This window comes from Dendronephthya gigantea, unplaced genomic scaffold, assembly GCF_004324835.1.
Source record: "Dendronephthya gigantea isolate DGI-Jeju-01 unplaced genomic scaffold, DenGig_1.0 000103F, whole genome shotgun sequence".
Lineage (NCBI taxonomy): Eukaryota > Metazoa > Cnidaria > Anthozoa > Malacalcyonacea > Nephtheidae > Dendronephthya > Dendronephthya gigantea.
In genome coordinates, this window is record NW_021163113.1 from 222363 (window position 1) to 344086 (window position 121724).

The following is a 121724-nucleotide window of genomic DNA, read 5'->3' on the forward strand; positions in this document are numbered from 1 at the left end:
TAACGACCTCGCGAGGCAGGGCTTAACAGCCTGTGTTTTAGCTCCCCGAGAGAATTCACTTTTTTTTTTTCAAGGAGCTAGATTACGCGCGCCCGTCTGTGTTAGTAGGGAGCTTTAGCAGTGACTACGAGTACGAGATTCGTCATTCTCGCGCGTTGTTTGCTCACGCTATCAGCCAAAACTGGTAGTCGTTGGGCTTTCGAGTACGAAATTTTCCAAAAAACTCGTACTCAAAAGCCCAACGACTACGAGTTTTGACTGATGGCGTAAGCAAACAACGCGCAAGAATGACGAATCTCGTTCTCGTAGTCGTACTCGTAGTCACTGCTAAAGCTCGCTATTATTACTCATCTCCGAATCGGTGTTAAATTTAGCCTATAATTATTCCATTGGGTGTTCAATTACCTCGATCTGAACATGACTAAGCAATTTGCTACTGTTGAAATATACAGGGTGTATAAAAAAGGCGAAACTTAATACCCAAAAATTCATATTGTTCCTATTTAAAAGCAATAATTATAGTATTATAGATATTAGATCTCTGCCAAAATCGCCTTTCTCGCGCACCCAATTTTGTTTGGACAATGATACCAGTTACGAACAAGCAAGCTTACGATTGTAAGCAAACAAAGTGGATATTCATGAATATTAAGTTTACATTCAGTTCATTGAATAGGATTTTAAGTTGCAATTGAACTATGCCATTTTACCGATCAAACACATCGAGTTTATATATCATTGATCTGGTGCACGAAATATTTACATGACGCAATTAACTCTCCTCAAAAAGGACGTAAAATGTTTGAATTTCCTTTTGTTGGATCAAGGTAAAATTTTTCATCGAACTGAAATATGCGCACCGCAGTGAACAGCGAAAAATTCGACTAAAGCCACAAAAAACCTAAAGTTGAGAGGTCAAATTTCGTTGGTATAAATTTTAACCATAATTTCAATGCTTTTACCGATGAGAATAAAAAAGAAAATAACCTTGTAGATCTAAAATTTCAACAATTTATGCACGCCTAAAAATAATGCAACCTTGACATTTGTGAATAGATCGTGACGGTATGAAATGGCCTATAGACTTACCTTTGTTGAATTTGGAATAATTTATTCGCTGATAATACCTTCAGTTAGATATACTGCTCGTAAAGTTGATATTAACCTGGATCAAAAGAAAAGCTGCCAGCGATTTACAAAGTGACCTCAATTGCTGGAGCAGTCGTAGATGTATGTATCATGTGATTTGGATTATCTTTGTCTGACCTCGGATGACTTTTTTGAAATGAAATCGTATCTGTTCAAAAAACGACGCAGGAGTTTATTTGATTTCATTGCGAAATGGAATTTGGACGAGTTATCGATACTGAATATGGCACAAGAAATGATAAATAATCGTTTTGTTTCATTTTTTCAGGAAACTAAGTAAAGTTTAAATGAAAGATTTTGACAAACGTCATTTGTTTCACGCTGCACTAGCTGATAATACTCGATTGGTAGTATTAAGCCCAAAAGCATTTCAGTAATTCTAAAAGACGTGCAACAGACCTAATGGAAAATATTTCGGTCTGTATAATATTACCTATTTAAAGTTTATGGTGTACTTCGATCTGTGAGTTGATTAATCGATATACCGATCCAGCCGACAGTTTTGCTCAGGAGTGCTGAACAGGAAGCTAAAATATCTTTGAAAGTGCAGTTCTTAGAGATTAAAAAAAATATATAGCTATATGCATTCGACAAATTTAGGGGTAAGTAATATAAGCCAAAAATAATATGTTTCATTAATTCTGCTGAGCAGCGTGGCCAGGTATTCAGACAAAACAGATTTGGACAAAATGGAATAACGATCGAGTTGTCGCAAATAGAAACAATGCCCTCGTAAAAATATAATTTCTAAAAGAAATGCTTGGCATAACCTAATTTTGAGGGATGTTAATTTGTAGAGAGTGTTCAAAACACTCAGAAAAGGCAATCGATCTTAAGAAATGTTTGTGTTTCTCAACTTGAGATGCCTCAGGAGTAGAATTGCTTTGTAAATTACGAGGGAGGTTAGCGGGAACTATAGACTATAATTTTATAGAGGGTAACGTGGTCATCTTTGAAGCTCAACAAAAAGCTTACCTTAATTAAACAGCGTTTCAGTATGCTATAAAGAGATCAGTGGTTATGTGTAATGTTGATTATGTTCGCCATTACGAAACTTTGATTTGACGTGTCTTTAACAATGACGTGCAATACATTGCCTTGTAGAGCAAATCCTGAGCAAATCTGTGTAAGCTATTATACGTAATAAGTGATAATGCAAAAAGAAATACGATGCCAAGCAATTTAGATGTCCATTGTCCAAATCTGCCGATGTTTACGAGGGAGTTAAAATTGGATATACAAGAGACCTGATGTGTCTCATATAGTTTTTATACAATTGCAACGACAGAGATTGCTCGGGTATTAACAACTTAACTTATTCGAATATATGAGGATGAGAGATTTGCAGAATTTTTGGATTTACTTATCGTAAGTTATTAAAAATTGAAATACTTTTTAAATTACAAGACGCCATTTTGAATTTTAAATGATGCCATGCTTGTTACTGACAGTGGTTACTGCAAAATTAGCGATGTCAAACCGAGCTAAATCCACAAACTATGACTATGCTTTTTGTTTACTAGTACTATTAGGACGAACTTTTCCCGTTAAAGCTTCGTCCGCCTGACCTTAACTTAGTTAATTAATCCTCCACGTCAATAATTAGAAACTTTTATCACGTTAGTGCACATGATCTCAGATTGGTGATCAAAAGTGTTTGGGCGAGGACTGAGCAAAGAACAAGATATAATCCAATACGTATGTATACAGTCCATTAATATTTGATAATTACGTCAACCTGGTATTATATTATGTCAACACCCTTATGCATTAGTTCGCTTTTGGTATTTAAAATTCCTGTGCGTACCATTCATTTACATTTATGGAGAGGGACTGCTTTGGAGCATGTTTTGAAAGTTAAAAGCGTACGTGATTGCATTGCACGTTTGTTTAGCCGAATATTTCTGGGAATATTTCGCACAGAATCAAACGGGATACAGGAAAAAATATAGTAGAATTGCCAATTTGTAAGTGAAATGCTGTGAGTGAATACACGCAATGCCTTTATCTTCCCTAATCATCTCTTTGGTAGTCTTCAGGTAAGTAATGGCGATATTGCGTGTCAAAAAACCTGAACTTGTTTATATTATGATAAACGTATACAATATTCAAGTTATCTTGGTTATGCTGATTAGAATTCTCTCTAGTTGAGATCGCACTAAAGTTACATAAGTACGAATATGAAGCACCGCGCATTTGCATAGGGTGAAACCGCTGTTCTATGGTACGTGCATGTTCTCAGAAAATCATCCTGACAATGATAACCCAAATGGAAAGCATATCTCAGTAGACTTATAATTATATAGTTAATAAATGCGCGCTCGTCTACCCATATATGCGTGAGGTAGCTTGGCAGCGTAAAGTCATAAAGTGGTAAATAGTGGGCTTTTGCTAAAAAGGGCCATTCCATGTAGTCATCTTTTCGAATGTTTTTTAAAGTTAATTATTTCGATCAGTTGAATTTTGTGAAAAATGCGACCTATCATAAATACAGGTGTTACGAAATTCGTTAGGTGATCTCCAAACTTAGTAAACACACTTTTTCTGTTTGTTAGTTTACTATTATCCAATTTCCTTTTGACCTATAAACACGCTTTTGTGTACAACTTTCTGACACGTTTTTTGCATATTTATGTATGACCTATGTATACCATATTTATGATCTATGTATAACCTTAATTTTCTGCCACCTCATATTCAAAAACAATATTAAATTCTTACAAAGAGAAACAAATTTATTATTATAATATTGTGCGTAATTACAATGATCTATTGTAAAAACTATTGCAAAAAGGGTATTAATTGGGCTCTACGCGTATGGTATGCAGTGGCGTAGCCAGCCTGACGATTTAGTCATGCTATGCAAATTTTATATTGTTATCATTATTCATTTCCTTAGAAATTCATTGTTTTCACAGTCAATGAACACCAAAATATTAGCATAGCATGACTAAATTGTCGGGCTGGCTACGCCACTGATGGTATGTACATAGTGTCGCATTACAAAGACTTAGTAATAGTCAGAGATTGAATGCCTAAGCACCCTGTTGGGACCCACAGGTGTATAAATGTTTCACATAAGCATTCTTATGCGTGATGAGAGTAAAGTTCCGTACCCACAAATGATTTTTATTACAAATAATTACAATTTACAGATGTGGATATAAATTTACTGAAAACTCAAGCACCATGACCTTCGAAATGTCCTTTAAATTTTTGTTGACCTATTTAGCATATATTCAGGTGCCCACGAGCAAAACATTCGCGAACAAGTCATTCAAATTTTAACATAAAGTGATTTCAATAGTTTTGATTTTTTTGGGACACCCTGTATTTTTCAATTCGGGAATTTAGAGAGCGACACGTCTTTCTCAATTTATTTAAGAATAGTTGCATATATAATTTTTTTAAGGAGTGTGTAACTGACAATCTAGTACATATCAACTGCCTCGTTTTAAGACAATATGTGTGTACTCGGGAAAATTCGGGAGTATTTTGCTGGCTGATTGTCTTTAAATATGGCAAAAATATAACATTAAATTGTAAAATATATAGCTCAGTTGCAATAACTCGTATTCCGGAATGGATAAATATACCTAAATTACATTATTTACTTTGAAGACTTGGTGGTAGCAAAGGAACAAACCATCTCCTATATTATAAACCTGGGTTGGTGACGTCGTAGTAGCCGGTTTTCTCAACATCCTGCAGTATCGTTACATAGCCATAAATTTGTTTACATAGGAGGTTCTTCATTTCATTCAGTTCAAGGTTTCTCTTCTTTAATGACTTGTTTTCTTTTTCCAGTCTAAAGAATTTCTTCCTGATTTTGATGCTTTTCTGCACGTGCCTTTTCCTTGTTTTGTATAGTTGAGCCTGTATAGTAGTTGAAACATTAGTGGTATGAAAAAAGTTAAGATATACGGAGTGTACATCTTAACTTTACTAAAGGAGAGGCCTTTACTGTTGAATTTTACTAAATGAAATGATTGAGTTTAGGCTTATTTTGAGAAACTCTTTTCCCCCACGCGACTGCCTAAGCTTTTCACATATTAGTTTTGCTTCGACATGTTATTTTATAAATTATAAAAATATTATAAATTATAAAAATGAAAATTTTGTAACAAACTTTCAGTTTGAAAGTTTCGGTATCTCCACAATTAATACCTCAGTTTAAAATTGGAAGACATTTTCTTTTTCTAAGTTTAGATCAGTGTGTTATTGTCACTAAAGTAGTCAGTCGTCTCACACTTAATAGAATATATATAGTTTGGAGACCACATAAAACTACAATACAACTCATTAACTATGTTGAGGTAGATTTATGCAAAAAAATGTTTCTTTTTCATCAAATGTCTATTGTATTTTGTACGGATAAACCAATAGTAATATTATAATTAACATATTTTTCAAGTCAATGTTAATGAGCTTAGCAAGACGAATGCCATTGGTAAATTTGGCTAAAATACAATAAACACGTGACGAGAAAGGAACCATTTTTTGCATAAAGTGGACAATAACATAGTTATTGAGTTGTATTGTACTTTTATTTAGTCTCTATGTGCACGGGCGTAACTAGAACGATTATTGGGGGGGGGGGGTAAATATTCATTTATTCAGTTCTGCCCGACGGATTTCTATTGTAAGCTACTGCAATTACAAAAGAAATCCGTAGGGCAGAAATGAATAATTGTTTTATATGAATATTCACCCCCCCCCCGCAATTATCGTTCTAGTTACGCCACTGTCTATGTGTATTCTATTAACTGTGGTTCACTGTACTAAAATTAAAGTGATAACTAACAGCTCTTAAAAAACAATCTTTGGAAGCAATTTAAAGGTAAAGCTACCATTTTAAAGACTCTCGGATGATCTTCTTCAAAAATTCGCGCCCGTTAATGACACTATGCAAATTTTGGACTTGGACGTTGTATTCAAATTCCTTTACTTAAGACATTTCATGTTGTTATCATCATATTTTCGCTTAGGCTCACCTTAATACGAGAAATTTTGTTTTTGTGTTCTGTAAGCTCGCTTTCTACCAATGGCTTGCACAAAATGCATGGGTTTTGAGAACATTCCACTGTGGCTGGGAACTAGGTGATACAATAATTCCACTTTTAGTTTCGAGTGCAATTAGTGATAACAGATCTAGACCTTGTGGATGAACGAGAACGAGGATCCTGGTCGTGGCCTTGGAGCCTCGTTTTAGTTTTCTTATTTTCACAGTTATTAGTCAAAATAAGTATTTTTCATGCATGTCTTGATAAAGAAGGATGTTTTACATCTTTGCACGTAGCTAGTGACTGTAAAAATTAAAATCCATCTAATTTATTTTAAGATGGTTCTAAATTTAAAACGATAATGTTGTGACGTAATTCTCGAAAGGGTCTAATGGGGTGTGCCGAATATGAATTCGAACTGGATGAGCTTTCAATTTATTTAATGGAGTTATTTCGCTGTATTATATTGAAAGATTCGTTTAATCCCCCCTTTATCACAATCCTTTCTCATCACGTGTTCCCCACAATCCTTTCTCATCGATTTTTCCCCGTAAATGATCTTCTTTAGTATAACATCCCTTATTATATTGCTCTTAATTTCTTTAAAAAAAAATGGTTGAAAACACCAGTTTTAACGTCATGCAGTGCTGGTGTCTTTCACAAACCGATTTAGTCTGAACGTAGCATTGAAATGATACATTGAAGAATGTTCAGTGGGTTTACCAGAAAAATGGTTACCTGACTCCATGAATTGTTTTTGTCTTCTGGTGGTCTTATTCCTCTTTCACTTGCATCGACGTGTGCTGCCCTCTTCCCCTTGAGAGTCAACTCCTCTTCTCTGGATAATGAAACCTAGAAAAGTACGATATTTATTTTCCAACTTCCTCTACGTTCTCATCTCGAAGTCGAAGATATAGGAGGTTCCACTCTGAAATCTATTCGCAACATTAGCGTGAAGTATCATTATGCACACAATAGGATTGGAACCAAGTGGGGAAGATGATTTAATTGCCTTGTCTTAAAAATGTGTACTTATATCTCAGTGGTCAGCTGAGATCTCTGTGTGATGTTTGACAATATTAATATAAGTTGTTGAGCTGGGTACCTAGACTATAGAGAAATTTATCATTGCACAGCCTGCCACCCCGCCAAAAAGAAGGTTTATGAGTGTAACATCAAAGTTCTTGTAGTTCTCATTTTACCTTATTAGACTCCTTGCATTGACGTTCTTGCGATTTTTTTCTTGTTTCACTGAACATGTCTGTATTTGACACTGGTTCATTTGATATCATCATTTCTTTCATTGAACTGTCTTTTTCTCCAGTGCGAACCTTAAACAAACAAATATTTGCTATTGCAAATATTGAATATTATTTACATTCATAACATAAAGGATAGGAATATAGGTAAATGAAATCGTATTATCTTCGTTGCAAAAGTATTCTCTTAGGGTTCTATGAGCCTATATATAATATCCAAAGAGAGAATGTTTTAAAGCATTACGTCTTTTGAATGTCTTTCTAAATTACCTTACTGACTGTGGCGTCTTTCGAGACGCAAAATACTCCGTTGCTTGCAGATCGTGTATTTTCCTTAGCTATGGAAGATGGTTCTTCTTCTGTAAACTTTGAAGACTATAAAATTGAGAGTTGAATTGTTTTAAAAGAATTGTATGAGTACAATATATTCGCGAAAATACAAGAAGCTGTATCCCCCTTCCAGTGGCTGTTCTTCGTTGAATAGCACTATGAATTCCAGTATACTTGCTTATACAGTGTAAATATATCTCATATTATGGATACCTATTTTGAACTCTTACATTCCCAGCTATCTTTGCGGCAAATATTAAGCTAGTTCAAAATATGTTTAGTACCTGTGCAGTCGCATTTTGTTTCAGAGGCTCCTTGACGTCTTTCCTAGGAAAATCTTCTTTTTTCTCTGAATTTGGACGGGAAAAGATTTCTTTGCCAATAGAGCCCGGAACCTAATTAAAATAATTATAGCTCATACTTTTTATGCATTGTGATGTCAATAATTTTTCTTCACTTTGAATTCCGCAAGTGGGCTGTCGCTTTACATGGTGAAACTTGATTCTTAACGATAAAGCTATAGCATCGATTCACGGTAAAATAGCTGAATTGTGAGTAAATGAATTTCCTTTTGGTTTGTATTATCTCTGCTTGGAAAAGGCAGAAAGAGAGCTACAATTCGTACCGTACTATAGCTTCTACCATTCTACACTGCAGTCTACACTTCTGCCATTGTTTAATATAATAATACATATAATCAAATCACGCACGTTAGCGTGGAAGAATCACATGCATGCATGGATAACATCCACCACTATTTCACCTACCATGTTTCGTAGTATATTCAGGCAGTACGTATACCCGTGCAATTCACATCACAGTATCACATAACACAGCACCACATCATGCGTACCTTCTTTGACGAGGTGTCGTTTCCTGATGTTCCAGGAGGCTCTATTTTATTACCAAAGTCATCCGATTTCGTTTCCATAATCGGGGCGGACTTCAAAGATGCCTTTGAAACAACCATGTGTTTGAGTTTATGGCTTCATCTCATAGCATGCACATAGACAATTTATCTTATATTTATGAGACTGAAATATGTGAGAATTGAATTCGCGATGTTGTGAAATGGGAAGATCTAGATTATGTTATGAGCGGATTAAGGTCGCCCACTCAATGAGTTTTAATGTGAGTAAACTTTTAGAATACAGACGTAAATCTCTTATATGCCCTATTCAAAGGTAACAAACATGTGAAGAAGAATGGCTAAAGAAAGGAGATGGAAGTTGAGTGAGTTGATACGTCCTAACCGAGTCTGAAACTAGCTGTTACAATCCGATATATCTTTTTACAAACTTTGCTTTCATGAATAATATAATTGTATTTATGCATGGCTTATGGTGTAAACAAGCTTCACAGCATAGAATGACTTGGCACGAAGGCTCAGTTCGTTCCTAAATCTCTATCAGTTTTTGTTAAGTTATGATGAGCAGAAATTACTCATTATAATGATTAGTTATACATTACCTCGCTCTCTGGTTGAGGGCTTTTGGCCCTCTTTCTGTCCCTAAGTTCAAGATTTTTCGTATTTCCAATGAGAGATAGCTTGTTCTCAGCCTGGGCCGAAACCTTCAAGAGAGTTGAGTGATTTGAGGTTAATAGATACAACCAGAAGATAAGTCTTGGTTCGAATAAAAAACATGATTCAATTGCAATAAAACAGAACGCGTAAAGTTTTTGGTCCAATTACGAAATCAGTCGAAGCTGTAAGGTCGGTGCACGAATAATTTGGCTATAAATAAATCAGCACCTTTCGCTATTTTTAAGAAATGTTGCTCTCTATAATCCGTTGTGTCAATCTCATTTTAAAGCTTGAAAAACAATTAAAGACCCACTCTCTTTCACCAGAGTACAGTACAAGTCTCTTCTGGTCAGTAAAACAGTCAATGTAACACGCACAAAATAACTGTCATTGTTATTGATTGCTTCTTTCAAACGTAACACTTCCTGATAACTGCAATGCATGAATTGCATGAACATTCAGGGAATTATAAGAGCAAAGGGCACTCATTGACGTCGTCACTTGTTTTGTATTTAGTGCCATGCAATATCTCTTTAAATGACTGGATTATCACTGCAAATTTCAAGGATATAGTTATTCTTTTCCTCTACAATCACTATATAGTCTTGCAAAATATACTTAAAACATAACACTGTCGTCAAGTAGTAGAAAAAAGAAATTGAATAAAAATGAAAAAGTTTAAAAAAAACTACATACCTTGCTCTCTTTTACCGCTTTCGTCGCTTTTCGCGAACCTCTTGCCCCGTTCACACGTGCGTCGTTTTCAAAAGACATCGAGTCCTGGATGATAAAGAGAAAACAATGGAAATTTACTACAAAATGCCGACACTGTTCCTATCGATAATTTTAAAAAACCTGCTATAAGGAGACCTTGAATGGCCGGACAGATTTAAGTCATTAATTAACATTCTATACCGCTTAATTTTTGAATGGGAAATATAAAAGACATAAACTCAAATTTTCGACGTCTCAAACGATCCATTAGTGACTTTAGAGAAAATGCAGTGCAAACCTTGATGACCAACATACGGTCATCATTCATTCTTCTGTAGCAAAGCTTACTTTCGTTTTTTTTTTCATCCAAACATTTAAGAAGGATATCCAGCTTTCCTTTCATAACCCGACACAACAAACAACCCTGCACATGAACTGATTAAATGAAACATTTTCTTGTAACTTTATGAAAAACATCTACACAGTTGTTTCAAGAACATTACTAATGTACAGTACTTATTAAATTGAGAGGTTAATTAGGATAATTTTCATCACCTTCACAATGCCACATTCTTGCTGACTCAAACTCTTGTTTTCTTCACATCCACCATCATTCATCTCTTCGAGGAACCGAACGTTTTCCATTTCAATCTTCTTCGTAGCCTGAAAATAAAACGAACATAGATTATTAGTTAAGACTATATCTTTCTGCATTCCTTGCATGGAACAGCCTTTCAGATCTACAATCTGGATAGCCCATTGTTTATAAAATAATTCTGCATGCTTAGAGCTAAAGGACGGGAAATCAGGACAATAAGCAGAACTGCGTACGAGTCTATGTTTCCTTGACTATTCAGAGTCTTGTACGCTTTTACATATCAGTGGTTTAGGCAATCTTGTTCCCCGAGCCCGCGATTCCACTGGCGAGAGAGCAACGGTTTTTTGTATTTCAATATTGAAACGGCGGGAACGACCAATCAGAATCATTTTTGATTTCGATTATCTCAGAATCTTTGTTTTCTCGCCAGAGGAATCGCGGGCTCTGGGATTGTGGTTTAGGTTGGTGAACGCCAGTGAACTCTATAGATACTGGAACGATAACTGACGGTCGTGACGGGACAAGGTAGCCGCCATCTTTGAAGCTAATTTGACGCTGAGTTGGACACCAGTTGTATTTCTTGACGCAAAGACACAAATAGTAGAAAGAGACTGGTGTCAAACCGGGGTTTCAATTAGCTTCACCGAGTATCTTTCCAGTTCACATAAAATTCACTTCCGAACCCACAGGAGCTCGAAATTTTATATTATGTTTATAAAATGACAATGAAAAAATGGACAATGGTTGTTATTGTATATTAATTGAAAATGTCTGCTAGGAAGTAAGCTATAATTATTATCAACTTAATTGGCATTACAGTAGAGAAAAAAGGTTAGAAGTATTATTTTTCTTCGTTGCTCCAATAAAAATGACCCTATTTCCACCTTTCCGATGCATTAGCCATAGCTGGCATAAACATATATTCACTACGCTTGCAACTATTTGATATACATGTATGAATATATCTATGCACATCTGACGATCTCCGCTTGGAAACGAGCCGAGATTTAACTAAAACCGACATTATACAGCTTGTGTATAATGTCAAAATAACACTTTCCTTGCAAAAATAAAACAAACACGATGATTGCTAGAGACCATAGTTTGCTAGCCAACCCGAGTTTGATATCCGAATTTTTATGCAGATTTTTTAGGGTTATATTTTCGAGTTTGTACAATACATTTGCACATGCATCTTACATCTACGTAGATTAACCGTAACATTCACTGTCCGATATGAACAATTAAAGAAGCGTGATTCCTTTTTGCTTTTTTATGGAAAAGAGATCATTTTAACATGCACGCAGGTTTTATTCAATGAGCTAACAAGATTTAACAACAGTTTTCGTATGAAACATCAAAATTCACGCTAGCCACGTTTGGCGTGGCCATAGAGTTCTGAGACAAGTTTTGAATCAGCGTTGCTCGTTCACTCAACTCTAATAATTTTCCTAAAAGTCTACGCTGTGATGTAGCTTGCAAGACTAAGCCTTGGCTAGATTGGCCAATGAGGAGCATGCTCTCTGTCTACAAACTTCGTCAAACGAGGACAAACTTCAGTCATTACCAGAAATTGGCGGCAAAATGGCTGTCGCTTGGATTCCAATTTTCATTTATCCATGCATAATGGCCTTCGATTTTTATTATAATTTGTAATTAAATTGAGTGAAAATATAGAACGTAAAACCGTCAACCACAGATTTCGTTCGCGGTGTTCGCTGACGTCTAGAACAATAAAGCAACTGTATATTGAAACGCTTTGCTAACCGAGTCTTTTACCTTGGACATTATAATTAGGGCATTGCACCAAGTTTGACAATGTGTTGTTCAAAGTATTGCTGTGGTTTCTCAACTAACTTATAAAATCGCTCACATTTTGTTTCGGATAATTATCTGATTGTTCGTGCAATCATTTTAAAAAATCATCAGGTAGTTCAGCGGTGTATCATTTAAAATAATACGAAGGTAAGTATAAGAGTCCAAAGCGTTGCGGAGGCTTTTCTCTTGAAGTAGAGGTCGGGCAACGACGATTGTATGTTTTTTAGTTTTAAACTGTATAATTTATATTAATTTCAAAATGAAAAGGTGAGGGCCATTATGTATGGGTAGAATTCCAATTAATAGTATTCATACGACGCTCATCTTGTCGCAAATATCTGGTAACGAATCACAAGAGGTTTCCTATATGTCTTGTTGTCTCCTATGTGCTTACAGCCCTGCGCACACTAGAGTTTTCTTAGCAAATGTCATTCGTAGAATCGTTTTTGAGCAGGAAACTTTGCACTTGAACCTGTCGCCTATTTTTGCCATGTTTGACGATCTTATTTGTATGCACGTTGATACTAAAGCAAAGGAGCAGCCTTACAATAAGTCGGCAAAGTGACTAGAGGGTTCACGATTCATCTATATTATTTTATTAGATTACACTCCATTGACGGTTCACTTATATTTTTAGCACTGTTTACCAAATTCCTTTATTGGTTACAGACAGGTTGTGATTACCAATCGTTTGGTATCTTCCTTCACTTGTGTTTCTTTCTGCCGTACGCAGAAAATGAAGAAATCTTTTTTCGTATTGGTCCAATTAAAAACATGCTGAGTATAGTTTTTTGCGGAACGAGTCATGGTTGAAAAATTCTCAACGAATGACATTTGTTGAGCAGAAAGCTCCAGTGCGCGCGGGGTTTATGAGTTCCTCTAATTTCACTACATCCTTTACCTTCGATCATCCGTTTAGAGCCTCTTTAGCTAAAATTTCCTCACTCTTCGCGCATAAACAAAGACAGGATTTGTTCATACGCGAAGTATTTATTCAATAAAAACATAGTGGCATAAAAAAGCTATAGAACAAACAAAAATAAACATTTAGACACAACACGGACAAGATTTTACGATTTTCATAAATTAAAAAATTGCCGGGGAAAAATATAACCGAGAAATAATTTTTGACACTAAAGCCCCGTTTGCATTCAATTCATCGGCACGGCACGGCTAGAGTTGGTACCCGTACCAATTTTATTAGTGTTCAGGCTACCAAAGCAAAGGCCGCGCACAGATAGTGTAGTTTAAACGGGGCTTAACCTTTGCATTTAACTAACTACATTCTACCATGGGGTTTGGTTACCTGACAGACGCCATGTGCGTTATTTGTCATTGCTTTGCAGCATTTGTCACCGACCTCATCTGTACTTTGGGTTTCCGTACATATTTCTTGTCGTGATGTGGACGCCTAAAATTACATGCATCATTGCGAAGATTGAATTAGGGAAGAAACACTTCGGCACATGTCGACGCCTAAGAGGGAAATGTTTGCTAATTCAAATTCAAACTTGTCCTATAAGAGTCTGGGATTCTCTTAGCCTGAGGTCTAAAGGCGCAAAATGCTTTATCTTATAAAATAGATACCCGATTCTCAGGACCTAGTGTGAACCAGGCCTAAATAGCTAATTATCTTGACATTAACCACATTGACATACATGCCCACTAGCCAAAATTACTTAGAATCTGATTTTAACCGTTGTTCAAGTTAAGTAATTATCTTTTTCTACTCAAAATAGTAATGGTAGCTGACAACTAAGCTGCTTTAGTTTCTCTAAACGAATACCTCATCATCCACTTTTCCATATCCACGTTCCTCTGATTCCTTCAATAATTGATGTACTCTTGAATTTGACGAGCAGGATACGTTCTGCAATCAACAACCAATACGTTCTCAAATTCACGATCTTTATGCAAAATAATCATTTCAGAACTGCATTTTCTCACTTACCGTGCTTCCTTCATCCACGCTTTGCTCAATTTTTGATGGAACAGCCCCTTCTGCCGGCGAAGAAATATTTTCCTCGTCCACCTTAGATGAAATGGATAATTCTTTTGAGTAAATGTTTTTAACCCTTTCCATATTAATTTTTGTGCTTGGAAACCGGGCTTGCAGTAGTGAAAGACGCGCATAAGACGGTTCATGACAGCGTAGCATCTTAAATGGCGCCCCTTACTTAATAGAATTATTAAATTTTATAGGTCCAATTTTTGCCTACTAACGGAAAATTTGGAACTGATTAGTTTTCTACATTCTTGAAGCAATAGCTTTTTTCGCTTTGATATTGTTTAAATGATTTCTTACAAAAATGCGTTGATATTGTTTGAACGATTTCTTACAAAAATAATCAACTACTGTCATGCATTGCGGGCTTGAAAACTAACGAAAGATCTATTTCACCGGTTAATGGTGCCTTCATTGGTTACTGACAGGTGTGATTACCAATCGTTTGGTAGCTTTCTTCACCTGTGTTTCTTTCCGCATTATCTAACGCCTTGACTTTAACTTTTTTTCGCCGAACGCACAAAATGAAGAAACCTTTTTCGTATTGGTCTAATTAAAAACCGCATGAGTAGTTTTTTTTGCCCTACGTGTCATGGTTGAAAAATTCTCAACAATGAATGACATTAGTTGAGCAGAAAGCTCTAGTGGACGCGAGTTTATGAGTTCCTCTAATTTTACTACATCCTTTACCTTCAAACGAACCGTTTAGAGCCTTTTTAGCTAAAATTTTCTTATCGAATAATTTTATGTTAAGTGTTTTAGAAGTAAATCAGCGTTTAACCAGAACGCTCTTTGTTGACGAGCATGTTAAACCGATTTATGTGCACAGTACACCTTTATATAATTTAGTTATCCACCTAATCTTTATTCACAGTCAACTTACCACTGGCATTTTTGCAGTTGCACTTTCTTTGTCGAAGCCATCATTGTTCTCTGCGATGCCAGGGCAAACCTCGCAAAATATTTGTATGATCTTAATTTTATTTGCTACATCCTCAAATGCTTCCATAAGTTTAAGGAAAAACTTCAACGGGATCTTCTCCAGCACAGATTTCTAATTGTCAAAAATATTTGGAAATTAGAGAAGCTAACGACCAAGAACTAAGTACGGTCACACCGTTTCTGGCATTTGAATACGCTTATGTTGTTATTATTCACTTCGCAATTGGGTGCCAAAAAACGGGCGATTTTAAAGCGATTAAAAAAACACTATCCGGTGAATAGCGCTATCCGGCTTTCATACAACCGGCTCCAGGAATACAAGACAAGAGGCCACGTATATGGTTATTATCATCACTATATTATAGTTTATGCAACAAAATGAGCAGAGTAGATAATATCTAAAAAAAATATCCGAAAAATGCCGAGTCATTTTACAATTTTGTCCTAGCTATTTTCAAAATGCTGGGTCATTTCCGATATGGAGATTTCATGATTTGCATGTCGCGTGATCTCCATGGATATTGTAAATAAAGTATTCGGTTTCCTTCCTGGAACTAATTTTCTCAAAATTCAACTTCCCAGAAAACTTGTATCAGATTACTTCCACGAAAAATGTAAACAGTGTGATTATTATATGAACATAACTTAAAACAATGGTTACGGATCACCCTTCTAGATATGTGAATCGGTTTGAATTTCAACACGACAACTTGCATATGCTTGGTCTTTGTTGTGGCTCGGAATCAATTAATTCAAAGTAAGTTGTACAGAGTATGTTTTGTGATGTAAATTCTTTTTGTAATACGTGTAAAGTGATACTTCGATTTCACTACAAACGCGTCAACATGCATCTATCGCCCAGCCTATCGCCCAGCGCATCTGAATCTGATTCAAGCTATCTTTAAGGCAAATTAAGACTATATCAGGTTTTTTACACTTGGATACTAAGTGTCCAACGTAGGGTAAACGGGAACGGCACTGTCTTGACAAGCATTATCGCGGATTTGAGATGTAAAAATTCGGTCGAGTCATGATATTGTCAATACCACCGTTTGTATATAATCCGGAAATTTAGGCATTTGACTATAAATTTGACATATAAATTCTGGTGAATTGTTGCCGAATTGTTTAGAAAACTTATATCAGTTTCATTCTTATTACAATCTTTCTTACAATAAAACAAACGTGTATAAACGGATGGCCGTGTAACTGTTATGCCTTATGGCTGCTAATACAATTATAATATACAATATTCAGTCTTCACTAACAACATTGACGACAAACATTGTAAGTTTAATGTAGGATAGCAAGGGCTGTCTTTCGATATATGGGTATTAGATTATTCTCAACGATAGCTGGGTATTATATTATGCCATCATCACAGTCAGTGTAATATTGATGAAGTTAAAGCTATCAAAATAGTGCCTATTAACAATTCATACGCGGTTATAATAATAATAATATAGATCACACTTCATGTCCGTGTTGTACAACGTTAATAGGCTTCGAAGAGAAGTTAGAAGGCAGGCTAGGCCTTCTTCTTTGATAACTTGTTTCTATTCTATTCATTCATTTTCAAAGGTAAATAGCCCCTGTCGAAAGCCATAAGACTATAGACATCATTTACTATTTATACCCACCAAAATAAACATATTGAAAATATAAACATATTACTATATGGATTTAAAAAGCTTTGTTGTCTACTAAACCGAATATTCCACTATTATGATACAGGGCCATATTAGACCAAGTCCTGTCCAAGTCATAATTAGCCTACCATCGATATCTACTCACTGGCGAGTTCTCCACTGATTTCTTCAGGGAATTCCAATGCCCTATAATTTCTCGGGATTGTTGTTTTTGACACTTTCCCTTAAGATTTTCTTCGTAATAGTGAAGCATCTCTTCGGCGAACATTCCTTTCGTTTTTGAAAGAGTATGACTTGTGTACAGCAAGGATAAACACCACACGTCCATGCCTTCGCTCTGTAGAATTTTGTTATGCCCAGCAATCGTAGAAAAGTCGCAAGTATTTTCAAAAGGGGGACTGTTCATGCATTTTTTTACGTTTTGCCCCGACATAATGATGTACAACGTTGCTGTACAACCTTCGCAATACCGTTTCCTCAGATATAAATACACAAACGGAGTCGAATAAAATAATATTATGTCATCATTCTAAAATTAATAGAAGATAAATTTGCAACGTCACGGTCACGCGGTAGATATTTTGATATCCGCAAGTTGTAATACGAGAAAGTTGTAAAGCTCGCGGGCGTTGTGATGGCATTTTCGCGTGATTTTTTCTCACTTAAATTTAGCAGCATGGTATTTTGCATTTAACTCCACAGTGCATGTATATGCAATTACGCGGCATAAAATACATCACCATTGTTGATCATTATATTATAATGGTGCTTCTTTGAGTTACTAATTCATACACCTAAGTCATATCGCTATTAGTATATTACTTTAAAGATCCGTTTACACTTGCAATTTTTGCTGCGATTTTATATGCGATTTTCGTCTTTTGATAAATCTGAACGAGCGAATTAGTTACTGATGTTCAAATAAGAGCTCTTATTAATCAAAACATTCGTATAACTGATTACTCGTTCACATCTATCAAAAGAAGAAAATCGCACATAAAATAGCAGGAAAAATTGCAAGTGTAGACGGGCCTTAAGACACACAGCTATTGAAGGTCCTATATTTTAGATTTGTGAACATTGAAAGTCCTTTGGGCGACGAGTGCAATGTTCATTCTTTTAAATTGATAACTCACCACTTCAATATTATGGAGAAACACGAGTGGGAGTTTGCAATTGGGAGAACGATAAATAATAAGTGGGATATAAACACGTTTATAGAAACACACTTCTCGACTAGCGCAAGCGTACTATAAATGTAACATTATAAATACAAATAACGAAGATAAACTGATAATTAACCATTTATTATTATATTATAATGGTTTCTAATAAATATAACTAAAATAATCATGAAAACATGGGGTATCTTGACCATGCATGGGTTAACAAATCTGTCCATCCATTTTGTTTATCCTTCTTTTATTGTTGAGTATAGTTGAGTAAACTTTTTAGAAATGTGTTTTGACTTAATAGATGATGCGTTGTTGTAAGCCTTTGAAACAAACTGCAGACAGTCTGCAGTGTAGGGTTAGCGCTAGCAAAGCTTTGAACAGCCAGCCCCAAGGGAATTTATATACTTATGCAGGGTGTATAAAAAAACTGGAAACTCTTTTGAAGTCAGATATTTCATGAAAGTTGCATAATTTAACTCTATTTAATCCCACTTGTGCGTAAAACAGAATTCATCATTCCTTGAGGATGTCAAATTTTACTCTTGTTTGTGTGGCTATTCGAATACCGAGAAATAAAAAATAGCGAATCCCAGAAGTATAACTAGTTGCACTGGCATTGAAATCTTATTCGCGGTATCTACTTATTTAAAATGATATTATTGTGTTTGCACTTTCTTTTTGATACACCCTGCAGTTGATTAGTTATCATTAGCCATATGCATAGTGATTATAATTATTAACATGTACACAAATTTAATTATATTATCTAATGCGAGCTTACAATATTTGCAATGGTAAAGCATTGGTTCGCGAAACAAGAATAACAATATTTTGTGCATATTATATAATAAATAAGTAATCAAAGTTCACTTTGTTCTGTCGTTTCTCGACGATTGGTAAAGAAATCAATTCTTTCATATAGTATGCTGATGAGACCCTCATAGAAGTTGAGCCGTTCCTGCACTTGTTGGTCGCTTTGCAGCAGTGGATATTCCTTGATATTTAAAAGAATGTATACTGTACATCAAGCCTTTTTTATGAGGTAATAAATAAAAACATTCAAAAATTATACAGTTTGCTTGCAAAAACATTTCATAACCTTAATGGGATAACCCTTATAAAGTAGCTATACGTATATATAGTCTAAATAATTATAACGACCTCCTTTCTTATATGATATATGCATTTTTCGAGTTGGGGGCCTTTCCAAAAATTGAAGAAAGACCTTTCTCCATCGATAACGTACAAGATGGTAATGCCAAGCCCAGGGCTCATTCTTCGGAAAGTATTTGAATAAAAAATCTCTTTGGTTATTAATAATGGTGGTGATTATGTAATAAAATTATGCCCTGGAATTTAGGACTGTAGCGAAACCGCTCAATACGGGAGTGCATATTTATGCACATATACGACATACTCATGTTTACACTCCTGTTATTTGAACGCACAATCGTAAATTCAAATCTTTTTAACACGATACATCTCCATTTATACGGTAAAAACCGTTGAGAAGTTGAAAACGATACGGTTGAGCGTTCCTGGTGGGAAAAACCGGACTGCAAACGAACCAATTTGATTGGCTGAATTTATAAATTACGCCCTCGTTTGTCAATCTTTTAAACACGTATACACTTGCGCTATTGTTGTCGGTCCCTATAGTGTAATTTTAGATTTTCTATTTCATGAAATTGTTCTAATGCAGTTCTACTCGTTCTTGTTATAGGTTTTTGACTCCAATATCACATTTTCCCTTTAGCCTTTTGTATTTTGCTCTGAATTTTATGGCAATTATAAACAGCTATCACCACATAGAATGTGCGTAATTTTATTCAGCTACTTTGCAGGATTAGCCGGATTTGGACACATGTTAATTACCTAGAGCCTCTGGTGTGAAAACGTAATCACATATGTACATACCATTTTCTCTAAGATGAAATTAGTCCTTCGAACATCCATTGCTTCTAATTCTCGTATCTTTTCCACTTGATGTTGGTTCTGCTTAAACAGCCCGTCATTCGTGCTTCGTAGAGATCGTTTTTCAGCTTCAATTGCCTCGGTTTTCCTCGTCATTTTGTCGCTTTCTTCCGAGAATTTCTTTCTTGTTTTAAATAGTTCAACCTGGAAGATAAAGGTATTCACAACTATCTGTAGAGCAGAACAGAATATATTATAATTACCCCACTCCACGAATTATCCTGCTATTTTCACCCCCGTTCTTATGTGTTGGATGATAACTAATCACGATAGTTAACTGCGTGTGGTTGTTGAACAGAGCAATAGCATGAAGAATCCTAAAATTTTGTAGTGCTTAGATAAAAATCATCGATTGGGAAATATACGAGCTCGAGGTATCAAAATAATGTGGATAATCTCAATTAATGTCATCATTTTTAATAGTTACCATTGTTTTGTACTTTAACTTTTAAACTGAATATTGCATGGTCTTGAAATTTTTGTTATAATACAACCATTTAGGGCAGATTTTCGAATATTTATTACCTTTGATTCCTTCAACTTCCTGGACTGGTGTTGTGTCTTTGTTTGCAGCTTCTCTTTCATACTGATCTGGTAACGATTCTCGGCCTGCAGTGATTTGACTTTCATCTTCATTTCCTCCATATTCTTAGAAAATATTTTCCCGGTTTGATAAATTTCATCCTGCGGATTAAGAATATAATCAATTTATTTTTTTTAGATATACAGTCATTACATTACACTTAAGGTTGTCTTGCATAGACGGCGTAAGCGGCCGTAACGCACACACAGATAAACTATTTCAATTATCCCCACTAGAGGATAACATTACCGGTTTTCCATATCAAAACGCATGGCATACTGCACAGTACTCCCCCCGAAAAAAGTCTTTTGCGCTCGTTTACCTTTTGTCGATCGCTTTTTGCCCTGAGTTCTCTGATCATGTCGTCTTTCGACAGTTTGAAAGGTAGTTTTGAAATTTTTCTCTGTGATTAAAAAAGAGATTTTATTAAATTAAGCTGAAATATTACGGAACCAACATAATCGTAACTAACCAACATACATAGTACTACGTATAATTCCAGTTACGCACACTTTACGGATTTTTTTGTAAGTTTAATAGTTTACAATAGAAATCCGTTAGGCAGAACTGAGTATACGAGTAAACATCACCCTACGCCCCAATTATCGTTCTAGCTGCGCTGCAGATACTGCAGTTCTAGAGTCGCTGTCACTAAACAATCGCTACGCAATTTGTGAAACTTTTTACTCTACACTCACCTTATTTGATCCTTTATTCCCACCGTTTTTCTTAGTTTTCTTGCAATGTTCAGCTAAACACACCTGTCGCATTGGCAATGGTTCTTCTGTGGAAGGCAGCAAAACCTTGAACATGAAATACAATGAAATAACAAGCAATATCAAAGCAGATATTATCATCATGTCAAATAATATATAGCACTTCCTCCTCCTGATTGTTTAACTTGACATACCAATTTAAACCATATGACGCGCGGTATATACATGTAGGGCAAGAATATGATAGGAGTGGTTATATATTATTTTATAATGAAAGCACAAAGATAACCTTGGGGAAGAGCCCAGTGATAGTTTGAATAAGAAAAATGCACTAGAGACGGCGATTGCGGAAACTTTTTGTTCCATAGTAATCACCAGTACCCATCCTTGTCGTAGTTTATATTTCACGCAGTCTGAATGCTAGAATTAGTGTGCTACTATCAGTTATTGATCAAATTGATTAAAGCTATTCTAAAAATCTATTCATTTAATAGTGGTAGTATAATACTTCATTTTCTTGTTTGGTCGTTGTGTGACGCTCCTTCTTGTGCGATTTCTTCTTTCGTCTACCGGCACCACCATTCTTTGCTTTTTTCTTTAAAGTTGTTTCCAAGGCATCAGATTGCACAAAGACCTAAAACAATTAAGCATTTTTTACGACTAGGTGATTGAATACATGAAAATATTATTTCGTAAACAAGCTCGTGTTCTTCGTAGTCTTGAAGTAGGCTATAATGGTCTCGAAAATAGTCTGCTGTTCATGTATTTTTAATTCCCTTTACCTCATTCTTTGGCAATTTCGTCTTTCTAGTACAATTGCTCCCACCTTGTGCTCCAAACTGACTCGTATTGGGTGTCAACAATTGTGGGAATGTTGTAACCTTAAAAGTGCAAATGGCAAACAAGATTATGAACTTTCTTCTACTCAAAAGAGACACGTTAATTTCATTTAAGGTAAGCATTTAATAAGAAATAGCTAATAGAGTCTTCCTATTGAAACAGTCATGCACTCGTATCCCCCAAGATATGATAATGTAACTCAGTTTAAAGTCGACCGAGGAGAATTGACTTTTTTACGTCTGCTATCCGAATTTCACGTCTATATCTACAAAATACCTATATTTCCATCGATAAATTTCGCAGTTTCGTAGTAACAATGGAATTTTACGATATAGAGAATACAGAGTGTAGACAAGGCTTGTTAATCCCCCAGCGACCTTAAAATGCATTGCAAAATCCAATACCTTGTTCGATGTTCCTCCCATTTTTGATTCCGTATTGCTGATTTTGGTCTTTGCCTCTTCATTCAAATGGTTTCTAGTCTCCTTGAAAAACAACTAAATTATCTATTATTTTGCTACATAATGCTACCATTCAACTAGTTGACCGACAGGATCAGTAAAGAGTGAAGTTTGGGGCGATTTTTTCACTATTTCACAGATTAGGTAAACTGTAAACGAAACGATGAAATTTCATTGCTGGCACGATTTAGTTACGTTACCTTATTAGTTGTTTTACACTTTCGACGCTTCTTCGTTTTTTTGGTTATATGTTGGGAAACTTCACGTTTTGGTTCTTCCTGGTTTCTTAATGACAGATGCTCTTCGGAAGACATGGAACCCTTGTATAACGATTTTTTGATGATTTAAATTAATCACTCTAATCTCTCATCAGTCAATGGACCTTTTTCATAATGACGTCACATAGTTTTATAGATCCAAATAAATTTCGTATAAAATCAGACTTTCCGTGTTTGAGGTCATTATATGAAAGGTCTATTGGATTTGCATTATTTCATTTCACTATTATTATTTTAGGCTGTTATTATACCACATTATGCAAAGTTATTTAAAGTCGTTGGCCATATGCTGCTCCGGGTTATATTCGAATGTATACCTTCTTCATTCGTTTCATTTTTCTACGTTTCCGGTTTCTCTTTGCTTTCTTCTGCCCTTTTTTGATCATTTGATCAGTTCGTTCCTCTGAATCTCTCAAAAGCTGCTGTTCTTTGAAGAAGGGGTAAACCTTGAAACGGAATCAATATGTAGGTGTACTGCAAGATTATAACCCAACTTTATGCCGGCAAAAACAGGATTTTCCTGTTTGGTTTATGCTGTGAGCATCCATATAGTATTTTAGGACAGCAATGCAGAACCGTATAAGACAAAATTACAAGGCGAAGGTTAGGAGTAACCTAGCTTTGAACAACCGGCCCCAGACGTGTATGTTTTGATGCACTATACTTGCCTATATTTGTACCCCTGATTCGGGCACTGATGTGCTCGAACCGCTACTAATCTATATTTGTGATCTAGTTGTAGAATAAACAAACTTTAATAGCCCTAGATTCAATGGATACACAATCCAGGTTTATGATTATCGTTGATTATATGACGTAAATTATATTGCGGATATGATAATAAAAATGATTTGAGTAAACTACGATAAATGATAAACGAAGGCTGGTTTAGGTCTATGTCAAAGAGGATGCATGTATACACCTTTGCAAAAGAAAACTTCGTATTCTTTTTACCTCATTTTCTTCTCGATGTTGCTCTTGGTTCACTGTTTTAATTTCATCTTTTACATTTTCTGGTTCCAAACTTGTCTTTGCCGAATAATTAATATTCTTAAACCAAACAACACTCACTTAAATGTGGAATCGGACATAGTGGTATAGTTATTAAAATGACTTGAATAAAGAAATTCCGTCTCAAAAACGATGAACATCAAAGAATACAATAAATAATTCCTCTTTAGAATTTTCTCACTTACTGAATTTTCAGCACCCTTTGCCCATTCAATTTTGGCTATTATGTGATTCATCAAGGAAGAGTGTTCTTTACTTAGGAAAACCTGAAATGAAGTATTAGTGCTAAAAACATCGGCAAAGCAAGCAGGAATTTCGTTTTAAACCATTCAGCAAATTTGTTAACATTTTCTGGATTGCAATCAGAATCCATAAATATTGACTACTTCCAGCGAAATTAAAAGGTATATTATTTTCATAAAGTATGCAGGAAGAATTTAGGTATTCTTTTTAGCTTAGCCTGAAAAATGTAAACAGATCGGCCGATTTGTTCGAAAAGATTAGTCTCTCCTTGAATTTACAAGCAATATTTGGGTATTCACGCATTTGCCAATACAAAATAAATATTGCTACAACTTTGGGCTTGGAAATTAAAATTATTCAACGTATGAACGAATGTGGTCTAGCTACTTACAGCTGAATCTTCCTTCTCAAATATTTCAGCTTTTTCATTGTCGTTCAGGATTACAAATGAATGACAATTTTCTGAGAAAATCTCAACCATTTTCTTCCAAGCTTCTTCCAAACGTTCCCCTCCTATAGTTAACAGCAAGTCTTTTGAATTCAGTTGTGAGCTCTATAATCACACAGAATAACAACAATAAACGATTTTGGTATAGTACAATCAGCAGTACAATCACGCGATCGATATTTACGTATTTATATATATTTACAGGTGACAACCTTAATGATAACGACTATATTGCATTTTCTTAGATTCGGGTGTGAGGTGATGATGCTGTAAACAATCAATTGTCTATGTGAGTTATAAAAAAATATGAGTTTTAAGCCGTAGTGTTCATTAATTTGGTGTTTACTGGAATACTGCTAAGGCAATGAATTTCTAAAGAAATCAGTTATAATAATAAGTACAAAATTAATGTGCATAGCATGACTATATAAATAGTCAGGCTGGCTATACGCTACTGGATAATTGTGAGTAATATTTTTGTTACAACCACAATATAGTTAACTAGATGCATATTAATGATACTTATATAGTTATAGATATGATTTGAATATTTATATAGTCATATTATATTCTTCTTCTTTTAAAAAACTGTACTTGGAAAATATCTTCTCAGTATTAACATGCATGAATGGAAAACAATACATATATTCAAACACATACGCTCATAGCTAATTTTAAGAATTTTTTATCACTGCACATATCATCACAATAGTATAGCAGAGTGGCAGGACATGATTATGATACAATTGGTACTACTCATTGGAAATTGTTAATTTAATGATGGAGGAGTTGTAGAGGGTGTGCAAAACCTCTCAGAGAAAATTTTCTGTATTTTCGAGTCCCTATGCATTTTGGGGCCGTCTACTGAGAAAACACCATTTATCAATGCACATTTCTCATTTTATTAATGCACATTCTACTTTTATCACTGCACAAGTTGGTTATCATTGCACACTAGGTATGCATACGCTGTAAGCATATATAATCAGCTGTTAAATCAATTCTTTCCTGGAAAATCTTTTTCCTGGAAAATCATTTCTTGGAAAATAACTTCCTGGTATTAAGTAGCTATATATATATACAAACACTACACATATACATGCATATAGTTCGTGCATATTGTTGCAGATACGAGTTGTATATAACTAAACATCGCTTTGTTTTGATATTTTCTAAAAGCCTCCAGCTGTTAAAAAGCCTCGTTTGCAGAGTTGGAAGTGGCCACTGCACCAAGAGTGACTATGGATTTACATTCGGCTACAAGCTTTTTTGAAAATTTATATGAAGCTTCAGTTTAAAGCAAAGAAGCATCATCGTCACAACAGGTTGTGCGTGGTTATACCGCGAAAGGCTATATATATATGAAATTCAACATCGAGGATGGAATTGCGATTTGGTTATATACTTGCAATGCATTTCCTACAACGGTACGTTTATTGTTTCTATATTGTAAAATTATATATAACATTATATAAGAATTCCCTTCTAGATGGATGAGTCGAGAAATATATATATTTTAAAGGAATTTTATAACCCGCGACATGCAATTATCAAAGAATTGTCAAAGCGAAAGCAAAAAAGATGCTATAATTGATTTTATACCGCATTACCATTTCCATTTTGGCTAGCTTCAGATACATAAAGGGGATATTTAGATGAGTAAAAAAGACATAAACCGAATTTTAGCCTATAGGTTCGTCACACTTAATTGACAAGCCGGTTAGCTCGATTAGTGTTGAACTTAGCTATATAACATTATAATATAGCCTTCCGGTTTCATGGGACGATAAACGAAGTCATGAAATATTTCCAAACTCTAAACATAGATTTATGTATAGCTAAGAGATGCATTTATAGTATACACATCTTCTTGGAAAATGTTCAAAATATAGCCGTGCGATCGAGTTTTGCAAATTGTGTATATTTTTGTATTATACGCAGCCAAAATGCTTTCGAAACGGTATCAATTTCGGTCTGTTTTGTAATACTGCATGTCTATATGGGTAATTTGTATACACAACTCGTAATATCCGCAAGCCATATTTCAAGCGAATTACAACCTTTCGTAACAAAATTTCCCAATCAACTAATTTCGTAGCCTTTCCCGCTATAGCAAAATTATTGTCGACTTTCGCTCGTGGCATAATGTTGCTTAATACGCAATAAAAATATACAGAATTGGGGAAAAGAAAATTTCCCCGGCCTAGCTGCTGCATCGCCTGCATGTATAATATCTAAATCAAACTGTGATCAAACTATCCTTTAAATCAAACTACAGATAATCTTTTGATATAAAAATGTACTTATTCGTTCTAAAGAACAACAATTATGTCAATGAAGTCTATACTTATTGGCTACGTTTTGCTGCAGGATTTCTGTCAGTGTAGCTATTTAATAGCTGTATGTACACAATGTGTTCCATAAACCCAATTTCACCCCTGTAAATTTTGATGGAAAATTACTGAAAATTAGCAATACTAACCGATAGCCTTTCTATCGACATATTGATCGCTTGTACTATGATTTCTGAAATGTCTTTTTTTCCTTGTCTATTTCCCATAGGAGCATCTTTTAGGAAAATGTGAATCTCTTCCGCATTTGTGTTTTGCTGGCCAAGCATACTTATAACTTCAAAATTCGCCCTATAGCCTTCGTCTCCTGTTTCATTTGCGTTGTTTCTGGAAAGCATACTCTGGTCTGAAAAAAACCCTTCAAGACAAATGTACTGGAAAGCCTTTTAAACTAAATATTTGCGATGTATGGTTTTTAAAAGATCGAATGTGTGGAATGATGCAATCACAGCTAGCTATATACGTCATCTATGCATGGTTGACGGCCTCAGTGGAAACAGTGGAAAAGGAAACAGCTAGCTATGTGCAGTAACAACTATTATAACTCATTTATAAAGTTCACATACATTATACATGCAGTTATATTTCCATTTCTGATATACATCAACCATTATGAGAAAGCTTTTAATATATGTTGTATCGTACAGGCCTAAAGCTAGTAACTTCTTGAGGCAACAACAAAGCATGTCTGGACAACATGATTATGTGGAGTTAAAAATATGTAATTGTGTCTAACACAAAACAACTATTTCCACTTTCTGTCAATGGTATGATTTTGGTCTAGTAATTCACGGAAAAAAAAGGGATTACTTAAACGTTTTCGTTGAATGAAATACGTTTGCAAAATTAAAGTGCAATTAATTCATTTCACTATATTTTTAGTTTAAATTTTATTTCATATTATTAGTATAGAATTTCACTGTATAATATGAACTTTTCTTATGATCAAGTCATGAATTAAATAGGCACGTAAGAGAGAATGTAGCTGAAACATACGTTTAGGATCCGTTCTTGGAATCGTGCTTGATATATATACAACTTCGCTTTATTGCTGATATAAGGTTCTTACAGCTTGCAACCGGCTCAGATAAGGCATTATAGTTTGTTGATGTAGAACCATAAACTTTGAGCAATATTTTCGTTATCTCATGCAGCTGTATTCAATCATGTTAATCTCATGCATAAAAAGAAGCAATGGACATTATCATAACTAGAAATACACACATGGAGACACTCTTCTAATTGTTTAAAAGAAAAAATTCGCCAGGCATGAATCACGATAGAATTAAGTTCAGGAACGAAAAAACAAAGTAAGGTAAAGTTATTGCTAGGATTATCGCAAAGGTGAATTAGAAAGGATATAATTATGGTAAATGCACATATGATAACGGCATATTGGTAGAGAGCCTCTATGTAAAAAAAATCCTTTACTGTATCAAACGGCTTCAAATTTCCTCTTAATATAGGTAGCATAGAGTCAATGAAACAATTTAAACTATTCAGAAAGTTGGGTTTTTAGCGATATATAATCAGTTTTATGATTAACCGTACTAGTAATTACACTTATGTTTGGTATTTTAATGCTTATTACTTAAAAAAATTGTCAAATAAAATTGCAATTATAATTCTTAAATCGGTTATTGTTTAATAATTTAATGTTGATATAATAATACGTCAAATAATTATAGAATTGCAATCATAATTTTTCAATCGGTCGTTTAAATGGCTACTTATGGCTACTTGGCTACTTATAAACAGATTTGATATTTATAGCGATATAACCAGTTAAATAATTTATCTTTGTTATAGCAATCACTTTTGCCTAATAATTCAATGTTCCTATAAAAATTCGTCGAATATATATAGAGTTGCAATCTTATTTCTTAATTTGGTTCTTTAAGCCGCGTTTATACTAGAGACCTATAGCGTGGGCGGCGAGCGTAGGTAAAAGAGCCTGCCTTGCGAGGTTGACCTATAGATCTGGCCTGGGTCAGGTCTAAGACAAGTCTAGGCAATATATGCTAGTTCAGACTGCCTTTTTTCTCATCGTATCCAATAGATAATTAACAAAATACTTGGAACAAGACCCGAAAAGACACCGAAAAGTGGTAATACTAGTATGGATCCTGTACGGATTATATACTGGTTGAGAATTGATTAGGACTAGGTCTCATTACAAAAATCGTGTTCCAGGCCTAGATTTGTAAAACGTCTACACCTATAGGGCCAGGCTTGGTCCAGGCCATGTCAAAGAACGCAGAGTAAAACGCGGCTTAAATCACATGCACCTTTACTTCATCACTATTACAGTAGTGAGATTTATTGCGATATAATCAGTTTAATAATTTACCTTTATTTTTAGCATTCATACTTTTGCCTATAAAAACACAATATTGATAAAAATTGGTCAAATAGAATTGCAATCATACTTCTTAAAATTATTTCTATAAATCATCTCTCGATGATATAGCATCAATTGTCAATCGTTCCATTTCATTACTAAATGAGTCCATTGCTCAATCCAGTCATATGGGTTGCCCGCTGTTAAGATTACCTCTGTGAAGAGTTAAAAGGTTATCCTCCGCTGTCACTCGGCTGCCGAAGCATTCCCAGGGGCTACGATGACGGGGACGTGTGACATACGACTTAAATGGCAGAGCCTTTGGATTGATGGTAGGCATTTCCCAGCATTTTCGAGAACAACATTGGTGGCACTTGTTAACCCAACTGGGGCCTATTACCATTGCTTTGAGCCCCAAGGGTGTGGCCTGACAGACATCGCAAAAACCACTGGAAATAGAATACATTCACCTATTTCCTCAGCTCCTTTTTTAGGGTATTTGGAAAAGGAAAATCTGTCTAGTATATAAGTAATGCTGTAGAAGTGCATTAATTGCTTCTTTTTACATTGTCTTATTTTCAAGGTCTCAGTGAATTTTATTGCAGAAGTTTCAGCTTCTGATTGAATTTACTAAATAAACGACTAAAGCGTTTTATGTAATCGCAGAGGCCGCTTCTTAAAGTGTTCGAGTTCTAATTAATGGAGTTCCAATTCTTGGAACAAAAGTTCCTGAAATGCAACTTCCCAGAAATCAATTACTCTCTCAAAGGCAAAGATTACTACACATACACAGCATTATTCTCAAATATATATCTTTAAAGGTCCTCATATTTACGGGGTTTTTACTACAAACATTGTTATTGTATCTTTCTAAGAGGACAAAAAATCTCTGGAAGAAAAATAATGCTGATGTCAGTAACTTTGGGAACTTTAACTGGGATTATTGACATATGCTAGCCTGGCTTTATTTATCAGGGCATTTTACAGACTCGCATGACTGCCCAATTCAAGTAATTCTTAATAAAATGTGAGTTTTTGAAGTATACATATTATTTAGAGTTGAACGGTTCAGAAATTCCCAAACAATTCTTTAAAACTATATGTGGGCAATGTGCACTCTTCAAATGTCATGAGTATGTAGTTCTGACCGCCAAAAGCATGGAAAGTGATTATATTGTTTATTTAGACATCGCTAAAAATCAGTATAATTAAATTGTGTGGGGAGAGTCTTGGTATATGCATTTTTCATTGGTTATAGCAGCTTCAAATTAAGCTATATGTGAAAAATGCCAATGAGTGAAATTTTAAGTAAAGTTTAGATATTGTCAAGTCTGTTCATCTATATTTATGATTGAACAGATTTCTTAAAATTTTGTTGTAGTAAATATCCACTTAAAATATAATTTATTGTCGGCGTTTACCGGGGATTTTGAATGAATTTTATGAATGCATGATTTTAAAGTAGATGTGTATATTTTGGATTTTAAACCCTGCCTCTCGTAATTTGGATAAATTTGTAAAAGTTTTTATTTAAATCGATCTTAATTCATTTTCATGTCCAGCATTTGTCCGATGAGACTGTGCAGAGCTTCCTGGTCAGACGAAATCGTTGACGTGAACGTTCCAGCCGAAAATAAATTAATGTTGTCCTTGACGGTAGATCTTAATATACTGCGTCACAGGGAATATGCACCGCGTTTACGGTTTGCAGACAAAAAGATGTATTTAATAAAGAAATAGTTTACCTATTATGGTACATCTTAGCATAGAATAACTTGAGAATGAAATTTGATGGAATGGTAGTTATTTGTTTGTTTTGTTATCTCGAACGCGACGGAAAATGCACTGATTTGCCTGTCAGCTAATTTTATCATATAATGCGGTGATTATACTTGAAATTATTGTTTCACAAAGACATATGGAGGATTTATTTAACTTTTGTACACGTCTCATGCCTAATTAGTGACGATTTCTAGCTAAATGCAAAGGAAAACCAGCAATATTAATGTTCAATAATTTTTTATAACCTAAATCACGAAGAAACTATAATAATGTTTTGATTATGAGTTCGTTTTCGGTTTCCTTCCAATCGGCAGGTAATTCAATTATTCACAAATTTATTCACAACCTTATAAGTTGTGTTAAGTTTCGTGACGGCATTTGTTTGCAAACTCAGATCGTTTTTAAAAAAATTTCTCCGTCTTTTCAAGCCTAGGAGCTTCTCTTCGAGGCAAAAGAGGCATTTTCTTTGTCTGATTTTGCAGGGGAAATTATTTTATAACTTCTTATTCGTCGCCGTTGTGGCGGATGTGTTATCTTTGACTATTAATTTTAATAAGGCTGTCGAACCATGAAAATATTCTTGTAATTTTTGTCGTGGCAAATTAGCTTGTTAACAATCAGCAACTAATAACACGCTATGGAATTTTTACTTCAAAGGCTTTCGCTCAATGCAATGGTTATTTAAAAAACCACTAGCGCACAAGCATGGCAACCGGCTAGTGGAAAAAAGGTTTATTTTTTATTTGTTACATTTTACGTACGAAACAAGTACGTCAATTCGCGCAACGATAAATAAATATAAACATGTCGTAGCCATAAGTTCGCGGCTAATTTGAATTTCAAAGGTGTCAGTTTTTTTTACTCATCCTGTACAGGGTGTCCCAAAAAAAAGTCCCCGCTATTGAAATGAAGCTTTTGCTGGAATTTGAATGCATGATCAACGCAGTAGTGTGTAAATAGCATATTTATTAGGTTGAGGCATTCAAATAAAGCGTCTTGCTTTCAATTGGGTTTATCATAATATTAAGGCAATCAGATTCGAACAAAGGCTTGATTTCAATAGAGGGGACATTTTTTTGGGACACCCTGTATATGTACACCCACGCCTTATATGCATCAAGCATTTCTTAATGGGCAATTCTTTATAGGCAAAGTTTTACAAACCGACATTTCTTTGTCAAAATATTGGCTTAACCTCGTGGACTTTGAGATAGATATACACATCCGCAACAAGTACAGTATTTTTTGCTTAAGCGATGAGTCATACAGTGACAGGCTTCATCAGAGGTCAAGTTTTGATTCAATTATTCGCCAGTTTACTCAACTGTGAATTGGACGTCGACTACGTTATCATTATACCGATTTCTGGCGATTTGGGCAGGTTTTATGTTAAAGAAGGAGTTTAAAGAACTTATTCCCGGCTTTATTACGGTATGCTGCATGATTGTGACGACCTTTCAGTTCCATTCCGAGTGTTTAACCAATATAGTATTTCACGTTTCTATTCTATCTCACGTATATATGTATTCATATGTGGTAAATTTTGACTAAACCAAAAACTTAAATAATTGAATCTTCTAAAATAACATTTATTGAATAAAACAAACATTACTTATGATATTTAAGGCAATAATATAGTTTATTGGTTTGGGGCCCTGTCCGCACCATACCGGGGAGGATATGCTCAATATGTTTACGAACAATATATTGTGCATGTTTGAAAGTGGTTTTGCAAGAAAAAGTAAGAATGGTTTTGAATGCCAGTTCCGCCGCCATTTTTCATGTACCCATTTTAGCTTTTATTTTGAAATCTCTCGTGGCGTTCAAAGGTAAATTTATTTCCCTCATGTATTAGCGTCGTGCGATTAAATTTTCCGTTAATTTTTATATGGTAATTACATAAATCATTATGTCAAGATCACAGGGTAATTTTCCGCAGTTAAATATATTGGTGTTATTGAGAATTTTATGACATACATCAGCACACGTGAGAATAACGAATACGGTGTTATGGAGAACGGATGGTTGGGGAACAGCAATAAAAGATGTGAGCATATAATTATCTTAGGTTTGCTTGCAAATTAGTATTGGTTTAGAATTAGTGAGTCCATGCGTGCAATAAAATGTATTAATATCCCGCAGCTTGAAATATCTTTGACAGAGACATGCGGGGGGGGGGGGTTAGACTTGTCAGAAGATATTGTATCTTCTGATTTTACGTAACAAATCCCAACGTAATGCTTTAAGGTGAAATTTTTTGATGAAAGATGAAAGACTTCACTTTCGCCTTATCTTAAGACATTTCGGTGAAAGTGAATAAATTATTAAGAGACAGAACGCGATTTGGCGCACAGACCAGATCCGATTTGGCAACGCCGCGCGATGATTCAAAGCCTTTTATTTTCCAAAAGTGACAAATAATTGTGCCAGCTAATTTACATGCTCAATGCTCATAATCGGATATAAATGTATACTAGAAATATATATGCATGCCCTCGTCATTTTAAGCGCGAATCAATATATTTCCCGAATTAGCCATACCTAACCCTCTATATAAGCTTATATTATGAAATGACTTTATAAATAAGCCCATAGCCGCCTATGATAGCTGATATTTGAAATTTTTTGGAAACAAACACAATCGTAAGGGTGAAGTCGCGGTGTCACCAGTATTCCTGCTGCATTTAGCCACAGTTTATGTGAGAGGTAATATTTCACTAAATGTCGAATATTATATTTCGATATATTGATTTTATGCAATGATTGCAGTCGACTCTATATATATAATAAGCTTTAGACTTTCAAGAATTACACTTTACACCGAATTAAAGCCCACACAGACCAGACGCGATTTGACAACGCGGCGCGATTTTTCGGCAAAGTTTTTGATTTTCCAGAAGCAAATAAATTTTAAACTATCATAATATTCTTGTAGATTACTTAACAATAATACATTTTGACTGCCACCCGTTTCACCTATTCTAAAACGCTATAGAGCGTATATTCTAAAATTTAGAACAGCGCTCGATAGCGTCACTGAGTTGCAACCTGAGCAACCCACAACGGGCTTCGACCACATGTGTGCAAGATGGCGGAACGTTCGGAGAAGTACGATCTATTAGACGATGACCAAAAAACGATTTTGCGTGGTTTCTTCGAGCGAGGGATGACAACGACACGCAAAGATGTGAAGGAACTAATAGAAGAAGCTGCAGTAAAAACAAATGTTAGCGTTGCGCGTGTGAGGGTAAGTTTTCTTTGTATTATATATATTGTATGTCTGATATTGTCATTGATTATTTATCATTATGTGCGCCAACAAAATACTAGGACGGTGGAGCCAAAGGCTAAATTTCAATAAATTTGCATTTATTACTACAAAACTATATTTATATAGACTTGTACCGACGCGCTTTGCCAGTGCGTACGATGTTCGACCACCATTTCCATGGCATTATCATTCATTTTACTTAATTCTCGTGCACTCTGACTCAGTAGTCAGTATAATTACTGATCGCTTTATTCAAATTTTCAATGTCTGCTACGGTACGTACAGTATATGAGATTTAACTCGGAAGTACTGTAGTGTAGTTCAGTAGTTGTAGCAAGGTTAACTTATTAGTATTACATATTTTGTGATCAGTTATGTAACTAATAAAGCTGCAATGTTCACAGCTCACACTGCATTTACTGATTTTAATAGTCTGCCAAAGCATTCACAAATTTAACCGAGTCAATGTCCAGCTATTTGCTGCCAAATGGATTTCCATGAGTAATATGTATCATCATCAATGATGTTTACTATCATGGTTGCTGCTGTCTCTATCTTATAACCAAATTAACCCTTTATCAGCAGTTTTTCTGGGTTTCTCCCCTTGACAAGTACAAATTGTTCCCTGGAAAGCTTGAAACAGGTTGCCGATACTGAAAAGTAAGACTACCGGTACTGATCTGACAGGTTTTGCTGGTACTCAATACAGGGGCGGATTTTCTCGGGGGGTGCAGGGGGGTGCGCACCCCCCCAAAATTTTCTAGCACCCCCCCAAAAAAAATTCTAAATGTTTACGGAAATTTTTACTTTGCGTATATCTTCGTTGTTATTTACAACACTGCCAAAAAATTTAGTGTAACTATAAATACATTTGATGTTAACATCTCCAAAAAGTTTGAAGATTGAAGAATAGATCCTACAAAGGCTACATAGAATTTTAACTTTGTGTAATTTTAGTATTTTCCGACAGTCATTCGCATATCAAATGTTCGACCTTTGACCTTGTTTACGTTCGCCAGATAATGTTGCATGCCAACTGCGTGACAATGCAATATTTAAGTACCTGTGTATGATGTAATCACACATGGTTCAACTTTGCGATTGGCCTTTAATGGAATTTGCTTACTCATAGTGTGTTATGTCAGATTATTTTTGGTTAATTAAGTCATATTTTACCCTAACGGTCGGTATAAAAGCCGGTCACTTTATACATTATTCATGAGTGTTAGTGAATCGTGAAGAGTCTGAAGAACATCTAATATAGCTGAATTTTGTGAAATCTTTTGTTTTCAATACCAAAACACAACGTGAGTGATTTTTCATTTGCGAATTGTTGGACAAACCGAGTAGAGAGAACAATGAAAAGGCGCCAACCGTCGCTTACAGATTTTTTCCACAAGAAAAACAAAGGTTAGTGTCATCACAGTATTCTGCAATATTATTTATTGAGAAATTGGGCCGACTCGACTGTATGTTGCTGATCACACTATTCTTCAGTTCCAGAATCGAACCCACATGCACAACTGGCAATTGATCAAGATCAATATCCAGAACTTGAAGATGAACGAGATGAACATGAGACTGGACGAGACAATGCTGAGCGGGATAATGCTGAACCAGATGGAGTTCAACTTCATACAATTTGTGATCCTGAAGAGACTCAAGAGAGATCCACCCCTGAAACTAGCCAAGCAAGCTCCTGTGATCTCGATCAAGAATTGGACAAACCATCACAACCGAAGCTCCAGAAATTTCCAATAAATACAAACTTTTCAAGCAAAAAAACGAGATCTTTCAACGCAAACTGGTACAACCGCTTCGACTGGCTAGAGTATAATGTTCAAAGCGATGCAGCATTTTGCTTTGCTTGTAAAAACTTCTGCTCAAGAAATTCCGCAGACACCACATTTACCGTAACTGGCTTTAGAAAGTGGACTAATGCGCTAGATAAGGACAAAGGTTTTACGAAACACCAGAAATCAGAAGTTCACAAAAATTGCTACGAGAAATGGAAAGCAAAGGCCCGAATATCAGACGGAATAGATACAAGTATACTTGAGAAACTGGTTCCCGATCAAGCGAAAACAACTCAAAATAACAGAGATTACTTTAAACTTCTGTTCCAGTACGTAATTTGGTTTGCAACGAACGAAATAGCATTCCGGGGCCACGACGAGGCAGCTGATTCGAAAAACCCAGGCAACTGGACAACGTTTATCAAGATGCAATTACAGACCAACAAGGAGTTTCGAAGTCTCCACCAAGCGATAACAGAAAAAAGGCTTCTTGTTGACTACACCAGTAAAACGTCTCTTAATGAAATGCTGTCTGTACTCGCGGTTCAGATACGGAAAGAGATATGCCATCAGATCGAAACTGCCGGGTGCTTCAGTGCGCTGATCGACGAAAGCAAAGACAAAGGCAAGAGGGAAGAGCTTGCTTTCTCTGTTCGTTACTACACCAACAAGGTACAAGAGAGATTTCTATCCATGACTGCACTCACCAAATTTGATGCAGAAGCTATCTCAGCAGTTACGAAAGACCTGATCTCTGACGTACAGCAGAAATCCAACGGATCGCCTATTATCAGCCTCGGCGCAGATGGCGCTAGCGTGATGTCTGGCTGGTTAGCAGGAGTCGCAGAACTGCTTCGATCAAGGTATTTTGAATGGCTAGTTTACATCCATTGTACTGCCCATCGTTTGAATTTGGTTGTAGGAGACATGCTAAATGCATCTTTGTCGTCAATGGATGTTATGACCACAATAAAATCCTGCCATACACTGCTTAATAAACCGAAGATCAGACAAAAGTACGAATCACTCCACAGAGAAATGTATCCTGGCAAACAAGTTAAACATATTGTGCAGCAAATCGATGTTCGTTGGGGATGCAAATACGAAGCCGTTAATGTTATATCTGAAAGATTTGATGTTGTCCTCACGACTCTGATAGATGTGGCAAACAACCCCGGTGGAAGTGATGAAGATGATGAGTATCAGTATACGAAGTCACAGGCAGAAACAGCAGCTGGACTGTACCACAAACTGATGTCAGGAAAGTTCATCGTGGGTCTGACAACACTTCATAAGTATCTCGGCAAGCTATACTTCCTTAATAAAGAACTTCAGACCGAAAAAATTGATTGGACGGACGTTCAATACGAGCTGACCCGAACTCGGGACTTAATTAACAACATTAAAGATGAGGACATATTCATTGCGTCGAAAGAAATTTCAAGAAAGACTGGAAATCCCTTAGCTCTCTGCGACACAATGCCTATCCACAACCTTAGAGCTACAACAGTTATGACTCCCGACGATCAGGATCATCAGGTAAAAGAATTTATTGCAGATCTCAATGCAGAGCTGAAAAATAAACTCAACGATGAGTTCAATGTCAGATTTGACTCCAAGAACATAGACATCCTTAGAGCTATCAATGCTCTTAATGCAGGTTCAGATACCTACTTGAACTTAAGTGAGCTAGATGTGCTACTGAATACCTTCAGCTGTCTCAACATTAACAGATCTATCCTCGAACTAGAAATCGAAAGAGCTGAAGTTGATTATCGTCTTGGTCTACCAATAAATCCAAACAGGCTTCCGAACTTAACCACTTTAATTGCAGTTAAGAACACCATCTCGACATCAACCGCTTCAGTGGAAAGAGCATTTTCCGGCATGAATCGTGTCTGCACGAAGCTACGATCCACCCTTCTTCCAGAAAGATTAAGTGATCTTTTATGCATTTCGTTAAACAGAGATGTTGCTGATTTACTGGATTTGGACGAAGTCGTAACAGCATGGGGAAACATGCGCAATAGGAGGGCTAAAGTCTAAGTCATGAACTGACTAACTACTAACTAGTCTAACTGCATGTATATAATGTATAATGTACTTATTGCTAACCTGAGAATTGAGAACTTGAACATCTGCACAAATTTGAAATATTGCAAAGAAGTATTGTACAGCAATACAACTAGAATTTATAATTTTTATATATTATATAATATTTTTATTTTATAACTTTATACCACTATTCATTAAGAAAAAAAGATATAAAAAAGTTAATAAAGTAATAATACTTTCATTACACGGGCTGGGTTCACTCATGCCTAAAAAATATACAACAGCCCGGGGCCCCGGGCAAGCTTTGCTAGCGCACTGATGCACCCCCCTAGGAAAATCTGCACCCCTCCTGTCAGATGAGCATTGATCCGCCCCTGACTCAATAGACTAGTCAATGCATGTGAAGTGTGAACACAGCTAACTACTTGCAATCCAGCCACAGCACAATTAATTAGTGATAAGGCCAGACAACTTTATTAAGTAATCCATTACAGCTCCCAGTAGGAAACTGCCTCTTAATAGATTTTACTCTTGCTAACACAACACAGTTTTATTGTCATCAAGGGGAGATTTACCCCTGGCAGAATTTCATGTTCCATCTAATTTTTAAAACCTACCTGTATAGCAGATTTGACTGTGAAAATAGTGAGATAATTAATTAATTATGAGACATTTAAACCAACCCAATTTTAACTTTAGAAATGGATTGGGAATGAGAGAAAAAGAAAGAAGTCGGGGCAGGCACTGGATGATACAAACCAACAAACAAAAAGGCACTGCAGAAGCAAGCCACAGACCACCGGGTACAACTTGTTTTGCTCATATATACTGAATTCAGGTAAGAATACAATTAAAATCATGTGTTACAATATTAACCTTGGTTTCTGGGTTAAATATTTCACATTACCATCGGGGTTGCCAGGTATTTGTGTTCAGGGGTCCAGTTATCATTATACCATATGCAATAATTTCTCAGGAGGGGTTGTGTACTTGTACAATTGCTACCTTTCTAAAGTATTATGTACATTTCTCTTGGCAGATACATGCCAAGAGCTGAGCAATAACTCTGACAAATTAAAAATGGCTGTAACAACCTGGAACTCACTGACTGTCGAAGAACAAGAATGCTGGAAAAAAAAAGCAAAGGATGCTCAGTCTGCAAATCCCATAGACCTTTCCAACAAAGAGCGCCATACCAAGATCAAAAAGGCAAAGAAGCAATTAATTTCTCAGGTATGCAAAAACAGGTGTCAATAGCGTCATTCAGACAAGTGTATGACAGGCTTCTTGACCTCAAACCAGTAAAGATCTTTCTTCATTTCTGAAATCCTAAATTTTTATATCTCTTTATTACTGTAAAGTCGTGTAATATAATGGCATTTATACAGTTTCACCACCATTATTAAATAAAATTGTCTCTCTCTTCTTTTTTTTGTTATTTCTTTCATTGTATCTTTTGTTCTTTCTTTTGTTCTTCCTTGTTTTCTTCCTTTAGTTCTTCTTTTTGTTCTTCCTTTCTTTCTTCTTGTCTCTTTCCTTGCTTGTTTGCTTGCTTCCTTCCTTCCTTCCTTCCTTCCTTCCTTCCTTCCTTCCTTCCTTCCTTCCTTCTTCCTTCCTTCCTCCTTCCTTCCTTCCTTCCTTCCTTCCTTCCTTCCTTCCTTCCTTCCTTCCTTCCTTCCTTCCTTTCTTCCTTCCTTCCTTCTTTCCTTCCTTCTTTCCTTCCTTCCTTCCTTCCTTCCTTCCTTCCTTCCTTCCATCCTTCCTTCCTTCTTCCTTCCTTTCCTTCCTTTCCTCCCTTCCTTGTCACATTGCATTTGACTGTTGATTGTTATCAGCAAATAATACACAATATACTCTGCATTGTTTCAATATGAAGGAATTATAAGAAGACCCATTGCAGTATGCATATTAGATGCAAGTACAGTGACTATTTTAATGAATTGTGTCTACCTTCCTTTAGCCGCTTTTGTCCTGACAGGACTAGTAACTAAACCATGATATGTCTACTTCTTTTAGCTTGCATATTTAGAAAGCCTGGGGTGCACAGCATCTGTGTTGCTTCTGGAGCCAGGGGAATCCCCTTGCTATCAGCAGTATGGACAAATGAAGGCCTACATTTCTTAGAAGAAAACCAAAATGTTGCATTGAAGTTTATGGAATACATGAGTAAGTAGTGGCACAAACTTTTAGAAGTAAATGTGTACAGCCAATAAGATAATACACAATCGTATAAATCATGACTTCCACCTGTAACAACACAACCAAGTTGCCTGGTATGTACAGTTTGATAATTTGATCTTATCTCCAGGTATATATATATATATATATATATGGAAATATGGAAATATGGAAATATAGAAAATATAGAAATACAGAAATACAGAAATACAGAAATACAGAAATATATATGGAATATGTTTTTTCTTACATAGATTCTCCACAATGTGTCAAATACACCATGCACGATGTTCGTGAATTGTTTCGTCGGAAGTACAGTAAGTTTCATACGTACGATGTACAGTACATGTAATTATTGTTTACTGTGTTTCATACAACATATTTTCGGATGTGGTAGCTCGTCGTATTACAATGTGATAACATTGTAATGTGAATAACAATGTGATAACATTGTAATGTGAATAACAATGTGATAACATTGTAATGTGAATAACAATGTGATAACATTGTAATGTGACAACATTCTAATCTCGGTGATATCACTTTTATCGCATTCAGGACAATGTCATAAATGTCCCTCCCTCGCTTCGCTCACTCGTGACATTTTGTGATATTGTTCCTCATGCGATAAAAGTGATATCACCTCACTCCTCATATGATAACCTCTACATAATTATATATACATTTATAATATAACATTTATAGTACGCGCGTGCTGATTGGTCGAGAAGCGTGTTTCTATAACTGTATAGAAACACGGGAATTTTCCCGCCGAACTGGTCAAGCGAAGTAATGTAATGAGAATTTGTAATTGAATCGAATTATAATATTTGTACAAAATCTTTTTATTGAGTTATATTATAAAAGAAATAGAAAACATTTTTTCCTGTGTTTCTATACAGTTATAGAAACACTTGTGGGAGTTTGGGAGAACGAGAAATAATCAGTGGGAAAACGAGCCCGTAGGGCGAGTTTTTCCACGTTATTTCGAGAGTTTTTCCACGTTATTTGGGAGAACGAGAAATAATCAGTGGGAAAACGAGCCCGTAGGGCGAGTTTTTCCACGTTATTTCGAGTTCTCCCAAACTCCCACGCGTGTTTCTATAACTGTATAGAAACACGGAAAATGTTTTCTATTTCTTAAATATATAATGCCAAGTATTTTATTGGAACGGTTATTTACTTGGTCAAAATAATTTACATCAAACGTAAGGAGGGTCTGCGTATGTGTAGTGTTTATCGTATGTGTAGTGTATTTAAGCTGCTCAGGTGCTATGAGTTATTTACAAATGATTGTAAATAACTCATAGCACCTGAGGAGCTTAAATAAAAAAGCGAAAACGTTTGTGCAAAATGAGTATATAGTATGTATTGATACCCTTCACTTTTAATCTTCTTCGTGCCATATATATACTTATATATATATGCTTTACTTTTTTTCGTAGGTGAAGCATGTGGAAAGCCCATACAGAAAGTGCCGTATTCCAAAGGTGGTTTCGTCGTTTCAGGATTACCTGATGAAATTGAGTTTAGAAACCCGAGCACTTATGGGCAAAAACAAATCCAGAAAATCATGAACAAGGCTGATGACATCGCCTTTTGTTTACAAAATCCTGCTGTCAAAGTGCCATCACAAGTCACTGTCGCCGAACTTGCAGTACACAAGCAAATTTTGGTAAAATTAGTCACCGAAGAAACCGCTACAGCCAGCCTATCGAACCAACACCAAATCTTAGAGGAGGATTTGGAAGTATGCGAATTCGACCTCACCGCTAGTGAGTTCAATATTCTCACTACACAATTGCGGGATTACTTCCATGAAGATGCAATCACCGCACTAGAAAGTAATTTTGAGGCAGGCAGGGGTCATCAAGGGTATATATTACCCGTGTATACAACCACCAGTGATGCATACTGGTTGTTTTACCATCCCGGAACCGCCGATGAGATTGAGAATCTACAACCAGAAGATCCAATTAGCGGTTACTGGCTTGACAAGACCGAACAGGAACTACACTACAAGTTACTGGTTGAGCCCCAAGAAGCATCAATTGTGGCATTGAATTTGATCAACGACAATCTTAGCGAACTTGGGTCTCTTAGAGTTAGAAAACACCTTGATACAGAGGATGAATTGAGGCTCATTGCGGTGTCCGCTGATTTTGACTACTCTGTAAAGGAGTGTTTGAGAAAACATGGCTTTGATAAGTAATTTTTTAAACCTTCGTAAGACCTGTTTCAAACGGCGAGTTTACCATGTGCCTAACCCATCCAACCCAAACAATCGACTTGAGTCTATATGTTAAGCTCGACTACTTTGTTATTTTCGACGTTTGAATCACCAAGCCAACTTGGTCGAGCTCAATATGAATTGAATTCGGCACATGAAAACTCGCCGTTTTGAAACAGGCCTAAATTGTTCTGCCTAGAACTATTGCAAGTTGTAATTACACACCTACATAGGTACGTGAGTCATAATATCTATACTGTTGCAAATGTTGCGTTGTCATTGGCTACGTTACTCGCTGTCTATTCATCGATAGATAGTTGCAAAACGAACATTTAATGGTCCATCTTTCATGGGGTTTTTTCATGGGGTTTTTTGTTATTCAGACCACGCCCATTGCACTGTATGCTGGGTGGGGGTCCAAGCATGTGTAGAAAAAATGGTATCAGCAATGTCACATTTTTGCAATTTTAAACGTTGCTAACCGACTGATTTCAAAGATATGGTTAGAAGAGTCCTTGCTACGTGTCGAAGCGCTGCATAGAATACGGTTTCTGTGACTAGTGATTATTAAAGAATTAAATGGAAATAGATGAAAATTTGTAGAATGTTGTGGGTAAATGTGTCAAAATGATATAGGGAATTCGGTAATGTGCTTACTCGAGTGATGGGAAATCTGACAAGACTGAGGGGCTGTTAATATATGGGGAAGGCTGGCCCGCTTAAGAGGATTGGCCTTTCAGCTGGCGGTTGGCTTTCAGCTCGTGTTTATATGAGATGGCTTGGCCCTGTTAGGGGGGCTGGCTAAGGAGGAGGGATCTCTTCTTCAAGGGCCAGCTCTCCAGTGAGGGCTGGCCTTCTTCCATATAAACACCCCATGAATAACATAGGAACGAATAAGCAGGGCCGTTGCGATAGTGGTGTGTGTGTGTGTGCCCCAGCAAGGAAGCAAGCAAGCAAGGAAAGAGACAAGAAGAAAGAAAGAAAGAAAGGAAGAACGAAAAGAAGAACTAAAGGAAGAAAACAAGGAAGAACAAAAGATACAGTGAAAGAAATAACAAAAGAGAGAGACAATTTTAAATAATGATGGTCACTTTCAAAATTCAAAGTTCATCTTAATTTAGATATTTAGATAATCGCACTTTTCATCTGGGGTGCTTTTCACGCTCGCCCTCTTAGGTGATTAGGTCTATACCTGATACGAGCGACACGAACCCCAAAATTCAAAGTTCATCTTAAATTTATTCAAATGCTCTGAAATTTTGTATTTACACTAGTTTCCGTGATACAAAACGTTGTGCAAAGATCGTTAAGATAGTCGCACTTTTCATCTGGGGTGCTTTTCACGCTCGCCCTCTTAGGTGATTAGGTCTATACCTGATACGAGCGACGCGAACCCCAAAATTCAAAGTTCATCTTAATTTTATTCAAATGCTCTGAAATTTTGTATTCACGCTAGTTTCCGTGATACAAAACGTTGTGCGAAGTTTCGTTAAGATAGTCGCACTTTTCATCTGGGGTGCTTTTCACGCTCGCCCTCTTAGGTGATTAGGTCTATACCTGATACGAGCGACGCCAACCCCAAAATTCAAAGTTCATCTTAATTTTATTCAAATGCTCTGAAATTTTGTATTCACGCTAGTTTCCGTGATACAAAACGTTGTGCGAAGTTTCGTTAAGATAGTCGCACTTTTCATCTGGGGTGCTTTTCACGCTCGCCCTCTTAGGTGATTAGGTCTATACCTGATACGAGCGACGCCAACCCCAAAATTCAAAGTTCATCTTAATTTTATTCAAATGCTCTGAAATTTTGTATTTACACTAGTTTCCGTGATACAAAACGTTGTGCAAAGTTTCGTTAAGATAGTCGCACTTTTCATCTGGGGTGCTTTTCACGCTCGCCCTCTTAGGTGATTAGGTCTATACCTGATACGAGCGACACGAACCCCAAAATTCAAAGTTCATCTTAATTTTATTCAAATGCTCTGAAATTTTGTATTTACACTAGTTTCCGTGATACAAAACGTTGTGCAAAGTTTCGTTAAGATAGTCGCACTTTTCATCTGGGGTGCTTTTCACGCTCGCCCTCTTAGGTGATTAGGTCTATACCTGATACGAGCGACACGAACCCCAAAATTCAAAGTTCATCTTAATTTTATTCAAATGCTCTGAAATTTTGTATTTACACTAGTTTCCGTGATACAAAACGTTGTGCAAAGTTTCGTTAAGATAGTCGCACTTTTCATCTGGGGTGCTTTTCACGCTCGCCCTCTTAGGTGATTAGGTCTATACCTGATACGAGCGACACGAACCCCAAAATTCAAAGTTCATCTTAATTTTATTCAAATGCTCTGAAATTTTGTATTTACACTAGTTTCCGTGATACAAAACGTTGTGCAAAGTTTCGTTAAGATAGTCGCACTTTTCATCTGGGGTGCTTTTCACGCTCGCCCTCTTAGGTGATTAGGTCTATACCTGATACGAGCGACACGAACCCCAAAATTCAAACAGGGTTGGTAAGTTACTGAAAAAAATAAGCCAAACATTGTTATTGGCGGCCCTTTGATTCCTTTGTTTTAAACAAAGAAAACAAATGTTATGTTAATATATTTGGCTTATTTATTCATAAAATCTACCCACCCTGAATTCAAAGTTCATCTTAATTTTATTCAAATGCTCTGAAATTTTGTATTTACACTAGTTTTGGAATTTCTTACTACTGTAGTGTACTGTAATTTCTCAAGTTATTATGGGAACGACATCGTGTTATTCCGTTTTATTTGGAAATTTTTTATTGTTGCGCACATTTTCGCGTTCGTTTTCGACATTAAATTTTGGTAATAAAAAAATCGAACGCACGTGCCAAATCTTTGATTATTTCTAGTTTACTTTTATTATTAAGTTGCGGGTTGCTTATGGATTACTCATAACGCACTTGTCAACATATATTCTGATTACTATACTGGCAATAAATGTTGCAGGACCTCTTTAAATTTTAGAACATTTCAAAGCTCGAATCAAATGGTTTCTGAACATAATGTCACTATTGCATAAGCGACACCGTTGCGACACCATGCCAGAAACGTTTAGCAGAATATTTTTAACCAGGGCTTCCAGTCCCCCGGAAGGAGTTCCGTATTAACTGCTCAATGGCAGGGGTATCATGGGGTGCCACCCACTCATTGTCGCTGGATTGAGGTAAACTAACACATTTGTACATTTTCTAGGCATAAATCGCTACATATAGAATACCACTATTATTACAGTTTGTTCTAGTTCATGTTGTGGAATGTTCATCAAACATTACCACCATCACAATCACTTTGATAATGAGCTGCAGTATCGTCGTCATCTTCACCATCTAACAAATCAACAAGATCTTCTATAACCTGCTCTTCTATAACTGCGATTTCATCATCTTCAATAGTCTCCTGGAACAAGGACGTCGACAGATGAGAAGATGTTGTAGCAGTAATCCCAGAAATTGTGTCAAGAATAGGTGCATCTAAATGATTACGAAATGTGGTTCCTAAGGAAAGCAAAATATTGTTTGTCTCGCAAATTTCACTTTTCACCACAGTACAAATCCCATTTGAAAGTCTGCAGTCGTTCTGCGAGTGAAGTTGATAACTCTCTTCCAGACAATCTCTTCTTTTCAAATAATGGTCAAATAGCATTTCCATTTCCTTCAACAAGAGTTGCTGCTCCTCTTTGCATCGATCTAAGAAATTTTGTAGGTCAATTGCAGACCTTTTCACAGAAAAAGGGACACTCTCAACAGTACTCTCGTCGCAATATGTTCTGTAAAGACTAGACTCAGGATCCTTAGCTTCGTCAAAGTTCAACTCTTTGGGCAATCCATCAACCAATTCCTGCAAAGCAGCTAAGGAGGCATTATACTTGGTGACCGTACTCTTGATCGCATTTGTTTTTCTGTTTATTTGCTTCGATAATTTCGTTGCTATTGCTTGACCATCTGGTAGTAAAACCAAAAGCATTAATATAGTTATAGAGTATTAATTGACAAACTGCTAAAGTTACCATGCAATTTGTATTTCGCTTCTCAAATACATTATTACTGACAGTAATTCATAAAGCAAAGACGAAAGAAATTCACATCGTTAGTAATGCTGAATTCTTATTTTCATTGCAATTTATTCCTGGAACACTAGCGAAATTCAAGTTGGAATTTCTCGCCAAATATTGGTTCGTTTTGGAAGCTACAGTATAATACTTCTACCTTGTACTATCTATAAATTTAGTCCTCAGCAGAAGTGGACTAAATTTAGAGAAGTCCTATACGATGCATGTACATGTCGTACTTTCCGCTTCTGGTACCACATGTAGCAACTGTAACAGCACACCAGACACGGTTATCTTGGTAGACCGCTTTAGCCTTTACCTGAATATTTTCTTTTAAGAGAAATAAGAAACATCCTCTCCACTGCCATATTATACGTCTGCTCCACAATTGTATCCCGTCTTTGATTTTCCAAACCAAGAGCTGCCGCATTAAAATGTGCTTCACCTGGTTTCCACCTCTTCGGCAGCTTGTTACACTTCTCAATACTTTTCAGTGTCTTCATGACCCTAGATGGTTAGGTCATTGCAAAATAAAAGGATCAAAAAAGAAATTATGTAGGTTAGAATGAATCTTAATTTCTCTCACTCTTTTGTTTTTTTAACCACTTCAACCAGTTGGTCATGTGCGCCTTCCTCAATAGATGCAACATTCAATCTGTAATTAAAGAACATACGAAAACGTTGAAAAACCTGTGTAATAATAAAGTACAATCATGACAACATGTACGTACGTACAAGTTCCTTTATCGAAAAGGGAACGCACCTCAGCTGATTCAAATGAATTAGATTCTGAACGTACTTCTGCTGCCACGTCAAAGTGAATTTGGTTTTGGCTATAGGTATTGAAATACAGCATACAGAAGAATTGTTAGTAAACTAGAAACAACAATGTACTGTACGTGTAAGACACAAGTCATCAGCAACAAACCTCTCGTTAAAATCAGATTTTCCTCATCTTTCATCCACTTCTTAATTACTTCTCCATCATATGGAACTACGATTGAAACTTAATTGTTACAATTATTTTTGCGGATGTGTCATATGTACAGTATATACACCTTGTACCAAACAAATCAAATTTTTAGCTACTACACCGGATAACGCAGAGAACAGTTCTTCCAATTGCAACAATGCGTTTTGAAGAAGTACTGGACATTTCTTTAGCTTGTTCGCAAGTTGAAATCCTATTAGAGAGGTTAATAGTTTAAGCATAACGTATACTGTACATAATAAGCATAATGTAATATATAAACAGCAGATACTGCAGTACCACATGTACGAAGCTGGCGTGAGGAATAATGCAGCAAAGCATCGGTCAACATATCTGTACGTCGCCCGGGGCTCATTTCCTTGGTCATTGAAGAGAAACCTCTTAAATATGACCACAACCTTTCGATTCCTTCACCATCAGTTAAACCATAGCCTTGTAGTCGCCTTGGGCTGAACTGTATCTAGCATGGGTATGGAGTTTGTCAGAAAGAATAAATATTGTATACCAAACTAATTAGAAGTCTGAATTCATAGCATTATCATAATAAAACCATTCAGTATTTTACAGGGGATATCAGACATAGAAGCTTTATTTTTCTCAAAGTAATTACATGGTTCATAATAATGGAATGTCTATACATTACCTGGCAAGATGACTTGTGTCCATAGCAGTGGAAAATTGGTATGGCTAAATCAACTTTGTCAAGAATGTCTTCCCTCTCATTTTTCTACAACACAGTACAGCGTGCATTAGCTATTACCATATACCTGGTGTTAAACTAGTGATGTGGCTGGAGAAATCAATTTTTTACTGTTAACAGTACAGTACCTTCAAATGGGCTTCCAATGTACATGCAATATCATATGTAATCTTTACATCAACACTTGTCCCATCATAATTGTCTAATAGACGCTGTAGTTCGTACACGGAATAAGCTATCCTATAAAGAATAAAAATAGTTTTTTTATCAATAGTTTTTTATTTTTAAGACATTTTGTCCTGCGTGATTCATGGTTAAAGTGTTGTACCACGATCAGTATATGAAAATGACATATGGGAAGACCAAGTTGGAGAAAATAAATGAATATACTGCAGTACACTATTGGTTTTTGTAAAGTGTTGTTCTGACAGCCATTCATTATCAGTGCAAACTTACTCAAATACCAACTTAATCATATACCTTTCTCCATGTTTAATGTTGAGGAAGCCTTTTGGGAAATCGTGTCTGCAAACACGTCCAAAAACACCCTTTTCATCATAGAGTTTGTTTCTCCCTTTTGACCTGAGCATGTCAGTTACTTCTCCAGCTTTAAATTCATTGCATTCCTGATAAGGTTTATACAGTTTACAATTAACCTGTCCAATAATTAATACACACATCTGTGCATATTATATGCCCCATGTATTGTGTAAAAGCTTGGAGTGACCTACAGTATAGTATAGAAATTTATAAGAGTGATGTAATAGCACCTGAAGAGCTTTATATAGCGAAAATGTTCGTGCAATAAATGTTACAAAATATACAGAGTATCCTTCTATTATTTACATGAGCTTCAACTTGTCAAATGAATCGTTCTTTATAACTATTACTTGCGTATTATTATTATTATATATTATGTATATACATCAGACCTGAAGAGCTTTCACAAGCGAAAACGTTTGTCTGTAAATAAAAATGTTTTATACCTACAAGTGGTTACAATTCCTCCTGTTGTCAAACTATTTATATATATATATATATATATATATATATATATATATATATATATATATATATATATATGTATATATATAATTATATTATCATAGCATAGACTGTATACCCTTGTACTCACAACATTTGATTCTTTGGCATTTGCTGTGTAACTTTGAACAAAATTGTCAACATCATTTTGATCAGCAAACATGGTTGTTTTGTGTCTGGATGGGTAAATATCAGTGCCTGCAGATTTCTTCCGCACAAGCCCAAAACAGCCATCCATACACTCCACAATGCTTCCTGATTTACCATCCTAAAAAAGATATCACAACATCTACATGCATATTAAGGAAATTAATATGGCTTAGATAGTACATGCAAGTACAGTTCAAGAGAAAAAAATAGGCCCATGATAGTATACAATGGGCATTTGAGGATGAAGTTGCACATGCACATATTAGGTGAAACACAGTAATAATGTAAACCGAAACTTACCTTAGGACAAAGAGGGCAGATACTTCTAGAAATTTCTGGGGTTTTTGCCAATATGGTGAACCATCTCTCATCATATACTGGTGATATCTACACAAATACAGTGACAGTATGACTTAGTATGAAAATGTTTAAGGAATATATACATGCATTCTGTAGTTATATTATTCTATTAGGGTATTACCCAATCTAACAGTACACAAAATGCAGTTACCAGTACCTAAATTCATCAAAGGAATCGCTGTTGAGACCAGAGTAAACATTTTTCACCTACAGTATTGAATACAGAAAATATGAGATGAATTTCCCTTTCATGTATCCTATCTGCAGTGGTAAGTTTAGTCATTGTGGTATATCATCACAGTAATGACAACTGTATAAGTTGTCATCACTGTTGTCACAGGAACATCAAACACAAATTGACAATTGTAATCTTACAGTCCATAGTAAGTAGTAAGAACATTCTATAGTAAATTAACAAAATTTACCCATTTTGGGAAAAGAGTTGATTTATTGAGGACAGTCAACATGTCACAGAACTTTTGCAGAGAAACTTGACATTCCAAAACAAGTGCTTCTGCCAACTCCATCAGCTTTATGTGATAAGCTACAATAGGGCGTTTTGCAGAGTTAGGCCATAAATGCATCTTCCATAGGGTCACGACATCACTTTCACATTCACAAAAAAGGATTTGCTTCTGATGCTGTCGCCCTGGGTAAAATTAACATACAGAATTGCTCACTTGAGAATCATTCTGTAACTGATAAAGTAGGTCAGCTCACTAGCTGTTGATGTATGCAAACTTGGCAAAAATGCCAAATGGTTTGAATTTAAGTATTGTCCTTCATTCCCCACATGGTCTTTCATATTCAAATTATTTCACAAGTTTCCATATGTCAATAGGCTGGCTGAAAGTGTACCATGTCATTGTCAATATCATACACTCTATGTACATAAATCTATGACACTCAGAGTTTCTCTGTTGGTGAATCAAATATGTAAGGCATTATTATACCTGGTCCAACTGTAGATCTACTGTACAGTATGCTTTTGGGCATCTTAATGTATATCTTTAGTGGCCTAGGGTTGATATTTTACTATTTACTAAAATATCAATAGACATGTTATATTACCATTTTGGTACTTGGTGGCTTACCGTGTTGATCAATGCATGCAACAATTCTGGCACAAGATGTAGGACAATTCCTTTGATGCCATAAGCTCAATGGTTTCTGGTCAACAAAGAATGGTAGAAAACAGCCATCCTACAGATTGAAAGATACAAATTATTATTAAAACCTCAGTGATCATACACATCTGTTCAGAATACCTAGCAGAAGCTATTATGCAAGCTATCTACCTACAAAATTACCAACAAGGTAATTACACTTTCTATCTACAAGTTAATTTATCTGAGCATGGCATCCCACCAGGGGCGGATCAATGCTCATCTGACAGGAGGGGTGCAGATTTTCCTAGGGGGGTGCATCAGTGCGCTAGCAAAGCTTGCCCGGGGCCCCGGGCTGTTGTATATTTTTTAGGCATGAGTGAACCCAGCCCGTGTAATGAAAGTATTATTACTTTATTAACTTTTTTATATCTTTTTTTCTTAATGAATAGTGGTATAAAGTTATAAAATAAAAATATTATATAATATATAAAAATTATAAATTCTAGTTGTATTGCTGTACAATACTTCTTTGCAATATTTCAAATTTGTGCAGATGTTCAAGTTCTCAATTCTCAGGTTAGCAATAAGTACATTATACATTATATACATGCAGTTAGACTAGTTAGTAGTTAGTCAGTTCATGACTTAGACTTTAGCCCTCCTATTGCGCATGTTTCCCCATGCTGTTACGACTTCGTCCAAATCCAGTAAATCAGCAACACTCTGTTTAACGAAATGCATAAAAGATCACTTAATCTTTCTGGAAGAAGGGTGGATCGTAGCTTCGTGCAGACACGATTCATGCCGGAAAATGCTCTTTCCACTGAAGCGGTTGATGTCGAGATGGTGTTCTTAACTGCAATTAAAGTGGTTAAGTTCGGAAGCCTGTTTGGATTTATTGGTAGACCAAGACGATAATCAACTTCAGCTCTTTCGATTTCTAGTTCGAGGATAGATCTGTTAATGTTGAGACAGCTGAAGGTATTCAGTAGCACATCTAGCTCACTTAAGTTCAAGTAGGTATCTGAACCTGCATTAAGAGCATTGATAGCTCTAAGGATGTCTATGTTCTTGGAGTCAAATCTGACATTGAACTCATCGTTGAGTTTATTCTTCAGCTTGCATTGAGATCTGCATAAATTCTTTTACCTGATGATCCTGATCGTCGGGAGTCATAACTGTTGTAGCTCTAAGTTGTGGATAGGCATTGTGTCGCAGAGAGCTAAGGGGTTTCCAGTCTTTCTTGAAATTTCTTTCGACGCAATGAATATGTCCTCATCTTTAATGTTGTTAATTAAGTCCCGAGTTCGGGTCAGCTCGTATTGAACGTCCGTCCAATCAATTTTTTCGGTCTGAAGTTCTTTATTAAGGAAGTATAGCTTGCCGAGATACTTATGAAGTGTTGTCAGACCCACGATGAACTTTCCTGACATCAGTTTGTGGTACAGTCCAGCTGCTGTTTCTGCCTGTGACTTCGTATACTGATACTCATCATCTTCATCACTTCCACCGGGGTTGTTTGCCACATCTATCAGAGTCGTGAGGACAACATCAAATCTTTCAGATATAACATTAACGGCTTCGTATTTGCATCCCCAACGAACATCGATTTGCTGCACAATATGTTTAACTTGTTTGCCAGGATACATTTCTCTGTGGAGTGATTCGTACTTTTGTCTGATCTTCGGTTTATTAAGCAGTGTATGGCAGGATTTTATTGTGGTCATAACATCCATTGACGACAAAGATGCATTTAGCATGTCTCCTACAACCAAATTCAAACGATGGGCAGTACAATGGATGTAAACTAGCCATTCAAAATACCTTGATCGAAGCAGTTCTGCGACTCCTGCTAACCAGCCAGACATCACGCTAGCGCCATCTGCGCCGAGGCTGATAATAGGCGATCCGTTGGATTTCTGCTGTACGTCAGAGATCAGGTCTTTCGTAACTGCTGAGATAGCTTCTGCATCAAATTTGGTGAGTGCAGTCATGGATAGAAATCTCTCTTGTACCTTGTTGGTGTAGTAACGAACAGAGAAAGCAAGCTCTTCCCTCTTGCCTTTGTCTTTGCTTTCGTCGATTAGCGCACTGAAGCACCCGGCAGTTTCGATCTGATGGCATATCTCTTTCCGTATCTGAACCGCGAGTACAGACAGCATTTCATTAAGAGACGTTTTACTGGTGTAGTCAACAAGAAGCCTTTTTTCTGTTATCGCTTGGTGGAGACTTCGAAACTCCTTGTTGGTCTGTAATTGCATCTTGATAAACGTTGTCCAGTTGCCTGGGTTTTTCGAATCAGCTGCCTCGTCGTGGCCCCGGAATGCTATTTCGTTCGTTGCAAACCAAATTACGTACTGGAACAGAAGTTTAAAGTAATCTCTGTTATTTTGAGTTGTTTTCGCTTGATCGGGAACCAGTTTCTCAAGTATACTTGTATCTATTCCGTCTGATATTCGGGCCTTTGCTTTCCATTTCTCGTAGCAATTTTTGTGAACTTCTGATTTCTGGTGTTTCGTAAAACCTTTGTTTTTATCTAGCGCATTAGTCCACTTTCTAAAGCCAGTTACGGTAAATGTGGTGTCTGCGGAATTTCTTGAGCAGAAGTTTTTACAAGCAAAGCAAAATGCTGCATCGCTTTGAACATTATACTCTAGCCAGTCGAAGCGGTTGTACCAGTTTGCGTTGAAAGATCTCGTTTTTTTGCTTGAAAAGTTTGTATTTATTGGAAATTTCTGGAGCTTCGGTTGTGATGGTTTGTCCAATTCTTGATCGAGATCACAGGAGCTTGCTTGGCTAGTTTCAGGGGTGGATCTCTCTTGAGTCTCTTCAGGATCACAAATTGTATGAAGTTGAACTCCATCTGGTTCAGCATTATCCCGCTCAGCATTGTCTCGTCCAGTCTCATGTTCATCTTGTTCATCTTCAAGTTCTGGATATTGATCTTGATCAATTGCCAGTTGTGCATGTGGGTTCGATTCTGGAACTGAAGAATAGTGTGATCAGCAACATACAGTCGAGTCGGCCCAATTTCTCAATAAATAATATTGCAGAATACTGTGATGACACTAACCTTTGTTTTTCTTGTGGAAAAAATCTGTAAGCGACGGTTGGCGCCTTTTCATTGTTCTCTCTACTCGGTTTGTCCAACAATTCGCAAATGAAAAATCACTCACGTTGTGTTTTGGTATTGAAAACAAAATATTTCACAAAATTCAGCTATATTAGATGTTCTTCAGACTCTTCACGATTCACTAACACTCATGAATAATGTATAAAGTGACCGGCTTTTATACCGACCGTTAGGGTAAAATATGACTTAATTAACCAAAAATAATCTGACATAACACACTATGAGTAAGCAAATTCCATTAAAGGCCAATCGCAAAGTTGAACCATGTGTGATTACATCATACAGCAGGTACTTAAATATTGCATTGTCACACAGTTGGCATGCAACATTATCTGGCGAACGTAAACAAGGTCAAAGGTCGAACATTTCATATGCGAATGACTGTCGGAAAATACTAAAATTACACAAAGTTAAAATTCTATGTAGCCTTTGTAGGATCTATTCTTCAATCTTCAAACTTTTTGGAGATGTTAACATCAAATGTATTTATAGTTACACTAAATTTTTTGGCAGTGTTGTAAATAACAACGAAGATATACGCAAAGTAAAAATTTCCGTAAACATTTAGAATTTTTTTTGGGGGGGTGCTAGAAAATTTTGGGGGGGTGCGCACCCCCCTGCACCCCCCGAGAAAATCCGCCCCTGCATCCCACCACTAACTTGCTTTGTAAATTTTTAGGTAATGGTAACCACTCCACCAAAGCAAAAACAGTGTGTGGTGTGGAATGACACAATTTAACAAAACACACAAAATCCAGATCAGCCATTAAAAAATTGAAGTGACATTACTGCTACCATGTTGGTGGACAACATCAAAATTTCAATGGTTAGACAGTAAAATAATGAAATGCATATTGATTCATGCAAGCAAGCAAGCAATTGAATGGAACTAGAAGGAGACTTTGGGAGACTCTGACTCAGCTTGCAATTTGCAAACGTATTAATAAATTCATGTACCTTAAATATTTCTAAAACATGGAAGTGATTCCTTGTGTTGTGACTGTTAATTGCACAGTTTCTGCAATAATAAATATCGTGACCACAGTCGAGGCAACGAGTTTCGGCGAATGCTGTGCAATCACAGCACTGTACATCGTTGGCTGTGAAAGCATTTCGTTCGTAGCGAGATTTAACAAGCTTCTCCCTGACTTCTTCCCATTGTCTGTATTGCCGTAATCGTCTTGACTGATGTTGTGATAAGTCAGAAGTACTACGGTCACCAAGAATATCGCCATTATCATCACGATCATCGCCATGATCATCATGATCGGTATCCATCGAGAGCGAGGGCAAATTGCTGGTAGATATCTCATCACCATGAGCACTTGAAACATTGTCTGATGATGTTTTCAGAAAGATGCTACCGGCACGTTTGCTTCCACTTGTGGAAACTGAAAGCACGCGCAGTTTAACGGGTTTAAAACGTTTTGGTTTATTCACACTACCACTTCGAGTTCGCTTGGGCGCCATGTTGATGTTGTCTTCGCGGGCAAATGCCCGTTGTGGGTTGCTCAGGTTGCAACTCAGTGACGCTATCGAGCGCTGTTCTAAATTTTAGAATATACGCTCTATAGCGTTTTAGAATAGGTGAAACGGGTGGCTCTGGCGTACATAGATTCCAAGTTTTGCTGCCAGAAATTTATTTATGGGCTTCTAAAAACTGAAAATTCGCGTCGCGTTGCCGCATCGCGTCCGGTATGTGTGGGCGTTCAATAACTCTTTTTAAAGTTTAAGCGATGATGTAAAGCCTTAAATGGTTGGGTAGGTCGTCGTAAAAAGACATACTGAACCAAGCCCGTACTGATAAAAATAAAATGTATTCTTACAGCAAACATGAAATAAACAAAATAGACACCTACCACTTCAAGGATTATAAACTACGAGTCGTTCCCATTTCTCCGCTCGTCGTTCCTATTTCACCAACTGTTTCTGTGTTCTGATAATATTTTAATCTTTTCCCAGTGTTTATATAATTGTATTTGATTCCATATTTCATTTTGATTAAAGTTCAAGAAATATGTTTTAAAAAAAATTGAAAAATGACAGTTAAAATGCTGACGTTCTCATTGAAATACAAACTTTTTGTCTAGGCCAATCAGAAAGTTGTACATTACCCTTCTCTACTCGTTCAAACTTCGCGCATGCGTACAAACACCATGACCATTAAACGTCCAAGGAACATTGAATGTTCTGTCACAATACCCGGGTGTAATTCCTAATCTCCGGGCGGAATTTGTAGTAATTTAGAATTGACCGCTATTTGAAAACAGGGAATTCCGAAGATAAAAGTGAAATTCGATGTAGGCGTGGGAATGCGTTGGTATATTCTGGCTTTCAACAATATGCAAAGCCGGATTGTTGAAGACACGATCGAGCGTATTCAATTATCTTCCAATTATGATATAATTTTCAAAAACAAACCTAGCATGTGGCATCCTTTTTCATGACAAATCTGGTTATCTAGACAAATCTGTACGATAATTGAAATTTCGCAACGTTTTCTCAACGAAACTTCGTTAATTTTGTCCTTCTTGACGAAAGCACTTAGCCTCAAATTGAAACCTTCAGAATTACTTGGGCTTTATCGTGTGGTTTATCGATCGGTATATGCTGACATGCACCCAAAACTAACTTTCTGCAGATATATATGTATATATACGGTCGTCTTCATAAATTGTGCTTCTTTGTCTACAATTTACTGATAACAATTATAAGAAACTATTCCCGTATTTTTGATGATTTCTGCAATATTCTATAGTTCAAAATAAAGTTTTAGAGTTTAAAATACTTGTAAGTGTTGTATATCTACATCATCATGAAGACCACTACGATATTTTTTTCGAGAAGTGCATGTCTTTACATCTTCAAAATTAATTGGCGACCCAATTACGTTGCATATTTGTTTATTTATGGAACAACTTTTATCATGGCGTTTGGCTATAATGATTCTATTTTATATTCCAATCGCTACTTTGTTTTATGCAATGTTTCCTTGGAACTGAGTGTGAAAACTTCAAGTGCTTTTGGCGCAAGCACATATACATATTGGCAACCGACTGCATGTGCCTCACGCAAATCCCTGTGAATAAAGAAATCCTTGATGCCACAATTGAAAGCTCTCTGGATTGAATATTTTCATTGAAAACATATCCGCCTCTGCACTTTAACAACCCGGAACACGAGTTTGTCATGACAACAAATCATAACATCGGCATGCCGACTAGTCAGTATTCAATTTTACACTAAGGCAATCATCCAATTATAATTTATAAACATTTGTTTCAAATATAACAGTATTAGTAACGTGAGTGATACATAGGCTTTGACGTTTCTCGACTTTTTGTTCATATACGGTAGTCGTATCAAGTATATAATTGTCATGTGCTTGATCAAAAATCAGTTGATTTTATGATTTTTGTTGTAAAATATCGAATTGAAATGCTTTGTTTAAATTTCTGCAAGACTAGTGACGAAGTGCTTCTCTTCATCATTTTATGTTGTATTATAGTTAATTACTCCGTACTTGATCCATATATTAATTTCTTACACACTGAAATCACTGTTTGTAGATTGGATATAATCATATGAAGACTATACCAAAAGTTGAAAGGCCAGACCTAAATTGGTTTTGAGAAAAAGCCTTTGAGTTTTCTCATTGAATAATAGCCTGAAGGAGAATAGTTTAAACCGCGATAGCAGCCTTTTTAAGCTTCCAAACAAAAGCTTTTTATTGTGATCAATTGACCATGCCACCCGCAAACTATTCTCTTAAACGAATTTAGATAAGGTTTACCACACCCGGCCATAATTAGATACCGCTATGAAATATACAAAAAAGGTTTGACGATTTTCGTCGATTGGGTACCGTCTTGTCAAAACACAAATCATTTCAATATTGCTTGTACTTTAAATTGTACATATTAACAAATATAATAGTTTAGGTGTGCAAACATTGTGTGATTGCCTTCAGAGCTTTCCAAGTTTGAAACTCATATGTGGAATTCGTGTATTAAGCTGCAGCCTCGTACTTAGGCCCTTATAATGTAAATACTAAAGCGCTTGGGTACAAGGAAGTGTATTCCGCATCTCATGCACAAAAAGGAAACTAGTCGGAGAAATAGCGGTCAAATCCTTTACAGTGTATGTTAAGGCAACTTTAAACTTGACCACTTTAACAATAACAAACGTTTCCTCTTCTGGAAAATAATCCGTTTTTTATTTTTATTATTGAAGTTCGTGTTTCATGTATGGTGGCCGAGAACTGCCACTCAATTTTTCCAAAATAAAATCAAATTAATCAAATTGAAAAGAATTTCAAATAAAAGTAATTTAAAACAAAAGAAAATCCAATTAAATAGAATATTTTTTAACATTAAAATAAAGTTAAAATAATTTGAAAGTAAATTCAAATTTCCACACGGCCTAGAGCTGCCACAGTATACCACAATACCTTGCGGGCATTTTTTCGAACATGGCGTACTTTCGAAATAACAACTGGGTTGAAGACGAACAGCTAAAAGAACAAATGGCAAGGCACGTGAGGGAAGGTTATCAACGCAATGAGATGCTAGATTTCTTAATTAATCAATTAATTCAACTCAAATTACATTTAACGTCAAATTTTTATAAACAGCATTGTACGTTACGTCATTAAAACGTTCTATATTTATGAAGATCAAAAGGGTATATGATTTAAACCAGAGTTTGTTTGCTTTTATTCCCTGTTGCGGATCTTTATGATTCTCGACTTAGCATAATAAACTACATGTCATAACATGAACTTGATTATTATTATCTGGATTAGTCTCTTGCACATTCTTACAAACGATTTTTGCAATTTGATCCCGAATTTCAACGCTTTAAGCCCGCTAGAACAGGTAAATTTAGATTACAATTCAACATAGCCGCATATTCAATTACACTCAGAGACATAACTTTGCTTTTTGGGGTCAAACGGGGCAAGAAAGCTGTATTTATTGTATTCCTGTCTATGAAGGATACGAAAGCGCATCGAAATATCAAAAATACAGTTCATTTGTATTGATTTTGTATATTGATTTTGTATTTGAAGAATAAGGCACTAGTTGATACGATATATATACTAATCCGTCTAATCGATATATCTATTCGATATCGATTGTATCTATTAATGAAATCGAGCGGAATTTTCTTAAACCATGGCTCTGTCAAAGTCGAGTTGCTTTCACTGCATGCACTCATTACGAAAGGTCGACTTTTGTCACATACCAAACATCAAAATGGAGGACAAACTGAAAAGGAGCAGCTTTGCATGAAATAAGTCATCTACAATTATAAATATGGCGTAAGCATAAGACCGCAGCTTTTCACCAGTATCAACGTATTTGAGACAGCCGTTTCAGGACCTTACCATGCATTCTGTCATGCAGTAACCACAATAATTATACTGCATTTTTAGTTTTATCATTTTATATCACCATACGAAAATACGTACAACAACGATCTCTCACTTCCTCTGTGTAATAAATCAAACGTATAGCGTGCTCTTACTTCTATAGATTAATTTAGTCCCTAACACATGCATGCATGCATATATATTTTCAACCCTGCAAAATGCGCACCATTTTTACTATGCACGTATACATAGTTTCACCTGTTCTAAACATACGGTTCCTCGGCTCGAGCGTTTTCATGATCATATGATGTCACATCTTAAACTATTTTTATCTTTTAGGGGGTTTCCAATGCACTAACAGGAACAAGGAAGTTCATATACAATCTGTTGCCAAGGCTTAATCTCTGGAAAGGAATTTATAGAATACAAACGTCGGTGGACGACGCTGTTCGTCGTTAAGCCTGCTTTATTTCTTCGACAAGACCAAACGAGTTTTGCCAGGTACGTTCTGTTCCAATTCATGGTGAAATATATAATATTGTATGTGAAGTGGCTAGCGTTTGGCATCCAACTGGCCGGAAGATATTCGATAATGAAATCAAGCCTCTGTAAGCAAAGCGTCTCAACTTTGTTGTTATATTGGACATTTTAACGTTAGTCTAATAATGTATGATACATATTGAGCATTTTGTCAAACTTCATAACCATAATACGTTGAAATTTAGAAAGATATTTTTCTATAGCCGCCAACGTACTTCATGCGTGACTACATATAGAATTTATATGCAGTATATCGTAAACAATTAATATCATGAAATATAGTCACTAATAACAGTCTGACTCAGTGAATAAGTGCATTTAAAACTAGTGAATCCAATTAAAGTATATCCCGGAGTTTGAACGGATTTATGGTACTAAATTAGGGCAGTGAAGGTGTTACTTAACACAAATGGCGTTGCAAATTCGGCATGTTTGATTATAATGACCATTTTGTTCTACTTGTTAGCAGGATACATTTGGGCTTTGTCAGAGGAAACAGGTTAACTTGTTGCTTTTGTTCTTAGTTGACGAGGCTATAATTCACCCAGGTGGTTTTTGCAGTGATATTTTGATGCGATTTTCTTTTGATAGATGTGAACGAGCGAATATCCGTTTAAATGCGCCAGCTTTCCACGTTATACCATCATGTAAACATTGGTAACTTGTCTATAACTCGTTTACGTCAGTAAAGAAAATATTGCACCTAAAATAGCAGCAAATGAGCTAAAGATTTTGATTTTAATTTGTCTATATACTAATGCAGTAATTTGATATGTTAAGGAAATAATATGCTTATACCATATTGTCTGAGAAAGGCATTTCTTTCCTCAATTCTTCCTCAAGCTGAGGCAGAGCTTTCGTAGGCGGATTAAGCAATAAAGAAATTCGAGAACTATGCGATTATCTTACGATTATCGTATGTGCTGGAAAGACAACATATATTGTAGTCAATCGTCTTTCGATTTTGGCATTGAGCGAAGCGGTGTATAATTGCCCGCGGAACTTATTTGGTTTGCGAATATTTAACATCTCTGTATCTTTTTCCCTGTGCTTATGCTATGAAATGAAGATTAAATAGATACATTTCCAGATTAAGCCAAATTTGGGTTTAATGGTTGCTATATAGGTAGCTTTTAGGCCTTTCAATTGATAAAAATTTACGAAAAATTTCAATCATCGAAAGTCACTACATGTTAGCTATACTTGCATATCTAGCTATACTGGTCACTACATGTTTAAGATAATGTATTATCTTTAAGAATGTCGAGCTTCTGAAGAAAGAGCAGGTCAATCGCATTAAGCGATAGGAATTTGCGATGTCGCAATAACTATACAAATCGCGCAGAATAAAATTTCAGAAATGCATAATTATATTTGATTTTATATTATATTCTATTTTTTATTTTATTATATTAATTTGATTATATTAATTGCAGACACTAGTTTTCAAAATTATAACTTACAATAACACGTTATATTCTTCCTCGACCGAAAAAATTTATAAACCTTCATGCGCATGCCAACTAAGATATGCACATTGGTACTTTAGTTGTTTAGAGCTGGTTTGAAGAAACTACCGCGATTTACTTGTACCGGCCAGTGGCTGATAGCCCGAATATTTAGTTAACTTCCTCGTTCTGACCCTATCTTTGATATGAACAGTCCAAGTGCAAATACAGTATGTTATATATCAACATAATTTGGATGGAATCATTGATTTATATGCTGCCAATAATAAAATAAAATTCTGTGTAATTTTAGCCTTAAATCCCTGTGACAAATTCTGCGCGGAAATTGCAGATTTATAATTTGATTGTGAAGTGTCCCTGCAGTGAAAAGTGTTTAGTAACAATATCCCCGATCGATAACTCCTACAGTAGCAGATAGTAGCTTTTATGATTGTAGTTTTTTAACTGACAAATCTTTATTCTTTCTTTAGATAATCCACATCTAAGTATAAAGTATGAAGATATTGGGGACGATGAAATTCCTTCCATTTCTAATAATTTTTATGTGCTGTGGGATGTTAACAAACGCACAGTCAAAGGGTACGATTCTTTTTTAAAGTATACTCCTTTATAATACACTAAAGCCTCGTTCTTATGCATAACATAAACGAGATCAATCATTTCGACTTAAATATAAATATTATGCAAAATGACAAAGCAAGAATATATTCTTGTGCATGCTTATGCTTCATGTTTTGCCGATGCTTAATTCCGTCGTACGTTTCATTGCATGTTGACTGTTTTTTTGCCTATACGCTTGCGTCGCAAGTGAAAACCAGGCTTAAGTGATTATTAATCTGCGTTTAGGTGGCTATTGTGATAATTGTATTTCATTTTAAGATACAAGTATATTAATTATAATCGAGCTGTTTATATAGCAATCTTCTGTTACGGTATATTTCATTCACTACATTGTACTATAGCAAGTAATGTTATAGTTTGCTCTCCATTATTTTAGATGGCAAATTAATAGCCATTAAAAGTAAATCGACACATAACTGCACGTGATTTTAGTACCGTGTTATCGTGAATTATTTTCGAAAATATTCATATTATTCCCCTTTGTTTTCATTTTCTTATGTAGAATCATCAGTTAACACCACAACTAACGTTTCACACCCGAGGCCGACAAAAGTTATTCATGGCATAAAGTCATCCAAAACTGCTCTGCTATCGCAAATGGTTTCTCGACACAACGAACTACCATCGCAAGTCAGAGTTCACGATTAAAAGGTATTATTAGATTTTTTCGTGCTAGATTTTTACAGTTTGCTGTTATCATTTCGTTGTTGCATGTTGTTGTTGTTGTTGTTGTTGTTGTTGTGTTGTTGTTGTTGTGTCGTTGTCGTTGTTGTTGTTCGTTAATGTTTTTGTTATTGTATATGTTTTATGATTTCTTTGTCTTTTTCTTTGTTTACATTGCTTGATGCGCTTTGTCATGATGTTTTTTTGTTATTGTTGTTGTATTGTTAGTCTACAATTTCAATTGAAGAGAACTAGTGGAAGGGAGCAGTCATTTTGTAGAAAAATGGTGGTTTCTTGATCTAACACCTTCCAGCTCATTTGACTATAGGAAAAAAATTACAATAAGTACATTGACATTTCATTTTTGTCATTCTGTCATTGTAGCCATGTTCGTGACCTGGGTTAAAAAACTAGTTAATTCCAAAGACAGATAGCTAAAATCTATCTCGAAAGACTGCGTCGAGTCACTTCATTAATCAGGAATTCATTCTTGATTTTCTTTTCTAATCCTTTTTTCTGAATTTCAGTTTCAGCCACGAGAACAATTGTCACTTCAAGTATGACAGCAAACATGACAACGCCAATTGGCCAAGGTACGACAAATTAATATCATAGTTAGGGGCTGTATATATCAGCCCAGTTATCCGAGATTCAACGAGGCCTAAGATGATTTTGAGGTCTTGAAATGAGCAGATAATATGATCCTGACTGTAGTGTAATTACCACAACAATAGCATGTGCTTGTTTGGTGTTATAAGGACTTATCCCAATACCTGAAAGTCATCTCACGGTACGTTGAATCTCGGGTAACAGGGCGCATGTAAACAGCCCCTTAACCATCTAAATGCTACGAATTATTGCAGGTGTAATTAATGAAGGTGGCTCAATTGTACTGTCGTGTGCAGGGGTCGCAGAAGAAAGTTTACAGTGGTTGGAGTTACCAGACCGAAAAACAATCAATTAAAAAACAATACTGAAGTGAATATATTTATCAATACCACCCCCCCCCCCCCGCGGTTCTGACCCTTCGAACCGTCGAAGGACCAAATTGCAGCAAAAAACGATTCAGGTGGTCGCTTGAACGTTCTTCGTGTTTCCAAGCTGGCCTTGCGAGAAAAATTGGTCTTTTCAGGGCTGTTTTAATGAAATTTATTTTGACGTTTTACTATAATAAAATTATACTATTATAAAAAGAACAACAGGGTTTACTAAAAGCGATGGTGTTTCGGGAAACATTGGGCAACTCCTTAAACTTAAAACAATAGCAAATCTTTTTTAACCTCGTTTACACTCCCAATTTCTCTTATTGCTCTAGGGCCAATGACAAGTGATAGCACAAACCTAGGTTTGATCGTTGGCATAGCTGTTGGTGTCGCAGCTTTAGTAGCAGTCGCCTGTCTGGTGCTGTGCCTTGTCAGGACTCGTCTATCATGCGGACGGGTAAGCAGCGTCTTTTTGTCATAGCCTGCATAGCAGTGGTTATAGCAAGGCGTGTGATGGGCAGAGAAAGGGGGGGGGGCTGATGCCCTTTAATGATTCTTCATAACATAACGTATTCAGGCGAGTACTCTAGCGAAATTGGGAGCATTTTCAGGTCATACATTCGGGCAAGAAATTTCGCCTACTCTCAAAAGTTTAAGAACGCGTGCGCCCATAAAATTGTTCCAAAACCTACGAGAATGTGAATTTCTCAAAACTGCCTAAAATCGGAGTGAAGACACGGAACAAACGATGTCCATTTGAAACAACAAAAGAGCGAATCATTCTGATGATACTTCTTCATCTACTTCGGTCAATTTGGCAGCTAAAATCATGCATTAAAATTATACATTCTTTTATCGTGTCTCTCAAACTTGATGAGGTGGCTAGCTAAATAACACAAAAAGTGACTTGTCAATCAAGTCAATCTTGTCAAATTATTATCCTTACTAACCCTGAATAGTGTTTTGGTCACCGTGTTCTAGCTTAACAAAGTAGAATCAGTGGGTAGTGGGGTCATGTAAGGTTTTTCGGTTTCTCCTAATCATTTGTAATTATATCCGTTAGAAATGCAAAGGTCGTAGAACAGGAGCACTACCACCTGTGACTTATAACAAGCCTAATGAAGAAGGACTCAGCGAAGAGGTAGGATTCAAGTTTTATTAATAATTACTACTACGGTTGCATTTGCAAAGAAAACATAAACTGATAGCCGTTGCCATCCTCTCTAACCTTCGTATTCGAGATTTATAGCATATCGTATACGAAATTATTAATTGGCACTTTAATAATATTTCTTTGTGAAATTTGTAAAATCACGCTTTTATTTGCCGGAAAATACAATGTAACATGACCAGAGTTTTTTAGTAGAATGGTGCATTGGTGTGATGGTGTCTTTCATTACAACACGTCGTGTAATTCTGTCTTTAATTGTTTTAGACTGGGAAAGATCACGTTGTTCGTGTTGATAGACTTCGCTCTTTAAAAAGTTCTCAGCCCCGAAGCGTTCGCGCTGATTTTGACAAGATGAAAATGCCGTCAGATGACATGGCGTTCTCTAATGATATGGCTATTGAAGATGAAGAAGAAGTTGAATCAAGAGTGAAAAAGGCGAAGGAACGTCGCAGTAAAAGTAAGCATACAAGCGTAATAATTGACACGAGTATAAGATTTCTGATTTGCGCGTCAAACGCGGTGCTTTTGCCTACGCCATCTGACGAAACTCGTAGTCGTTGCACTTCTGCATGTGAAATTAAGCAAAAACTTGTACTTCAAAACTCGACTACTGCGAGTTTTGACTGATAGCGTAAGCAAACAACACGCTGGAATGACGAATCGTGTACTCGCAGTCACTGCTAAGACTCAATCGTGTACTCGTAGTCACATCACAGAGGACCTACTTAGACAGAGGTGTAACTGTTGTAGAAAGGCTAATGTTTGAGTGTAACGAAAAGCTTAGCCAATGCACGTTAGGGAGGCATGAACTCCCCCCAAAATATTTGCAAAATGAAGGGCGATTATACCAGAAAAAATACAGCAAAAATTTGTTTTTAAATCAGCTAGATGGTTTAAAATCTCGCCATATTGAAATTTGAGTTCGGGTGGGTAAATGCCTCTCGAATGCACACTGGCTAAGCTTTTGGCAGCGCGTTACACCTTTTTGTCTGAGTGAGACTTCTGTCCAAGTAGGTCCTCTGTGGCACGTCTAATACCTTTTTGAAGGGGTGGTCGACAAACTCGCAACATATAAGTTTTTCCATGTTAATTAAGATACACTTAATTCTGGTGATTTAGAGGCTCCTGACATTTTTAATTTAAACGAGGCAATGCTACTTACAGCGTAATTTTGTGCACGCTTAAGAAATTTTTTCACTGGGATAATAAAAAAATGGGAAGAGATTCTTGATTTTTCCATTTTTTTTTCTAGCTCTTTCAGTTCGTCCTGGCCTGGTAAAAAAGCTTATCACAACGGAGGGTGGCGTCACAAAAATAGCTGATATCTCGCTCGATGTCGGGCCTGGTTGTCTGGAAAACGACACAGAGATCACATTAATAAGAGACGATCAGAATTTTGCTTTCCAGTCTTTGCTGAAGTTGGGTCTGGTCGATGATACCCCGCGAGTGGTCGAATTCCTTCCAGACGGTCTGAAATTCCTGAAGCCAGCGCTCCTTAAAATAAAATGTGAAAAAAGTGACCCCGAATCCGAACTGTTCGTGCTGCATGGTTCCTACAACCCTGATTACCAGAGAACCGTTTGGGAACTGGTAACGAATGATCTCGAGGAGAACAGTATCGACGGAGTCGTGAGCATGAAGATTAATGGTTTCTGTTTTTATAGCTACATTTTGGCAAGACGTGGCAAAATAGCGCGAATCTTAAGTCATCTTAATCATTCGTTCACCTGTCGTGCATACTCGTTCTATCGCAGAGCTTCAGTGGATTCCATGGATATTTCTGTTGTTATTGTAAGCGAATTTGTTGACAAAAAAGCGCAAGAACGCATCGACCAGCTGCAGACTCACCAGGAGGAAGGCTACACTAAAGGAGAAAAGGGAAAGTTGAAGCGTGTGCACACGGATCGTGGCCTTGAAATGTCTCTAAATTTTCCAGGTCTTATAAGCAGCCCCTTTCCGTTCAAAATTGATCAGCCCCAGCTGGATAGTGTCGGTTTCGTGGTGGAACAATTCAAGGTAACACCAATAACTAGCCCAGCAAATGGAACGGTGGACATAAAAGAATTGCATCGAAATGCCGCGAATAAACTTCTGTGGAACTTAAATATTCGTGAAATGGAAAAAGAGATTAAAAAAGAAGCTGAAGGTAAAATAGTTTGGTTTAAAATCCATTTAAGATCCCACGTGATAACGATGCCGATGTATTAATTGAATCCAGACTTGAGTTCAGATTATATCTTGCCTGATTTTGAATTTACTAAATTATTATCTCTTCTTTAATTATTGAATAAAATTTCAAAACTTTGTCAATGAATCGGCAAATTTCATGTATTGGCGCCAAACGTTTGTGGTCCAATACTCCTTCCAAAATTATGAAACAGTTTTGGCTCTAAGCAAATATCATAGGCACACTTCACATCACTGCAGTAAAAGTTCAAGTTGTAGTATATACTAAGTGCTATATATCGCCTTACTAACTGCATCTTATTCATTTTAGTCCTATTACATAATACACCGGAGCCCGGACCACCAAAGGTATGCTAAGTTCTACTCTCTTGTTTTTCGCTACACCCCACGATTTTACCCTTTGACCCAAACACGTTTCCTTACGGATTTACATGTAACATGCACTTCCATCGAATTGATGCCTTTTGTAAAATTTGGGTCGTGTAATACCTTTTGTCTAAATCTATTTACATAGATTTCGTGAAATGTATTTCAGGTAGAATCTCGTACCCAGGGTCTTTAATTTTACCTCCCCTGGGTAACAGTATCAATATATGGGATGCATGTAAGAACGTTTCCCATATAATTTGTATACTTCTAACTAGGTGACATTTTTGTTTTCCTAACTAACTGTTGATATGTTCATTTCTAGTTGTATACCGAGACACCGTGCTGTCAAACGCTGAGATTAGTAGAATGAGCAACGAGATTGGGATGGACTGGGACGCCCTCGCGGCACTCATGAATATTCCATATGGAAAGCGAGATGAAATTAGGATGAATGCCAGCCAGTATCCAGATAACACCGCTAAAGGCCAACAGATACTCGCGTTCATAAACGAAAGCCAAAATTTTGATCGGCATACTCTCGAGAAATGCGTGAAGGAGCTGGGAAGAGGCGATGTAAAAATCGAAATCCATCCTGAAGATGAATGTCAAGTATGAAATTATCTATAGTTTTTTTTCTATTTTTTTACGATTATATCACGTTCTGCCTCGTTCCTAAATATGTATGCCACTCTTCATACTAAATTTAGGTTTAAACACCCGTAATTTACGTTTAAACACCCGTATAATAACTATGTGATAACGTAATTATTATATCATCTCATTCTCACCACGTAATTATCACCCGAATTATCGCGTCTTATGATGCTAGCTTTTGAGGGGTGTACATGATATGCCCAGTATATATGAGACTTGAAAATTTGCAATATAAACTGATAATAGATCATTACGAAAAGTCCACACTGCATCGTAGTTTGCAGACAAAGCAGGTTCGTGATTGGCTAACTGGGCGCATTGACCAATCAGAAACATGCTGTGACAGAAATCTTCACCATCAAGAAAAATTTCTTATAGGCCGTTTGGACTTACTATAAACAGTTTGAGATTCGTCGGTCATCAGCTGCAAGTCTTGTTTTGATACTATTAGATATGTTTGATTGGATAATTTGAAAGAGAAATTTTCTGCGTATCTCAAATCAGGTAGTTCTTTTCACCTTCAAAAGGATTTCATGGAAAAACCTGAAATGTGTTTGATTTCTCGTTTATCCTGGGGCAGATCTAGGGGTAGTCAGAATAAATTACTACAGTTTAAAATCGCAGTCGCATTGCCAGATCTTTATTTAAAGATATTCTTTTGTAATCCATAACCAATGACGTTATTATTAAGGTGCTTTTAATTTAAAATGTAGCTGTGTAATTTATGCTACCCCTAGATCCGCCACTGCTGGTGAATCTGTCTAATAACCAGTAATGAATTCGGAGCAACGTCTTAGTGTTTAAAATACCATTCATTAATGACTTTGATTGCTTCTTCATTTCTTATGAACAATATACTTCTTCCAATAGGACGAAACCATTGATGGAACAGAACCTCCACAACCCCCTTGCGAATTCCCCCCGTACGAGAACATCACGTTGAAGAACACGCCCTCTCCCCACGTGAATGTACAGATTAAGTCGGCGTATATTGCTCTTCTGGGCACGTTTTGCTTGTCTTATGGATGTAGACAAACCAGAAATAGATAACATCCAAACGAATAATTTCTACAATGACGATCGTTCAAGGGCAGAAAAAGTTTTGTCGATCATCAACAACCAACATGACTTTTCGCGAACAAAGCTGACGGATTGCTTAAAGGATCTCGACAAACTGGACTTGGTTGAGCCGCTGACGAATGGCGCGTGGAGGCAATTGTGATCATAAAATCGAAATAATATACTAAAACCGCATTCGACATAGAAATGACATGAACGAAGCCTCAATAAAGACATTAGGAAGTTTTTTAGCAGTGAGTAAACCGGAAGTGCGAGATTCGTCTTCATCGCGCTATCATTGCGAAGAAGCGACCGCCATGTGTCTTGCTGTAAGTCACATCAAATCGCATCAAATTATTTGAATAGCTCAGAGGACTATATAAAAACTGGAACAATAACCAGGTCGCCATTTTTAAAGTCAATTTGAAGCCGAATTAGGTGCTAGTGCCTATTTCTTTTTTCTTCACGGTCGAAGATTTCGTCGAGAAAAACAATAGAACGAGTCAGCGAACTCTATAAAGGCGGTTTTCCACTAGTTGCCTAGTGGTCGAAAACCACCTTTATAAAGTTCGCTGACTCGTTCATCGTTGTAAAAAGTCGTAAATGATTCTTTAAATATGAATGCATAAATATACCTAAAAATGAACCTAGCTCACCCCATCATAACCATCATAACCCACCATAAAATGAGAATAAAATGTAATCGTGGATGGGGTTTGGACCTCAAAAATAAGGTAGTAATGTAAACAACGCACGCCATAAGTTAATATCACTCGGCCACCCTCAATCCTTATGAAAAACTATGAACTTGTAGTTTTAGATCACGAAACCATACTTTTTTAAAATGTTAATAAGCATAGTTTTAGTTCGCGATAAAACCGAGTTCAAATGGGCGTCGACCATTGTAGATTCTGGAAACTGTTCATAGAATGTCGTTATTTTATTAGGAAGGATGAGAAATTAGCTCAGTTTATACTGTGACACAGAGTAAATGCACCGATAAAACAAATTGTGGATATATCTTTAGTATTAGAGAATAGATGTACGTTCTGGTCTCATAATACACTGGATATAGGAATTATACTTGTGAAAAGGAAAACCAAAGTTTATGAGTCTATATTTTTACGAGAATCGAACGTTAGTTAAGATTTTCCAGTTGCTACGTAATTATCCAGAGTATTATCAGAGACTAGCTGGATTGTACAGCAAGCAGAAATAATTTAAGGAAAATAAAGAAAAAATTAATTTAGAGAATGATACTATATATTATATACCATATTGGCTATATATTTTGTTCATGTATATATTTTTAATAAACAATATACATTAATAAATATTAAATAACATATTCATGCTGCTGGTCTCGAACTATTTTATTTCCATTCAGTGCGAAATGTCGCACGATCGACTTTTTGCGATCGCTTTCTTTTGAAATATATAGACAATCAGGCGGAATATACAGGGTGAGTAAAAAAACCTGACACTTTGAAATTCAAATTAGCCGCGAACTTATGGCTGGAATTTGACAATTTCCATGACAGACCCATGTGAATGTACAATCAACAGGACGTGGTTAATTAATGCGAAAGTGTTTAAACCAATTGAACTAACTCAACGTGGCGCGTGTGCTAAAAAACGATTTGATAAAACTGTTCTTCTTTATTTACAGGGCTTAGAATGCATTTTAACTCTCAAAGGGAACAAACTTTATGTTCTAGGTTAATTAATGGCTCACTTATTTGATATGCTTCGTATAGCCATGAGATATCTTAGACAATATCTGTGACATTACAGCCGCTATGCAGCTAATTTGAATTTCAAAGGTGTCAGGTTTTTTTTACTCACCCTGTAAATACTAATACCGTTAGATGAGCTTGACTGGACACATTTGAAAAGAAAGCGATCGCGCGACATTTTGCACTGAGTGGAAATCCGCCTTTTTTCGCTATTTACAGCGGCTCCTGGACAAGCGTGACATGAAGTTGAAAAGATATTATGTGTTGGTGACAATTTTTATTGTCACGGGTGACATGAGCCTACAATTAGAGACCGAATATAGTCGGACTAGCCGACTCATAGCTATTGTTTATTGACACGACGAAAATGCGACGTATAACCATGCAGACCTGGACGAGAAGATTGTGTATTTTGAAGTGATTTAAAACAAACTAAAATACAAGCTAACCACCCTGTTTTAATGGTCAAATGCTTGTCCTATGTAAAGTTTCAAGCATGTTTTGTGCTCATATACAACCATTAAACTATATTAACCATGCATGCTTTGGTTATGATGTCAAATATTTTGATATTGATAACCACGCAGGTTAAACGTTCAAATAATTGTCCTATGTAATGTTTCAAACATGTTTGGTGCTCATATACAACCATTAAACAATATAACCATGCATTGGTTATGATGTCAAATATTTTGATATCGATAACCACGCAGGTTAAATGGTCAAATGCTGGTCCTATGTAAAGTTTCAAACATGTTTGGTGCTCTTATACAACGATTAAACAATATAACCATGCTTTGGTTATGATGTCAAATATTTTGATATCGATAACCACGCAGATTAAATGGTCAAATGCTGGTCCTATGCAAAGTTTCAAACATGTTTGGTGCTCATATGCAACCATTAAACAATATAACCATGCTTTGGTTATGATGTCAAATATTTTAAAATGGGCAACCACGCAGGTTAAATGGTCAAATGCTGGTCTTATGTAAAGTTTCAAACATGTTTGGTGCTCATATACAACCATTAAACAATATAACCATGCTTTTGTTATGATGTCAAATATTTTGATATCGATAACCACGCAGGTTAAATGGTCAAATGCTGGTCCTATGCAAAGTTTCAAACATGTTTGGTGCTCATATACAAACATTAAACAATATAACCATGCTTTGGTTATGATGTCAAATATTTTGATATCGATAACCACACAGGTTAAATGGTCAAATGCTGGTCCTATTATGTTTGGTGCTCATATACAAACATCTAATATAAAGTTGCAACTTGCAGGCATCGAATATGGCCGGAAAACGGTATACTCGACCATGGTCGAATACATCGGAAAACGGCATAGCTACTCGACCATGGTCGATTGTGCCGGAAAACGATATACTTTCATGACTATGGTCGAATACGCCGGAAACGGTATACTCGACCATGGTCGAATATAACGGGAAAACAACAATATCGTGGAATTATACCGGAAAATTACAGATTGCTGCATTTATATTAGCTAATTGATATATGACTAACCCGCTTGAAAAAAAATCCTTCTGTGGAGTTTTGTATTAATCTCACATGTAATGGGACAAAACTAGCATATACTATATTGGCGTGCTGACCTGACAAATATCGCTGGCCCACTTACTTGGGTGAATTTTGAACCTTGCAAAATCGCGCGAGTCCGCCGGACAACGCACCGCAGCGAAGTGAAAAATTTTGAACTTACTCATCTCTATAAGCATTGTTGGAAGCTGGCCACTGTCGAAAAACAGTCAATTTCGTAGAATGGGTAAAATGAATGTTCTTATTTGCTTTAAATATTTGCTACAAAATATTATAAAGTATAGGATTTACAAAGTTTCGACTATAGGACATGCAATGCCCACTATAGTAATTACGTTATCATGCTGGGTGAATCATGCAGCGGTTACAATAATGTTTACATGACATTCTATGTTAAAACTTTGAAGATATGTTTCGTGTTTGTAGTTGTACATCATTGTGTGTTCACCAACCGTGAACCATCCATGATTGCGATCCGGATTGCCTCTGCTTGGCGTATTCGGACAATCTGGTTCGGGTTCCCACCAACTCACAAATGCTCTTGGTTGTCCATACTCAACAGTGGCTGTTATAGTCTGCACACTAGGACATTCGCAGGCTAAAAAAACAAAGTAATTCTGTTCAAGTGACATTACAAAGAAACCAGCTAAATCAATAAAATCAACAATGACCTATTCGAATTGCCTTTATAAAAACCTCAGTTACATAACTTTCAATTAGGTGAAAATTGCACTGATGATTTAATAGTAACAAAATCTATAATTAATGAGTTTAATATTTTTAGATTAATAGCACAAATATTACACCACATTCAAAAGATCTCTGTATGATAACGGGAAATACTTCTGAATGAAAATCGAAATGGATTTAGGTGTTATCGTGGATTCTTTCCATTTTTAGCAAAGAGTGCACTTCATGCCTAACTCCATTTCTGTGGTCAGCAAAATGGTAACAGAAAGTTATAATTTGCAGGACATGCATGTTGGAAACAAAAAGGCGTCAAAATATTAGACATTGTCAAGACTTACCATAAACTGTAATGTCGACAAAACAAGCACGGGTTGTAAGCTTGTCGGTACGACCATAGTAGGAGAATTCGTAGGTAATGATGTGCATTCCAAGTCCAAATTCCTGTGGATTTTGTGTGCCATGAGGTTTTACCTCCGCCGTGTAATCAACCGGCCGTGTACATCGGAGTCTTGGCTCCAACCAATTTATCATTATCTTATCTTCACCCGGCCTGACATACTGCTCTGTAGATATCCCGCCTTCACAATCACAATACACTGTTGAAATTGCAAAATGACACTGATTTTCAAACTTTGACGTTAATTACCTATGATTAATTTTGGAACCGAAACATTGGGTAACACGAACAGCTTAGACAACAGTCCACCATATACAGGAACATTATTTCATGGACCAAAAATACGTACCATTGACTAACAATAACATACCACTTACAACTATGGCATGGTATTCACCAATTTTTAAATACCATAAAGCAACATGTTGGAACAACCGTAGTATATCATGGACTAACAATTAATATTCGTCTACCGTGTTTACAACTTCTTATACCATTACTAGTACGTAAATATATAAAGGCCTTTTCACATGTTCCAGTGCTGTCGATCAATCCAATTCACTTCTAAAGGCTGTCTTATTGTCTGTTAATTTGCAATGTACATGGGCAGCAAATCAGCTAACGCCAATGCAGTACTGCTTTATTAATAACAGACTTTATTCCATACAGGACGTCAGAAGTAAATGGATCCGACAAAATTGGATCGTATGATTATAAACAGATCTCAAGTTACCTGTTTCAACACTGCAGGATTCTTTAACAATTTTTCCCAAAACCTTGTCCAAATCATCAAACCCTGAAGTGAACATATGGTTCGACCAAGAAACGATATTATTTACGAATCTTTCTTCTTTTGCTTCGGGTCCAACTGCCAGGGCGACAATTAACACCTTTCTATCCATAAGCTCTGCTGAATACTCATTAGCCATCTCAATTTGTTCTCTTAATATTGTACTGTTTCTAGCCCGTGGCTCCCCGTCTGTGATCAACAGAATGACGTCGCTTACATCTTTCCGATGATTTAAAGGACTTCTTAACCTGAATTCCTTGATTTGGAAGAAAGTATATCCTTAATTTATTAAGCAAGGATGATATATAATTATCATGGGATACAGAGGCCTGAGAATTAGATGAAAAGAATTCTATATAATCTATATTCTATTGAAAACAAGTGACCATCGCAGATCATGCTCTATAACCGTGTTATGACTCAAAACAGAATTGTTACTCACTTCAATAAAATCACTTATAATTAAATCGAATTTAATTTATTTCAGACACTATGAAATATAGATTATTGAAATACTGAAAGCACTGGCTTGCAGTGACAGGGTAGAGAGGGAGATATAGGTATATAGGTAGAGAGAGTAAAAAAGCGCTCTCTCCCATTTCTTCTGGAAATTACTTTTGGTGGTTTTACGATCATACACATTTAAAATGGCCTTAAATTTGTCTCATCTGACATATAACTAAAAAATCTAGTGAATTAAGCACCGTTGCTTTATACGTGTTTACATGAAGAGTACTTAACGTGTTTATATTGCACAAGTGTGTTGTGATTAACATGCAAATGACGCGTCAAATGACGTTATGCGCATCAAGCATGCATTTACACTGAATTTTCTCTCTCATTCGCGACGAGTATTTATGTAAAATGCACGTGCATACGAAGGGAAAGAACTCTCTCATATATGTTATATTTGTGACTAATCATGCAAAGTATGATGCAAACACACAGTTGTCGGAATTAATCTGTTTTATAACACAGCCTGTGTACTGACTTACATCGCTTGCAAGCTTGAATGCTTTGCCTGTGTAAGTAGATGGCCCCATAAGATCATTCACATAGTCCAAGTTGTCCAGCCAAGAAAGCAGATCATTTTTATCATTCTTTGATCCAATCTCCAACAAGTTTTCGGTCTTTCCATCACTAGCAAATGTGATAAAACCAATATGGCTGCCGTATTCTCCAACGTTCAGCTTCTTATTTACGATAAGGCTCTTTAGAAATGGTCGCACATTCTGCTCAAAATTTTTCAAGCCAACCGATTGGGAGTTGTCCCAGACAACGAGGATATCTTTAATGCAATCTGAAATTTGATGAAATTTAATTAATCTCATACTTTATGTTTTTTACGTAATATAAAGTCGTATGATAACGATAGTATATATGACACTGAGAGTATAGTTGTGAAATTGACTGCCATATCTTCATGAAATGTATCTTTAAGTTCCCCATTAAATTCCCTTCGCAGTACTAAGCGTAGAATATCTTGATTAATTAAAGGTTTGGAGTAGTTTCGTAAAAGACAATTACATTATAAAAATTATAAAAATATGGTAATTAGCTAAAGCTATTCAGGTTTTGCCATCATAGTCTGGCAGTTTTACAGAACACTATACCTGTATCTTTCTCTTCAGTCTCTATGGATGGAATTCCTCGTCGTTCAAAATGATAATCTGTTCAGGAGAAATATAATGCAGGCGAATGTGAGTTCTTTAATGCAATTACTATATTCCTTTATTAAAATATTATTGAATTGAGTTATGCATACAAATATAGTTCTAGAATGCAATAGAGACTGCAATAGTGTTGCAATTTAGCCTGGAAAGTCTGCAATTTCAGAGTCGTTTCGAATTCCAGGATTAAAGTTAAGTTATAATTATTGAAAGCCCTGGCAGTCGTATTATTTTTTAGTGGCCAATAAGGAACAAAATTTATTTAAATTAACAAAGCACTTTATTCTCTAGTGATTATGTCGATATTAGGTATCGCCGACTGTCACTGACAATGAAGGCCTGCTGAATTAGCATGATCATGCCACCAAAGATAGAGGGCTATTTTTACACCACATATCGCAAGGAATTAATCAATTTACTTTACGGCAAAGCCGCAGCGATGATGCGTAATTAAGGGCTTGATATATACGTTTTTGTGGCCAATGCATTGACCATCTCATACTAAAAAAACACTAAATACTTTTTATAAACAAAATCAAATACCGTCTATTTTGTCGTACAGACTGGAAGCAAAACTGTTGTGAACAAACAGCGATAAGATCATCAACCATTGCGCCATTTTCTCCGATTTTTGTCTAATATATTTTCTGTCAGTATTTAACTCAATTTAGCTAGCTTCCTTCTTGAAAGAGGTCTACGCTCGATTACTTAGGACTACAAACATCCTGCTTTTATATACTGTCTGGCGCTATCAAAGTTTCGTTATCTTTTCTCACACTCAAAACGACCGTTATTTTCCGATGACATTTCTCAGTGCGTGGCGCCGGTCGTTAAGATGTATTACAACGCTCATTGGCACACCCATACATTGACGATTATAGGGAGACGGTTACTGACCCACCCATGCAAGACTGGCCGCGCTTGTCCGTTATCCATTGCGTGGGGTATTGCGTCAATGTTTTTTAAATGTTCGTCTTAAATACCCGCAATCACGCAAATATATAGGCCGTAAAATGGTGTGGTCTACTTGGTGGGATATATTTGTAAGTGGAGTAAGGAAATCATGTCAAATGGCACGTAATGCATGGTTACCAAATTCAGTGCCAATACAGCGAATAATTAGTACACAAGTTGAACTTCATGGAATCTAGCATGCCGTCACATATAACCCATGGAAAGTCTTCCTCGCTAACGGTTTGAAAGCATAATCCTTTTATTTTTGTAACACTGCAATAGTTTGCGCGTAATACAATATTCCTCGCTAGAAAGATTCCCACGCGATTTTGACGTATTTTTGGCAGCACGCCGTGTTTGGCAAACCTCCATAAGTGAAGCTTCATCTTATTTGCACAAGGTTTAAGGGGCTGTCATCGCATCTAGTGCTCCTACAAGGGAAGTTACAGGGAACTGCATGCGTTCGCATTTGCTGAGACCGTACGTGAGCTTAAAAGATTTCCCACCATAATTTACGACAGATTGAGAAATGATCTGAATAAGATTTCTTATCATCCATAATTTCTGTAATAACATTTATCTCAATCTATCGCTTACCATGCGTGCAGGTAATTGAAATTCAAGAATCTCTTGACTGCATTATTACAATTGAGGCATACATGAATATTTTGTGCCGCATCACATAGCCAGGCTATTTAGTGAAAAATCCGTATAAACCAAGATAGTGTATTCAAGCACAGTTGCTTTCATATACTCGCAATTCATTATACCTTGCCACTCCTACCTAATATCTCACAAGGTTCCTAAGTATGTTGGATGTTTAACATTTTCTTTCACTTAATATTAATCAAGGAGTAAAGTCTGGCTTTTAGGTCGCACTATATACGCGACTAATGTAATTTTAATCATAGATACGAGATCACAGGCGTCATAATCATCTAATCTTCTTTTTCTTTCAATTGCATTCGACGCTCCCAAAATACTACGTTTAAGGTAGGTCTCGTACGGGGAAATCTTCATGATCAACCGACGAAAACTCGAAATCAACCGTTGAAATTAACTGTCGAAATAAGTAGAGGAAATTGCTCAACTCGCCTGCCAATATTTTACAGTTATTCTGCGAATTCGAGTCGTATATGAGTTGATAGCCGACGAGGCGCGTAAACTTTGTCGCCCTTTCGGTGCATTTTGGTGTGCTATTATCATCTAAAGCTTGGATTTCTATTTCACTCGACTCCCCAAATCTTTCTGCCATTTTGTTTACTTTCTCTATGTGGGATGTTCTAGCCAACCAACGAAATTGCAGCATACCTCATATCTGGCGCTTGTGTATATAATAAAAGTAGATATATTGCCTTAATTGTTTCCTGATCGCAATAATATGACCTAGTTACCTCTCAAAAAACGTTGTAAATATTCTATTAACATAGTCGTGGGTTTCAACTTTCAACGGCTTTTCAATGTCCTTGAACATTTCAACGCACCGTTTCAAGGGGTGACGCAATCACGCAAGGGATGGGAAAACATTGTTACCCGTGTAATGCGCGATCTGAAACTGATATATTATCTGTCCTACGTTTTTTAGTCTTCATAGTGATAGGAGTTGACCCACTGCTGTTAAAAGCGTTTGGAAACTGATGAGACATTCTTCGGTTTATGACGCACTTCATCAGCCTTGTGGTCACGGATGGAGTATGCTTATTTTGGACAAATTAAAGAATTCTGCTGGGTTTTCAGAATTTCCGTGTTCGGATAATTTGCTAATTGCATGCATCAACTGTAAGGCGCATTGTTGCCTGAAACTCATTAACTCGCATGAATTTTAATAAATCAATAACAAATTGAATTGCCTGCAACAATAGCCTTCTTTTCAAAACATCATGAGGTCTGAAAACAGCATAACAATTAAATCAACTGAACATGCATTTACAATTTCAAAATTAAAATAATGTTTCTTAATATACCAATTAACATACATGTGGTCCCGACTGTGTAAAAGTCAAGTAAAAAGACAAATAAAGGCAACGAGCAGTAGCGTAGCCAGCCTATCAATTTGTCCCGCTATGCTAATATCTTAGTCGGTTCACTTCCTGAGAAAACAATAGATTTCTAAAGACATGAATAATTATAATAACTCGAAATTTACATAACGGGACAAAATCGTCAGGCTGGCTACGCCACTGGCAACAAGTTACAGGTGATTACAAGCTTCGAGTCGTGTTATAGTGAACCCAAATGGACTCTAAGTCTGAGCTCACCCCCGGGTGATCTTAACAGCCATTTAACTATGGCAACAACAATTGGAAGTGTTGAAAATTTTGTTTCGGCCAAATTATATGAGAAACACGACGTATATTAGAGCCACACATTGGGTTAAATAAAAAACCCCGATGCTATGTGGCTTTGTGGTCACCCACAGGCAAGTCGTACGTCGTCACCCAAAAGAAGCCAGGATTAGATAAAATTACTAACCATCGTCGCTGTGCACTATATCTTCATGATATCCTGTAGAAATATTTTTTCAAAGTGGTACGTAAGTTTGTATTGTAGCTGTGAAGACAAAAGTCAGTAAGTTCGAATCCTGTGTGAAATGTTTTTACCTGTTGTCCTAACGCAAAAAGATTAGGCAAAATAGTAAGACTATATATGGATGATCTTTAAGATGGTCTCCCAAGTAGTAAATCACTGGTTCGAATGCCGTAAAAGTTTTTTTACTATTACCTTGAAGAAAATGATTAGCCAGGTAAAATAGATAACCGTGGTTGCGTTGTGTGTGTTCTTGTGGTGTATATTGGTGAAGAAGATTAGTGTCCGAAGTAATAGGACGATGGCTTAAATCCCGTAAAAGCTCTTTTTCTCATGACCTTAAATAAAAAGATTAGGCGAAATAAATAACTATAGTCGCTCAGGAAATCATGGTGTGAACGGGGCCTTAATATCTGTTGCCTAGAATGTTGAAGTACAATTTCAGCTGTGAATGTTGAAACAATTTAATGAAACTACGAAATTTGTGACCTGTGAAATCAGACTTGACTTCATTGAATATACAAAAACAATCGCACCGTAACCATTAGCTTCATCTTGGCCATATATAACTAGCTAATGTTGAGATGATATGCTCCTTTGCTCATGGGTTTCATACCTGTGCATAATATTTAAGTGTCAACACACAAATGGTTGATATTAGGTTAAAGCTACGAATAAAGGTATGTACAGTTATGTGCGTTTTTAACACGAAAATAAATCATCATCAAACAAAACTGATAAACTCATTGAAATAATTAATTTATTAATAAGTAATAAGTTCTACCGGTCTAGTGGTGAAGGTAGTGCACTCCCGGGTCGGTGGAATGCAAAAGCATTCCAAGCCCGAGTCCAAGCATGTTTGTTTATCATTATGTCCTTCGAGAAAAGGATAAGATAAATTAAATTACCGTAGTCGTTCAACACAAGATTCAGTGGTCTAGTGGCGAAGGCAATTGTCTCCGAAATGGTAAGTCGATGGTTCGAATCCAAGTATCGCTGTTTTTCATTATGTCCTTGTGGAAAAGGATAAAGTGAATTAAATAACCATAGCCGTTCAACACAAAATCTCCTAGTCTAGTGATGAAAACAATTGACTCCCAAGTGACAAGTCCGTGGTCTGAATCCGAGTGTAACTGTTTTTCATTATATTCTTCGAAGAGAGGATAAAGTAAATTAAATAATAGTAAGCGTTTAGTACAAAATCTAGTGCCAAAGGCAATGGTTTTCGAAGTGGTAAGTCGATGGTTTGAATCCAAGTACCGCTGTTTTTCATTATCTACTTGGCGAAAAGGATAAAGTAAATTAATTAAATAACCATAGCCGTTCAGCACAAAATGTAGTCGTTTAGTGGAAAAGACAATGGTCTCCCAAGTGGTAAATCGATGGTTCTAATCCTACTATAACCGTTTTTCATTATGAACTTCGTGAGAAGGATCGAGTAAATTAAATAACAAGAGCCGTCGAGCACAAGATCTTCTAGGGTTGTAGTCAAGACGTTAGTCTCATGTGTCGACAGTCAAGGGTTCGAATCTCGTTTTAGATAAAAATTTTCGTTATTAATCAAACATATGGTAAGGTTATGGAGAATAAGTTGGTGTAGGCTTCCAACAATCACCAGTTAGCCTTGTGGTAAAGTCGTGGACTATCAAGTACAAGATCGTGGTATCAAGCACAGTATGGGACGTTTCTCATGGCGGTGGAATGCAAAAGAAAAAAAAAAGAAAAAATGGTAGGTATGCTGCTCGGTGGAGGTTTGTACTCGGTTAATCTTTGCCAATCAAAGTTAATCTTTAGGGAAATCAGGGGATATGTAGGGTGAATGAGGGGTATATGAGTACAAAAAGACTTAGTAATAAAAAAAGAGTAGTTGGGCGGCCTCGGCTCCCGGGGCAAGGAAAAGGGTATAGGTGAGGAGGCACCATATAAAATGTTTAAGTCTTTTTGTACTCATTTAAACCTCTTTACCCCTATTTATCCCCCTATTTATCCCCCTATTTACTCCTATCTATCCATGCTTTTACCTATCCTCATGTATCCCTGATTACCCCCTAAAGCGATTAAATGTTTGAAGAAAGCTTGCTTTGAAAGTCAGGAAAGCCGGGGGAAAGAGAACCCCCCTCAGTCTACTCCTCGCCCAAGGCGAGGGCATATTCGCCCTCTCACTCTACTCCTCTCACACTCACAAATTCTCACTTTATTACCTTTTTCTTTTTCGGTTAATCCCGGGCTTGAACCATCGACTGTATACTTGGCAGATCATCGTCTTCACCATTACACCACCAGTTCTTGTGGTGTAAGCCTAGAGTTTTTTATTTTACTTAATCCTTTTTGGAAGGATCTTTGATGAAATAGAAAAAAAAAGCATTCCCATCTGGGACACGAACTTCAGCCTTTATACACGGAGAGCACTGCCTTTACCAGTAGACCCCGCACGATCTTGCGGTGAAATACTACACGTTTTTATTTTACTGAATACCTTTTGGGTAGGATCTTAAGTGAAACTAACAATTTAAATGAGTTCCGTTTCATGTTCATGATTTTTTCTCGTCTAAAACGCACACAATTGTATCGTATTCGTAGCTTGTAAGTTGTAACCTAATATTAGCCACTTGTGTTTAAAATCTCACATACAGTTACGCAGTGCCATGAATAAAGCACTATCTCTCCATAAGTTAGTTATATGCGGCTCAAGTGAAGCTAATGGTTACGGTGGGATTGTTTTGTATTTTTAATGAAGTGAAATCAAAGTAAAGTACGAGAATTATTAATGCATTTCAAAATAGGTTTAAAAGAAAAAAACTACAAGAATTAAGAATAGCCGAATTCATATTAGGGCGGATTCATATTAGAAACTCATCTTAGACTGGAAAGTTGATCGCAGTCGATCAGGAAACCCGTCTGAATATGAATTGGACTATATATGGATGAATTTATACGTATGATGGTTCGGGTAATGAGTAATTATTACGGTAATAATTTTTTTTAGTTTCCCTTAGCTTTGTTCCGTCCTTGACGGTGCTTATATCAGAAACTTGTCTGATTTATCCGTCTAAATGCGAATTTAAGCGAGTTTCTCTTCCTGACGGGTTCCCGTCTAACTTATCCGTCTGTTTAGACGGGAAAATTCGGAAGAGAAACGCGTCTGTGATTCACATCAGACGAGTTTCCCGTCTTCGATGAGTTTCCCCTCTAAGACGAGCTTTCCTGTCTGTAATATGAATTCGGCTAAAAATGTATGTGTATAACGCGTATATTTATGAGGCAACAAGCATGCGCCTCGTACTCTCTTCATTAGATTACGGCGGATTGGAGCCTTTCAAGCAAACGAAGCAAATGAAGCCATTCTTCGAAGAACTTTCAAATGAAATAGTTATGAATCGTTGCCGTAATATTGTTGAGCTGATGTTTGTTTGTTTGTTAACGCGGTTAACCGCGGAAATTGTGCTTTTGAACTGATCTTTTTCTTAGCGTATTTTAGATTGGACGAACCTGCTAGACCAGCTAGTATTTCGACTCTTTACACAGCAAAGTCTTAAAATAAATAGTCAATTTCTGTTTAACTGGATATTTGCTTCATTTATTTGCGATTTATTTCCCGTCTAGGTTGAGTTTCCCGTCCCTAATATGAATTCGGCTATTGTTAATTCGTGTACTTCTTTTCTTTTAAACCTATTTTGAAATGCATGGTTTATTCTTGTACTTTTACTTCAACTTCACTTCATTAAAAATACAAAACAATCGCACCGTAACCATTAGCTTCATTTGGGCCGCATATAACTAACTTATGGAAAGATAGTGCTTTAAGGAACTGTATGTGATATTTGAGCGACAACACAAGTGGCTAATATTAGGTTACAACTTACAAGCTACGAATAAGATACAATTGTGTGCATTTTAGACGAGAAAAAATCATGAGCATGAAACCTATCCAATCCTACCCAAAGATATTACCCAAAAGGTATTCAGTAAAATAAAAAAGTGTAGCCTTTCAGTTCAAGATCCTGCGGTCTACTGGTAAAGCCAGTGTTCTCCGAGTTTAAAGGCGGAGGTTCGGGTCCCAGATGGGAATGTTTTTTTCTTCTTCTATTTCATCAAGATCCTTCCAAAAAGAATTAAGTAAAATAAAAAACTCCTGGCTTACACCACAAGAACTGGTAGTGTAATGGTGAAGACGATGATCTGCGAAGCATACAGCCGATGGTTCAAACCCGGGATAAACCAAAAAAGAACAAGGTAATAAAGTGAGAATTTGTGAGTGTGAGAAGAGTAGTGCGAGAGGGCGAATATGCCCTCGCCTTGGGCGAGGAGTAGACTGAGGGGGGTTCTCTTTCCCCCGGCTTTCCTGACTTTCAAAGCAAGCTTTCTTCAAACATTTAATCGTGTTAGGTGGTAATCAGGGATATATGAGGATAGGTAAAAGCAGGGATAGATAGGAGCAAATAGGGGGATAAATAGGGGTAAAGAGGTTTAAATGAGTACAAAAAGACTTAAACATTTTATATGCTGCCTTCTCACCTATGCCCTTTCCTTTGCCCCGGCAGCCGGGGCCGCCCAATTTCTTTTTTTTTTTACTAAGTCTTTTTGTACTCATATACCCCTAATTCACCCTACCTATCCCCTGATTTCCCTAAAGATTAACTTTGATTTGCAAAGATTAATCGAGTACAAACCTTTCCGGAGCAACATACCTATTCGTTTTTTCATTTTTTTTATTTTTCTTTCAAGAGCCATGAGGAACGTCCCATACTGTTCTTGATACCACGATCTTGTACTTGACAGTCCACGACTTTACCACAAGGCTAACTGGTGATTGTTGGAAGCCTACACGAATTTATTCACCATAACCTTACCATGTTTGATTAATAACGAAAATTTTCATCTAAAACGAGATTCGAACCTTGACTGTTGACACATGAAACCAACGTCTCGATCACAACACTACAAGATCTTGTGCTCGATGGTTCAGGTTATTTAATTTACTTTATCCTTTTCAGGAAGTTCATAATGAAAAACGTTTATGTAGGATTCGAACCATCGATTTACTACTTGTGAGACCATTGTCGTCTCCACTAGACCACTAGATCTTGTGTTCAACGGCTATGGTTATTTAATTTACTTTATCCTTTTCGCCAAGAACATAATGAAAAACAGCGCTACTTGGATTCGAACCATCGACATGCCATTTCGGAAACCATTGCCTTCGCCACTAGACCACTAGATCTTGTGCTGGACGGTTATCATTAATTAATTTACTTTATCCTTTTCGCGAAGGACATAATGAAAAACAGGTACACATGGATTCGAACCATCGAAATACCATTCTGGAGACGATTGTCTTCGCAACTAGACTACGAGATCTTCTGCGCAATGGGTATAGTTTTTAAATGACTTTATCCTTTTCTCAAAAAACATAATGAAAAACGAACATGCTTGGACTCGAACCCCCAATTTGGAACCTGGGAGAGCATTACTTTCACCACTAGACCAGTAGAACTTATTACGAATATCACCACTAATTTTTTTTACTGAATCTTTTTGGAAGGATTGTACATAAATTAATGACTTCAACGAGTTTATCAGTTTTGCTTGATGATGATTTATTTTCGCGTTCAAAACGCACATAACTGTACATACCTTATTCGTAGCTTTAACCTAATATCAACCATTCGTGTCTTGACGCTAAAATATTATGCGCAGGTATGAAACCCATGAGCAAAGGAGCATATCATCTCAACATTGGCTAGCATACTTGGTTTTTCCGCAATCGTTTCTTCAAGAGCTGAAGTCGACTTTTGGCTTGAACTCGGTTGTTTGGCAGATTTGGTGGATATGTTTTCTATGGCAGAGCCATCTCGTAGTGACCGTTCTCTAACTTCGGAATTTCATCTATGATCTCAAGGGCTTTAAGATCATTTCGAGACATCGTTGGGTTTGGATCGTACTGGTGATCGTTAAACTCAAGGTTACAAAACGTTCATATTGTTGATCTAGTTTGCTGTCAGCTTGTACGAAATTCACAGTTGGAGTTTTTGTTGATTTCTTCCCAATGGACCATTCAATGTCCATCCGAGAGCTGTTTGAGTTGCAAATGGCCTTTCGCCTTTGCTTTGTCTTACTTCAATAGGCTGTAAATGCGGAGAGGACGTCGCTTCCAATTAGCAAACCTACGTACGGGGGCTCGAATATACACCATGGGTAGCTTTATGTCGGCGTTTCTTTCCATATTGGAGACTTTCAAACTGACAAACGAGCATTCGATTGGTTCATTTTCGCCTTGTATTGTAGTGAACGCTAATTTTGTCTTTTTCTCTTTCGCGCCAAGTCTCTTTAAGGCGCTGTTACACTTTGCAATTTTCCTTGCAACTTGCAATGCAATTATAATTTTGAGGGAAGTTAAAGAGGGTTCGGAATGCTAAGAAAACGTTGGCAGATCGTGAGAAATGTTCGTATTTGTCAACTTTAGATGCCTCAGGAGTAGAATTGCATTGCAAGTTGCAAGGAAAGTTGCATAGCCGTAACACCGCCTTTAACAGGGTGTCTGTACAAAACGTGGTGTTGGATCCCAAAACTAGAAAGGCATATTTTCCTACTGTCCTAGAACTCCCGGCTACTTTCATCTTGACTGGAATAACCGCGAGAGTCGAGACCTGTCACAGAGTTGTCTTTTTGGATCCGTGACTTTACGCAACCGTTGGTTGTCTTAATAGGGACCTTAAGCATGTTGAACGGCAACACGACGACGACGCGGCTGAAATTCTCCTTTAAATAAATGCTACAGCAAAGTTGTTGTTGTATATTATTAATTGTAACGATTTAGTGAGTATAAGGCGTTAAGAACATTGTGTTTATGTTGAGGACAATTCTATAGAGCCTAATTCGAGGTAGTGCTCGCTAGGTCCTGAAATGCACCCGTTCCAGGCAAGACGTAAAAAATCACGTTTTCCCGTTGTAAACAGAACGAAGACGACGTCTAAAACCCATCATGGTCTTTAATTATTCATTTCTTTTCAATGCCCCATTGTATTGATAGCCGTCGTCGTCGTGTTCGCGTCCTACATGCTTAAGGTCGCTAATATCTTGATCGTCCGGAATCTTTTTATTCTTGTTTTCCTTCGAGTCTTCGCTTTTACGCTTGTCCCCAGCAAGTTTTGGGTGGAGGAATGTAGAATGGGTTCTGCTACAACCTTGTACTTTACAGCCGAGAAGCTTTTTTTGGTGCAAGAACGGACTAATTGACCAGTTGAAAGACAGTTGTTACACAGTTTCTTTTCTTTCACGACTTTTCGTCTTTCCTCCTGCGAATGCTTTCGGAATTTGTCGCAGCGAGATAACCAATGGTTTGACTGACAAAGCGGAGACTTCAGCGTGTGCTTGGTGGTTTGACTCGAAAACACTGCAGGTCCTCCATTTCTTTTAATCTTTGGATTCTGAAACTTCGGTGGCTTCCCGGCGGTAGAAATCTTCCCAAAGATGGGATGGGTCGTAGCTCTAGCCTTCACGGTGACAAAGTCATTTACCTCCTTAAGGCTGACATCTCTGGCTTCTCTTTCAACGATTCGGTCAACGTTGTCTCGCCATTCGATTCTCGTAGGACAAGGCGATCTGTCGATTAATTTCCTCAGATTATCGGAGTTGTTCAATCTGTCCAAGTATCCGATCTTTTCTAGAGTGTTTGTACAACTTGTCAATTGCACGGAAAACTGTGGTAGAGCGATCCCATCTTCGTTCTTAATTTGCGGTCCGTTTATAAGCCTTTGTACGTGTGCCGCAGCAACTCTATAGTCTTTTCCACATCTTTCCTTTAACAGCCTTCTTGCTTCTCTATAACCTTCATCTTCTCCCATTGTTAAACAGCTCTTCATTAGTTCTTGTGCAGCACCAGACGTGCGCTGGATCAGGTCATACAGTCGAGCACTTGAACTTGTAGTTTTAGCCTCGATAAGATGCTCGAAAGAACGGATATAATCACAATAATCTATGGGATTACCACTGAAAACTTGCATGCTTGGTTGAGGAAGAGTTGTAGGGCTTTAACTCAAGGACATGACTCTGTTGATCTTGCACTTCGACCAGTTTCTTAAAGGACTCTTCGTGGAAGTTATTTAAAGTACTGTTTGCCGAAACAGTGTGGAGTTTGTCGTCACCTTCGAGAGTTGGGTGGAGCTGGGGTCGTATTAAGTTCAATGTGTTCAGCTCTGGGTGTTTTTTCTTCAGGTTCGAGTTTTCTCGCTTGTGAGTTTCTAACTTGAGAGGGTAAACTATCACTACGTGTTTCGGATTCGGCCTTCTCGTAAGCTTCTCTTTCAGCTTCGGCTGCTGCGATCTCTTCAGGTAACTGAAGCTGTTTCCTCCGTTGCTGAAGAGCAAGCTCTTCAATTTCGATTTGCAGCAAACGTTCGATAAGTTCTACTTAAACTTGTAGGACGGCCCTTTTAGCAGCAGCTTTCGCGCCGGTCACGCTTGTCTTCGACCCACAAGTTAGCGGTACGACACGAAGCACGGGATCCCACTTGACTTATCGAGTCTTCTGGTTGAATGTTCACAAGTTCAGAGTCGGATTGACGCTTAACGCTTGATATTTGAGGAAGCCATATGCCTGTCTCGTGTTCGAAATCCCTCGCAATTCTTTCGACAGAAATACGGTAGTCATGTGATTCACGCAAGTCGACATCAGATTCTAACTGACTATGTTAGGCCTCGTGTACATCTTTGAACGCTTTTAGTTCATCGTGCAGTTCTCCTAATTGATCCTTGACAACAGCTAACTAAAGCCTAAGTTATCTTCGTTTTGCATAAACCCTTTGATTGTGTTTATTTTTCATGTGATTTTTGATTTTGCGGTACTTCGCGATTTCTTAAATAGTTCTATTGAAAGTGCCTTCTCAGCCATGACGGTAGATTTTTTTAAAGCTTCGTGGATAAGAAAGTGGTAATTGATTTATGATTGCGGTATAGCTAACCGGATTGGATCACAAGCTGTTGACACAGTCGTGACTACCTCCTTTTCGGGAAAATATGGCGGGCGATGATATTTTTGCGGGTAGCAGTCGTGACGCATTCAATTGATCAAGTAACAAAATTCGTGGCAGCGCAACAAATTCGATCTAAAATGTAGCTTTCGTCTGAACAGAATTTGAAAAGCAACCATGATCCAAACGAAACTACTAAATAGACGGGTGCGTGGATTACAAAACGAATTCGACAGACGATTCTGATAACAATGATCTGAGGATTTAATATAAATCAACGATACTACAGGTATAGACAGACAAACACGAACTCGTCGATGGGATAACAGTCGAACTAGAGACGATTGTCTGTAGATAATACGACTGGAAACGGACTGTAGATCGATTAAGAATCGACTAGAAGTCGATTAAGAATCGACTGGATAACGGTTCGAACTAGAATATAACAATTAAACAAACTAACTTTAAACGAGTATATAACACAGAAAGCTAATTAGGATAACATATGTGATATGAGTACTTTAATATACTGAGTATATAACACAGAATGTCGATATATACATGGCAATCAATGCTATAACAAAAAGATACTGAATTTGGCATGCGGAATAATCAACGAATTTAGCGTTTTGGAATAGCGATACTTAACTAGAACATGCGGCATGCGAAATAACAAATTAGCAAAGAATTGTGCGCAGATTATTTGAAATAAGATAACAAACGGTGCAAAATGTGAACATAGCGTAGAGTTGTTATCACAATTATATCTACCAAATTTACTTACTTTGGTTTGCGCACGCACCAAACTTTGCATGATAGATAGAAAAATAGCGTAGAATATGTAGATTTCTAGAGTTCCAAGGTGAGTAGATATTGATACGCCAATTATTTAATAAAGGCAAAAAAGACAGTTGCTTACTCACAAGCAGGTCTACATTAAAGCACTGACTTAAATTTGCTTGAGTCGGCAATATTTATGTGGAGCGATACTGGAACGTGCAATGGATCTAGACCTTTTCGCAACGGACATCGCTACGTTAGGCTGGGAAACCGCGCATTGCGCATTAGCTGACTAAACTTACGCATTTTGGCTTAGCGTTTGTGGCTGCGGAAAATAACAATTTGCCAATACAATATCATGGAAAACATCCGTTGGTTTGTCCCCTTCGTTACGAAACCAACATGGCCTGCTTTTCATTTAGTCGTTGTTGTCGTGAACAAGTGAGATTTTGAGATGGCAGAGTTGTTTCAGCTCGTCTTTATTTTGTGGTGTAGTAGGATTTTTACAAACGCACAGTCTTCAAAGGGTAAGTGCAAAGTAAAGTTGGCTATATAGCTTATCATACAATGATTAATTCCAGTAATTGTTGTCGAAAGAAACATAAAAATACCTGTTTCTTCAATTTGCTGCAGGGGTGCAGTTTATAGGAATATGCAACTTTCAAGCGTTCACAGCGATGATATGCCTCCTCCGCAGGCATCTCTTATGTATTTATATTAGGCATTTATATTTGGCTTGAGTTAGCTGTGTCGGGGAAGGCGAGGAAAAAAGTGGGAAAGATGCCTGCCATAAATCGACACAACAAATTGCACTGCGCATACCAGTTCGCGCATGCTAATTTTAATTTTGAAAAAAATGGCAAAATCATACTGCGTATAGGCGAGAGTGGAAAGGAGTGAAGGAATTTTGCTACAAATTTACGTAAAATTTTCTGGTTTATTAAAGAACGAAAAAAGTGTTTTGTAATTGTAACATGATAATCCGTAAAGTGTATAGTCTGATACTTTTGATATGGATTAATATTCATATCAAAATATTATTTCACATGTCAACATGGCTGTGCATTTAGGCGAGATCGAGCAAATGTTATCGAGAAAATTAATATCGAATTTGCCCGCGTTACGCGTATTTGTATGGTACTGTGAAGACGAAGGGTTATGCGTTTTAATTCAAGCGAAATTGTTCTCGGGAGGCTGCGATAAAAGTGGGATTGATGTTCGTCAAGTTGGATGTATTGCTAGATCATAGATATGTATACCACCTCCTGTGTCAATTCATTGCATGTAAGGTTGAGTTCCTTAATCTTTCGTTTTGCAACACACAAATCTTGCTTGGTGCTTGTAAACTGTTCTTGTAGTTCCGTTAATGAAAGTAATCCCTGAGCCGGCGCGAAGTGCCGTGCGAGGGTACTAATCCCGCCCAGAGATTAGGAATTACACCCGGGTATTCTGACAGAACATAGGCGAATCCAAAGTTGCCCAAATGTCATGGACATTCAATGGTTATGGTAGTTGTGTGCATGCGCGAAATTTGAACGAAGAAAGAACGGTCGTCTACAACTTGCTGATTAGCTAAGACAAAAAGAGGGCATGCATGAGAGCGTCAGCATTTTAACCGTCATTTTTCAAACTATTTTTTAAGAATATAAAATGAATCATGGAGTCAAATATTAAAACAGTAATAAAAGATTTAAAGCTAAGGTCATCACAGCACAGAAACAGTTGGTGAAATAGGAACGACTCGTAGTTTATAATCTAGGTGTCTATATTTTGCTTATTCAGTGTTTGCTGTAAGAATGCATTGTTATTTTGACAAGTACGAGCTGGTATGTCGTTTGACAAGGAGCTAACCGACCGTTTAAGGCTCTACATCATCGCTTAAACTTTAAAAAGAGTTCTCAAAAGTATACTTCAGAGTCTTGATAAAACAAATATCACTTTGCAGCTTATACAGTCGCTAAAATCATTGAATGAAATAAATCATCGAAAAACAACATTCGACGTTTAGTTCTTGTATGGTTATTATAATTATTTGTGCTGTTTTGATGTTTTGAAGGTTTAGCTATAGAAAAGTTTAACACTCACTTAAACTGCAACGTAATGCAGCAGGCAAACAGGTGATTTCTGTTCACCTTTACGACTGTCTTTGTTTCTGAAAAAATCTGCACGAACTCCCGTGGACAAAAAGATCTGGTTTGTCGAATAATCCGCGCTGGCTAAACCGGCAGATTTGAATAATAGATTTTCAACGCAACTTACATAATAATGTTATGTGTTTGGTCAGGTATTTCTCTGTCTAAAATCAATCATCGAAGTTGCGTGCCTTGTTGCACATCCTGTTCAATTTTTGTCTTCGTTTTTAGTCACAAAAACAATCGTCACTTCAAGTATGAATGTAAGCACTCCAACATCATTGCCGCCAAGTGAAGGTATGGCCGAATGTATGCTTATGGTCCGTTTTATTAATGCATCTATAAGGAAGCAGAAAAAAAACCAAAACTACCGTCCCTTTATCCAGTGGGATAGCTAATATAGTTCATTATATAATGTTTTCCCTCCTCATTATTCCCTGCGGTTGGAGGCTGAAATTTACAATGAACCACTTGAAAATTTGTTTTCACACCAGGTATATAAGTTCCATAAATATCACGTTCAAAGTATTTTTCTACACAACTCTATTACACCTATTTTGCACAACCCTAAATATCGCAGCATTACATTTGGCTACACCCACGTGAATAGTTTTAAACGTAAACTTTTCCATTTTATTAGATCTTAAGAAATCGAATATTGGCTTGATCATTGCTGTCTCTTTTGGGGCCGCAGGCTTGATAGTGCTAATAATTTTGACCTTTCTACTGTGTTATAAGAGGCGCCGCCAGGTAAGCAGACATTTCTGGGGGGTTAATTAACATTTAATTGTTGCATGCAGGCGCGAGGTAAAAATCGCTGTTTAGAAGATGATGTTTCAACAATATCGTGTCTTATAGTGTAATTACAAATGTGATTTTTAAGATAATCAATCTCTTGCACAAAATAATTTTAATAATGCGGGATGCTTATAGGGGATAATACGCACGGTAATAGTAGCCGGTAGTATACGGGAGTTTCGATCTTTCACGCGAGATGATGTTACACTCGTAGAGTTCTGCAATGTTCTCTTTTGCCTGTAACAAAACAAATTTCATTAACATCACTATAAGTTCTTCATTTTCAACTAATCAGTTGCCAGTAATTACGATATCAACTTTTGTCATCATACTAATTGGAAAAAATTGACAGAAGTGAAAGCGTGATAATGTATGATCTTCGCAGGACCTTCTAGAATTAAACTGTTACAATTTATTCAGTTTTTAGATGAGGCTCAAAACCCGCCTGAACTTGGACGTGACGCAGGACACTCTGATAATATGGTATTCAAATTATACCTATTTTATTAAACATTATTAAACATTATTAAACAGTATAGATGGGCGTAGTAAGCTCTATAATTTAGGTAAAGAAATTAATATGCATTAGTATATAAAATGGAGTAAGTACTTGGTTGCTAAAAGTGAAGCCAAATTAAAAACGACTGAAATTGAAAGAGCTGATGAAGGACACTCAAGTCCTCAATCGTGTGCGGCAAAGTATTTTTATTATTATTCATTCTACTTCTTCTGAATGATCTTCTGAGAATCTTCTGAGATTTTTGGTTGTTTTTTTTAAGAGGGGTGAATAAAATAAAGTGTATAGAAATAGGGTCGAAAAACTTTGCTTAAAACTCATTGTATTATTCTCTTGAAGGTGAAAAAAATTATCACCATGGACGGAGGTGTCCTAGAGATAGCTGATATTAAGCTTAGTATCGGACCAGAATGTTTGGCTAATGATACAGAAGTCACCGTGATAAAAGACGATCAAAATTTTGCCTTTCAATCGCTAATAAACATGAACCTAATTGAAGATACTCCAACAATTGTTAAATTCTTTCCAGACGGTCTAAAATTCTTGAATCCAGCGAATCTGACGGTAAAATTAAAGAAGATCGTCCCCAACTCTAAACTGCACGTCCTACATGGTTTTCGCGACCCTTATTCTAAAAGGATGGTTTGGGAACTAGTAATTAACGATATAGATGTAAACGAAAGCGAAGGATTTGTGAACATGAAAATTGAAGGTTTCTCTCTTTATAGCTTCATAGTAGCTACATGTGGTTTTGTAGGAAGACTTTTAAGTCACCTGAATCAATCTTTTGCCTGTTGTGCGTACGCTCTTTATCGCAGACAGCCTCTAACGGGACTTATTGATATTTCCGTTGTTTTTGTGAGCGATTTTGTCGAAAATACACATGGAGAAAATATTAAACAGTTACAGGATCATTTAAAGGAAGACTATGTGAAAGGAGGGAAAGGAATGATGAAGCGTATCGATACGAGTCGTTCTCTTGAAATGTCTTTAAATTTTCCACATCACAAAAGTGACTCTTACGAATTCAGAATTAACCCTTCCGAGCTGGATAAGTATGGTTTCGTGGTTGACAAATTTACAGGCACAGAAATTGAGTATCCAGCGGCTGGAAATGTAGTAATTTTGGAAGAATATGACAGCTCATGGAGTGAACTGTGGAAGTTGAAAGTTCGAGAGGGGGGAAGGGGGATTGCACAACAACCATCATGTGGGTAAAAATACTGCATGCTAGTCAAGTCCATTTTAATAACGTTGGTAATAAAATTATAGTCTACTTTGAATCCAGCATTCTCCGTCTGCGGACAGAAATTAGAATAGTGAAGATTTCAGTTTTAACCAATAAAAGTTCATAGTTATGCATGTCCTCTGTGTTAAATCCCGGTTTAACTTTCTTGGTAGGATCAGTTTTAGGCATACCACATAATAAAAGTACTAATTGACCGTTCAATATCATTTTAGCCAAAAATGGGAGCGGAATACTCAATGTTGAGGAGATAAGCGCGATGAGCACCATACTCGGGGAGGATTGGAATGGCCTAGGAGCTCTAATGAATATTCCATTTACAAAACGAGAGGAAATCAGGTTAAATCACCAGAAATATCCAGGTGCTATAGAAAAAGCCTGGGCAATGCTCATGGTTATCAATCAAGACGAAAATTCTCGTCCTCAAATGTTAGAAAAATGTTTCGAAGAGATTAATCGAGGCGATCTATTAAAAGAGATGCATTTCAGAAGTGAAAACAAGGTACCGTATGTGATTTGATGTAATGCTTTTTTATTTGAGCATGGACACTGAAAACGCTATTGTTTTAATTTTCTTGCGGAATCCGTGTCAATGTCAAATCTCAAAAACAATACGCAAGCGCTCAAAAGGGGGTTTTGGCTCTGTTTGACCCAATATATGCTTAGAAATCGGTTAAGTGCGTCTACAGGTCAATTTTTGTTCAAAAGATGTAAATTACAAAGCCTGAACTTTAGTTAAACTATGGTCCAGGGTCCGAAGTATGGGAAACAAATTTCAGGGCTCGAAATAAATATGTACTCGCTTGCGGATATTTTTTGTTCGCCATTTTGATGTAAAGGTTCCGATAAGAGTTAAGATTTGATTACTATCTACTGGGGGGGGGATATTAAATCATACATACCTTGAAATATAATATTCATTTTTACAGTGATATAAACTATCACTGTAAATGAAAATTAGAAAAATACCTAAAAGCAAAAATATAAGACAGGATTTGCGTTTTTTTGTTTGTTGTCAGGGCATGCAACAGATAATTGCAACGCCACAGACAACATCACGGATGTCGCGCGAGCATCATTGCTTTTATCACAGCGTTTCCAGTCCCTCTCTTTTAGATTGTATGATTTGAGTCACCGTTCCTATACATTAGAGCAGTAAAAAATGATAGCTATAAGGATTGGAGATTTTTCAGAATTTTAGAGTAAACACTCCTGAGGGGGGGCTTCTTATTAATTTAACATGCACCGAAAAGCGTTATTGGTCCCTTCTGACAGAGAGTATATACTAAATTCGTTCGTTGGAGTAAAATGTCTGCAATGGTTGTATTCTAGTTTACATAAGTTCTTTCAACGCAAGCTGTTTTTGAACACATTTTTGGAGAAAAAAAAATGCAATCGTCCTAAGCGTTTTACCAAATTTGTAATTCGTAATGTTTTTTTTTCTATACAGAATAAAGTTCCTCCTAAAATTGCACCTCAAAGTGAAGCCAGGCTAGAAAATAAGATTCTCAATCCTCGTGAATTGTTCAGATTAAGTGGTGCAATTTTGCGGGACTGGTACAGGCTTGCAGCTTTGATGAAAATAGACCAATCAGAGATGGACGAAGTAAACACTAGTCATTTTTACAGAGATCATCGTTCGAAAGCGGAAAAAATTCTGTCGCTGATAAACCGCCAAATAGTATTTTCCCGAACAAATTTAACTGATGGCTTAAAAAAAATAGACAGGTTGGATTTGGTTGAAATAGTCAAGAAAGGCATTTGGCGACATTTATAAAGACGATCGTGGATAGATTGATGCAATTTATAATTCAATTCGTATAATGAGAGGGCTACTTATTACGTTCCCAGAATTTTGCATCCTATATAATCGAGCTACTTCCTCCAGTAAGACGTAATTTTCTCAAAGATGACGACCAAATTATTACTTCTTTTCTCGTACCGGAGCCCATCACAAATTAAATTGATTTACAGTATTTTCCAGCATCATAGGGGTACAAAGTGGGAGGGGTGTGGGTCTGTCTGCTCCGTCAAGAAGGAAATTGTAGGCCAGCGTGAAACGACCATTGCGGCTTAAAATAGGCTCTAAAACCAGTATACTAAAAGGAGGTCCTTACAATGACCACCCCCATAATTATAGAGTTCGAAATGTCTTTAAATCTTGAACTGCAACATAGCTCACTGAGCTATGAGTCGAGTTAAGCATATAGTGCCATTAGCGCTGTTCACTGGAGTTATATTTATATAACCATATAATTTATGTCGCTATTGTAAGCTTATGTATATATGGGGCTCGAGTTATTACCTCTGTACTGTAGCTCAGGGGTGGATCCAGCACTAGCTAGTGCACTAATTTGCATGGCACAAGAAAACTGCTCGAAATAGCCATTTTGTTTTGTAATGCAAATTATCGCACTAGTGTTTATCCACCCCTGCTGTAGCTTGTTGATCACCTGAAGCGCAAAACCTCACTATCGCTCAGTCAAAACCTCGGCTTGATACCGCAAAGACCCCGCATTCATTCGGTATATTTAGCTGAACAACCCATTATCAATAGAAGTGTGCAAATCCGGTGCCAACTCAATTCGAATCCGATCCATTTTTTTTCAGATTTGAAGGTAAAAAACGTATTCTGCTAATCGGGTCTGTCAGGGAGGCCTAAGTGATAAGTTGAATTTTATCGAATTTCATTTTAAGATCATGAAGGTCATGCAATAATATGTGGGCAATTTACTACAATTGCATATGATATTTATCATTTATAGACCTTCCGCTCGGGGAATTCGACGAAATATTACCCCCAAGGGAAGATATATCCCGAGGGCTTCGCCGGATATATATTATATCGAAACAACGTGTAGGCAGCGCAAAAGCTGGGTGAAATGGCTTCTTTTGCCTTCATTTCGAAATTGTTGACAACCTCGAGTCGTGTGCGAGGCATCCACGCGTGGTACACGCAAACTCGAATACCCCGCTCAAAGTCGAATAGCGGGGTATTCGACTTTTATAGCATAATGTGAAAAAATTCGATGGAACTCCATGATTAATTTACTGATCACGTGGTACAAATCGAGCTTTCTGATTGGATGATTTACATTTGAGATATAATATTAATTTATATTATACCTCAAATTCCAATTGCCCAATCAAAAAACATTATTTGTACCTTGTGACGAGGATATTTTTCTCTGTATCGCATCCCAGTTCCCTATTTATACTTTTTCGGTATAATATATCATTTGTAGACTCTCCGCTCCGGGGATTCTGCAAAATATTTCCCTCAGTAATGATATTTTCCTCGGGGAAAGCCCTCGGAAAATATCATCACTTCGGGAAATATTTCGCGGAATCCCCCTCACTCCAGGTGTATAAATGATAAATGTAGCGCGTATACATTATTTCAATTCAGATTTTATCGGATTGGATTCGAATTCAAGTTTTTTGGAAACAATTGAAGTCGGATTTAATAATCATATACCTGCCCAGTCCCGGATATGATGCGCATGTACCATTGCCATGTAATTTATATAAGTGCCATGTAATTTACATAGATTCGTAACACGTAGACTTGCATTTCCTTTCTTGACCCATGATTGTCTTATTGTGTAATCAGCTATAATATAAGAATTAGGAAACAGAAAACCGGAGCTGAACTATAGCTTCTAATGTAATAGATTGTAAATGTTTTTCTGGAAATGATTAAGCAAAATAAATAAGCGTAGTCGCGCAGTACGTGTTCTTGGGGGGTATTGTGGAAGACAAGAGTGTTCTCATGCAGTGTTAAGGAGATGGTTCGAATTCAGTGAAAATCCTTTTTGTTATGACCTTAAAGAAAATTATGTGCCCAGACAAAGATGTTTTTCATCATGACCATGAAGAAAAGATTTAAGCAAATTAAATAAGAATTTTCGTTGAGCACAAGATTTCGTGGTCTAGTGGTTAAGCCTATCTGGAAGGTAGATCTAAGCAAACTGTTTTTCATTATTATCTTCGAGAAAAGGAGAAAAGGATAAATTAAATTAAATAAAAGTAACATTAATTCAGCTGAATTTTCATTAATAATAATACATATGGTAAGATTAGGTTGAATAAAATAAGGCAGGCTTCCAACAATCACCATTTAGCCTTGTGGTAAACCACGGACTTTCAAGTGTAAGATCGGGGGATCAGGAACAGTGTGATACGTTTCTTATCACGATGAAAGAAAACAGACATGGTAGGTATGTTGCTCGAAAGAGGTTTGTATTCGGTTAACTTTTGCAAATTAAAATTAATCTTTAGGGAAATTTGGGGGGACTAAAGGATAGCTATGGATATGTAGGTAGGGTGAATATGGGGTATAAGAGTACAAAAGTATTTCGGGGGCGCCGGAAGCTGGGCCCATGTGGGGTGGGGGCGGGTTGAGAAAACACTATATATAAAGTTTAAGTCTTTTTGTACTCATTTATACTCTTTACTCCTATCTAACCCTAGTTTTTTCTATCCTCAGATATCCCAAACTATCCCCTAACACCCCTAAATGTTTGAAAGCGGGAAAAGAACAATCCCCCTCACATATGATCCACATGCGGTTTAAGGCAAACCGCGATCTCAGGCTCTTTTTCACTCATCGCAAAATCAACTCGCAAACTCGCTGCTGTTCGTTTTTACGATGAGTATGTGAGACGCTTTAATGTTGCATAATTAGTAGCCCTTTGAAAGCTATCTCTTGCATTAGATAGTAAATATTACTATAAAAATAAATCTGGTTAGTATTAGTTGAAGCAATTGAAGACAACTTTTTGGGCAAAGAATGACCGAAACAAATTATGCTGCCTCTTAGTTAGTCTTAGAAGAAGCAAAACAAGGAAGCGAAACAAGGAAGTGTGGCGCAGTTTAAATACACAGAGTTGCATAATGTGAAACAATTAATGACAAAGTGATACTAAATGCTTAGGATTCCGGAAATTCTTTACGGATTATAATGCACACTGTCATGTCTAAACACGTTCATTAGGAAATGTAGATAAAAATATCCAAATACTTAGAAAGCAATCTGTTATATAGTTTCCATTGTTAAGTTCTGACCACACTCACACGCTCCTTGTTGATCAAGTTAGTCAACAAGTCGAATATAGCTACACTTCTTGCAAAGACCTTGCACTGTCATCAGGTAAGAAAAATTCGCGATGAAACTGAACTAATGTTTTATGCTATTAATTAACTAATTATATTATGAGGAATAAACTAGCTTCCGTTATAAAATTTGCTTTCTTGGACGATTTACTTTCGCTTACAAAGCAGATTTTTTATTTCGATATTTGTTTCAAATTGGTTTTTGAAATAAATATAATAGCTATTTATCTAGGTATATAATTTAGTTACGAGCTTGACTATATATTCGTTATATTTCTAGCTAAGTAAGTACGTACTAAACGCATAAAATCAAAATTTTACCTAATTCCTGACTTTGTAAGACGATTTTACAAAGTTTGTTCAACCCAACTCAGGCTTAAAAGTGGTTCATTTCCCAATAAGCGACAAGGATTAAGACTATATTTTTTACTCGGAAATGTCTCTGCGTCATGCAGTGGTGCTATAATAATTCTATATTATAAGAACTACATTATTTGACAAAATATACTTTAGCGTACTGACGAGATGTACCTTGATAGTAATTAAATTTTGAAACTATCAAAGTTACTTGATTGTTGAAAGCAATAGATTTTGAGGCTTTCCGTTTGCAAATTCGTTCCCCGCCTGAGAAATACGATGTGTGAAAGATGTCTTGAAATATTTAGATCAGAAATTAATGCTCTCATTCATTCGTGACTTTTGCCCATGTTTAACCAATGTAGGCTATCAGACTGGTAATATGTTTGTTTTTCTCATTCTCTTAACAACACAACAATAGCCGTCTGTAAGCACAATAAACATTATTAAGAAATCGTGCTAAAGTTTCGATTTATAAAAGCACAAGTATAAAGTGCGAAGCGGAAATTCTCAGACACCTGTGGTGTGTCAACCTTTGAAAAGAGTTTCCCGCGCACACATGCACGCAGTTCAGTTTTAGAACATAACTCCAACAAACAGATAATTTATTCGACATGAAATAGTTTATGAGCAGGATTGAAACGATTTTATTGGTAAACTGAAGAACAATCCCTGATTCATTCAAGGAATATTAAGTTACAGCCTCCATGCTATCGTGGACTAAACTACATGTTAACAACCTGGTTATACTATATCATGATAATTAATTTGTGTAAACCTATTGGTTTCCACGTTTGAATATTAAATCCATTCATCCCAGGGAAAGCCCGGAAAGGTATTAAGCCTGTATTTGGTATTACACGCATTGATTATCCAGGGTTGAACAGACTGAACTGCTCTATCTCTAAATAAATTTGCGGGAATTTATACTCGTGCAAACTTCGTTTAGCAGAAAGATATTAAAGCACACTCCGTTATTCGACGGAAACGAATATTCTACAGTCTACACCTTACTAAATTTGCATTTTGTGAATGCACCTCACCTTTGCTTTGGCAAAAGAGACTAAAATAAACATAAACACTTCAAGGAATCTATGCATGACTAAGTTAACGATGTATTTCTCTTTTTTTGACAATCACAGGTCGCAGACCTGTCGCAGGTCTTCTTACTCAATACCATGAACGAAAGAGACGAGTCATTGCTTACCAATGACCTAGACCAGGGTAACTTACAAGTTCGATCACTTTCGTATATTGCTGGTAAGAGTGAAGTCCAAAATGCCATTGCTTTGATAAATGAAAAAAGTAATGAAGTCGTGTCCCTTCATGGCGGACCTGGATTCGAGAAAAGTGCGATTGCAATCGAAGTGACGGAACAGCTTAAAGAAAACCGTGAAATTCTTGTTATTTTCTCTGATTTAACCACTGCAAAGAATGTTGATGAAATGATCCAGAGATTCTGTAATGATATTGGCGAAAAACCCGAACTTTATCATCAACACGATGACCAAAAGTCACCGTTGGTCCTTTGGTTGGAAAGTGTCAAGGCTAAAGTCATTTTTGTCATGGATGGTATTGACAACCTGCTGGAAGAAAACAATCGCCCTGATTTCCACGACATCCTGCATTCGTTAGCAAAGGCTGGAAATTGTCAAATAATTACAACATCAAGTTTGGCATATCAAATTCCTGATATCTCGATTGAACAAATCCATGTCAAGGAGATGGACGATGATGCATGCATAGAACTTTTGAGAAAACAATGGCCTGAAAATGACGATGAATTTTTGCAAAGATTAGCCTCACGGTGTGGCAATATTCCTCTTGCTATGTCTATTGCCGCATCTCAGATTGACGACTTTGAGGATCCTTATGAATTCTTACATTACTTAGAAGAATCTCCATACAATACTTTGGAACGCCCTGAAAGCAAGCTATTCGTATATAGAACCATAAATTCGTCTTTTGCCAGGCTAGATGAAGAACAAAAGGAGGTTATTGTTCGTTTGGCGACAGTTGAAGGAAGTTTCAACGAAGAAGCCGCTCACGTCATAATTGAAAAAGAAAAGCGAAAAACATGCAATATCCTACAGAATCTAGTTGGGCGAAACTTGATAAAAAGACAATCCAATTATCGATACTCCATTCATCTACTGATAAAGTTGTTTTTAAAGGATTACCAAACAGGCAATCATGAATCGGCAGAAAATGCGGTTGCTCAAGCTATGCGTGCAGAATATTTGATGGTAGAATATTACCTGAAGTTGGGACACGACTTAACTATAAAGAGTTATTCCAAAGACGGTTACAAGCCAAACAGAGAAGCCTTGAAACAAGACGCCCACAACATCCAGAATGTGCTCAAAATTTGTTGCAAGCAAGATGATCCGGCAAACTCCGACATCCCTGAATGCCTTGCGAAAAGTAAAATTTATACCACCTCGGCCGGATTCTTTTCGCTCTTCGTCAGAACAATCATTCCAGCAAATTTCGTCGACGAGTTTCTACGACGTTGCGCGCAACTTGCCAGGGAGAGGACGCAACATGCACTCGAAATCAAGTTTGAATGTTTGCTAGTAGACCAAGAACGTAGCAAAACAATTGAGGAATCTGACGAAATGTATATTTTGAAGATGGAAGAAATTATAAAAGATTTCGACGTGTACAGCGACGAATGTACGAAAGACGTATCTATTCTTGTCTACTATCATTACCAGTACGGGAGATATCTTTCCAGGAAAGCCGAAAATCTTAAACGTGAGGAACGTAAACCTTTACAGATTCAAGCAAGAAAACAATTCGAAATTTCACTGAAATTGAGGTGCAAACCGGAAAAGCCAACAGAAATAGCAGACAAGATTTTTATATTGCTAAATCTTGGTAACATTTGGAAGAAAATGTTCCGAATCCCCAAAATAAATCGTGAGAACGCGCTACGAGCAGCGCAAAAGTATCACGAAGAAGCATTTCAAATGTCAAAAACTATCCTGGGGAATCATGAACTTACATCAACGTGCCTCAAATATTTTGGTGATCTCTTTTTAACCACCAAGCATTATAAATTAGCTGAAGAAAAATTCACCTTGGCCAAAAACATGAGAGAATATCTTGGACTGCAGGCTGGTGAAAGTTATGCTTTTTTGCTAAGCAACCTTGGAATATGCTTGACAAAAGACGGGAGGCCAGAAGAAGCTCTGGATTTCCTAGGGAAAGCCCGTGAATTGACAGAGGATCTTGCTGGAATCGATAAGTTAAATTACTGCAAAGCAAAAGTGTACGCAAACTTAGCTCTTACTTACCATTCGATAGAGGAATTTTCCAAGGATGCCATTAAATATGCTAAAAAAGCAATGAAATTTAAAAATATAAGCAAAGTTCTGGGGCATGATTACGAAATGCTACAGAAATTATCATCGCACGATGCAGAAAACCACTGATTTGAATCATCAATTTGAAAAAAAGGGATTTTTCATACTAGTGCCAGTGGTGGGGAATTTATATTCAGACATCGAAGAGTATTTCTTCCTGATTCACACATTTTTTTATTGAAAAAATGCATTGTTATATCTGTCATATGCATGTCCAATTACTTGAACATTTCATCTCCAATAATCTATACAACTTAAATTTAAACCTAGAACAGCTTTTGTAACACCAATCGATCCCTTCTCTGCGGTATCTTATATTCCTCAATTGCCAAGCTGATAATGTGACATTAATATGTTACGCTGTGAAATTAAATTTAACTCACGTAATTTATAAAATATAGAAAACTGACTGACTCAGCCTTTCCCTTCGGGGAAAATAATGCCTTGCTAAATCACCTTCGTTTCTCCTTTAGCTCTAGAATAATAAATATGTATCGAATAAATTATTAAATCATTAAAAAATGACTATAATGGTTTCCATATTATTGATAATATCTATCGATGTATAAATAGTCAATATGTATATATTATATAGATTATATCGATGTATTGTTTGTTTTTCAGGTTTTTATATGCAAACGCATAAACCAACTGTGAAGGGCTATTACACCTTTGCTTTAATTTAAAAAAGTGTTTTTGAATTTTGACATCACAAATACACACTATAAGTATAAAACTATTAGCCGTCGACTCCATAACAGAATAAAATAACATTTGAGGTTTCTACTTTGTCTCTGATGATTTTGTACTGTTTTAATCGTTTGAAACTTCATTTTTAAACCTTTATTTTGTTGCTGCCATGGCATATTGTGGCAAAAAAGGCCAATGTTTACATTAGCTTTATGACTATTTTTGTATCGAATGATGGAAACATTAGCTATATATACTCGGTTATGTACTTGCTTTGAAATAGCGAGAGGTTGCTGCATGCATGTATTTCTAGTCTGATTACATAACATAATCCCCCTAGAAACAACTCAAACGCTATTCAAGCTTTCGACCATGCCATACAAACTAACAAACAAAATTGCTCGCCAAAAATAAAAGTTTCGAAATGATGCAAAATGCTGGGAATCATCTAAAGCATTCAAATCTCTATTATGTGCATTAATAACTTGTAATTATTGTTTTCACTTGACAAAACTTGGATGATTCTTTCTCCAAAGTTTTTCAATTTCCACGCTTTCCCGAGGGCCTCCATTGCACTCTTGTATACACATAAGTTCGAAATGTAAACAAAGCGTTTGTTTATACTGCATGAAACGTTACTATATAGCCAGAATGTTGTTATAGCTATATTCGTTTCATTACCTCAAAATTATTTCTAGTTTTCAAGTTTAAAGTAACGGGGACCATGTACAATACTTTCACCCCTAATTTTAATGATCTATTAGTCATTTCCCAAGGTATACATTTTCGAATTCCCAATTGTATTATTTTGATGGTGGCATTATCCCGAGCAGGTGGGCAGACATAAGCTTTATTTGCATTTTGAACAGCTATATATATATATATTCTTTATCATATCATGTCCTGTTCAAATCAGCTATAGCAGAACCGATGTGCAAACGCAACTGTGAACTAACTAAATTAAGTCTTAATTATGTATATAATTAACGCACTGCAATTCGTAATATGGATTAAGAAAAGGAAGTGTGACGCAGTTTCGTTGCACCGTGATATGTGACGTGCAATGACAAAATGAAACTGGTTGGGATTCCTGGAAGTCGTTGAGCGGATTCTCAAAACACCATGTCAGGTTTAAACACGTTCACTGAGATCAAAATACCTAATACTTGGAAAACCAATATCTTACTTGGCGTGGTTGATATCTGATCGAGGCCTGTAGAAACCGTGCACAAGTAAACCGATCATCAGGTAAACAAATACGCGATAATATAGCTTATTTAATAAATTAGATATAGCTATTGTAATATAGCTTTAATATATCTTGAAACATAACCTATATTTCCATATACTTTGTATTGTATTTTCTTTGTATCAGTTTCTAACATTTATAAAAGAATAATGGCTACTTATATACTACAGTTACATGTCGACTGTAAGAATTTTATTAATGACAAGAAATATCGCTAGGCTAAGTATAACTTTGTATGTCGCTTCAAACGTCGCCATCAAAAAAGAAATTTGTTGAACGATTAAATAACAGTAGCTTAGAACTTTTCAAACTAACAGAGAAGCCGTTTGAGCCTTTGTCGAAATGATAAATATGCTGATATTTTGTAAAAAATATGCAGTATACAGACAAGATGTGTATTGAACAAACTATAATGTAAGTGAAAGTAAAACGATAGTACCTTTCAAGTTCGCAATTTCTATTTGTCTGTAAAATGTTGACAGCGATAGATTACAAAGAAGGCAATAAACTAATACGTTCCACACCGGTAAAATAGGGTGTATAAGAGATGTATCTCTGAGTATACATTTTACATATATGATTGAATGCTTGCTCGCTGAATGCTGAAAATCAAAGTGCCCTTAAATCTTTCCGGATTTGTTGCGCTCGTTTAACTAAACACAGGCCTATTCATTTTGCTTTAACGATTTCTTTCACGACACAACTAGTATCCTGCCGAACAAAATAGCGATGATGCTTGCGATGAAGTTTCGCTTTCTCTGTGTTCAATTCTTACAGTTATTAAAACAGATTGGAACCACGCAAAGTTGCATAGCGCAAATTCCGAAACACTTGTCGCGTGCTGTGCTTTGAAAGAAGTAATTGATTTATCCTGTCTTATTGTCTACGGTTTATTAACAAGCTGTAGTTCAAACACTTAACTATTAGGAGCATATGAGATTTTGTCATCAAATTGAACTATCTGGGAAGCCTTGCAATATGATGTAACTTCATGAACTGAAAAGCAATTCCGGCTGAGTTAGTATTATTATCAAACAGCATGCACTCGTGGGAAAATCGTAAATAAAACTGTGGATTATAATATAGCTAGGAGGATAAGACTGAGCACTAGGCATGACAACCTATGGGCAAGAATACGCAGGGTCGAAATTGGAGTTTTGTTTACACTATACTATACTCGATTGCTTCCGGCAGCGGGTCAAACTTTGTAGTTATTCGAAGACAGTGCAGAACTGTGCAGCACATCACTGTCAAAGATCCTAATAGTAATAGACAAAAGTCTCTCAAACCAATACGCTTTAAAGCTCAACGAAATTTTCGCGACAAGCGAAATGTCGTGTAAGCGAAACGAAAACATGGATGACCTAAGTGGGAGGGTGCATATCCTGTCATATCATGATCAGAAATGAGATAACGTCAATATGGCATGAGGCATAAAAAGCGCATATTTAATTAGACCTAGAAGTATATAAGATAAACACGACTTACCCGTCCAGCCGTCATCCGTATTCTCTCGCCAAATTTAATTTGTATGATGTACAAATCTCGGTTTTCCAACCATCACAATGCGGTAAAATAAGACGTATTTTCAATGAGCAAACCGCTTTAAAATGTTAGTGAAACTGTACGACAACAAAGTGTTAAATCTGCCATTTGTTGACATTCTGAGAGCAGCATAACCTTAAAATATTGTCATCAGTACAACCGTTCCCTTGTCTACAAGTCTTGTTCTTCAAAGCACATACTCAACCAGACTTGTATCCAAAAATACTCGACTCTTCTGTAACTTAAACCGGTTCTAAATGCTATTATAGAGAATCGTATTTTTTTCGTGTTCAGCTTGAAAACCTATTCCTTGTTATGCTAATATATTGCTGTTTATTCACTTCGAAAGCAATCAATTCCTTCAGAAATGAATAATAATTAAGATAACTTTAAATTTGCATTAATTGTCAAAATTATCCGGCTGCACCGCTACGCTCAACAAGTATGCAATTTAACAGTTTATTTGTTGTTACGCAATGTGATTGTAATTGACATGAGTGATATCATGACTTTTCCTTAACCTAAATTTGGCATCTTGAATTCGCAGGTTTGGCGTCATTCTGGTGTGCGCCGGTGTACAAATAAAACAACCAACAAGTGTATCAAATTTCTAGCCATGTGTTAGTTCTTTTTTATCCCACCCCAATTCTTTTAATTTCTAAGCACAACAGTTTATAACAACACCAGAAACGGCAAAAAATATCACATCTATAGTTCCGGTGGAATAATATTCCTTTATTTCGCTATTTTCAGTTTTTCCTGATTCTATTCCAATTAAATATGCCTTTGCCACTATAGAGTATCTTGTTCATATATTGCTTTGCATTTTTTACTTTCTTGCCATCGCGAAAACTTTCAGTGATAAAAACGAGAATTCGAACTGTAGCCGGAAGATTAATTGGGGGGGGGGGGGGGAGCTTATTCATATATTTATATATTCCTATTCGATCCAGTGGAAATACATGTGGATCTCACAGTTGATTGGGGAGATATATTTACTTCAGTTTAAGTACATAGTGTTTCATGCATTTAAAAACCAGCGACTGACAGTGCGTTTTGGATTTTACGTACCAAAAATTTACGTACGTTGTTTCTCTTAGAGAAGAGAATTTTGATATAAGAGCCTCCCAATATCCCAACTACAGGACGCTGATCGCTTTTGCAGCTAGTTTTAACGGATGCAAGCAATTCTTTCAAAACTTGATCAACCTCACTAGTGGGAGATCTGGTATTTTTACATACTATATAGCTCATCCTTGACAAGTATATCATTGTGTTGCAGGTTGCCTTCCTCAACCTCAGAAATGGAAAGTGAAGGAGAGAACGCCATTAGCGATGATCAAGAACAAGCTAAATTGCCAGATAGATCACTAACGTTCACTGCTCGTGGAAGTGAGATCCAAAACGTCATTGCTTTGCTAACTGACGACAGACAAGCCGTCGTGTCTCTTAATGGAGGACCAGGGTTTGGAAAGACAGCAATAGCTATCGAAGTGTCGCATAAGCTCAGAGAAGACCGTACAATTCTCGTTATATTTTCTCATTTAACTACCGCCAAGAATGCGGATGAGATGGTCCGCAGACTCTGTCTTGATGTCGGAGTTAACTACGAGCACGATGACCCAAAGCCATCGCTGTTTCTCTGGTTGAAACGTGCCAAAGCCAAAGTCATTTTTGTGCTGGATGATGTCGATAACCTGCTTGAAGAAAACAACCGATCTGATTTCTACGACTTCCTCTACTTGTTAAGGAAGATTGGAAATTGCCAGATGATTACTACTTCAAGAGCGTCTTATCTGATTCCCGAGCTCATTGTTAGTCAAGTGAATGTTGAAGAGATGGACGAAGTAGCATGCATGGAATTTCTGAGAAAAAAATGCCCTGATGAGAATAATGAATGTTTGCGAAGACTAGCCACACTGTGTGGTAACATTCCCCTTGCCATGTCCATTGCTGCATCTCAAGTTGGTGACTTTGAAGATACCAATGAATTTCTGCATTACCTAAAAGAGCAACCATTAAAAACTCTGCAACGTCCTGAGAGCAATATCTTCGTCCATAAGGCAATACATTTGTCTTACGCCAGGCTGGATAAAGAACAAAAGGAAGCAGCACTACGTTGGGCCACATTTGAAGGAGATTTTAGCGAAGAAGCCGCAGGTGTCGTGATCGAGAAGGACAAGTTGGACACAAAACGGATCCTGAAAAATTTGTTTTCCCGCAGCTTGATCAAAAAGACACCGGAGAATCGATACGTCATTCATTCTTTGATCAAACATTTTTTAACCGATCACCTGAAAGGCGAACACGATATGGCTCTATCAGCGACTGCAGAGTATTTGATGGTGAAATATTACCTAAAGTTGGGACACGACCTAACTATGCAGAGTTATTCCAAAGACAGATACAAGCAAAACAGAGAAGCCTTAAAGCAAGAAGCACACAACATCCAACACGTGCTCAAAATGTGTTGCGAGCAAGCAGATCCGACAACCTCCCAAATCCCTGACTGCATGGCGGACAGTGAAATCTATACCACATCGGCCAGATTCTTTTCCCTATTCGTAAGAACAATTATTCCTGGATCTATCGTCGACGAGTTTTTAGAACGGTGTGCACAGCTGGCCCAAGGGAGGGAAGAACTTGCAAAGAAAATAGCTTTTGACTGTTTGTTAGCAGACCAAGAACGCAGCAAAACAATTGGTAAATCCGACGAAAAGTTTGTTTCGATGATGGGAGACATCAATAAAGTGTTCGTTGCGCACGAGGAAGAGTTAAAGCAAGACAAGTCACTTTGTGCTCATTACTACTACCAAAATGGCAGATATTTACTTCGTAAAGCTGAAAGTGAGACTGAGGATCGTGAGGCTCGTCTAGATCTACAGTTCAAAGCTCTCGAGGAGCTAGAAAAGTCATTGAAATTGAGAAAAGTTTTGCCCAGCGAGTCCGTGGCGAGAGCGGACGAGGTTTACTCGTTGTTACAACTTGGAAATACATGGAAAAGAATTTCTGGAAGCAGCGAGAAGTCTCTTAATTGGAGAAGGCATATCAGTTTTACAGATGGTTTGGAAAATGCCCAAATTCGTTACAAAGAAGCTTTGGAGCTGTCGCAAGATGTTTTTGGAGAACACGAACTTACCTCGGCTTGTTTGAAGAATTTTGGTGATCTGTTCCTAACCTCCAAGCGATATGAGGCCGCCGTACGAAATTACACTCGGGCTAAAAAAATGCGGGAGGATCTTGGTCTGCACGCTAGCGAAAGTCATGTTTACCTACTAAACAATCTAGGAATTTCCCTGAAGGAAATTGGGCGGCTAGAGGAAGCTATTGAAGTTCTGGAGAATGCTCGGGACTTGGCAGAGAAACGTTCGGAAAGTGAAAAGCCAAATGCTTGCAAGGCAAAGGTATATTTAAATCTAGCTGTCATTCTGCATTTGATTCAACCATATTCCGAACGTGCAGTTGCATACGCAAAAAAAGCATTGGAATTGGAAAACATAGATAAGTTTGCAAGATTTGAATATGAACAACTTCTGGATATATCAACAAATGGTGCTAATGAAAAGTAAAAGCTACAGTTTAAGAAGTATCATTTCAAAATCACGCGCATCAGTCATATCGCCTAAAGACACTATATACTGCTTTGATGAGTGTTACAAAACTGAACTAATTAAATGAATATACACGATTATTATTTGTTTAAAATAATGAATATCCAATGCACGACTTCGTCATGTCTATTAAGTGACGTCAGAACATGGAATACGACTTTTTTCTTACTTAATGTGATCAATTGTCTTATGCCATGTAATGACTTCACAACAATGGTGATGACATCATGGGAGCGGGAAATATTTAACCGATTATACCAAGCAGCAGAAATTAATACATTAAATATTTCATATATTTTCTGGTTATAGTTTATTATGGGACAGGAAAAATATAGTCAAATAGCTAGTGTAGATATAGCGCGGTCGAAAACTGAAAGTATAGTCCGTATAATACAAAAAACCATTTAATTAACACATTGCTGAAGTTGAAAGATCATTTAATGATATAACAAGATACATTTACTACCACTTGCTACAGACATATATGTATACATACTGAATCATACTGTATTTTTATTCATTGTTATCGTATTAAAATAAACACCCATGCTGCCCACAAACTCATTGGCGTGTCACTATTTCATGCAAATGATGCAATAGATACAAGCGAAATACTATTATAATTATACGAAAGCAAACAAAAAAGTTTAATGTGAGGTTTAACTGTAAAGTAAACGTGTTTTACATTAAAAAGGGCAATGTCCTCCAACAACGACGAGACTGGTATCTTGACAGCATATAAGGCTACCAGGATTGTAGTAATTGGTGCCACAACACTTGTAACCAGATTTCTTCATGTGAGGCTTTCCACAGCAGCAAATATGAGTGGCTGGGTCGTAAGCCGTTGTGCCGCAATAATCGCCTAAAATATACGTGTGCAATGTTATGAGGCGATTATTAAAAAATCGGGCGTGCCATGTGAGCCTAGTGCTAGTGCTACTGCTGTAATTTTCTATCGTAAGGCGTCTTTTTGTAGCAATCCTGACGTCTTTTTATAGCAATCTGAAAATGCAATTCTCAAGTGCACGTCAAGATATGCATTCTGTAAAATTTTCTAAGACCATTCGGTACGGAGATAATCAACAGCAGTCGTAGGCCTACCTGTGACAGCAATGTTCACGTCACATTGTATCTCAAAGCTCTGAAATTCGGTGGTGTGTGTATACTTGTAAGTGCGCGTGAATTCACCGACAGGAAACTGACCCCCGGCACGCCTCGGATTACTTGGACTTGCTGTGACTCGCGGGCAAGTGGGAACTGGTTCCGACCAACTAACAGAAGCTTTTGTCTCGCCAATTTTCACTCTTGCACTCACTGTTTGTGAACTGGGACACTCGCAAGCTAGACAAATTAAGAAAAAGAGTCACAATCAGATTGTCAACACGTTAGATAATATTCCATTCGAAAGTCTTGTGCTACTTTCATTTCAGTGCACATATGATAACTATATACCTTTAAATAACAGGGGGGGGGGTTCGCTCTAAACCAATCGGCATATTTTCTTACATTTTTTAAGCAAAGCTAATCAGAATGCCTACATTTTAATACTTCATGTAAAATGGTAAATAATGTACTTTTTACCGGAATAGTGAAAATTTATGCATTCTGATTGAGACGAAATTCACCCTTGTTCCTCTACATCAGTATTTAGTATTACCCTTTTATCTGTTACATATATATTTACTATTTTATATAACTGTGTTTATATGATACTTGTAGAGTAGATAATGTGTGCATGACCGTATCTAGGTCCGGGTATCTAAGAACGTATTCTATCGTTACGATCTGTTTTAAATATATTAACTACATAATTCTTATAAATGAATAAATTAGCTTTTAAAAAATTAATAATTAACGATAATTGTGAGCATATTTATTGTTATCATATACTTACCACCAACTTTGACTTCAAAAAAACAATCCTGGCTGACCGTCTTGCCGGTGCTATCTGTGTACGTGAATCTGTACGTTATTTCGTGGGTACCCACCCCAAACCGCTGTGGATTGCGGGTGTCAGCGGGGTGTACTGTCTTCCGTTGGTCAACTGGTTTATCGCACTTCAACTGAGGTTCCTTCCATCGCAGAGAAATGCTGTTTTCACCAGGCTTTGTGTATTGCTCTGTTGAAACCTTGCCGTCGCAAGAACAAGCCACTGCGAAGAATGAAAATTTGGATGCAAATTTATATCTTAACAGGCGCATTTTTATGCTGATATTTCCTCTTAAAAGCCATTGAATCGTGGAAAAAATGACTTATATCAGGAGAACAGATTCGGAATACGTCATGAAAGTCTGCCTGCTTACATAATTACTGAGCGAAAAAGTAAAAAAGCATCAATGGCTGTCTCTACTCAAAACTGAAGATCCAATCATGAGTATATACTCACATACAAATATGGATTGAGAGAGGAAAAGAGAAAAAGGTAATATTACAAAAAGAATAGAAATTTACATGGTTTTATGCCACAGGATTTCTTGACAATTTTATCCAGAACCTTGTCTAAATCTTTAAAGGCTGCGATGAACATGTGGTTCGACCACTTGTCAATATTTCTCTTGAATTCAGGCTTTTTTGCTTCTCTTCCCACAGCCAAGGCAGTGATATAGATACCATTTCCCATCAGCTCTGCCGAGTATCTATTAGCCATTGCATATTGTTCTCGAATCCAAGCTTTCTTTCTTGCTCTGGGTTCTCCATCGGTGAATAACAAAACAACGTCTTGTATATCTGCGCGATGATTTAATGGATTTTTTAGATGGAACTCCTTCGAAAATATAAAGATAAACAATCATCAATTAATCATATTAAAAAAAACGATGAAATATCAAGGGAGAATTTCGTTTTAGGCATATTTATCAACATTTTTAGGCAGAGCCAATCAAAATGCCTAAATTTTTAATTTTTTATGTAAAATAATGAATAAGGAAGGTACCTTTTTACGGGAAGTAGTAAACTAAATTTATGCATTCTGATTGAGTTCATAAAAATCTAAAAAGATTTTCCGATCAGGGTGTTGGGAGCCCATTGGGTTCAAAAAACTGTGTTCACATATATGTAAGCAGATAACCTTCTACCCAAAAACTACGCCAAATCCCTCATATTCATGTTTAGTTGAAGTATACGCCTCGCATTTGGCGGGCTCAGCTTTATTGTTTAAAAAATGGCGTTCAATGTGTTTTCTAGTAAACGTAAAACATTACCACAGCAAACGAAAGCAGTCAAACAAAAGGATGTATAGAGTATTTCACGGATTGTATAGTTATTTTAACCAGGATAATTATGAAGTCTGTTTACAAAATGGCCGCGCCAGAAAATGAAGAAATTGAGCCGCCATTACAACGGTGTGATGTGTTCAAATCTGTATAATTAACTAAAGGTTAAGAATGCTGAGAATGTTCATGAGCAGAGATTAGATATTGGCTTACGTACATCACTTGCAAGCTTGAATGCTTTTCCAGTGTAAGTAAATGGGCCCATCAAATCCTTTCTGTAGTCCAAACCATTCAGCCACGTTTTTAAATCACTCTTGCTAGTTTTTGACCCAATCTTCAACAGTTCACGAGTTTTATCGTCACTTGCGAATGTGATGAAACCAATATGAGTGCCTTCGTTTCCCACATTTAGCTTTGGGTCATCAATTAGATCTCTGAGAAACGGCCGCACGTTATCCATGAAGTTGCCGATGCCGACAGATTGGGAATTGTCCCAGATCACAAGGATGTCTCTTATGCATTCTAAAGTGTAATAGAAAGAAATTCTTTATGATCTAGGCCTATGGCGTATTGAAAGTGAGTATTTGTGTTAAGTGAAGAGGTTATAGCAAGCTCCTGCTTTCTATGAAGAGTATATATGTACGCGTTTATCATTAGCTTTGAGGCTTTTATAAGTTTTATTAATGCAGATATGCAAATTAGAATAGACTCTTTGACGAACCCATGTTTCCTTATACTCTTGCCACCATACATAGTCATTGTACTATAATAGACCTGTCTTATAATGACGTCAAACGCGGAAAGGCTGATGTTACATGAAATTTGATTGGCTCCACAAAACTATCGAGCCAATCAAACTTCATGTTGCCTCAGATTTTCCGCGTTTGACGTCATTATGAAAAAGGTCAATTGATTATACCTTTATCAGGGCCTTTGGATACAGACGGTCCTCCGCGACGCCAAATACGAGAATCTGTTTTGGGAGAGAAAGAAACACGACATGCAGAATTAAACGATGGAATATCGCTATGTTTTTCAAGGTATAGTTTGAACTTAATGGAATTATGTACAAATACAACGTTAGCCGCTGTAGAACCGTCGTTTTCGAATATATACTGATCATCACTCATTAGCAGTAATGCTTAGCGGCCATAATTTTCAACGAGCACTGAAGAATACAGTGTTTGGTTACTTTTACACCAACCGTTAACAGTGCATGCATGCCGACAGTTCTTGTACTAGGCCTATATATAAGGCTATATCTAAACTTACTTTTATTTTTTAACATTATTTTTACCATGCTTACCATGCCTACTATGCATGCCTACCATGCATGCCTACCATGCTTATCATGCATGCCTACCATGCCTATCATGCATGCCTACCATGCATGCCTACCATGCATGCCTACCATGCCTACCATGCATGCCTACCATGCATGCCTACCATGCCTACCATGCATGCCTACCATGCCTACCATGCATGCCTACCATGCCTACCATGCATGCCTACCATGCATGCCTACCATGCCTACCATGCATGCCTACCATGCCTACCATGCATGCCTACCATGCCTACCATGCATGCCTACCATGCCTACCATGCATGCCTATTGTGCCTACCATGCCTAACATGCATGCCTACCATGCATGCCTACCATGCATGCCTACCATGCATGCCTACCATGCCAATCACGCCTATGATATTAACGCATCAAAGTTGCGCAGGGGGCTTTTCTATTGAATTCGGAAACAAGGACATTGAAGATTGCCAGATCATAGCTACTTCCAAAACCAAGCAGTATTGATATTTTTTGTATTGTGGGAAGATTTTTAAAACAATTGGTGTTCTTCGGTGTTTTGTCGTAAATCGTAAACTCTTGATAATTTATTGAGAGTCTGAAAAAGCAAGCGCCTTTGTGGAGTCAGCATTTTTAGGAGCTCATAACCAGCCAATTAACTCTTAGATCAGCAATGTAAGGTATGCACGAAGCATGTTGAATCGGAAATATGTCACAAGCGGGGAAAACAACTAGAACACAGTTTTTGGCCTTCATATTCTCAGTTTTGATGAAGTTCTTTTGCTCGAAAATATTTTTCTTTGGCGGTGAAGTTTCTCTCGGTTAATATTTAAGTAAGATAAAAAAATAGTGAAGGATACTAAGGCATGTTGTATTTATTACACTCCATGGCATTTCTTACACTTACTAATTGAAGACTCTTCACTAATTTACATCTCTTAAAAGTAGAATTGCATTTGAAGTTGCAAGAAAATTTTAGCACCGGGTAACATGGCCTTTTATGAAGAATATCGATGGATAGCATTTGCGATCGAAACATTATTGTCGTTTTTACGCAGGGAAATGGCATTGTCTATTATAAATGGTTTAAACATTGAAAGATTTAATCAAAGGCAATTTTAATTACAAGTTATCATTAAGCAAAGTAGAAACGGAAAGGCTTAAAGAAGCTGGGCGAACAAGCAGTGTGTAAAATTTACATGTGTAGTCGAGTTTGTTTGCTCTGTTGATGTACTATTGACACTTTGGTTTAACAGCATTGACATTGGCATTGCTTTGCTGGTATATTCCGCTAAACAGTGGCGGCGCCAAGGGGGGCATATTATTTTCTGCCCCCCCCAATTTTGCCCCCCCCCTTTCTCAAATGTCTGCGGAAATTATTGCCGTAAAAGATAATATTTAATAGTAATAAATTGAAATACAAAATAGCTACAGGATAAAATGGGCGTGACTGTCAATTGTTGACACATCGTAATCTATTACACACCGGTTTATGGATTTCTGTTTGAAGGATTTTGCCCCCCCAAAATATTAATTTGCTCCTCAAATGCCACCCCAAATTTTCAGACCTGGCGCCGCCACTGCCGCTAAACCTTTTGTATACTAAGCGGCATAAGATTGATCACACCAAGTACAAACGGGAAGGGTTACAAAGAAGCTGCGATAAAAAGCATTTTGCAAAATTTACATGTGATGTCCGGTTTGTTTGTTCCTTTGATGTGCTATTGACCCTCGAGTTTGACAGCATTGACATTGGCATTGTTTGGCTGGTATTCCGCTTAACCTTTTCTATTTACTCGCATGGGATTCAATCAAAGTTGATTGCCTTTTTTGGTTGCACTTCTATTTCTTTAAGTATAAATGAGTCAATAGTTGATAATGCGATCTACGAAGCATTGTATTGGATGCAAAGTTATTTTGAAATCGTTGCAAAAGTTTTCAATATTCGCAAGTTCTAACATCCAATTTGAATATTAGAACACTGTGTGTGTGTGAACACTTATATAATGTCACTGTACAAAAATAATTATTATTTTAGGGGCTGTTTACATGAGCCCGGTTACCCGAGATTCAACGAAGCGTGAGATGATCTTGAGGTATTGAAATGAGCAGATAACATGATCCTGGCAGTCGTATAATCACTGCAACAATAGCATGTGCTTGTTTGGTATCATAAAGACTTATTTTAATACCTCAAAGTCCTCTCACGCTTCGTTGAATCTCGGGTAACCGGGCTCATGTAAACAGCCCCTTAATAGGCTAAGTCAGACTATGTAACTGTAAAATTTTTGTCTCCTGATCACTGAAGCAAATAATATTATGCGACGGTTTGAATTTGAAACCGAGCTAATTTACATGCAATTATCCCAACCGAAGTACGATACGAACTAGAGCTAACATTGCGTAAAAGAGGCTGGTCGTTTCCAACTAGTTAATTTCCCCACACTAAGGAATCTACAATGACTTTTAAGTAACTTCCGTCAGTTGAAAAGGGGAAATGCACACACAGGGGAAATGCGTGTTTATCAAGCACAAAGTGATCTTTCAGTTCATCTCGAATTTATACTCAAAATTTATTTAAGATATCATGATTTAGTCCTTTCAAAAACAATGTAATGACTTATGGTTAAAAAATTCACTCTTATCAGAACATTCAAATAAAACGCACAAAGGACTATGATGCATAAACTCGTTAAAACAGATTTGCCGAAATATTTGAATTTTTCGAGACACAAACGAGGGAAAATGTGATTGATGTGTCAACAGAAGATTGCTTAAGATTGTGATGTGTCAGCAGAAGATTGCTATAAAAGATTGCTCACAGTATTATACTTGCATGTTAATTTAATACAAAAACATGTGCCAAGCAGAAGACTTGGTTAGGCGGAAATGGCCTCTTTGGGAAGCATGTACTTGGACGCAGGATAATTTTTTGCGTTTAGCATTAATTTAACTTCCTAATAACTAAGAATTATACGTAATAATAGCCTATACCAATTTTTAACAGCGTATGCATGATCTTTAACAAACATCCTATCGCCTGAGTGTATTCCAGTGTTTAAAATAATTAATGAACGGGTATGCAATGCTGTATTATTATATTGCGGGTATGCAAAACTTAGTGAAATGGCAGCAACCAATGCAGAGAAATTTGCCCATGCAACTACGAGAATATTGGTTAAGTCTATATTAGGTATAATTCAACAATATTGAAATATTGGGTAACTCAACCGTCCAAGATACAAAAATACCTCGTGGTGAATGCAAGTTCTCGTGTCTATTTCTTTAGCAATGGATATTGTTCTTACAATCTTTTTGATTAATAACGAAATATTAGCATCGAGATACTAAGCCCGGCCCACGCTACAGCTACTGATTCCAAACTGATTCCAAAAAATTAATTTACAAAAGTAGCGAATTGTGCTCAAATCATAAGAAAATAAAAATCGCGGAAAAAATTCCTTCTCATGATCATATAATATACATAGAGTATAGTTTAATCATTAAATACCACATACCATCTATTTCATCATAAAGTCCTATAGCTAGTCCGCAGTGAACGAATGCCAATAGTACCAGCCACAGCTTCATCTTTAGTGTTGGTCTGCCACTCCAAAATTACACCTCGATATTAAAGATTTTTTCTTTTGATATAGTTCTGTCGCGAGCCCTTCCCTGAATGACAAACGGCTCTGGCGTGCGTGCCCATTTATACGCCCCGTTTGACAATGCATGACCGTTAAAATTTAAACCGTATTTCCCCTCGTTACATGCATTCCTCTATCATTGCGTGTCGCGGTGTCGAGCCCACTTGGCGCACCATCGCCAAATCACAAGGACTGCCAGAATAAAAAGCATCATGTTAATTATGACAGCGGGAAAGCCACTTAAGTTGATCAGTGACAAACCAGATTATTTGCACAAGAACATAGAAGACTAAAAAAATTTCCATATACTAGCATCACATATTGCAAATAAGAGATGATATCTCATACTCTAAAATTCTAACTTCAGAATCTTTTGACTTGATTCACTGTACAATCTTTAAACTTTAGCTATTTCTTCATAATATTGTATTATCAGAGTTACTTTCATTAATTCAAATCGTTATTAGCAAATTTGGAATTATTTCCTGATCAGCCCGAATACAAGTATTTAAATCAATCGTATACAATACTGTAGTCTTAACATGGTCCTAGTTTGGGGTTTCCGTTTTAGTTCAAATTCAAAGTCATCTTATAGACTCTGAATGTAGGCAGACAAGCTTGATAGTAATTTTTTCATCATATGTTAGAGCAATTATTAATGATAAATTACAAATGATCTTGTTTATTCGCAGCTTCCGCGTGAATAGATTATATTTGTCCTGTTTTCGATGTTGATCTGTCCGTTGATCGATGCTGTTAATTGCTGCCGGAATGAGGCATAAACGATTGTGGAAAACAATTTGAGGCTATAATGGAAGCTGCTTAGTATTCATAACGATTTTTGCCGTTGATCATTATGAATTTTATTCAAAACTTTAAAAAAAAGACGGTGACAATCAACCCTCGACCGAAGGGCTCCTTCTGGGTTTCTTCCCAATTAAATTTTGACAAGTTGATTTGAATCACTCTGGAATTCCTAATAATCATTCAATTCATACTAACTCTCCTGGCGAAGAGCCTATGGTCGAAACGTCGAGAAGTGTCTTGTCCATTTTAGGCAGTTGTTATACCACATTTGATGCTAAGTTGTTTGAAGACGCTGCCACGCTGCTCCCTGGTTATATTGGAAACGTATTTACTTAATTCGACCGTTTCTATATTTATTGTATATTATGGAAACGTTCGAAATAAAAGAAAAGCAAGATGCTTTAAGTAGCAAACTCAATTTATCAAAACACTTTTTATTTGGAAGTAATCTGATGACCGAGATATATATGAAATGTTCAGCATTTCAATTGACACTTGCGACTGACCAGACCACTGTATACATGCATGCATATTTAGGTCATCTAGGAGCCTGGCCGTGAACAAATATGTAGACCGACTGATCAGATATGTAGTCAGAGTGAGTCAGTCAGAGAGTATGAAATATGGTTTTAAATCGGAAATGTTTTTCATGCTGGCTTGAACAGTCGATATTGTGCAATCGATGAGGAAGTGGGCAGGCATGTCAAATATGTAGGGCTGTCGGAAACTTTAAAAGTTAGATACGAAAGCAAATTTTGAGCGCCATGCATGCATGAACTATAAAGAGATATAGCTACTATTTTCCCATACATATTATTAATTCACCATATATAGTGATTGCCTTCGTCAACGTAAAACCTTAATTCAGTAAATATCTCGCAATCAGAATATATTTTACTTTTACCAAATAACTGGAATATTCAAATACATCTTGAGTTATTATATTAATACACATAACTCCAATTAGGGCATTTTTTTCAACTCGCTGTATTGAATGGCAGTATGAAATGGCAAACTCGTGCGTGCTCTCAGCTCAGGGAAAACCCAAACTTTGCCAGTGTCGACTGTGTTCACGTACATTAAAATTTATTATGTTGGTAAACCAAAATTAACTTCAAATCTAACCGACAAGTCTAACTTCTATAGTTGCATGAGTTCGGTTGACACTACACGCCTGCTGGCTAAGGTGAGTTCTTGTGCCCATGTCATCCGTGTCCGGTTGCCTGAGTGCTAATAGGGGCTCCTTTCGCTGTCGCGTTTTTCATACGCATGTACACGCACGTGAAAGTCTAAATCCTTTTTATATGTCATATTTAAAAGCAATCCCAAACCAATCTGAGTCGTTCCGTGAAAGAAGAGGGACTGTTGTGTAATGGGGGCTAAAGTTAATTTTTTGTTTTATCCAATTGACAATTGGCAGTCACAGCGTTCAGACTTGGCGTGATTCCTTCCCTAACTGTAGTTAAGTGTTAACGACATTTCTTTCCAACCTGTCCCTGCATGGATTATGTTATGAATATCCCCTTAATTAAGGAGTACATACATGTCATGACTACGCATTATTCAACTGTTGGGGCCGCTTTTCATTGTTTAATCCCTCGCCTAAATTATTCTGCCGTTTGTTAATTCAAGAATTTTCTTCCAGAAAAATATTATTTTTATATAATTTTAGAACATACTAGTATCGAAAGGTTTCTAACGAAAGACATAACATCTTATAAAAACAGCCACAGAAATGATTTAATGAAATTGAGACAGTATGATGATATTGACATGAGTATTACCTACCGACTTACCGTTGAAATTTAATTGAATTGAAAACGAGCATGAGGACCCGCACAATGTGTGAAAAAATTAAGGCAAAAAGTGTTCGTTCCCATGGCATCTGTTTGGTAGGTGTTTGAGGGTTGACATGTAGAAATTGAATTAACTCGCTCCTTTATTTCGTGCAAGTGTAATTTGATACTCCGTTTTCATTCTATGTTTATATATTGATAAGCTGCGTCGATCTGGCTAATAATTTATTAATTCTTAATAGCTAAACACGATTGTCAACGCCGCATTTAGGAGTTATAAAGGCAAACGCGCGCCAACATTTGACTAAAACCGCGAAGTTGTTGAGCCGCTTGAGCGCGACTAGTCAATTCAACTTGCGAAATGTACTACCGAGTATATTCGCATTGCTTAGACTATAGCAAGAATTGGTATGCTTACAATGACTTGCTTTTTGGATATCCAAAATCTGGTAGAAAGCACGAAGGAAGCGCGACATTCTGTTTGTTCTCCAGCGAGAAGTACAAAGGTTAATATCGCTGATCTCAGAGACCGCGACGGCAAACAGCCATCGAACAACATCAACAGAAAACGACCTAGAGCCAAGTCCGTTCGAATGGAAAGACATATCAATCTTCTATGCTCGCGCTCGAGAATGCCTAAATAAACTAGGCAAATCCATACCGGTTCAATGTCGCCCCAAAATTACATGCCGCGCGCGCCTTCTAGCGCTATCATTAAATCGAATGAAATAGCACCACAAAGCGCCACATTGAGGAAATCAATGATGTATCTGTACCATCACCGGTAGGATTTACAAATGTCTCCATTGTTTATTTCAGAGAGTATGTAAACACTAAATGCATTTTTCTACCTTACTAACAATGCATATAT

The 121724-nt window shown here is 36.7% G+C and overlaps 14 protein-coding genes across 14 annotated transcripts; 9 read left to right on the plus strand and 5 right to left on the minus strand.

Moving 5' to 3' along the window:
• Positions 1-4529: 4529 nt before the first annotated feature.
• LOC114534586 lies at positions 4530-17461 on the minus strand. The gene is made up of 15 exons (XM_028556048.1): positions 17138-17461; positions 15285-15455; positions 14348-14428; positions 14183-14266; positions 13703-13807; positions 10536-10643; positions 9978-10046; positions 9212-9313; positions 8595-8696; positions 8026-8136; positions 7682-7786; positions 7355-7483; positions 6891-7004; positions 6144-6245; positions 4530-5025 (listed from the first exon to the last, which is right to left on the minus strand). Exons 1-15 carry the CDS (start codon positions 17423-17425, stop codon positions 4807-4809), a joined length of 1890 nt encoding a protein of 629 aa, XP_028411849.1. The 5' UTR covers positions 17426-17461; the 3' UTR covers positions 4530-4806.
• Positions 17462-34165: 16704 nt separating this feature from the next.
• Positions 34166-40441, plus strand: LOC114534587. Its single transcript, XM_028556049.1, has 4 exons — positions 34166-34442; positions 39017-39155; positions 39357-39550; positions 40334-40441. The coding sequence occupies exons 1-4, from the start codon at positions 34284-34286 to the stop codon at positions 40439-40441; spliced, it is 600 nt and encodes a 199-aa protein (XP_028411850.1). The 5' UTR covers positions 34166-34283.
• Positions 35618-38473, plus strand: LOC114534564 (zinc finger MYM-type protein 1-like). The gene is made up of 2 exons (XM_028556025.1): positions 35618-35876; positions 35964-38473. The coding sequence occupies exons 1-2, from the start codon at positions 35825-35827 to the stop codon at positions 38306-38308; spliced, it is 2397 nt and encodes a 798-aa protein (XP_028411826.1). The 5' UTR covers positions 35618-35824; the 3' UTR covers positions 38309-38473.
• LOC114534566 lies at positions 40421-43651 on the plus strand. The gene is made up of 3 exons (XM_028556028.1): positions 40421-40483; positions 40750-40812; positions 41941-43651. The coding sequence occupies exons 1-3, from the start codon at positions 40471-40473 to the stop codon at positions 42705-42707; spliced, it is 843 nt and encodes a 280-aa protein (XP_028411829.1). The 5' UTR covers positions 40421-40470; the 3' UTR covers positions 42708-43651.
• Positions 43652-45722: 2071 nt separating this feature from the next.
• Positions 45723-50634, minus strand: LOC114534588. Its single transcript, XM_028556050.1, has 13 exons — positions 50476-50634; positions 49991-50077; positions 49632-49808; positions 48977-49122; positions 48625-48736; positions 48440-48523; positions 48076-48256; positions 47900-47989; positions 47734-47799; positions 47569-47638; positions 47392-47460; positions 47125-47312; positions 45723-46698 (listed from the first exon to the last, which is right to left on the minus strand). Exons 1-13 carry the CDS (start codon positions 50632-50634, stop codon positions 46019-46021), a joined length of 2109 nt encoding a protein of 702 aa, XP_028411851.1. The 3' UTR covers positions 45723-46018.
• A 1685-nt stretch (positions 50635-52319) lies between these two features.
• Positions 52320-54351, minus strand: LOC114534565 (zinc finger MYM-type protein 1-like). Its single transcript, XM_028556027.1, has 2 exons — positions 54233-54351; positions 52320-54145 (listed from the first exon to the last, which is right to left on the minus strand). Exons 1-2 carry the CDS (start codon positions 54282-54284, stop codon positions 52332-52334), a joined length of 1866 nt encoding a protein of 621 aa, XP_028411828.1. The 5' UTR covers positions 54285-54351; the 3' UTR covers positions 52320-52331.
• Positions 54352-64278: 9927 nt separating this feature from the next.
• On the plus strand, positions 64279-67657 carry LOC114534589. The gene is made up of 5 exons (XM_028556051.1): positions 64279-64399; positions 65006-65083; positions 65378-65570; positions 66366-67259; positions 67611-67657. The coding sequence occupies exons 1-5, from the start codon at positions 64280-64282 to the stop codon at positions 67655-67657; spliced, it is 1332 nt and encodes a 443-aa protein (XP_028411852.1). The 5' UTR covers position 64279.
• A 322-nt stretch (positions 67658-67979) lies between these two features.
• Positions 67980-69373, plus strand: LOC114534590. Its single transcript, XM_028556052.1, has 2 exons — positions 67980-68278; positions 69194-69373. The coding sequence occupies exons 1-2, from the start codon at positions 68036-68038 to the stop codon at positions 69371-69373; spliced, it is 423 nt and encodes a 140-aa protein (XP_028411853.1). The 5' UTR covers positions 67980-68035.
• A 3544-nt stretch (positions 69374-72917) lies between these two features.
• Positions 72918-77777, minus strand: LOC114534616. Its single transcript, XM_028556081.1, has 6 exons — positions 76778-77777; positions 76178-76234; positions 75560-75864; positions 74508-74820; positions 73716-73973; positions 72918-73285 (listed from the first exon to the last, which is right to left on the minus strand). The coding sequence occupies exons 1-6, from the start codon at positions 76851-76853 to the stop codon at positions 73041-73043; spliced, it is 1254 nt and encodes a 417-aa protein (XP_028411882.1). The 5' UTR covers positions 76854-77777; the 3' UTR covers positions 72918-73040.
• Positions 77778-88812: 11035 nt separating this feature from the next.
• Positions 88813-94128, plus strand: LOC114534591. Its single transcript, XM_028556053.1, has 6 exons — positions 88813-88972; positions 89886-89990; positions 91827-91892; positions 92236-92345; positions 92814-92876; positions 93250-94128. Exons 2-6 carry the CDS (start codon positions 89918-89920, stop codon positions 94126-94128), a joined length of 1191 nt encoding a protein of 396 aa, XP_028411854.1. The 5' UTR covers positions 88813-88972; positions 89886-89917.
• A 253-nt stretch (positions 94129-94381) lies between these two features.
• LOC114534607 lies at positions 94382-96094 on the plus strand. The gene is made up of 2 exons (XM_028556069.1): positions 94382-94658; positions 95607-96094. The coding sequence occupies exons 1-2, from the start codon at positions 94416-94418 to the stop codon at positions 95931-95933; spliced, it is 570 nt and encodes a 189-aa protein (XP_028411870.1). The 5' UTR covers positions 94382-94415; the 3' UTR covers positions 95934-96094.
• Positions 96095-98869: 2775 nt separating this feature from the next.
• LOC114534593 lies at positions 98870-103065 on the plus strand. Its single transcript, XM_028556054.1, has 2 exons — positions 98870-99308; positions 100771-103065. The coding sequence occupies exon 2, from the start codon at positions 100807-100809 to the stop codon at positions 103063-103065; it is 2259 nt and encodes a 752-aa protein (XP_028411855.1). The 5' UTR covers positions 98870-99308; positions 100771-100806.
• Positions 103066-107765: 4700 nt separating this feature from the next.
• LOC114534594 lies at positions 107766-110049 on the plus strand. Its single transcript, XM_028556055.1, has one exon. It carries the CDS (start codon positions 107785-107787, stop codon positions 110047-110049), a length of 2265 nt encoding a protein of 754 aa, XP_028411856.1. The 5' UTR covers positions 107766-107784.
• Positions 110050-110511: 462 nt separating this feature from the next.
• Positions 110512-118324, minus strand: LOC114534632. Its single transcript, XM_028556103.1, has 7 exons — positions 118122-118324; positions 114223-114276; positions 113521-113825; positions 112543-112855; positions 111986-112243; positions 111193-111432; positions 110512-110953 (listed from the first exon to the last, which is right to left on the minus strand). Exons 1-7 carry the CDS (start codon positions 118192-118194, stop codon positions 110778-110780), a joined length of 1419 nt encoding a protein of 472 aa, XP_028411904.1. The 5' UTR covers positions 118195-118324; the 3' UTR covers positions 110512-110777.
• Between the last annotated feature and the right edge of the window lie 3400 nt (positions 118325-121724).

Coding starts and splice junctions, on each gene's coding strand:
- LOC114534586 (XM_028556048.1), bottom strand. CDS start 17,425: ATGTCGGGGCAAAACGTAAAAAAATGCATGAACAGTCCCCCTTTTGAA. Junction 14,429..15,284: donor CAACTGCAAAAATGCCAGTG/GTAAGTTGACTG, acceptor ATTTCATCTAAG/GTGGACGAGGAAAATATTTC. Junction 7,787..8,025: donor AACAAAATGCGACTGCACAG/GTACTAAACATA, acceptor TCAATTTTATAG/TCTTCAAAGTTTACAGAAGA.
- LOC114534587 (XM_028556049.1), top strand. CDS start 34,284: ATGGCGGAACGTTCGGAGAAGTACGATCTATTAGACGATGACCAAAAA. Junction 34,443..39,016: donor TTAGCGTTGCGCGTGTGAGG/GTAAGTTTTCTT, acceptor TTTTAACTTTAG/AAATGGATTGGGAATGAGAG. Junction 39,551..40,333: donor AGAAGCAATTAATTTCTCAG/GTATGCAAAAAC, acceptor TACTTCTTTTAG/CTTGCATATTTAGAAAGCCT.
- LOC114534564 (XM_028556025.1), top strand. CDS start 35,825: ATGAAAAGGCGCCAACCGTCGCTTACAGATTTTTTCCACAAGAAAAAC. Junction 35,877..35,963: donor TTTCCACAAGAAAAACAAAG/GTTAGTGTCATC, acceptor ACTATTCTTCAG/TTCCAGAATCGAACCCACAT.
- LOC114534566 (XM_028556028.1), top strand. Junction 40,813..41,940: donor ATTGTTTCGTCGGAAGTACA/GTAAGTTTCATA, acceptor TTTTTTTCGTAG/GTGAAGCATGTGGAAAGCCC.
- LOC114534588 (XM_028556050.1), bottom strand. CDS start 50,634: ATGCATTTATGGCCTAACTCTGCAAAACGCCCTATTGTAGCTTATCAC. Junction 48,257..48,439: donor GACACAAGTCATCTTGCCAG/GTAATGTATAGA, acceptor TACCCATGCTAG/ATACAGTTCAGCCCAAGGCG. Junction 47,990..48,075: donor ACGCCAGCTTCGTACATGTG/GTACTGCAGTAT, acceptor CCTCTCTAATAG/GATTTCAACTTGCGAACAAG.
- LOC114534565 (XM_028556027.1), bottom strand. CDS start 54,284: ATGAAAAGGCGCCAACCGTCGCTTACAGATTTTTTCCACAAGAAAAAC. Junction 54,146..54,232: donor TTTCCACAAGAAAAACAAAG/GTTAGTGTCATC, acceptor ACTATTCTTCAG/TTCCAGAATCGAACCCACAT.
- LOC114534589 (XM_028556051.1), top strand. CDS start 64,280: ATGACAAGTGATAGCACAAACCTAGGTTTGATCGTTGGCATAGCTGTT. Junction 64,400..65,005: donor CTCGTCTATCATGCGGACGG/GTAAGCAGCGTC, acceptor TATATCCGTTAG/AAATGCAAAGGTCGTAGAAC. Junction 67,260..67,610: donor GATTAAAAAAGAAGCTGAAG/GTAAAATAGTTT, acceptor TATTCATTTTAG/TCCTATTACATAATACACCG.
- LOC114534590 (XM_028556052.1), top strand. CDS start 68,036: ATGAGCAACGAGATTGGGATGGACTGGGACGCCCTCGCGGCACTCATG. Junction 68,279..69,193: donor ATCCTGAAGATGAATGTCAA/GTATGAAATTAT, acceptor TTCTTCCAATAG/GACGAAACCATTGATGGAAC.
- LOC114534616 (XM_028556081.1), bottom strand. CDS start 76,853: ATGGCGCAATGGTTGATGATCTTATCGCTGTTTGTTCACAACAGTTTT. Junction 74,821..75,559: donor CATTCAAGCTTGCAAGCGAT/GTAAGTCAGTAC, acceptor TTCCAAATCAAG/GAATTCAGGTTAAGAAGTCC. Junction 73,286..73,715: donor TGTCGACATTACAGTTTATG/GTAAGTCTTGAC, acceptor TTGTTTTTTTAG/CCTGCGAATGTCCTAGTGTG.
- LOC114534591 (XM_028556053.1), top strand. CDS start 89,918: ATGGCAGAGTTGTTTCAGCTCGTCTTTATTTTGTGGTGTAGTAGGATT. Junction 91,893..92,235: donor ATCATTGCCGCCAAGTGAAG/GTATGGCCGAAT, acceptor CCATTTTATTAG/ATCTTAAGAAATCGAATATT. Junction 92,346..92,813: donor GTTATAAGAGGCGCCGCCAG/GTAAGCAGACAT, acceptor CAATTTATTCAG/TTTTTAGATGAGGCTCAAAA.
- LOC114534607 (XM_028556069.1), top strand. CDS start 94,416: ATGAGCACCATACTCGGGGAGGATTGGAATGGCCTAGGAGCTCTAATG. Junction 94,659..95,606: donor ATTTCAGAAGTGAAAACAAG/GTACCGTATGTG, acceptor TTTTCTATACAG/AATAAAGTTCCTCCTAAAAT.
- LOC114534593 (XM_028556054.1), top strand. CDS start 100,807: ATGAACGAAAGAGACGAGTCATTGCTTACCAATGACCTAGACCAGGGT.
- LOC114534594 (XM_028556055.1), top strand. CDS start 107,785: ATGGAAAGTGAAGGAGAGAACGCCATTAGCGATGATCAAGAACAAGCT.
- LOC114534632 (XM_028556103.1), bottom strand. CDS start 118,194: ATGAAGCTGTGGCTGGTACTATTGGCATTCGTTCACTGCGGACTAGCT. Junction 114,277..118,121: donor ACTTTATGATGAAATAGATG/GTATGTGGTATT, acceptor CTCCCAAAACAG/ATTCTCGTATTTGGCGTCGC. Junction 113,826..114,222: donor ATCCAAAGGCCCTGATAAAG/GTATAATCAATT, acceptor ATTACACTTTAG/AATGCATAAGAGACATCCTT.